Source organism: Pseudoliparis swirei, chromosome 15, assembly GCF_029220125.1.
Source record: "Pseudoliparis swirei isolate HS2019 ecotype Mariana Trench chromosome 15, NWPU_hadal_v1, whole genome shotgun sequence".
NCBI classification, from domain to species: Eukaryota; Metazoa; Chordata; class Actinopteri; order Perciformes; family Liparidae; genus Pseudoliparis; species Pseudoliparis swirei.
Window position 1 is genome coordinate 16281389 of NC_079402.1, and position 144179 is coordinate 16425567.

General features: G+C 45.5%; 5 protein-coding genes across 5 annotated transcripts; 3 read left to right on the forward strand and 2 right to left on the reverse strand.

The window, feature by feature from the left end:
• The first annotated feature begins 6293 nt into the window (after positions 1-6293).
• ppp1r26 (protein phosphatase 1, regulatory subunit 26) lies at positions 6294-14286 on the forward strand. Its single transcript, XM_056432325.1, has one exon. The coding sequence runs from the start codon at positions 9904-9906 to the stop codon at positions 13057-13059; it is 3156 nt and encodes a 1051-aa protein (XP_056288300.1). The 5' UTR covers positions 6294-9903; the 3' UTR covers positions 13060-14286.
• A 694-nt stretch (positions 14287-14980) lies between these two features.
• mrps2 (mitochondrial ribosomal protein S2) lies at positions 14981-18819 on the forward strand. The gene is made up of 4 exons (XM_056432326.1): positions 14981-15770; positions 16007-16090; positions 16467-16587; positions 17636-18819. Exons 1-4 carry the CDS (start codon positions 15704-15706, stop codon positions 18180-18182), a joined length of 819 nt encoding a protein of 272 aa, XP_056288301.1. The 5' UTR covers positions 14981-15703; the 3' UTR covers positions 18183-18819.
• A 619-nt stretch (positions 18820-19438) lies between these two features.
• Positions 19439-24461, reverse strand: dipk1b (divergent protein kinase domain 1B). Its single transcript, XM_056432493.1, has 5 exons — positions 23908-24461; positions 22739-22873; positions 21933-22040; positions 21278-21454; positions 19439-20739 (listed from the first exon to the last, which is right to left on the reverse strand). Exons 1-5 carry the CDS (start codon positions 23971-23973, stop codon positions 19927-19929), a joined length of 1299 nt encoding a protein of 432 aa, XP_056288468.1. The 5' UTR covers positions 23974-24461; the 3' UTR covers positions 19439-19926.
• An 816-nt stretch (positions 24462-25277) lies between these two features.
• Positions 25278-41134, forward strand: ttll11 (tubulin tyrosine ligase-like family, member 11). The gene is given in 11 exon segments (XM_056432603.1): positions 25278-26265; positions 29331-29430; positions 30310-30443; positions 33784-34046; positions 34048-34072; positions 35289-35573; positions 36721-36816; positions 36912-37024; positions 39046-39273; positions 40043-40149; positions 40762-41134. Coding segments are annotated over 11 exon segments (2175 nt in total). The 5' UTR covers positions 25278-25758; the 3' UTR covers positions 41079-41134.
• Positions 41135-43150: 2016 nt separating this feature from the next.
• On the reverse strand, positions 43151-109443 carry dab2ipb (DAB2 interacting protein b). Its single transcript, XM_056432602.1, is given in 16 exon segments — positions 43151-45958; positions 46367-46657; positions 48211-48348; positions 49900-50442; positions 50445-50811; positions 52706-52905; positions 53844-54045; positions 55131-55367; positions 56219-56363; positions 57674-57818; positions 62863-63417; positions 65118-65216; positions 66129-66282; positions 90804-90922; positions 97669-97784; positions 109190-109443. Coding segments are annotated over 16 exon segments (3603 nt in total). The 5' UTR covers positions 109314-109443; the 3' UTR covers positions 43151-45790.
• Between the last annotated feature and the right edge of the window lie 34736 nt (positions 109444-144179).

Genomic DNA, 144179 nt, shown 5'->3' on the forward strand with positions numbered 1-144179 from the left:
TTCATGCCGGAGATGCCCGACCCCTCGTGTGTGTTACAGTGTTAATTTCCTCCGTGGAGATACGGGCGGATAATTCTGGACATAATGCAAAATGTGATTAAGATGATTGAGATTTACGCATCTGCCGTTTCACACATGCAGCATAAAGTGTAGGAATGATTCCTGGTGTATCTGCTTTTTGCACAGCCCACTGTGTGTGTGTGTGTGTGTGTGTGTGTGTGTATGTGTGTGTGTGTGGGTGGACGTGCATATGTGCATATACATGTGTCCTGAGTGGGAGCCGGGTCAGCACCAGGGCCCGTTCCTCCTCTCTGAACAACTCCTCCTACATCTCATTGTGAGAACCTCCGCTCTGCTTCTCTCTGCAGCAGCTCAGGCATAATGTATAAGTCATGTTCTTCTTCCCCTGTCACCTCTCACTAGTGTGTGTGTGTGTACTGTGTGTTGTTTGTGTCTGCAGATGTCAACCCACACACACACACACACACACCCACGGCCTCCATATCCAGCCCACTGTCCGCCTTCATTCAGTTTCATTGTGGTTCATAAACGTCAACCATCATGTCGGGCGTGTTGAGCCCCTCTGGGGAGATGATGGCAGGAGGAGAGCGGTGTGATGAAGGCGGTTACTTTACTACCTGTAGAAGAGAAGGAACGCTGCAGTGCGGCTCTCTGCTGCCCCCTGGAGGCGAAACGCGATACGCTCTCACTAATATACATCTCAATGTCCCACTGGAGTAATCCGATTTCATTTTTAACTAAAAAAAAACATGGAAAATTGTATTTTGTTCATCTAATAAAGAGAAGTTATGAGAGTTAGAAGATGCTAAATCTCCGTGATGTTGGTCCAGGAATGTAATGTGAAGCCAAGAAGACCCTTTTTTAAATATGTGTATGTATAGCAGCATCCAGACGTATAGATACGTGACTCCTATCAGTTATTCTTTGATTTTGTAGGTAAGAATATTGCATTGTATTATATATGTATTCCTGCTGCTCTCTGTGGCTTGTGCAAAAACAATTCATGAATAGAGGAAGAGTATTTAGAGGACTACAGCGCCAGCTGGTGGCAAACAGAGCAACATAACGCAGGTAGACTGTGGTTGGTTTAGTATGGACTTGGATTGGGACTCAAATCTGGAAGAGTGGACCACAAAAAACCTAAATAGTTTAACAACCCCAGATAGTTTATGTTTATACCTCCGCATTATTTAAATGTTAATTTCATCTGTCTGCTGTTCTGTCTAAAACTTATTACCAATAGTACCAGGTCAGGCCCTCCTGTTACCTTAGGGTCAATTTGACCCCATTCAATGTTTAACCCTCCTGTTACCTTAGGGTCAATTTGACCCCATTCAATGTTTAACCCTCCTGTTACCTTAGGGTCAATTTGACCCCATTCAATGTTTAATGTCGGTGTTCTTTCGGGTCAATTTGACCCCAGGCTGTTTTTCACTGTGTCAAACATATAAGAAATATCAACTTTTTTATATATTTAAAGGGCTATTTAGGTAGTCAACAAACAAACATAAAGTACCTCACACTTAAACTTGGAAAACAATATTAATTCTAATAATTTTCTGGAGGTTTTAATTGCTGGGGTCAAATTGAACCCAAGGGTAAAATATGTCAGTAAATATAAAGGTAACAGGAGGGTTAAACATTGAATGGGGTCAAATTGACCCTAAGGCAACAGGAGGGTTAAGCCGCCCTCTTGTACAGCGCTTTATTTATTTACTATAATATGTATATCCTATATTTATTATGATACTTTCTGTTGCACTTCTGGTTAGATGTCAAACTGCATTTCGTTGCTTTGTACTTGTGTAATGACAATAAAGTTGAATCTAATCTAATCTAATCTAATCTAATGATGGAGCCTGTGTGTCGTGTAGGAAGCTTCATGCCGACTGCTTCCGGTGTTTTCTGGCGGTATTTCCCACGTTTTTACTTTGCTTAACATGTGAATTAGTGACGCGTTCACTCCTCAAATGATGACCTCCATCGGATCCGGCTGTTATGAGCACTCCGAGAGTCACATTTATGATGTCGTTTTAACCTTTGCGACGCTTCCTCACTCAAGACTAAACTAATCTAATTATAATGTCAGTATAAGAGCATATTAACTACTCCAGATCAACGTTAACGTATTGTTCTGTCCAGGTTGTAGATGTCTAGACACTTCCAACATCTTACTCCAAAATAGATTACATACGTATTGTAATAATAATAATGTGATTTCCAGCATGCATTAACATGTTTGCCATGTGTTATTGATATATATATTGTATTGTCCTATGGGAGTCGGGCTGCTGTCCGTGGTGCTGAACCTCACTTTTCCTTTGGGTGCTGTTGGGCCTGATGAGCTGCACGGCTCACAGCAGGTTTTTTGGGGTAAAGGAGAGAGCGCTTTGTATTCCCCACCATGCTCTTTGTTTCATGAGCCTGAGAACCGATGTCTCCCCAATTTCAATTATCACCGAGTACTTAGAAGTCCAGCCCGTCGTCTCGCTCGTCTGCATGCAGATGAGGAGGAACACCAAAGGAACGAAGCAAGGAGTGCTTTTCTAGGTCGTTAAACCGGCTGTAGGGCCATCAGCAGAGGATCTCAGGATGCATTCAGGTACACACCGGAAAGTAATGGTTTTTCAATGGTTCTTTAGAAGGCTTTGTGGTTCTATGAGGAACCATCAGCTACTGAATAATCCATTTTTCCATTTTGGTACTTTGAAGAACTATTTAAGGAATTGGTTCTTTAAAGAACCCTGGTTTGAATGGTATGTGGAACCAAAAATGGTGCCTTCAAGAACCATGTTTTGAAGGTTTTTCGAGACACCTTTATAGGTTCTTTGAGGAACTCCTGAAGGAAATGGTTCTTTAGAGAACCCTGGTTTGAAAGGTTCTTTGTGGAACCAGAAATGGTTCTTCTATGGCATCACTCTGAAGAACCATGTTCGGTTCCAGATGTTACCTTCATGTGTCTGTGTGTAGTTGTGTGGAGTTGTGGGTTACTGCCTCCTCGTCCTCAATTCTTTGTTATGGCCTCACAAAAATGTGTCTGAGGGACTCATCAAAACACGACGTGAGGAGAATACTGACTTTAGATCTTTATTTCCCCCAAGTCACTCGTTCAAAGACTTTATAACATTCAGCCTCTTATATTAAAACTAAATGGGAGGAGGGAGGAATACCTATACTGTACATGAGGAAGAATGGAAGATAATATGTAAACTTAAATAGAAGTGTATACCAGCTCCCTAACATTGTTTTATTTACGTTTTTTTGTTTCATTCTGTCTCTTTGTTGTTGTTTATTCTGTGTTTTAGACATATATAACTAAAGGCAGCACGGTGGCTCAGTGGTTAGCAGTGTCGCCTCACAGCAAGAAGGCCCTGGGTTCGAATCCCGGTCGTTCCAGGTCCTTTCTGTGTGGAGTTTTCATGTTCTCCTCGTGTCTGCGTGGGTTTACTCCGGGTACTCCGGTTTCCCCCACCATCATAAAGACATGCTCCGCAGCCTCACCCCGGTTCGTATGAATGTTGGTGGTGGTCGGAGGGGCCGTAGGTGCTGATTGGCTGCCACGCTTCCGTCAGTCTGCCCCAGGGCAGCTGTGGCTACTGATGTAGCTTACCACCACCGGTATGACTGTGTGTGTATGACCACTGGACTCTGGACTGTAAAGCGACTTTGGGTATTTAGAAAAAGCGCTATATAAAATTGAAATTGAATGTTAAAATCATCATCATCTAAAAATCGATGAGTTGAATTCAATTCAGTTTATTTGTATAGCCCAATTTCACAAATTACGAATTTGTCTCGGAGTGCTTTACAATCTGTACACATAGACATCCCTGCCCCAAAACCTCGCATCGGATCAGGAAAAACTCCCAAATAACCCTTCAGGGGGAAAAAAGGGAAGAAACCTTCAGGAGAGAACATAGGAGGATCCCTCTCCAGGATGGACAGGTGCAATAGATGTCATGTGACCAGAAGGACACATAGTTATATTTACATTTACATTTATATTTATATTTACAATATTTAATAGCAGAAGCTAAATACACGTATGCACTAGGTCACTCCTCTGATCCTCAGATGTTGGTTTATTGCTGAGTTTCAAAACGTGCAACACTCTGGCTGGCTTCAGGCCAATAATCAAGATGGCGGAGTCAAATGGCACACTTTCCGGTCATCTGGACTGAAAGTTCCCTCAAATTAAGATTTATTATGCTGCCTTCAAAATAAAGGTATAACGTCTCGGATTTCAACCGGCATCTATTTTATGCATAAACTCAAAAACAAAAAACTAACATTCATTCCCACGCATCATTCAAGTGACTTTTTTTCGTCCCGATGTGCGCGCACACGCCGGCATCGGAGCTCTGCGGCACGCGAGACGGAGATCGGAGTCGTGTTAACGCGACACGTAGAGACAAAATGACATGCTGCTGTAGAGACGACCAACAACAGACGTATTGGAAGCTCATTCTGCGCATGCGTTAAATGCGTTTAAAAAATGTAACTAATTAATCCTGTAATTTAATCATAACGCGTTAACGCGTTATTTTTCACAGCACTAATATATTTGGATTGGCAGTTTTAGGAACTGGTGTCAGTCAGCCAAGGGGTGAATATTAAGTGTATGTAAGTGTTTATTATTGTCGTCTAAGCTTGGTCAAAATGAAGAGAACACAAAGTGGATTTATTTCAAAACATTTACAATATATTTAAATACATATATATATATATATATATATATCTATATACATTTACAAAATATTAAATCCTGCAGAGCTGAAACTATTTATTGTTTCTCCGTCGTTGGACAGTAGACACCACGGACACCGCGGTGCATCGATAACACATGGGATGTGTCTGCTCTGATATTTTATGATAGTGTTATTGTATATATGTAACCTTGTTACAGTATATGCACGTCCCCCTGGGGAATAATAACAATAATATATATATATATATATATATATATAGATTGATTCAGAGGTAGATTGATAGATATATGTATTGATAGGTATAGATAGATAGATGGATAGATACCTACCTATCTACCTATAAGACACCAATACCCATAAAAGATATACTCACAACCCGAATTGAATTTAAAAATTCTCTTATTACTTCAGATATTTTAATGTTTGCAATTCAATTAAACAATTAATTAATTAATTATCATTCTCTGTGTTGAGTTGTATGGAAGGAGCACAGTGACACATCTGGCCTGTTTTAGAAGTAGAATACAAATGTTACAGTGAGAAGAAAAAGTAAATAACTGAAAACTATATGGTACTATATGTATGATTGTATTCCTGGGAGTTGCATCAAAACTCTCCTCTTATGTAATATGCAACTCTAACAAGGTGCAGCTGGGCTACTATTACAACTATTGTTATTGAACCACTTAAAAAATACCTGTTTTAATTAATGAAAGCAACATTAAACATCTAAATGAGATGCATCATGTATGTATGGAAAAATTAAATCTTTAAAAAAAAAAGTAAAACATAAAGAACATCGAAAAGAGGATACAAAAAAATGTCATATTTTAAAAGGTCCCACGTCAAAACCGGGACCGCGGGGCCGGACTCCAGGTTTTAAGGAAGCAGCTCGGCCCGCCCGAGTGAGTCGGACTCCGAGCGGAGGGGGACTCGACGGCGAGGAGGGCTGCAGGCGGCGGTGTGTGCGTGTGAGCTGGCGACGGACACCGGCTTCCCTAACGTCTCCCCCACCGCGGAGAAATAAGAAGGAAAAGCACCGCGACAATGAGCACACCTTTCCCCGCAGAAGTGCTTCCGTGTCACGCGTATCTGGGTGAGTTTACGCGCGTGTTTCGCGGTGGGAGCAGCCGAGGCTAGGAGGGCGAGCTGTGGCTCAATACAAAGGCTTTCTGTGCCGGAGAAAATGCCGGGGCTGCAGCAGCCGAGAGGCCCGCCTTGTGTCTTTCAAGTCGCCGACTCCGCGCGCACGGCTATCGCTCCGGATCCTGCGCACTCGTACCAAAAAAATAATAGCAAATGCTATTTTTCATTATGTTCATGAGGGGTATTTACGTTTAGCGATCAAGGTTTGGGATTTTGTCTTCTTTTTTTTGAGATGGGGGTGGACGACGACAACCGTGGCCTGCCGAGGGGAGAGAAACCGAGAAACATGGTTGCTCTGCGGTGTCTCCTAGCGCTGCACGCCGGGCGCCGGTGCAGTCCGCGCCGCTAGAGGGTTACGGGGACAGCCGGGGTTTCTTTCTCTCACGCCTTGCAACCAGGAAGGTGAAAAATACGAGAAAATTACACCCGCTGCTTATGTAATGCAACAAAAACACACGAGATATAGACTAATATTCGCTTGTCTGGTGAAACTTTTATTCGTATATCTGTCAAACAAAGTTGGCATCCGCCTACGTTATGCTACATTTGTTAAGCTGTTTATTTGCTTCTCGAAGATTTTTTTAAAATTCTTTTTTTTTAGCTTGGCTCTTATTCGTTCCCTGTAGTTAGTGCACATTTATACCCGGATTATAGGGGTTTCATCGTGATTTTAAAGGGTGAGATACTGGCTGTGTCTACTACCGCACACTTGAGCACTGACTGTCAGTGCTCAGGGCGCCACACTGACAAAACCAGCAGAATTCAGTGCACTGAAAGTACCCGGATGGTGCACTGCAAACGGGCAAAATATGCAGTGTAAAACGATGGACACTACTCGCCCTAAACGGACGCCATCTTGGCTAGGTAGCGGAAGAGGAGGAGCCCTTTCCGCCAGCTTTTCATTTTATTTCTAAAACAATGGCGGACGAGATGGCTACGGTAGCACAAGCGGTAGACCACGAAGCTACAGACCGTAAATGGGGTGGACCGTAAATTCCACATGGGGTGGAGAAAGGGGTAAACAAGGGACAAAAAGAGGGCAAGAAGTGCATTCATTTTTTAGTATAAGTTTCGCGGGTATCGCAAGCAGATTTGCGTACGTCACTCCCGGCTTAATTTCGCGGGTGCCGTGAACAGATTTGCGTCCGTCACTTCCGCCAAGTGGTTAACGTAAGTGTTCCATTTGATACAGCACTTATCAGCGACGGAGTGCACTACAGATGTCAGAGCACTGTATTGCAGTGTACTTCGTAAAGTGTCTGGTAGTAGACACAGCCACTGTCTCTTGGTGCCTGTCGTCGGGTGGTTGCTCTGCAGGGTGCACGTCTACATTTTTCGGGGTGTTTTCGGTAGACCAAGCGGAGGCGGTCGCGTGGCGACTTTTAAACCGGGTTAATGTCCGACAGCACCGCTGTAGGGTGGAGGGACAACACTGCCGGTTTTTACACCGTAAAGTATTGCCGGTGTAGCTCAGGTGCGACATTACCGTCCCTTATCGTTTCGCGGAGCCCTCACCGGCACCCGTAGTTTTTGACTCGTGCTCAAAAAACTGTTTTTTTTTTAACTTCCAGGAATAAAAAGACGATCTGTTTTTTTTAAGAACACTACTTTAAATGCATCCACCTAGCTTTCCAAAAGCAAGATGTATTAACACCACAGGTGGAAAGTAATACATTATGTTCATGTTTATTTAGTCAGATGTCATGGAGGTCCAGTTTAAGATACTTATACTTTAAGTATGTATATACAGTTTAATGTTAACAGTTACTTTGCAAATATTTTCTTTGTATATCTTGTAAGTGAAATATGATTCATTGTATACACATTGCATCAATGATAATATATAATTCATCTAATAAGGTAGGTGTCATTCCTAATTGCAGGAGTTTTTACTTTTTATAATTACAGTACAGTTTGCTGATAATAACAATAATAATAATTGAACACACTTCTGATATTGCGTTGAGTACTCTAGCAGCCCTGCCATCTAATGAAGTGAACACTTTATTTATTTATTCTGCATTGCTTTTATATCTGCTTAAACGACAACCGATGCCACCCTGAAACTAAACGATGTATAGGGTGCTGAGAGGACGAAGACCTATTGGATGAACGTGATTCTTTAACAAGTTAAATGTGAGGAATTAGAACGGTAATTGGAGGTCACATTTGTGTCAAACTTAGCCAGTGACACACTGAATTCTCCTTAATATATGGAAGGTGTAACATCAGTTCCTCCTCCTATCTGAACAGTTATCATTTGGAAGATGTACTTTACAAAAGTGTGCATGGGCTGAAATAATCCCCAACCCTTTCCCTTAATACCTGCCTGGCTCTGTATTAATTGGAGAACATTGGACATGAATTTAAAAGGGTATATGGTTTTTTTGGTGGGTTCCATGGGGCACCCAGAGTCTATTTAGCCACCTAAAAATTAATTTAAAATGTTCTTTTTATGTATGAATTGTGTTTGAAAGCAAGTCACTGGTAGAATATGTACCAGATGGGCAAACCGAACAGGCCCAAGAGTGTCGTGTGATTACATGTGCAAAGTCCTCACAATTGCGGGAAGAATGGAATACTGTCTTTTACATTTTTTATTATTTGTGCTACATTTAACACTCAATCAAAGCTCGGCACAGCCACAAGGCTGGATTACAGACACTCGAACGCCCCTAGGGTCACTGTGTGGTCATTACATTGCAGTAATTTGATAAATTTCACATTCCCTTGATAATATGCACCTCTTTTTACTTAATGCAAACCCCTGTCTTGTATAGGAGGGGTGTCAAACATATTTCAGGGGCAATTTTGGCTCACCAAGGCTTGACTAAAAGACAATACATTTACTTTTAAACCAACTGGAAGCGTCTATTGAGCGTGACCCCCGCCAATTAGTTTAGCCTCAGGGCCCACTTGCAGTTTGTGGCCACAGGCAGCCCCGGGTCTTTTTACAAGCTCCTCAATGGTGGCTTTAGCTGAAAGATCTGAGGTAATTAGCAGAAATCCATCAGCGTTGCAATGAAACACATTCACTCCCTCAGTGGGACAGAATGTACCTGAACACGCTCTTCAGCCAGATCACAGTTCAAGTCTTTCAGCGTCACTGCCTCCTTTTCACTTTTATCAGTTTCCCAAGTCTTGGTCCCGTTTTATGCAGTTGACCTGGCCTACAATTACTGCCCTGGCATTATTATGTGAGCTCTTTGGTAACGGGACCGAGAGACTAAATGAAAGCCCGGCGACTTGAAGCTTTTCACTGTGAAGAAGCTGCGGGCACAGTACGTACTGCACACGCAGCCATCTCAAGTGTCATAACATCAGACACGAATGAGCACTAACTCTGGTCTCTCCGATACATCCATATATATATGGCCTTCAATAAAGTACTGCAGAATGGTCACTTTGAGTCCCACCACACGATGGCAGCAGAGTGTTTAAGGGGCCTCTTCGATTGCATGTCGGGATGTGTAGCTGTTTGCAAGGATATGTTTTCTGACTGGGTGTCTCCATCTGTAGTGTCCACTTTGATAGATTAGGGTAAGTTAAATCAACAGATAGTCATAGATTCAGTGGAAGCTGACTAGTGTGAGTCTTAAATTTTTACCTGCATAGAGGGGAAATAGTATCTTCTTGATCCTGATGTTTAAATCAAATTCTTCAAAGTGAAATGTTCAGCAGCAACTGCTAGATGTCTGCATCTTTTTACACATTATCTATTGCATAACATCATTTGTTTTTCTGCCAGGATAAGAGATCAACAACAGGTAGGCACATGAAAAGGTGTGATGGTAAAGTCAGATACAATTAATAATCTATTGCAGCATTTTCTGTCTTGCAGAAGAATACATATAAAGTAGTTTGAGGTGTATTAGTAGACAATATACTGAACCTAAAGTGGGTCGTCGTATAGTGACTCGCCTCTCACTGATTCTCTGTTTCTGTTTTCTTCTCAGATTGAACAATGTAATTGTGATCGGAGGCAGCTGCTCTCCAATGATCGAGGACCTCACCTCCCTTCATTAGAATGTACTTGATGAATGTACCTCCTGTTGCAGCGACGCAAACAAAATGGAGAACATGTGGCCCGCCCGGAGGCTATAGCCTTCCAATCTGCTTCAATGACTCTGACACCGAGTTGTCCACCAGAGGCACACCAATCTCAGATAAGGTCCAGATGATCATAGAGAGCCTTCGGAACAACCAGTCCTCACTCGAGATGAGCGACGAGATCGAGGAAAACGTGCCATCGGGACACCAAGGTCATCCCCAAGTCTGCAAGGTTGCAGTGGGTTCCTACGTGGGCCCCCAATCCAATGCTCAAGGTCCCACAGAAAACCAACCGGCAGATGTTGCCTCCCCAATGAACCGTGAGAGCAGTGACTCTGACAGCGATGATTCTGTGGACAGAGGGATCGAGGAGGCCATACTGGAATACCTGAAGGAAAGGGACGATCAAAAACGCAAGGCGGAACAATGCTTGGACATTCTCCAACCGTCCAAATTTCCCAGGAAAAGCCCACCTGTTCCCGAGGATTCCAGACAGGTCTCTGACGGCAATGTATCTTTGATTGCCAGTAGCCGGCTTCCGAAAGCTATCAAAGCTGAGACCTCCGCAGCACCGGCCCTTGTACCGTATACCAAAAACAGGGCCTTCCTAAGCGACAACACAGTTGAGAGATTGGATTCAAACAAAAGTGCAACTGACACAGGTTTAGCCTCGCCCACGGAGCAGACAAAGCGCCTCTCTAAGACAATCGACAAAGTGCAATGCCCGGTCACAGTCGAGGGAGATGAAGAGTCGAGCGATTCCAGTAGCGACGACGGCATCGAGGAAGCCATTCAAAGATACCAGCGGGAGCAGAAAGAGCAGCAGAACAGGACGGGAACTGTCAATCCAAACGCAGTCAAGGAAGAGTCCGACTCCACCAGCGACGATGGGATTGAGGAAGCTATTCGTTCCTACCAGCTCGAGCAAATCCAGGAGAAGAGTGTCCTGACGCCATTCCTGCACAAGCAGAAACCCTTTACCAAGTCATTCGTACCCGCTGTTGGAAGTACAAGCACGGAAAACGTGAAGAGGCACAGGCTGAGAAAGAAAAAGACCAGAGCAGAGAAAGACGCTAAATCTCTTCAACATCCTCCGCCTTCTCTTTTCCTTCCCAAGAGGAATCTTTTGGAGACCTCGATTGGGAAAGGAAATGGGTTGCATTTGTTCGAGGGAGGTGGTTTGAAGGAGCAACCTACCCCAGCCCCTCCAAAAGCTAATACAACTGCGGAGCTCATGTGCGCAGAGGCAATACTGGACATTTCAAAAACCGTCATGCCCGAGGCCTTCCAGCACAGCGTGGGCCTCGGCAGTTGCACTCCTACCGAATCCTCCTTGCAATCTTCGCCCCCTGACAACCGCCCCGGTGAAGACAGCGATGGCAGTTCCATTGATAGCGAAGATGGGATCGAGCAAGAAATCCGTCAATTTCTTGAGCAGAAGGCCCAAATGCAAAAAGTGCAGCCCACCGCCACGACTCAAAAGCCTCAACCGGAGGAAGGGAACGCAAAAGTGGCAACTCCAAAGAAACCATCAAGATTGTCCCTGACACAGAGGAGAAGATACAAAGAGGGAAACTGCAGCATCTCCATCACATTGGGCACGGATGACAATGTCAAAATGACATCGCCTGAACCTGGACAAGAGTCCAGCCTAGAGGTATTCTCCCAGGGAAGTCAAACTCATCCAATAATCAAGGTGGAGCAGAGTGGAGACAAAAGCAGCTCGCTTGACAGCGACGAGGACCTTGACACCGCCATCAAAGACCTGCTGAAAACAAAGAAGAAGTCGAAGAAAAAAACAAGAGACTTGAAGCGGAAATCTAGGGTGTGCCCCGGGGAGGAAGAACCACAGCTGGGAAATGCTTTAGAGACCAAAAAGTTTCAACCTCTTCTCAAGTCGAGTCTTTTGAAGAAACTAGAAAAGAGTACGGATGACATGAAAGACAAGGCTGGCTTGAGTAAAAAGGGCATTTCGAGTAAGAGTAAAGAGCACGATGATGACCGCGAAGGAGAACCAGCAGTTGGGGGTCGAGACGCCCCGTTGCCGGTCGATGCTCAGACTGCTCTCCAGGTGAAGGAAGACAGCAGTTCGGTGGACAGCGATGATAGCATCGAGCTGGAGATCAGAAAGTTTCTGGCCGAAAAGGCCAAAGGTTCCACCGCAGAGAAAAGCAAAGACGGGGACGTGTCGAGGAACAGCACCGCTGTGGTCTGTCCAGCACTTCGAGATGAAGACGTCAAGCAGGAAAATCAGCTGGCTGAGATTCCGAGTACCAGTTCTCTCTCTGGACGGTCTCCTCTGAGGAGTCGCCCTCTTCCAACGCCACAGAGTTCGCCGCCGGACTTCTCCCATGGCGGTGCACAGTCACGCCTGTCATCGGTCCAGTCCTTCAGCCCGAGTCTTTTGGAGCCGGCGGACGGCGCGGGGGCCGCCAGAACCGAGCAATGGAGGCCTGGCCGGGAAGTGTCCCCGCAGCTCGAGAGAGTTCGACCCATCGAGGGTCCTAACCTCGCGGAGTCGATCAAGTGGCGCCAGAGCCTCGGGCTCCCCGCGACCGACACCAGGACTACCGGCCGATCTCCGTTCCACATCACCTCCTCCAGAATCATCGGCGAGACCGCGTCTGGAGCTCCCCCGTATCAAAGCGGGGGCCGCAAATCGCAGACTCCGGTCGCCGCTTGGTCCTCCGCAAGAACCGGAAGAGCACCTTTCCTCTGCTCGACGGAGACGAGTGTAAATGCCACGTTCAAGTCGCCCGTTTTGACCCATTCGTCTGCCGCCAGGCAGCATCCAAGGATGCCGTTTGCACGGAGCCTCGCGCCCGGCGACAGACCACAGCGCCCCGCGGTAGGAGGAGAGACGCAGAGCATGGTGCACATGTCGAAGGACAAGAGCGTGTTTGTCGAACTGGAATCGAACAGAACCAACCACGTCCAGGTGCGAAGCAGGGAGAGGAGAGAGGGAAGGGAGCCAGCGGACTTGCTAAGCGAGATAAGAGAAGGCGAGAGCGTGGAGATAGACGATAGACGAGCGCGTCTCGGAAGAACTGAGGAAGAGTTTATAGATGAGGCAGATTGTGAGTCAGGCAACAGGAGAAATCCAGAGAAGAAGCAGGGCTTTCCCACATTGTGAGTATGGCCTCCGGCTCCCATAGCATCATAAGCCACTTTCTTGATTGCCGATATAGACGTTAGCTCATTCATTTATAGGCTCGAAGGGAAAGTTTGTTAATACGATAAAAACAGGCATTTTCTTTCTTAAAAAAAAGAAGTGTTTGTACATTTATACGGCTATGTTCCACGGCACCATCATGACGACCTCTTTATTTGTTTGTGCGCTCTGAGGTTCATTTTTATATCATGAAACCTTTTGAAAAGCAATACAACGAAGAGGCAGAATGCATGTACCACCGTCACAATGCAGCATATTTATTTGTAGAAAATTATATAATCTCAAATATCTTTCAGATTTTATGTATAAAATATAAATAAACAACAACAAAAAAGTGGCCAAGAAAACCAACCTCAATATGACAAAATAATGATTTAAGATTTTGATGTATTGTTTTTAATTTAAAAGAGAGACGACACAATTTCAGCCACGGTAATGAAAATACATGGTATATTACGACATATCTTACCTAATTTACCTGTGATATGGAATTTCAACCCCCTCCTTCCCCCTACACACACACGTCTTTATGTCGTTGCCCCACACCGCTAAAGCTCTAAATCCGAGTTCTTCTCATGATGATAATTCCAGAAAATGACCCCACAGATCGAGTGAGTCCTTTTCTAACTTTGTCCCATGAAGAGAAAAAAGCCTAAGTACACTTAAAAAAAAAAAAAAAGATTATATACCCGTAACACTTGATACCGGTACAATTTTCTTTGCCTCCTTTCCCAGACTAGCATGGAGATTGCATATCATTCTTCCCAACGTTTGTTTCTCAGACGCAGCTCACAGACGGGAAGTTAAAGCTCAACTTTAACACTCTTATTGGATTTATTACTTCAGCGACTCAAGTGTTGTTCTAGATGCCACCGAAAACTACATAGTTACTCCTCTCTGTTTTTGCTAAACTTGATATTTAGTGTGTTTTCATTTCTTTGTCAAGTCTAAAGTTTTTTTCCTTTGTGAAAAAAGCTTATTTATTTTGTTTATATTTAAAAAGAAAAGTTAAAAAAAATACTGAACATGCTGTGCATTGCCAGTTTTTGTAAATATTTTGTAAGAAGTGTTTTTTTTCTTGTTTTTTTTTCTTTGACTTTCAGAAAAACAAACGTGAATGAAAAAAATGAAGCTTTTGCTGTGTCTTTGAATGCATCTGTGTAATAAAGAGTGGAATCCGAGAGACAATGGGTCCTCCTCATCCTCGTTAATAATGTATAATTATGCTATAATTGCACGACGGTTATACACACCTGGCTCACTTTATTTTACAAGGCTTTAAGATTGACTTTGGGATGAATTATTGGAGCCACGGATGGGAACTGGTCTGATGTGTGTCCTGCTTTGCCTTGCCCAGGTCTTTGTCCAGCACTATTGACCCTGGCATGACCTTCAGACCTTGCATAGCTCTTACCACAGAGGACAGAAGCAGGATGTTCAACAGGAGATACCGGGCGGGAACATGCAAGAAGGTACAATTCAGAGATGTGGTTTTTTTTGGGTGCAATTTACTTTTATCTCCACTATTCTGAATCCCTCATACGATGACATTAGATGTTCAGAAGCACTTTAGCGAAGCTCACCGGCCCCACCAATGGCAAAGGAGCTTCGGCTGTAAGAAGTTGTCCATATCCACAGAGTGAAACCTGTATGACATGATGCTTTGCAGGGGCTTCCTTCTCGCAGTAGTGCGCCGGTGAACAGCAAGGCTGTGCAATGCGTCAAGAGAAAGCTTCAGTTCATTCCAGTGAACAGGTATGTGTGTGTGTGAGAGATGGGGGTGATCGTCACTGACTCACTCAACCAAATTTATTTGTCGTCTCTTTTTTTCAGGAAAAATGAAGCACCCAGCCACCACGGCATGACAAAATAACAACCTAATTCTGCGTTTGAAACATTTTTGATTTTACAGTATGTGGGTTGTTCAGAATTTAATGTACAATAATACTTTTGCACTTAGGCGTACTATTCTCTCTTATGTCAGGTTTCTGCTTCGAGTCGATGTTGCAGGCGTTGGATTTTATTTTTCATTTTTACACAGCACATACTTCTTTTTTTTGGGGATTTTTTTAGAAAATAAATGAAGTTTTGCCCCGTTCGTAATGTTGCAGGTTCAATATTGAAGAGATTCTCAAAAATATGTAACGCTAATGGAACAATAACTTGTTAAGGCAGCAGTTGAAGGGCATTTATTTTATTTGCATTTTTGGACAAAGTTTAATCTCCATTGTTCATGTTGCGACTAAATAATAACATTTTACAGGTTTTAGTTAAGTGTCTATTTTATAATTGTCACTGTTATCCAGATGAATGTCATTCATCGTTTCTCATACTACATTGTATCTTTTTGTAGGAATTCTCATCAATCTAAACGTGTGTTACACATCAGGTGGGATTTCTGAACATTAACGTTGGTTTAAGTTCTTTTAAAACTTGTATTTGCCCTCAAAAAGTAAAACGAGGGCATTGCGTTGTGTTTGTTTTACAATAAAGTTGTGAAGTAAAAAAAAAAATCGACTTTGCGTCATGGGTCTTGTAGTTTATTGCTTAAAACCGTCACGACAAAACCACAACTTTACGGCAGGTCTATGAACTGCAAACGCGCATGCGCAGATTGCTGACCTTCTCTGGTGCTCCTCAAGCAAGCATGGCTGCCCGGGCGATTACCAAAGGTAGCTGCACCTAAAGTACTTTTTAAATGTACCGACGGAGTGAATGTGTGTCTGAATGTTTTGGGCTTATGTCGCATAATGTTGTGTCTCCAAACCAGTTGGAACCAGTTGGGAATACTGTGTTTATTTAACAGCTAACCGGTGTAGCTAGCTAGCTGCTAGCAGTTACTTCCTCGCATGTTTTACGTTACATGTCCGTTTCCCTGACTGTAGCTCGTTGTGTCTCTTGCGTTTAGGGCTGTGGGGACTACGACGTGGACCCCGGTATGCCACTGCAGCGTCCATCCAACCCACCCAGCTCCAAGCCGACGACGTGTCAGGTGAGCCCATGTTTTAGCCATTATTTATAAATATATATATATTTTTGTTTTGTTTAATTTATAAATATATAAATACATTTATTTAAATATATATATACATTTAAAATGTCGCACTATATATATATATATAGAAATTTATATATATTATATATATTCTTTTCTTAATATATATTTAATATATCGCACTATATATATATATATATATTGTGTTTAATTTATATATATATTAATTTATTTGTATATTATATTGTATAAAATGTCACACTATGTCACACTATATATATATATATATATATATAATATAAAAAATGTTGCACTATAAATATATATATATGTATATATTTTTTTTAGATAAATATGTTTCTCCTCCCTGCAGACACACTGATGAATAAGCCACTGGAGAAGCCGGACTTCTTCCGGGTGTCGGAGCTCTTCTCGTTGAAAGACCTGTTCGAAGCCAGAGTTCATCTTGGCCATAAAAAAGGCTGCAGACACAGGTCGGTCTACATTTATACTCTAATGTGCTTCATCCTGTGCATCTCTAATCCTCGTGACATTAAGTCGGGACACATACTCTACATATGACATGTTTGCACACTTCATCAGCTAAATATGTATTCAGTAATGTTAATGCATGATGCAGAGCAACTATATTGATTCGTCCGTTGGAGTTTGAGGGCTATGGCTGCATCCAATGCTTATTTTCATTATTGAGTAACCTTTCTTGAATTTTAATAGATTCTTGTTTTGGTCTCTAAAACGGCAAAAAATACTTACAATTGTTTAGTTATTTTACAAATTGTCTAAAAGTCCAAAACCCAAAGCTATCACAACAACAACAAAATCCTCAAGATCCAGAATGCAACGCCAAGACATCCAAATAAACAAAAGTTGCTGGTTAATATTCAGCTGCACAACTAATCAATAAGTCAAATAGTTCCATCTCTCGTGAAGTAAATGAAGATCTACTTGATCATTAAATGAAATCGATGACCTGATGGAGTGAAGTGTTACACTACTTACTTTTTATTTGTTGCCAAAATGATAAACCTTTTAATATCAGACCATTTCATATCCTCATGACAGTATATTTTTTGACAATTGTGCCGTTTCATACGTGTAAAATCTTGTATTTACTCCTAAATATACATGAAATGTGGTTGGTTGCAGCAGAACCAGGACCGAAATAGATAAATATACCACAAAATGCAAAATGGGAGGATAAGTAAGTAGATAAAGTAAAATTAGAACATCTATAAGAGCATTTGGAGACGCTTGTTATGGTTGTGTGATGTAGTAGGGAGTGTGATTAATAGTCAAACAGTCCATGTCATCCACTCGGGTAATATTTGATGATTATGTAATAGTTTTAAAACACATAAATTACAGTTTGTGTGCGCTAACATGGAAACCAAGCCGGACATGATCTGGTTTGATGGAGTCGCCTGAGGTCAAATCAATAAGTCAATATTACAGCTGTGACCCGGAGAATGGACCTCTCTATTTTTAAACCTAAATCGAATTCCCCTCTTCTCTGCGTGGTAGGCTCATGGAGCCGTACCTCTACGGCTGCCGCTTGGACCAGGACATAATCGACCTGGACCAGACGGTGGAGCACCTCCAGCAGGCCCTGAACTTCACGGCCCACGTGGCGTACCGCGGCGGCGTCATCCTGTTCATCAGCCGCCAGCGGCAGTTCGTCCACCTGGTGGAGAACACGGCGCAGGGCTGCGGCGAGTACGCCCACACGCGCTACTGGCAGGGCGGCCTGCTCACCAACGCCCCGGTGCAGTACGGCCCCGGGGTCCGCCTGCCCGACCTCATCGTCTTCCTCTCCACGCTCAACAACGTGTTCCAGCCGCACGTGGGCATCCGCGACGCGGCCAAGATGAACATCCCCACGGTCGGCGTGGTGGACTCGAACTGCAACCCCAGCCTGATTACCTACCCGGTGCCGGGCAACGACGACACGCCGGTCGCCATGGAGATGTACTGCCGCCTGTTCAAGATGACCATCAACCGGGCCAAGGACACGCGGCGGCGCATGGAGCTGCTGCACGGCCTGGCGGCGCCGCCCACCGACGCCTCGTGACAGAAGAGATGAAACACTTATTTTTTTTATGGTCTTCTGCTCCCTTTCATCACGCGGCTGCAGAAGAAGAAGAAGAAGACTGAAGCTCTTTAATGAATCTACTTCCTGTGTCATGGTCGTCTTCTGGTTCTAATTTATATTAATATTATTTCATACCTCCGAGGGGCCTGAAGCCTTATGTTGTCTGCTTGTCCGTCAGACTTCACCTCCATTTGTATACGACAATAAACAGATGAGTATGTTTTGGACCAAACACACGCGTTTGGCTTTAACTCAAGAATTTGTTTGCTATTTATGACGCCTTTCAAATATTGAAACGAGGCGGTGATTCTAGTTCTCGCCAGTTTGTCCAAATGTAAATGATGGTGAAGCTCTATTGACGGTCTAAATCAAACATTCATATTCACGTGTCGACGATGACGACCAGAATATTGACTTTTCTGTCTTGTTCGTTTAAACTTTACTCACATTTCTGATGGGCTTAGTCATTTTAATCTGCTCCCAAGTACCGCTGTACATGAACTAAGTGTGCCTCAGGATGTCATGAAGCCTCTTGTGGAGTTATTATAAAATACACCTAATCATCCCCGACACTTTCCAATGTGACCATTAATAAACATGTTTGCTTGAAAAGTTATTGAACGGATGAATCCACTGGTCAAAGTAGAGGATGGATTTTTCGTCTGACTAATGGTGGCTGCGCCAGTTAGTATCCTGCAGTCTGAACATACTGCTCATATGCAGACTACAAAAATATTTAGGTTTCTAAAATATGTAATTTTTATATTCATAATATACATGTCATATTTCATGTTTTTAAATATATATTTTTATGTATAAATATTTATATATAGTAAATATAAATATATCTATAAATACAAATAATTAAATATAACATGTATATATATTTAAAAAAATATTACTTCCCAACTCTTCCAGCAAGTCTTAACGTCTGTCTCCGGAGATCCCAGATCCGTCCCACTGGCCTCGCTCCTTAATGTCCAGAGCGTCGTTAACTCATTTTTGGAGACAATTTTTCACATGAACGACCAAGAGGCCTTTTGACGAGGTTCGCATGTCCAAAAAAGGCCATGTTGGCTTTTTGTGATGTCATCAGGCTGTCAATCCCTGGGGGAAGATGCCCTGTGTCCTGCATCTCTTCTGCCTGCAGTTTTAAATGGTGTTATTATATATACACTTTACTGCTATTACTCATGTCTGACCCAGTTCAGATGAATGAACAGCTGGAACTCAAATAGTTCGAAAACCATCTGTTTATTTATGGATTCAAAAGGTTCATTCAAGTTCAACGTCTGACCCTCAGTTACAAATGAAACACATGACCGGTATCAGATATCAATACCACGGCGTGCGACTGTATATATGCATTATTCGATCCGTTAGAGTAATTTCACACACACGGGAAACAAAGAAAGCTCTACCGATATCCACAGCTGTACAAAAAGAAGTCACATTTGAGACATTCTGCCTCTACGGGGAAAGACCAATGAGGGTTTAATGAAACTAAATCTACTCGGATCATCTTACAAAGGAGCTCTCAGGCAGAGCCCTGAGAGTATAACAACGAAACATACATGTGCTTCTCAAAATAATGCATTAGAAAACCAAAAAAGACAACAAAAAAGTCTCCTTCACATATAATCAGTATTTCACAGTTTCCTGTTCTTCACAGTCGATGCAGAAAGAAAAAATACATTAATACTAAACCCCGCCCCGTGATTGGCTAAGAGTACTGCGTGTTGGAGATCTCCTTCCACAGCAGCGACTTCAGGTTGTTGAGCACCAGCGAGTGGTGCACCTCCATCTGGCTCGCCAGGCCGCTGAGCGTCACGCACGTGCTCAGCTGCTTCTCCAGGTCGCCGCGAAGGTCGGCCGGCGCCCCGAAGAGCAGGAAGTCCTGCAGCAGGGCGCACACCTTGGCCAGGTTGGGCCGCACCACCTCCGTGTTGCACTGCTTCACCAGCCGGTCGCAGGTGGCCGTGCAGTCGCGGCCGAAGGTGCAGTCGGCGTTGGTGTCGCACCGGCGACCCTTCATGAAGCCGCGCACCGCCGCCTCGGACGCCACGCTGCGCAGGTCGGCCATCTTGCAGTCGTACTTGGCGTTGTAGCCCACGTGGCGGTGGCTGGCGTCGCACATGAGGAAGCTGCCGTAGGAGCCGTGGAAGACCTCCTCCACGAACTCCAGCAGGCCGATGGTGATGCGGGCCCTGCGGGGCCACGCCGGGGCCAGCCAGTGGTTCAGGCTGGAGGTCAGGGCCTCCGGGACCAGAGGCTGCAGGTAGCGGGGCACCTCCAGCCTGTAGAGGGAGCTGTGGCCCACGTGCTCCGTCACGTACAGGTCTCCGCAGAAGCCCAGCAGCTTGGGCGTGTGCTCCTTGTCCTGCAGCGCCACCATCAGGAGGAACTCGTTGATCTGGAGCAGCGCCCACACGGACTTGGCCTCAGCCAGAGACACTTTGCCGTCCTGGTTGACGTCGGCGAGGGCGACGACCCGGTCCACCAAGGTGGCCAGAGACGGCTGCTCCCCGAGGTTAGCCTGCAAAGAGGAGGTGGTGACGTATATGAATAAATATATCTCTTTTTTTAATTATAAAATAATATATATATATTTTTATAAATATATCAAATTAATATATATATATAATATATATTTAAAAAAATAAATATAAAAACAGACCATCAACAATATTTCTCCCCGTGACGTATATTATATATTAACCTTATATAAATACATGCAAAAAGGAGGTGGTGACGTATATGATTTTATATATATATCATTTTTAATTATACAATAATATATATATATTTTTATAAATATATCAAATTAATATATATATTTAAAAAAATAAATATATATAAAAACAGACCATCAACAATATTTCTCCTCGTGACGTATATTATATATTAACCTTATATAACCTAATATAAATACATGCAAAAAGGAGGTGGTGACGTATATGATTTTATATATATATCTTTTTTTAATTATACAATAATATATATATATTTTTATAAATATATATATATATTCACATATATATATATATGGTGTAACTGCTGAACTAAAGAGGAACCTTGAGGTAACTGTGCAGCATCTCTCTGAACTCGTCCATGGAGGTTCCTCGGGTGGGTTTGTCGTATAAACTCGTCTCCTGCCGCAGCAGCGAGTCCGGAGCCCCGTCCGGCTTCCCCGGGTCCTCAATCCCACACTTGATCACCACGACTCTCTCCTTCCACAGAGCGCCATACACCTGCAGGTCAAATACACCAGAGATCGTTATGTCTGGAGGCTTTTATGGGTGTGATACAAATAAATTCAGTGTTTAATTTTGTTTCTGATGCAGGCTGCTGAAAAGCGATTTACCTTCAACTTCCCTTTACTATTGGAAAGAAAATAAAAGCAGTAAAACCGACATCAATCATGTCGAAATGTAGTCCAAACATTTCTGCCTCCATCCCCAAAATGTTATATCCTATTTTCTATTACTTTTGTGAATAACACTTAAGTCTTGTTTTTCTCTAGGGGGTAAATAATTGGCAGAAGAAAATAGATCCGTCTCAGACTAAATTAATTAATTAATGAGCTGCTAAATTTATTTGAGAAATGTCCCATAATTATAATAAGATCATCAATCCTGTCAATGTTTATTTTTTATTTTTATCGCAGGGAAGATGCTGCATTGAATGTTTATAGGATGAATAAAGTGTGTGTGTGTGTGTGTGTGTTACCTGGTGCGTGGCCGAGGTGGACCTGCAGTGCTGCAGAGTCAGAGTTCTCTGATCACACAGCGCCTTGCAGGACGAGCCCGACACGACGCCCCGCCTGTAGTGGTCGCACTGCAAACAGGAAGTGCGTTACAATAAACACAGGAAACGGTTCGGTTCAGTTCAGCGAGTGATTGAAATTATTTAAAAACAACAACTATGAGGTCATCTCTTGGGTCAGTCTATTAAAATAGACACGTCGTACGTCCGTTTTAGGTTCTCCACCCCTACTCGCTCTCTCTCCTCCCCCTATCCTCGCCAGTTAGCCAGCGCTTAATAAAGATAATAAAGAACAGATTATTATTTGTTCACGTTGAGTTTCCATCATTGATCTTTTTCACCAGAGGCCTCGGGTGTCTCATCGAATGTCTTCCCCGCGTGTTCGGTTCCCAGCAGCCGAACGCTCCGAAAAACATGTAGGCGCGGCAGGAGAGCCGCTCGGCTGCGGGCTCAAAAGACGAGTACTTACTTGCACGAGTTGGGAACTGGTTTCAAATCCATCCCATGAGTCAACTATGTCATATCAAAACAGCTCATTTTCCCACCCCTGAAACATACGGCCTCGCTATCTATCTGCATGTGTGTTTCCATATATTTACCCCCCCCCCACACACATCTCCGCCTGCTGCCTCCGAGGGGCCTCTTCTCCCCTAATGCTCGAGTAACGCAAATCCTATATTTAGAAATCTGACCACGATATTCAAAATGATTCCCCCCCCTCATCACCCTGACGTCGACGAGGCGTGTAAACAAATGTCTGTCATACTCACGATGACCATGTGGCAGACGTGCCCGCGGCAGAGCTCAGAGTACGAGGCGTACTGCATGTAGACCACCCAGCTGGCCACCAGGACGCCCAGCCAAGCCAGCAGCAGGTACTTCACCTTGATGGCCGGGAGGCGGCTCTGTGGGGGGAGGGGGGGGAGACCAGCTGGTCACATGACCTCAGGATAACACCCAGATATCTGATAAGCAGTCAGCGTTCTTCGAGTTAAAGTAGCAAAAAATCATACACAATACTCTGCAAGTCCAAGCACTATACTTTTAAAAGTCTCACATTAAAGTACAACATGTAAAAATCGACCAATGTACCGTAATATTGCATGATGTTCTTTTATTGTTTTATATACTGATGCATTAACATTTCCCGTTTCACTGCTGCAGTGGTCGTGGAGGAGCTACTTGTCATCACTTTGCATGGCATGCGTTACCCATTAAAACATACATGAGGGGTCGTGACCTTCGAGACACAATGATGTCATGCATTGTTTGGACTTTTCTTTTGAATCGTGGCTTTTTGAGAAATATTCTACCTCTATATGTGAAACCCTGAGAGGATTGGAGGAGAAATGTTCTGTTGAGCTGCAGAACCACCCGCAGACATCTGATCGAGCACAAACAAAACAATAGACAACTTCTAATGTTTTTATTTTACAAATGTAAAAAAAAAAAAAACCTATCTAAAATAAATATATAAATGGAGTGAAAAGTAAATATTTCTCTGTAAAAGTTGAAGAATAGGGTATGCACAGACAAACTAAAGAACAAGTAGACCTTCACACTGGCCTTGACCCTCTGGGGTCATTGTTCTCGATTTTACACAATTTAAATTCACCTTTTAAGCACAGTGGATGTAGCCTGAGGCCTAACAACACGGAGCAGTCAGCTGGATTGGCCCAATATGGCCCAGTATGCTGCCCCCCCCCCTCCCCTACATCCCTCCAGGGTCAACGGATGCTGGCAACTGAATTTTTATTTTAAAAGGATTAAAACGAAGATAATTGTCAGCCTCTGATTAATTTCTCACGACATGTTCTGATGCAGCAGGTACGATTGCCCTGGTATACTTTGACATATGCATGGAGGTAAATTATCGTTAATAGCACCGAACGCAACCAAAAAGCAGACAGGGGGGCATCGTGCACGCGCACACACATACCTGCAGCCCTTTGAACAGAGGGCAGAAGAGCACCGGGTGGACCAGCCTCCGCAGGGCGCGCGGCATTGTGAGCTACTCGGACGGGAAAGCAGCGGCAGGGACCCCGGTGTGATCACATCGTCACGGCGGAGCTACGACGCGCGGCTCGTCGCCATCAGATTTACTTTCCTCTTGTCATCCACGGTACAAAAATAAAAACTCACCCGTTGTTCTTTGTAATCCTATTTTTTCAACATCAATCATTAGTGGGAGAAAAGACAAAAAAAGAAACGCGTCCTTCAAATGGAGGGTTTTCACATGCCAGCTCCATCTGGGCCATCCCAGAATTAAGGACCTCCTCCTCGGGGGTCAAGGCAAGGCAAATTCGACAATAAACAAAATATATATTCTTCTACCATCTCATCAGATTAAACATGGACAAAAAAAAACGTGACACATAATAAATAGCCGGTGGGTTTCCGCCGTTGTTTCCCAGCGACTCATCACTGCGCTCCCTTAAAGGGAAATATGCGGGATCTCAGCTGTGCGATGTTTTTATACCGCCGACATAAATCTCGCCCGGTGCTTCCTGTCCGTCTGCGCGCGCACGTGTGAGAGGAGAAACATGTCAGGGATATTCAATTTAAATGTAAGGTTATCCAGCGTACACTAAGTCTTCCGTTCACGCTAATCAACCTTAAATATATGTAAAGCTGTAATTGAATTAAATAATAAACAAGTGTATTATTTAGATTGCCATGAATGATCTTAGCTGTGATTATTGGTATATTTTGGTTGAGGATATTGAACCATTGTTTGCTCTAAAAGAGGGATACGCCCCTAAAACATGGCATCCCACCTCATTGCCTTCACGTGCTGTCGGAAACCAAAAAACTGTCACCAAAAGCAGATTCCACTTGAAAAGGTAAATAGTACGGCTTCATACGAGTACGCTAACAATCAACCCGTATAAAAATAAACACATCAATACACACACACACATCGATGTAATCGTGCTCCGTGTGGTATTTATTTGGTGATTTTAGTTTCCGACACTGCTGCGTCAGTTTTTGCTTTTCAAACAATTAACGCACGCGGCTTGAAAAGAAAGAAAGAAAGAAAGAAAATACACTGTCGTACGAAAAACCAAACACTTTATTTACATTTACAAACAGTTACATAGAGCGAAAACACCACTAGAGTCACGTTTCTAGTTATAGTTAAGGTACGATAAGCGTGACGATCAGTAATGGAGTCAATGCGCTTACCCAAAAAGCTAATGTTTACGAGGAGCCCTGAACGCAGCATCAGCTGGGCAACGGGCTGCTCTGCCTTGTGCCTTCTGCTGCTGAGAGAGAGAGCGAGAGAGAGAGAGCGAGAGCAGTGGCCATCATTACACCGCTGGTAGATAACCAACCGCGGAAGGTAAAGTCTGTCATGAGTTACAGGTTAAAGGGTAGCTTCGCCAACGGCTCGGAGCTCTATGTGTTGGCCAACGTCTGGTTTAGCTAGTTAGTTAGCTTGTTATCTCCCGTGGTGACTCGAGGTTAAGTCAGCGAGCTCCGCTAGCCTTTTTTTAATGGCTGTCATTGAATTTTGTGACCGTTACTTCTTAAGCGTTCACTAAGCTAACGGTTATGGCTGCGCGCGCATATATATGTTCACGCTCTGCTCGCTCGCGCCATACCAACAGGAACACACTTCTTGCCCCATTTAACTAATTAGCCGTTTGAGCTAGCTATGCGTTCCGCGTTATCTCAGAATAACGTCAGCCCTCCCGGGTCGGATTATCGCACTCAGCGGGAGACAACTGTCGCCCCCCGGCCGCCCAGCGGCGTCGCTCGTGGCGGCGTTTCGCGCAATGAGTGAATAATGAACCGTTATGTGAAAGTCAAGATTCAAGTCGAGGACATGAAGTCACTGGGCGAGGAGGAGGAGGATGCGGGGAAGAAGGGCGTGGGTGCCGAGGAGCAGGTGCCAGCTGGTTCTCCCCCGGCTTCCGTCTCGCCCGACCCGGCCGGCGTCACCAGAGCCGGCAGAGATGCGTCCATCCTCTGCAGGCACCGGGTCACAAGTCGAAGTAAGCTGGGGCAGGATGCCAAACACTCTGGCTCTGTGGTTTCTGTTGGGAAACACTTGAATAGACTCGGGCACGAGCGGGCCCTTCATATCAAAGGAACTGGGACAATACTGCGGGGCAAGTTGGAGACTAATGGGAATTATGTAAACACCCATCCATCCCAAAACAATCAGGAAACACGCCGCGAGGACGGATTTAAGGTCGCGAGGAAGAGGAGACCGGTGACGGTGGACATCTCCAAAGCCAAAACTTCACTGGAGGCGCTCAAGTTGAGCATCAAGCAGCTCAAGTGGAAAGAGGTGGGCAGCATCAGTGTATTTCTCTCTTTTTTTCCTGCTTTTCTCCAGCTGAAAATGTTATTTAACCAATGTTTTATTCCTCTGGAAAAATGGCAAATCCACAGCTTTTCAGTTGTTGGGACTGAACGTTGAGTCTGTGCAGGGGTCGGTATGTCTGCACGAAAGATGGATTATAAACTGCAGAAGCTTATGATATATGATATTCCTTTATTTGTCCCGCAGTGGGGACATTTCAAAAATCAATGAAAATAAATATTAAAAAACACAAAACACAATTCTACAAAACTAAATACTAATACTAAATAAACAGGGGGACAATAAAGTAAAGTGCTGAGTTTGCCAGGATCTCCAGCGATCTACTGCAGTGTGTTGCGCAGCCCGACAGCAGCAGGAAGGAAAGACTCGTGTTACTATGCCCAGTGTTCCAGCTTTTAAAACGTATTAATTTACCCGTCATAATATATACACAAGTACATCCACTACGGAGAATTGGCCTAGCGGATGTGTCAGAAAACACTTGAAGAGGGTTCGGTAAGGGAGTGGATTCCCAACATTTGGGATTGTTTCTGCTGATGTGCTCGGCTTGCTCCAGAGGATCTCGCACATCAGCCGCATTAGTCTTCTGTCACGAGGGTGTGATGAGCTGGAGAGCTCCCACGCATCTGTGTGTGGTCGGAAGCTACCAGAAGAAAAGGCCAACGATGCACATCTCTTATGGCTTCTGAGGATATTGATCTCTACGTGAGACAACCTTTACTGGCATTCAACAGCCCGTACACATTCTGTACTAGACACGACTATAGTATAACTGTCTGTCTGGGGCCTTATATTAGATTATGTAATGGCTTTATTGTGAAACTCAAAATGTCAGATACAAAGCTTTTCATACTGAATGTTGGGTCTGTGCAGGAGGGGTATGTTTCCAAGAAAGTGTGGCTCACTTGAACTTAAAGTACAATCTAAAGTGCAAGGAAATGGGTTTTAAATACTTTAAGCCGCAGAAGCTTATGCACTGTGTTCCAGCTTTTAAAACGTATTCAAGTATCCGTCATAATATACAGGACTGTCTCAGAAAATTAGAATATTGTGATGAAGTTCTTTATTTTCTGTAATGCAATTAAAAAAACAAAAATGTCATGTATTCTGGATTCATTACAAATCAACTGAAATATTGCAAGCCTTTTATTCTGAGAAAACACAAATAGCCTACCTCTAAATATTAGAATATCATGAAAAGTAGGGTATTAAACAAATCACTTGAATTGTCTAATTAACAAACACCTGCAAGGGTTTGACAAACACTCAGCTGTTATAATCAGTTGATGAATCCAGAAAAGAACTTTATCACAATATTCTAATTTTCTGAGACAGTCCTGTATACATAAGTTAGTTTTTGAGGCGGGCTAAAAGTCCAGCTAATCAGTAGCTAATGAATTGTAAATGTCGTGATCAATTAAGAAAATAATCAGTACATAATCTTTGTTTGCTGCTCTAAATTAGAGTATGAAGACTTTTCTTTATCGATGGACGACACGCTCGCCTTCCAATGCCTCTGATGTAAACCATTACATGTGCATGGAAGTAGCTCTAAATGAAACTCAACCACATTGAAACATTTATGAGAGGGCTAATTCATCCAGTTCTTCTTTCTCCGAGCCACAAGCGCCATCTGGTCCCTCTGAAGGTGACGCGGGGTCATACCTGTCGTCGGCCGTTCTTCACACGCTCTCCATTATGCACGAGAAGTAAAGCAGGTGAGGTAAAGCCTCCACTTACCACCGGCGACACTCAACCCCTCCCAGGCCTGGTATCGGCATCGGGAGACAGAAGGCCTCGACATTACCCCGCTGAGCCGTTCATCTTGAAAGTACCTGTCGGCGTCTTTTGAAGCGGTCGAATCTCCGGTCGCCCCTTTTTTTGAAATGAACATTGATTGGGAGAAATCCAAGTTGTAACTCAAACCACGGATGTGGGTTTTATATAGAATACTGGACTCCATTATGGGAATGTTGTGAAGACAGATGCGGTGTTTTGAATGACCACGCCTCGACATCTGCAGCCGACTTTAAACGTATGGCGTTCTCTCACTCGGTGGGAAATGATTAGCCTTAAGCGCCTCTAATCCAATCGACTTTTAGTCCTCCTGGAGGCAGAGAGAGGCAAGCCCGAGGGTCTGGTGACGGCTTCAGAAACATAGGACCAACAACTGCATTCGATCATTGGGTTTAACATTTCGATGAGGAGTTCACGGACTAAGCTGACTTTTTAAAAGGCCTGCCACCTGGAGGCCACCGTATTTAGGATATTATAACCAGTATATACATAGAGTATTTGAGCGTCGAAGTTATTAATGACCTCCCAATGCAACTTGATGTACATTCATACATTTAAAGATGGACTGCACAACTAAACTCATCCCAGAAATCAGGGAGAGCGTCTTTTCAAATCAATGATTCGGATCTGTTTCAGCGAGTTCTAAGGATGCCGAGTGTCCTCACACACCAAATAGTGGCCAAGATAGTGACAGAGCCGGCACTATTACCATCTTTAGGCAAGACTCTCCCTCTTATGCCCCCGAGGACAGAGCCCCCGCTCGTGTCCTGAGTCATGTGAACACAATGCGCCGGCTCTCATTACCTTCGCATTGAAAATGCGTACGCTTATGTTTTGATCGCCGTGTATTTATTTATTTGTATGTGTGTGTGTGTGTGTTATTTGCATAACTCAAAAAGTATTAAACCGAATCGCATGAAATTTGGTGGGATCATTGGTTATTCTCCGGGGACCATTTGATGAGATTTTGGGATCGATCGGGTCAAAGATCAAGGTCAAGGTCATGAAAAGGTCAAAATCTTCTTATCCAATTGGCATGCAACTCATGTCAAAATGTTCATAATTCAATGCCCAATCTTGTGATGTGCGAAGGTATGCGCTCTACCGAGTGCCCGTTCTAGTTTACAGATGCAAACAGTCTGTGTGTGTGTAAAATAAGTGTATGTTTTGGTTTAAAATCATTCATTTCCCTTCTTTCCCTCTTCTCTCTCTCTCTCTCTCCCTTTCCCCAGTTTCCTCTGGGAAGACGGGCGCCCTGCGACATCTACTGGCACGGCGTTTCCTTCCATGACAGCGACCGCGTCGTCTCAGGGCAGGTGAACAAGTTCCCAGGTATCTCGCCGCTTCCGCCGCCCTCCCGTCGACGCGCACGGCGCCCCGCTGCTCGTCGAACTGCGGTCGGACAGACGGCTTCATTTCATCTGGCGGCGCGATTGTGTATTCTGTAACCGCAGCGGGAGGGATTAAGTTAAACCCTGCCTGATCCTCGTGGCTCTGGCGCCTACCTCTTCATGCCGTGGCAACAATCGATACTTTAGGGACGAGAGATTATCGCATTCGTCAGAAATGCTCATCACTGGAGTCTCTGTCAACTATCAGTCCGTCTACTTTTGTCATATTGAGGAATATCTCCTCACAAGGTCGGCGTGTCTCTTTCCTTCTCGTACTTCTGCAGATTACTTGCTCCCACATAACAATTGTGATGGCAAATCTTGTCCCCACCCAAGATTGAGTCTTTTTAAACTGAAATGACGAATATCGAAGAACCTGAACTCGTCTATGAACTCATTTATTCTTGCAAGAAGAGTCCCCGTTACAGAGTCCCTCAGGAGTCTGCCAAGGGTGAAGTGAAGAGTCAATGAAACAACATGTATTCAAGGGAAACGAGAAAGAGGAGGATCCAGAAGGAGACATTGGTCTTCAGGTCCTTTGATGAATCATCACATGATCAGATCACTGATGAGCAACCAATTGATCAGGTCCCAGATTGAGGATACTCGATGGAAAGATCCTATCAACACCGATCAATCAGTCATCATACTGTCCTCTGTTATAATTTGTCCCCACAGTGATCGATTTATTCACATAGTGTCAAAAGAGAATACGAAGGAAGAATATATAAAATTCCCATTACACAATCTAATGTGTGCGTTGCTATTGATATCTTTCTCCCGTTCGCTGTGCCTGAAGCGGTGCGTTGTGCACCTGCAGGTATGATTGAAATGCTGCGGAAGATCAACATGAGTCGGGCCGTGAGGACGATGCAGGAGCTGTTCCCGGAGGAGTACGACTTCTACCCGCGCTCCTGGATCCTGCCGGAGGAGTGCCAGCAGTTCTCCGCCCAGGTACGGTCGCTATGACGCGTGGAGATCTTCTCTGGAGGAACTTCTGTGTGACCGCGCACTGCAGAGCAACTAGATGCCGTCTGAGGGTAAACCAAGCAGTTCTGGAAGTGTGTGTGTGTGGGTGTGTGTGTGTGTGTCGGGAAAAAAACGGTTGTTGGTTAAAAGCACACGAAGAGAAACGGTTTAACTTTCTCAGTAACACGATTAATTGAGGTCGGACACTTGGTCCTGGACGGCAGCGGGGGGAAAAGTTGCTGGCAAAAAAAAACACATAAATCATGCAATGGATAAAACAATAAAAACAACAACACAATACTAAGAAAGTTACATTAAGCTTAAAAAGACACATCAGCGTGAGTCCAGGTGGCACTTATAACATGAGCATGTAAGTGCCCCAGTAGGCCGTGCCACCTGCACCTGCAATATATATATACTGTGTGTATATGTATATATTTATATATATATACTCCTAAATGGGAGGCAGCACCGGCCTTTTCCTTTTTACACACCATTTTAAGTGGCGTCGCCTCCGCTGCTCGTGTATTTGGGACACGTGGCAGATAATGTCTTTTTATTGTGTCTATTGGAGATAAAGATGGCGACGGGAAGTCCCAGATTAAGCTTTTTTTAAATTAAAGACCGCTCCGAAAAGTACACCAGTGTGTCTGTTTTCCATCTTGCTTCCTCCTGCATTCTCTCCCCCCAAAGCAAGTGAGTGAACGATAACACACACATCTGGATGAATGCTATCTTAATCAATTTGGGAGGAAAGTTGATTCGACGAGGAATGAACTGAGTTCTACCGCTGGGGATGAACACACACTCTCTGTGACCGAGCACAGTGTGAGGAGGGCTCTGTTGAGGGTGAACACCAGGAAAGCTGCAGGTCCAGATGGCATATCTGGGCGAGTACTGAAGACCTGTGCTAACCAGCTAGCTCCAGTGTTCACCACAATATTCAACCTCTCCCTGGCTGAGTCCGTGGTCCCCGCCTGCTTCAAGAGATCCACTATTGTCCCTGTGCCCAAGAATGCTTCTCCAGCATGTATGAATGACTACCGACCGGTGGCCCTCACCTCGGTGGTCATGAAATGCTTTGAGAGGCTGATAAAGGACTACATCTGCGCCTTCCTCCCTTCCTCCATGGACCCGCTGCAGTTTGCTTATCGCCCAAACAGATCCACGGATGATGCTGTCTCCCAGGTACTGCACACCACACTCTCTCATCTGGACAGCCAGAGGGAGCTATGTGAGACTACTGTTCATTCATTATAGTACATCTTTCAACACCATAGTCCCCTCAGACTGGCGGCAAGCTGATTGAGCTGGGACTGAACACCCCCTGTGTGCTTGGATCCTGGACTTCCTGACCGCCAGGCCACAGGTGGTCAGGGTGGGCAGACACACCTCAAATCCCTCACCCTGAACACAGGATCCCCAGGGTTGCGTCCTCAGCCCCTACTGTACTCTCTGTACACACATGACTGTGTGGCCAGGTTCAGCTCAACACCATCATCAAGTTTGCGGATGACACAGTGGTGGTGGGCCTGATCTCCGACAACGACGAGAAGGCCTACCTGGAGGAAGTTGCTGATCTGTCACTCTGGTGCCAGGACAACAGCCTCATCATGAATGTCACCAAAACTAAGGAGCTGATTGTGGACTTTAGGAAGGTACAACAACAGAGGACGTACTCACCACTGGGGATTAACGGGACTACTGTGGAGAGGGTGAGCGGTATAAATACCTGGGAGTCCACATCACCGAGGATCTGACATGGTCAACAAACACAGACACTCTGGTGAGAAAGGCAAGGCAGCGCCTCTACCACCTCAGGCAGCTGAGGAAATTTAAAGTTTCCCAGAGGATCCTTCAGTCCTTCTACTCTGGAGCTGTAGAGAGCGTCCTGACAGGAAGCATCACAGCCTGGTTTGGCAACTGCTCCGCTCAGGACAGGAAGGCTCTGCAGAGAGTAGTGCGTTCGGCTGAGCGCACTATTGGAACTACACTCCTCACCCTGCAGGACTTGTACACCAGGAGGTGCAGAACCAGAGCCGGCAGGATCATGAAGGATCCTCACCACCCCAACAACAGACTGTTTCAGCTGCTGCGGTCAGGCAGGCGCCTCCGTAGTCACGCTGCAAGAACAGAGAGACTGAGACGGAGTTTCTTTCCTCAGGCCATCAGGATTGTGAACTCCGACCTCACCAGGACCCCCACATAGACCCACACAACTGCCCCTCTTAGGCACACACACACACACACACACACACACTTACTGTAAATATTGTGTTGTTTTTTATTTGTAAATAGTGTGTACTTGTTGCCCTTGCACATTCCTGCTGAGCATTGCCACTTTCATTTCACTGCACACCCTGTGTGTGTATGTGACAAATAAAACATCTTGAATCTTGAATCTTGAATCTTGAACTGTTTAAAATATGTTTAATTATATTTGTTTTTTTACATTTTGACATGTAGACGAATAATTCAATTTGTCACTGGCATGTGCCTTTTTTCATTTATTATTTGGATAATTAAATTCAATGTATTGAAAGGGCAGATGGTGAACAGACGGTGAATTTATATTTGAGTAAATAGTGTAAAGCAACAATATATTCTGTCCAACAGGAGGCGCCAGAACATTACTCTCAATATTTAAATCTCGTTTACAGCAGAGGAAGCTGAAAGACATCTCCGGTTCTGTCTCACTAAAGAGGAAAAGCATGAGATAGTCAACACACATCATGTATGACATCAAAGGAACTCTAACTGAAGGATCAGATGTCTATCTATTTCGCCGTATTGCGCAATCAGGGACTCCTCAAAGGTTCAACTCTGGGATTAGGGGAGCAACACTTTTTTTTTAGTGTCTGCATCAGATCGTCTTTTCATGTTCTTCTCTCTGGCCACTCGGCTGTGAACTGTTACAAAAACAAGATGAACTATTTCAAACATCGACTGAATTCTATAACATCTTTTAAAAGAAGAAGTTCAGTGTTATGACGACATTTCTAAGGATTTATGATGAATCGTTAATGCTGCGGTTGGCACTTTTATTTTAGGAGCATTTTAGTGTAAATTCTCTTTTCGCGCCCCGACAGCAAATCAATGAATGAAACGCCCGCCGCCCTTGTGTCGTTTGGGGGAGTGGCTTTGAATATTTTCAATAATAAAGTTGCTTTCACCTCATTTTAGCCCCATCAATCAGACTCCAGGGATCCCGGTTCTTTAAGCTCGTCCCAGTGTGTGCCCCCTGTGGGATTCGAGGGTCACCGATGCCTCCGTGATCTCGGTGTGACACTCGTCCTGTCTCACCGTCCCCGTCTCACCGCTGCAGATCCGCATGGTGAAGGAGAACGACGCCACATTGAACCCCACCTTCATCGTCAAGCCGGACGGCGGCTCTCAGGGCGACGGCATCTACCTCATCCGTGACCCCGGCGACCTGAAGCCCATGGTGGGTCCGCAGGCCAAGCAGGCCTTGGTCCAGGAGTACATCCAGAAGCCGCTGCTCATCGACAAGCTGAAGTTCGATATCCGCCTCTACGTGCTGTTGAAGTCCCTGGAGCCGCTGGAGATATACATCGCCAAGGAGGGCCTCACGATTTTGCACGGAGCCCTACCAGGTAACCACGACGATGCTATTAACACTTAGTACTGTGTTTTATTTGCTTCCATTGCCGTGAAACGCGTACCTGTACTCGGGGTTAGAAAACCTGGAAATGCCGTGACAGTTTAAAATGGTTATTATTTACAGGCCTGGAATTTAAATCCCAAAAGTTTTTGAAAAGTCATGGACATTTGTTATATTCACATGTTCATTTACGCAGTTTGATTACAGAATAAATATTTAAATACACTACCGTTCAAAATTTTGGGGTCACTTAGAAATGTCTTTATTTTTCAAAGAAAAGCACAGTTTTTTCAATAAAGATAACATTAATCAAAAATACACACTATACATTGTTAATGTGGTAAATGACTATTCTAGGTGGAAACGTCTGGTTTCTAATGAAATATCTCCATAGGTGTATAGAGGCCCATTTCCATCAACTATCACTCCAGTGTTCTAATGGTACATTGTGTTTGCTAATCGCCTTAGAAGACTAATGTCTGATTAGAAAACCCTTGTGCAATTATGTTAGCACAGCTGAAAACAGTTATGCTGGTGATATAAGCTATACAACTGGCCTTCCTTTGAGCTTGAAGTTTGAAGAACAAAATTAATACTTCAAATATTAATCATTATTTCTAACCTTGTCAATGTCTTGACTATATTTTCTATTCAATTTTCAATTCATTTGATAAATAAAAGTGAGTTTTCATGGAAGACACGAAATTGTCTGGATGACCCCAAACTTTTGAACGGTAGTCTACATATTTATTCTTTTAATCAAACTATTGTCTCATTTATTTGTCATACGCATGTAAACGCCGAGATTTCACAAAATGTTTGCTCTTGGAAATTTGGTTTAAAGTCCTGGAAAAGTCATTGAAAAGAAGTCCTGGAAAACTCTCTCCCCAAACTCATCCGAGACTGCACCGACCTTTCGTTCTTCAAATCCCAAATCAAAACCCACCTGTTCAGAACATCTTTTAACGTGTGATTGTGTGCTCTACGTTCTTATTTGCGTTTATCTATTGTTGTTATTGTAATTTTAGTTATTTTATTGTATAGCTTCTAGGATGTTTTCATTTGGATGTAAAGCGTCTGAGTACTTGGAATGCATCATCATTATTATTATGAATAGTCATTGAATAGTCATTGAATAGTCCTGTACATCCATTGGTCAACATGGTCATGAGCCCTGGTTACTAAGGCCTCTCTCTTGTCTCCCACAGGAGCCGAGCCAGAAGAACCTGAGCCACGTCTTCATGCACCTGACCAACTACTCCCTCAACGTGCACAGCGGCAACTTCGTCCACTCGGACAGCCAGAGCACCGGCAGCAAGCGCACGCTGTCCAGCGTGCTGTACCGGCTGGCGGCCAAAGGCGTGGACATCAAGAAGGTGTGGTCCGACATCATCGCGCTCGTCATCAAGACCGCCATCGCCGTGGTGCCCGAGCTCAGAGTCCACCATCAGGCCGACATCCCGCCCGGGAAACCGGGACCCACGTGCTTCCAGGTGGGAGGCCGGCGACGTTCATATTTCTCGTTCTTTTTTTGTTTTCAAACGCAGTTATTTTTTTTCTAATATCAAGCTCCTCCTTCTGCACGCTCAACCCCATTTTTCTTTTCAAAAGAACAGCGTGCAGCTTTTTATGAATACATATTTATATACAGGGTTCGTACGGTCATGGAAAACCTGGAAATGTCATGGAATTATAAAATGGTTATTATTTACAGGCCTGGAAAAGTCATTGGAAAAAAATTAAATCCTAAAAGTTTTGGAAAAGTCATGTAAGTGTGTTATATTCATATGTTCATTTACACGGGATATACAGGACTGTCTCAGAAAATTAGAATATTGTGATAAAGTTCTTTATTTTCTGTAATGCAATTAAAAAAACAAAAATGTCATGCATTCTGGATTCATTACAAATCAACTGAAATATTGCAAGCCTTTTATTCTTTTAATATTGCTGATTATGGCTTACAGCTTAAGAAAACTCTAAAATCCTATCTCATAAAATTTGAATATTTCCTCAGACCAAGTAAAAAAAAAGATTTATAACAGCAAAACAAAATCAAACATTTGAAAATGTGTTTCCAGGTGTTTCGAGTTAATTAGACGATTCAAGTGATTTGTTTAATACCCTACTAGTATACTTTTTCATGATATTCTAATATTTAGAGATAGGATATTTGAGTTTTCTTAAGCTGTAAGCCATAATCAGCAATATTAAAAGAATAAAAGGCTTGCAATATTTTAGTTGATTTGTAATGATTTTGTTTTTTTAATTGCATTACAGAAAATAAAGAACTTTATCACAATATTCTAATTTTCTGAGACAGTCCTGTATACTGTATGCTTTGGAATTCTCTTTATTAGTTTAAATACGACATCTTCTCACTTTTTGTCATGTCTACACCCGAGATATCTCAAAATATTTGGTCATGGAAATTTGGTTTAAATTCCTGGAAATCAAATAATAATAATGTCAAATAAACCCTGTTTATAAATAAATGAATGTCGAGAGAAAACGACTAAATCAGATTATAGTTCATATACATTTGTGACATGAACATATATAGATACTGGCTTGTTACAGTTCGTCTTCTTTATTCTAAAGTATGAAAACAAAGTACGTGATGATGTGTTTCTGTCTTAGATTTTAGGTTTTGACATCTTGCTGATGAAGAACCTGAAGCCGGTGTTACTAGAGGTCAACTCCAACCCCAGTATGAGGATAGAACATGAGCAAGAGGTACGAGGGATTGCATTATTATTAATGTTATTATTATTATTGTGCACTGCTGTAATATATATATATATACATTTATTTATCTGTGTTTGTCTCAGATGGCACCAGGAGTTTTTGAATATGTTCCCAGTCCGGTCGACGAAGAGGTCAAAGTGGGCGTGATCAGGGACACTCTGCGCCTCATGGACCCCGGCCGCAAGAAACCTTCAATGTAAACACACACACACACACACACACACACACACACACACACATTGGCCGAAGCATCCCGGTCCATAATCTATAGACCGATATAATCAAACTTCAGTGCAGCTTCTCCTCAGGTTGTCTGGAAGTGTGCTGTCAGCTTTTCAGTTTTCTGGGGTTGGATATGCTAATGATGTCTTAACGAGCGAGCGCTAATATTGATTGAATTAGCCATTAGATTGGATATGCTCCGAAAAATGTAATCATCACTGTAGCCGCGTAATGTGCTCTCATTAATCATTCAGTTCCACCTCGTGTCGCATTGTCCGCCCGCGTGTGTGTGTGTGTGTGGGGGAGAACACACAACGTTCCACACTCCGTCATGTTGAATGTGATCCGATTGAAACGAAGACACTCGTGTGTGTGTGAAGATGACCGATAACACGCAGCGTAAAAAAACACTCGTTACAGGTAAAATAAAATAAAACGTGGTAAAATACAAACATCAGCACATTTAATTTGAGGATCCAAAGTTACTCCTTTTTCAGAAATCTGATATACTATTATTTGTGGAATTATTCGATTAATTCAGATTATGCTGGTGTAGCTAGTTTGAACTATTTGCTGTAATGTAATTAAAATAATCATTTTGTTTCCGAAGGAGCTTACTTTCAGTTTGACTTATGTGTTTATCTTCCTAAAATGTTGTCATATCAGACAATACAAACATATTATAGTACATACAATATCTTCCACTGCAGTAAACTCATAAATGGTCGAGTTAAATACTTCCACTTAGTACTCAAAGATCCACGTGAGAACGTATACAAATAAATAAATGTGGGCGTGTCCTCTGACTCATGAGGTGGACGAGTGGGCGGGGCCAAAGAGGCCAGCGCCTTCTTCAAATAAGGGTGCGAGGGAAATAATTTATAAAGCATCCTCTGCATGAAGAAGACCATGCACCCCGAGGAGGATGAAGGGGCTTTGACTCACAACATTGAACACAACGTTGGCGCGTCAACTTCTTTTTGAGTTGATATGGAAAACGTGTTCGCGGCGTGTGTCGCTCCCTGTGGGCGGAGCCTTTGTTCTGTGGGTTTCGGGATGAAAAGCTCGCGCGATGAGTCAGATTTCTGAAATGGAGATAAGTGCTGACTCTTTTTAATTTCTTTTGGTTGACACATCCTGAACCTTTGAAAGACTTTTCCTCTGCGTGTGAAACCTCCGGAGACGTCGACACCGGGAGGAAGACGGGTACATGAGGCCCCCTCCTCTTCCTCATGTCGACACCAGGCCTCGGTGTGTGTGTCTAATAACCTGCATTCTTCACCTTTTAGCTCTCTCTCTCTCTCCCCCTCCCCCCCTTTCTACCTTTCTCTCTCGCCTCCCTCTCTCTCCCCCCTTTCTACCGCTCTCTCTCCCACCCCCATTTCTACCCCTCTCTCTCTCTCTCTTCCCCCCCTTTCTACCTTTCTCTCTCTCCCTCCCTCTCTCCCCCACTTTCTATCTCTCACTTTCTCCTTCCCTCTCCCCCCCCCCTTTCTATCTCTCTCTCTCTCCCCCCCTCCTCTCTGGGGGCTCGGTGTCCCTTTGGCTTTGAATATTTTGAAACCAAACTCGACCTCCCTCTTTTGTGCCGCAGGAGAGCGACGGCCCGGATTTATAGCCGATGGATTTCTTCGGGCCAATTTAAGTCCCCGACAGAAGTGTTTTATATTTCTGCCTCTTCAGCATCAAACGTGACGTCTGCAGTTCACCTCCACCGCCTCCGTCACCAGACCTCCATTAGATAACGTCCTGCTGCAGAGCCACTGGAGCTCTTTATGAGTCACAGTGCTGCGCCATTTAAAAGTCCATTTCCTTTCTGGGCTTTGTTCCACTGAAGGTGTGTGTGTGTGTGTGTGTGTGAGGGTGAGGTGGATCTTTTGGGGGGTAAAGAATGTCATATCCAACCAAGCGCTGGCTCTGGAGACGTTTCAGTGGGTTGCAGTCTACGATCTCACCTCTAGATGGCACCACATCCTGAACTCTGTTGTTCTGTAGCTCCCAGGTGAAGGCGGGACAGGAGATCCCCATGGAGGCGGAGCCCCGAGAGAGGAGCCCGGAGGACGGCGCTCTGCCCTCGCTGTGCCTGAAGCAGGTCTACCCCAAGTACACCAAGCAGTTCAACCACCTGAGGCTGGTGGAGCGCATCGCAGCGCTCTTCCTCCGCTTCCTGGGCGTCAAGGGCAACATGCGGCTGGGCCCCACGGCCTTCAGAACCTTCATCAGGTACTGCAGAACCTTCATCAGGTACTGCAGAACCTTCATTAGGTACTGCAGGACCTTCATCAGGTACTGCAGAACCTTCATCAGGTACTGCAGGACCTTCATCAGGTACTGCAGGACCTTCATCAGGTACTGCAGAACCTTCATCAGGTACTGCAGGACCTTCATCAGGTACTGCAGGACCTTCATCAGGTACTGCAGAACCTTCATCAGGTACTGCAGGACCTTCATCAGGTACTGCAGGACCTTCATCAGGTACTGCAGAACCTTCATCAGGTACTGCAGGACCTTCATCAGGTACTGCAGGACCTTCATCAGGTACTGCAGGACCTTCATCAGGTACTGCAGAACCTTCATCAGGTACTGCAGGACCTTCATCAGGTACTGCAGGCCCTTCATCAGGTACTGCAGGCCCTTCATCAGATACTGCAGGCCCTTCATCAGGTACTGCAGAACCTTCATTAGGTTCTCAGAAGGGCCAAAGAAAACCAATTCATGAAGAACAAGTGCAACTCCAAGATAAAGATCGTTATATACAGTATATAACAGTACAGAAATATCCTTTATAGACTGTATATAACGATCTTTATATAATCAAAATGTAAACGCACACTTAAACCCACATCGGTGTGATTAAAAACTACTTAAAATAGTCTAAACATTCTAACGTGCCGTGTTCTCTGATGTGTGGGCTTTACTTGGGGAGCTGTCACATGGTGTATAACTTGTTGTTGTTGACGTGATCTCTAACATGTTGACGTGTTGCCTTCAGGACCTGCAAGCTGAGCAACAGCAACTTCTCCATGGCCTCCGTGGACATCCTCTACATCGACATCACCCGCCGCTGGGCAGGAGCAACGGCCGATTCTAGAGAAGCAGGTAACACACACACACACACACTCACACTCACTGCATGCGGAGGACGGGCAGCCGGGTCTCCTCGCGGCTCTGAGATGTGTGTGTGTGTGTGTGGTGGAACGATCTCATTCCTGCTCTGGAGGCTCTGATGTCGTTATGCTCTTCGTTACGCAACAACGTTATAAGGGACACACGAGGGAATTCATTAAAAACTACCGACGCGTGTTTAGAACATGTTGCGCAATAAGATCAAAGACAGCGTGTGATGTTCCAGATGTTAGAGCTCGGCCGGTGATGGACGACGGCGTCGCTCGTTAGTCGTCCGCTCATTCGTCTTCCTCCTCTCGGGCGGCGGTAACGGAGGAGATGTGGAGGAGACCTTTTGAGCCTCGGCCTGGTTTCCTGAAGCTCTTCCTCGGTTTCTTATTCCAGTCTTTGACCTTCAGTCTCGGCGACCTTTTCATATTCAGGCGAGAGCTGAAAGTTTTGAAATTTAGGACGAATAAAATGATTAAAAATGCTCTCGTTTCCTCGTCGTCACCTGGTGTTGACCCGTCCGTAGCGTGGCGCTCTCCTGTTAGGAGCGGTTCAGCTGGACGGAGGAGAATATTGAACCCCCCCCCCCCTCTGCAGGTATGGGTCTGCAGGCCTTCGTGGAAGCCTTCTTCCATCTGGCCGGTCGCCGGTTCAAATCCCTGCCGCTGAGGCAGCAGGTGGCGTCCCTGCTGGAGCTGTGCGAGGCGCGGCTCGAGGCCCCGAGCGGCGTGGAGGAGCGGCGCTCCGTGAGCTGCAGCCGGGCGACGCCGCCGCGAGCCGCCAAGGCTCAGACGCCGGGCCTCGCCAACCCCCAGCCGGGCTCCCCGGACCCCCCGAGGAGGGCCTCCAGCCAGGAGCCCCGGCTGCACCAGAGACTCAGGCCTCGCACGCTGAGGGCCAACGTGGAGAACTGACGACGGCGAGCCCAAACACACCGCCCTCAGCCTCCTGGTGGCGCTCGCTGGAAGACAGGGGGATTGCACCTGATTGCACCTGATTGCTCTTTCTTTAGAGGAGGAAAAATGTCCACAGGGGAGGGGGAGGATAGAACATGAGCTATATGGAGGTTGGTACCCTCCTCCTCCTCCTCCTCCTCCTCAACGGACTGATTCTTCAGGGCAGCTATTTGCTTCCCTTCAACTTTCCTCTTCTTGGCGTCACTGAAACTTTTGTTCTTTCTTTCAGGATAAAGTCACACATCATGCATAAAGTAACTGAACGCAATTGTTTATACTCTTAACTTCTCTTCACCCCCCCCCCCCCCCCCATTACAGGACCCCACTGACGATGCGTCAACAATGGCGGCGCTCGTGGATGTTTGTGTCTTATATATTTTTTCTGTCCGTTTAAAGTTTAGCTGCTAAACTAAATAAATATTATATAATATATAGGAGAGAAGAATTGAGACGTACGCAGACGAATACATTTACATAATCGGTTCACTGTGACGTGAAGAACAATACCGTCTACACTTAAAGCTTCACGTGTGACAGATTGAAGTGTAGCGCTCCGGATTCCTGCACTTTGAATGCACCGTCTGACACTAAAACACATCGGAGTCGGAGTGGGCGATGTTAAGACTGATATGATTTTGACAGACGTCGGTGAGTTCGCTGCACTTTGAAACACAAAGATGGGAAAGTTTATCACAAAGTTTCATGGAAATATAAAAGTTCAACTTTAAAAGATCAGAGTTTGTTGTTATTTTTGTGATATTTTATGGCAAAATATACTTATACACTGACTTATTTTTCACGGCATACTAAACGTACTCTTTTTTTTAACGATTACTTAAAAATATATATATACTTTTCTACAACTATTCTGACTTTTTTTGGAATAGTATGCATTACATTGCATTTTATATTTCCATGGTATATGCTATAATTATTTTCTACAAATATTTGATGGCTCCACTGACTTTTTTATAACTTTCTAAATACTTTCTAAAATGACCTTTTTTCTTCGTATATAATTGTTCAAAGCATATATTATACATGATTTACACGTGTTTACTCTGACAGTTTAATGACGCTATTGATGTCTCAGCTGTGTCATCTCTAGGCCAATGTTAGCGCAGCTGTAGCCAATCGGAAGCAGAGTAGGGGGCGGGTCTTCCCGCGAGTCGCTTCTGCACATGCGCAGAACGGATCGAGCCGCTTGAGACTGGGACCACACGAGTCAAAGAGGACATGAAGGTCATTAAATGACTTAAATAAAGTTCTCCTGCGGCGTCATCATCCTCAAACAACCTTTTTAAAGAAAATAAAATCAGGTGATTCTCCAGCCATTAAAACAACGTGATGAATATTGTTTTCTGTTGCTGCCGATTAAAAAAAACTAAAGCGTGACATATTTGTATGGAGCGATCATCTCCTCGACAGAGGGCCCACTGTGACCAAGAAATATCATCCTCAGATTGGCTCTAATGATTTATGACTTGACGATCTCATCTCAGTAAATCAAAATTCAGTCATAATTCTGAGAAAGTAAGATAATAAATCTAAATGAGTCAAATGAGCAGCTCCTGTGATGTGAGACCCCCCCCCCCCATCCTCCCCCCCCACCTGTGGGGAATAACAATGGAGCAGTATATAGGTCACTCAGGAGAACCAGTCCATCACATCCCTCTATCCCCCTCTCATCCCTCCATACCCCTCACATCTCTTCATCCCTCTCATCCCTATCATCCCTCCATACCCCTCACATCTCTCCATCCCCCTCTCATCCCCCCACCACCCTCTCATCGCTCCATCACATCCCTCCATCACCCTCACATCCCCCCACCACCCTCTCATCGCTCCATCACATCCCTCCATCACCCTCACATCCCTCCATCACCCTCTCATCCCTCCCTCTGGAGTCTCTCTGCTCGTGTTCACGATGAACGTGTGAATCACGTGAAGCTTCGTTTACATTCCCTGAGGTCAAAGGTCGTGGCGAGCGAGGCCCTCGGGGGCGAGAGACACAGGAGACCACACGGGGGTAAAATAGCTAAATAAAACTTTAATAGTCTAGTTGCAAATGTACATAAACTGCACAGCCACATGTCCTCTGTACATTATTGTTTGGTCGTCAAAGGAAGCAGAATCAGCAAATACTTTATATACTTTCACATACTTACAAAAGTATTTATTCTACAAGATAATAGAAAACATACAACATCTGTTACTTTATTCATAGCTTTATAGTTTTGATCGATCTTTTGTCGGTTTTGGAGAGTTTACGATCTCGTGGTTTTTATGACAGGTAAAAATAAATAAAACAAATCTAGTTCTCCGAGGTGTGTTTGTTTATTAACGCGTCTCCAAGGAGACGATGAGACTTCGCTAAATGTTTAAAAATAAATGCTGAGTCGACATAAAGTGTCTTTCAACGGAGCCGACAGCAACCGGCCGGAGCTTCTGGTGAAAGAAGGACCGTTACGGCCTCTGAGACGACTGAATTCAATATATCTGAGACATTTCTTTAATAATATTCTTAAAAAATAAAAATAATTTAGTGTCTTATTTCTCTGTCAAGTCACATCGTCTCAAGTTGCAGGCGTACAATATCGTTTTAGATGTTTTAGGACCGAATGCGTTGATAAGAGGAGGAACGTCCTCCATCTATATCTATATAGATATATAGAGAGATAAATACCTCAGACCAGAGAGAACATATAGAATTATATATATATATATATATAATTAGAGGGTTTTCTTCTTGGCGTGGAAGAGAAATACCCCCAAAAAATCCCTTTTCTGTCGCTTTTGAACTTTAACACGTTTTCTAAAAATATATTTTTTTAAACACCCGAAAAAGAAGCCAACGGAGAACACAACCCCTGAAAGGTCAAAGGTCAACGAGCCTCCACGACTTCCTCCTCAAAAATCAGTGAATCTTTTTTTAGGGCTCGTGATATTATACCAAAAAAATAATATATATTTATATATCTTTAACCGTGAGAACACTGAAAGGTTGATTTATCGTATAGTTGGACCCAATGAGGACAGACGACTGACTTGATCTCTTTCTGTATTTACATCGTATCATCATGACGATTCATGACTCAGCAGTTCTGAGCACGAGAGACATTTACAAAAGGAAAAGCCCCGTTAACATTCGTTAAAAATAGTGTTGAGCATTTTATTTACACGTTCCCCGGCCGTCCAGCCGCTTGATGCACTCGCTTATCATATATTTACTGTGTGTGTGTATATATATATATATTTATATATATATATATATGTCTGCAGCAGAGCATTCATCATCGTCATCATCGTCATCATCACCGTCCAATAGGAAACAAATGTTGAGGATGAAGCATGCACAGCCTCACGCGCCTCGATGCAGTCACGGGGGGATGAATACAAAAATATACAAATTACAGACGGTGAGGGGGGGGGGGCAACGCCAGGAAGAACGAGGGATGAATGTGACCAAAAAGAAAGAGAGATGGCACCACTAGGATGAATAGAGTCGCGGTCTTCAGAGAGAAGACGACGTAACCGAGGAGGCTCACCGGTCCAGTGTAAAGGGGGAGGAGTCTAGACACACACGCCTCTCTTGTGCTACTAGAGTGAGAAGATCACACACACACACACACACACAAACACACACACAATGTAAAATGTGGCGTCCTGCGGGGGCAGTGACGAGCAGCGGGAGAGGAGCGGCTCGCTCGCCTCGTGCAAGTTGCGCGAGCTCGATGCCCCGAGCTCGTCTGCAGTGCGTGCTGCATGTAAAAAGGGGGGCGGGGCATCCCGGGGGGGCGGGGCATCCCGGGGTCACTCCTCGGGCCCTGAAGCGAAGCGGCATGCGGCTCCATCTCACTCGCGAACTAAAGGGCCGCCCTTCATATTTGACATTATCAAATATAGATATGTGTGCGTACTCCATCAGAAGAAACAGGAAATGCATACGTCTATATTAAAGGTCGTTAATATAGCATCACATAGTTATTTTACTTTAGTGTTCAGAATACAGTTACGTGTGCACACCTTTGATGTTTTTACAAACCCACAGTATAAGTTGTGCCTTTTTTATTGATTTTTTTGCTGCAGGAACAGGGGAGCGTCGGGATGAAGAGGTGTGTTCCCGACTTAAGGCGTTTCATGTACCAAGAGCTTCTCACAAAGTGCACTACATAGGGGGGGGGGGGGGGGGAACACACCGAGGACTCAAAAGGGACGTAAAGATAAAATATCTATTTTCTTCAGCTCCTATTTGGTTCTTTATAAACAATGACTTCTTTCTAATAAAGCAAAGTAGTCCTCTCCAGACCCTCGACGCGCATTGTTGTTGTTGTTTACGTGGGTCCAGCTGGTCGTAAAGTGGGAGGAGCATAAAGTGAGCGGCGGAGGAGAGGAGCGGGCAAAGTGTGTGACTGATTGACAGCTCCGAGTTTCAGTATGTACAAGCTTAGTCCCGCCTCTTCGTAACGAAGGCCACCTGGTGATCTCCCGCTGAAGTCCCGCCTCCTTTCCAGGTTGGCCCGCCCACTCCAGGTTGGCCCGCCCACTTCTGCGCCCGGCTTCGCCAAACAAAAACAAAATTGGAAAAAGTACTAAGTTGGCTTTTTGAAAAACACGCCGCTGCACGTCCTCCCAGACGGCGGCCGCCAGCGCACGCGAGCGTCCTCCCACTAACAGTTGCTGCTGTTCCGGAACTCTCCGTTCTCCGTGATCTGCAGCTTGGTGGGGTTGGTGGGCGAGATGCCGTTCCGCGTCTGCAGGCTGTAGCGCTCCTTCAGCTGCGTGAGGGCGCTCATCAGGCGGGCGTTGGCGGCGTCCAGGGAGGCGATGCGCTTCTCCTGCACACGCACACACACACACACACAGTAAACACACTGTAGAGTCTCTGGTACATAATGGGGGGGGGGGGGGGGGGTTCCTCGAAACAGCAACTTCTAGAAGACACCGTGGACCTGACGATTTTCATTCACCAGTCAAAAGAAGCCACGCCCACATTTACCAACCAAAGAGAACACCGGCATGTATAAATATATATGTATAAATATATATATATATACACATACATATATATATATATTTATACACATATATATGTATTTTAATATATTTATATATATATGTAAAATATATATAAAATATATATGTATAAATAAATAAATATAAATATGTCTATATATATTTATCCATGGCATCACGTTCTTCTGGGCTCTTGCGGCGCCTCCTCGGCTCTCGGCTTGTGGACCGACCTGCGCGTCGATGATCTTCTGCTTGGAGTCCACCACGGCCTGCATGTCCGAGTGGTCCTTCTTCAGCTCCTCCTCCACCGACATCAGCCGGCTGATGATGCCCTTCATCTGGAGGTCCTTGTCGTCCTGCTGGCGGCGCAGGCGCTCCTCCGACTCCTCCAGCCGGGCCTGGTACTCCATCAGAACCTTCTGGGCCTGCTCGTCCTGGCCCTTCAGCCGGGACTCGTACTCCTCCAGCTTCTGCACCGACGCCCGCAGCTTCTCCTGCAGCAGGGAGATCTCCTGCTGGTACTGAGGAGGAGGAGGAGAGGTGAGGTCGTCTTCATCGTCTTCATCACCAGAAGGGAACCACGCGGTTCATTTACATTGTTGTTACGACACGTTCATACTGGACCTGCAGAGCTGCCCTGAAAAAATAAATAAAATGACCTTTTTCTTTCAGACCTGTGACCCGCTCAGAGGTTAAAACGAAGAACGGAGGGAGGAGGAAAAGAGAGGAAGTATAGAATGAGTGGAGGAGTCAAAGTCTCTCTCTCCCTCCCTCTCTCCCTCCCTCTCTCTCCCTCCCTCTCTCTCTCTCTCCCTCTCTCTCTCTCTCTCTCTCTCTCCTCCCTCCCTCTCTCTCTCTCTCCCTCTCTCTCTCTCTCTCCTCCTCCTCCTCTCCTCCTCCCCCCTCCTCCCTCCCTCCCTCCTTCCCTTCCTTAAGACCGAAGTCGTTTCCTTCTTCGGTTGCTCTCCTCGTCGTCGGGGTTGCTGGCTTCCATAAAGTTTGAGATATGTGAAGACGAGCAGTTTGTTTTCATTAAGGATGAGGAAGAAAGGAAGAGGGGGCGAGCAGGTGGCAGCCAATCAGAAGCCTGGAAACGAGACTGAGGGCAAGTGGTTGTAAAGGAGAAAAGAGGCGGGAAAACAGGCAGAGGAAGGAGAGGAAGGAGAGGAAAGAGGAAGGAGAGGTAAGAGGAAGGAGAGGAAGCAAAAGAAGCGAAGGAAAGAGAGGAAGCGCTCTCTCCGTCTCCATCTTTCACAAGGAAGCGCACACAAGCTCCAACATGTCGACACACACAAACACACACCTACACACACGCATACACACACACACACAGGCACAAGCACACACACACACACACACAGAAGATTAGGCCGTAGGAGACGATACAGGAAGTGTATCGTCATAATTAGTGGATTAATCGATAGAGATTATTTTCATTGGTGTTAAAAAAAAAGAAGTGATTTCTGACAGTAAACTGGAAATATTAATATTTTAATAAACCTACTTGGGGAAATATTTAATTGTATTGATCAGTTTTATTGAGCAACAGTTAAACATAATCATCAGATTAATGAACGGTGACCCGCACAACCACGCTGGTATCCTTCTCGTATTTAGAAAATATTTTGACTGTATTACCAATTATTATTATTATCATTATCATTATCATTATTGCTGTTGCTATGACGTTCCTGCAGCCGGTTCACCACAGGCTGAACAAGGCAAAAAAAGAAACACAAAAGCCCAAACATGGAAGGTGGGGGCGAGTCATCCGGGGGTCACCTGCAGAGCCCTGCAGGTGACCTGCAGGTCACCTGCAGAGCCTGCAGGAAGCTCTTCACCTCCATTTATGTTATTAAACGTTCACTTTATGACTTTAAGGGACAGTTTGTATCAATACGTCTCGAGGACCTTTGAGGAAGGAGTAATAACCCCAGGAGGGAAGGAGGGAAGTGGATGAGGGAGCTAATGAAGGGTACAGGGAGGAAGGAGAGTTGAGCGGGAGCATCAGGGCTGAAGGTGGAGGTGGGTTGTGAAAGGAGGTGTTGGTAAAAGGTCAAAGGTCAGCGGTTACCTTCTCCACCTGAGTCAGATCCTCTCTGTTTCTCAGTGACTCCGCCTCCGTCCCCTCACGGTCTAAAAACTGCACATTCATATTCAAAAGCCAGGCGGCTGTGCGGTCCAGCGCACTGGGGTTCACTGGGGAGGGGGCCTAGTGAACACACACACACACACACACACACATGAGCCGGGTGCAAGGGGGGGGGGGAGGGGGGCAATAACAGCACAGAAACAACAGAAATAAGCTTGAAATGCACCAAATCATCTGGACTGAGAGCAGCAGATGGGATGGAGACACGCCACCTTGTGTCTGCAAGCTCACACACACACACGCACACACACATAGACACACACACACACACACACACACAGCAGAGCGCACCCATTTAAACATGTGCGAGTGTGTGTGTGTGTGTGTGTGTGTGTGTACACCTGCAGTGTCTACTAGCAGCGTGGAAGGTACATGCTGCAGGATCAGATGAGGACCGTAAGGTGTGTGTGTGAGTGTGTGTGAGAGTGTGTGTGTGTGAGAGTGTGTGTGAGGGTGTGTGTGTGTGAGTGTGTGTGAGAGTGTGTGTGTGAGTGTGTGTGTGTGAGAGTGTGTGTGTGTGAGAGTGTGTGTGTGTGTGTGTGAGTGAGTGTGAGAGTATGTGTGTGTGTGAGAGGGTGTGTGTGTGAGTGTGTGAGAGTGTGTGTGTGAGTGTGTGTGTGAGAGTGTGTGTGTGTGAGTGTGTGTGTGTGAGAGTGTGTGTGTGTGATTGTGTGTGTGTGAGAGTGTGTGTGTGAGTGTGTGTGTGAATGTGTGTGTGTGTGTGTATCATGCAAGCAGCAGTCAACAGTTGAATGAAGATATAACAAAGAATTTATCAGGATACATTATCTATAAAATTTGGAGATGTCAGGTTTGATGGTTTCCATGGTCACCGCTTTAGTTTAGCATGTAGCTAACTACGCTTTTTTTGGGGGGGGGGGTGGAGGGGGGCTCGTGTTGATTCTCCTTGTGGGAACATTCACGTGTAAACTTTGAACATGTGTTGAGATATTTCATCCGAGACCAGACAAGGAGTTTCAGATCAGATGAAGCTTCGTCTTCGTCGGTGAGCTCGTCGCTCCACGGAGAGGAGAGCAATGCATTGTGGTTAATATGCAGATAACCTGAAGCCAGTTACCAAGGGCAACCGTTCACCGGGCAACGTTGAACAGACTTACGGAGAGACGGAAACCCCCACGGTGAAGACACACACCGGCACACACACACCGACACCGACACACACACACCGACACACACACACACACACCGACACACACACACACACACCGACACACCGACACACACACACCGACACACACACACACACACACACACACACACCGACACACACACACACACACACACACACACACCGACACACACACACACACACACACACACCGACACACACACACACACACACACACACACACACACACACACACACACACACACACCGACACACACACACCGACACACACACACACACACAGATGCTTATCTTGCCCCCCCCCCCTCCTCAGCCCATTAAACTGGACCGGTACCACAGCGGTGAAGTGATGAGCCGCCTGTAGCAACCTGCCGTCATCACACGCATCAGGGCGCCGCCCACGCCGCCCACGCCGCCGCCCCGACACAAACGGCCCGATGACATCATCCGGCCCGCCGTACCTGTTTGTGCTGCTGCGCCCGCTGCTTGTTCTCGGGGCTGTCGCCCTTCGACGAGGACGCCTGCTGCCGCAGGCGGGCGCCGCTGCCGGGCCAGTCGGGCGACGCCGACGCCATCACGTTGCCGGAGGAGGGCCGCGGGTACGGCCCGCCGGTGAGCGGGTTGGGCGGCGTGCGGCCCCGCGTGACGCTCTGCGGCGGCGGCGGCTGGTCTATCCGCCGCTGGGGGCCGGCGCTGTTCTGCCGGGGCACGCCGGGCTGGTGCTGCGTCTCCGTGAGCGACAGCTGGCGCCGGTTGAACTCGCCCGACCGCCGGGTGTACTCGTCCCCGCTGCTCCCGCCCCCTCCGCCGCCGCCGTGGTTCAGGAAGGCGTGCTTCCCGCCGCCCGCCGGCCCGTCCTCGTTGTTGCTGTGTGAACTCACAGAACTGTGGCACTCGGACCCCGAGTCCGTCATCCCGCGGGGGGACACCGGCATGCACGCCGCCATCTGGTACACGGGGTTCTGGAAGGACAGGGGGGCGAGCAGCTGGGCGGGGCGGCCCGGGCGGGTTCTGAGCCCAGGGTGACGGCGGCGGCGAGGGGGGAGTTCTGGGCCGGCCTCCGCAGAGTCGGACCTCCGGGGTTGTTGCCCTGCGGGACTCTGGCCGACCAACCGCCGCCGCCGGAGATCGGGCCCTCGCCGAGGCCGTCCGAGGAGTTCGGGCCCGGGCCGGCGCCGTCCAGACCGCGGGGGTCCTGCAGGTCCACCATGGACAGGCTCTTGCTGCCGGGCGCCATGCACAGGTCCGGCTCGTTGGTCTCGGAGTAGCTGGAGCTGCGTGCCGGGGACGGGTGGATCCCCGAGCTCCTCGTCACGAAGAACAGGTCCTTGTTCTCCGGGGTCGGGGAGGGCAGCCGGGTGAAGTCCACTAACCTGGGAGAGGAGGAGGAGGGGAGGAGGAGGAGGAGGAGGAGGAGGAGGAGGGAAGCGTTAGAAATCCTTCTGTAGAGAACATGAACTCACGACGTCAGCAGATCCTAACACATAGACCCTAACACATAGATCCTAACATATAGATCCTAACACATAGATCCTAACACATAGATCCTAACGTATAGATCTTAACACATAGATCCTAATGTATAGATCGTAACACATAGATCCTAATGTATGGATCCTAACACATAGATCTTAACACATAGATCCTAACACATAGATCCTAATGTATAGATCGTAACACATAGATCCTAATGTATGGATCCTAACACATAGATCCTAACACATAGATCCTAACACATAGATCCTAATGTATAGATCCTAACACATAGATCCTAACATATAGATCTTAACACATACAGGACTGTCTCAGAAAATTAGAATATTGTGATGAAGTTCTTTATTTTCTGTAATGCAATTCAAAAAACAAAAATGTCATGCATTCTGGATTCATTACAAATCAACTGAAATATTGCAAGCCTTTTATTCTTTTAATATTGCTGATTATGGCTTACAGCTTAAGAAAACTCAAATATCCTATCTCTAAATATTAGAATATCATGAAAAAGTATACTAGTAGGGTATTAAACAAATCACTTGAATTGTCTAATTAACTCGAAACACCTGCAAGGGTTTCCTGAGCCGTGACAAACACTCAGCTGTTATAAATCTTTTTTTTAACTTGGTCTGAGGAAATATTAACATTTTATGAGATAGGATTTTAGAGTTTTCTTAAACTGTAAGCCATAATCAGCAATATTAAAAGAATAAAAGGCTTGCAATATTTCAGTTGATTTGTAATGAATCCAGAATGCATGACATTTTTGTTTTTTGAATTGCATTACAGAAAATAAAGAACTTTATCACAATATTCTAATTTTCTGAGACAGTCCTGTAGATCCTAACATATAGATCTTAACACATAGATCTTAACACATAGATCCTAACATATAGCTCCTAACACATAGATCCTAACATATAGATCTTAACACATAGATCCTAACACATAGATCCTAATGTATAGATCCTAACACATAGATCCTAACATATAGATCTTAACATATAGATCCTAACATATAGATCTTAACACATAGATCTTAACACATAGATCCTAACACATAGATCTTAACACATAGATCCTAACATATAGCTCCTAACACATAGATCCTAACATATAGATCTTAACACATACAGGACTGTCTCAGAAAATTAGAATATTGTGATGAAGTTCTTTATTTTCTGTAATGCAATTAAAAAAACAAAAATGTCATGCATTCTGGATTCATTACAAATCAACTGAAATATTGCAAGCCTTTTATTCTGATTTATTGCTGATTATGGCTTACAGCTTAAGAAAACTCAAATATCCTATCTCTAAATATTAGAATATCATGAAAAAGTATACTAGTAGGGTATTAAACAAATCACTTGAATTGTCTAATTAACTCGAAACACCTGCAAGGGTTTCCTGAGCCTTGACAAACACTCAGCTGTTATAAATCTTTTTTTTTAACTTGGTCTGAGGAAATATTAACATTTTATGAGATAGGATTTTAGAGTTTTCTTAAGCTGTAAGCCATAATCAGCAATATTAAAAGAATAAAAGGCTTGCAATATTTCAGTTGATTTGTAATGAATCCAGAATGCATGACATTTTTGTTTTTTAAATTGCATTACAGAAAATAAAGAACTTTATCACAATATTCTAATTTTCTGAGACAGTCCTGTAGATCCTAACACATAGATCCTAACACATAGATCCTAACATATAGATCCTAACACATAGATCCTAACATATAGATCTTAACACATAGATCCTAAAGCATCTCACCCCGACAGCTCGTTGTCGATGACCATCTTCTGCAGCCCGGTGGAGATGCTGCAGCCGGCCTCGGCGGCGGGCGGCGAGCTGCAGCCCGTGGGCTCCGGCGGCGGCGCGGGCGTCACGGCGACGCAGGACGACGGGTTGGACAGCGCCGCGTTCACCTCGCGCAGGATCCGGGGCAGAGGGCCCAGCTTGGAGGCGGAGCTCTGCGAGGGGAGTGGAGACGGGACGACTCGGTGACACGTCCAATCAAATCTCTTCTTCATGCTGAATAATACACGAGGCTCGTCTGATGGACTCAATGGCCTTCCTCAATTATTGAAAGAGCGGATGCACTCCCCCCCCCCCACCCCCCCAACAGAAACCTTGAAGCTTCCCCCATTTCCTCATCATTACCTGCTTCCCATCTGCTACCTGAGCCAGTGTAAACGTCCTTGTAGAACATTAATATGTTTATGGAACGCAATTATGAATTATGGATCACAGTGAAGTCCTGTGGTAATGTTTTGAAGACCTTTGGACCTTCTGAGAAGAATCCCATAACCTGCATTATATATCTATCTCTCTCTATATATATATATATACATATATATATACATTTATATATACATAGATATATATACATACTTATATATATATGTGTGTATATATACATATAAATATATATATATAAATATATGTATATAGATACACATATATATGTGTTTATTCATATAAATGTGTTTATACATATAAATACATATATATATGTATATATACATATACACACCTATATATTCATATACATACATGTATATAGATACACATATATATGTATATACACACACATATATACATATACACACATATATAAACATATATATACACATATAATATATATGTGTATCTATATACACATATACATATACACATATAATATATATATTATGTGTATATATATATGTGTATATAGATACACACACATATATATATGTGTATCAATATACACATATATATATACAAATATATAATATATATATACACATATATAATATATATATATATTTATACAATCTTGGTATAAACTAATGCATTAGAAAGGAAGTATAGTATAATATATAGTATTATTATCCATATTCTTCTTCTTCTTCTCCATGCTCAGTACCTGGTCCATCTGGGACACCACCTCCGCCAGCAGTGAGTGCAGCGTGGAGAGCTCGCGGCCCAGGTCGATGTAGCCCTCGAAGCCCGCCGTGGTGGAGATGGTCTCCGGGTTGGAGATCTCCAGCAGGAAGCGCTGCATGTTGGTCCACTCGTGCTCCAGGAACTGGTTCATGAAGGACATGTACTCCTCCTTGTTCCCGAACCTGAAGGAACCGGGACAGGGGAACCGGGAACGCTGCTTTAGGAAATGTTCTGCTCAAAAGCGTGGCTACATAACTTTATGGTTCCATGGTTCTATGATTCCATGGCTTCATGGTTCCTTGGTTTTATGGTTCTATCCTTCTATGGCTTCATGGTTCCATGGCTTCATGGTTCCATGGCTTCATGGTTCCATGGCTTCATGGTTCTATGGCTTCATGGTTCCATGGCTTCATGGTTCCATGACTTCATGGTTCTATGGCTTCATGGTTCCATTACTTCATGGTTCTATGGCTTCATGGTTATATGGCTTCATGGTTCCATGACTTCATGGTTCTATGGCTTCATGGTTCCATGACTTCATGGTTCTATGGCTTCATGGTTCCATGACTTCATGGTTCTATGGCTTCATGGTTCCATTACTTCATGGTTCTATGGCTTCATGGTTCCATGACTTCATGGTTCTATGGCTTCATGGTCCATGGCTTCATGGTTCCATGGCTTCATGGTTCCATGACTTCATGGTTCTATGGCTTCATGGTTCCATTACTTCATGGTTCTATGGCTTCATGGTTCCATGGCTTCATGGTTCCATGACTTCATGGTTCCATGACTTCATGGTTCTATGGCTTCATGGTTCCATTACTTCATGGTTCTATGGCTTCATGGTTCCATGACTTCATGGTTCTATGACTTCATGGTTCCATGACTTCATGGTTCTATGGCTTCATGGTTCCATGACTTCATGGTTCCAAGGTTCTATGGCTTCATGCTTTCATGGTTCCATGGCTTCATGGTTCCAAGGTTCTATGGCTTCATGCTTTCATGGCTTCATGGTTCCATTACTTCATGGTTCCATGACTTCATGGTTCTATGGCTTCATGGTTCCATGGTTCTATGGCTTCATGCTTTCATGGTTCCATGGCTTCATGGTTCCATTACTTCATGGTTCCATGACTTCATGGCTCCATGGTTCTATGGTTCCATGGTTCTGTTGCTTCAAGGTTCCATGGCTTCATGGTTCCATGGCTTCATGACTTCATAGTTTCATGGTTCCACCTTCCACACACACACACACACACACACTCACTTGGTGAAGTTGGCCAGGTTCTGCGTGACCTTGGCGATGAGCGTGAGCGTGCGCGCCGTGCGGTCGTCGGGGTACTCCTGCATCAGGTTGAAGAGCGACGGCGACATGACGGCCGGGCACAGGAAGCGCAGGAACAACGAGGCGCTGATCAGACGCTCGCTGATGTCCGGCCGGCCGCGGTTGCTGCACTCCTGTCGCCAGGAGGCGAACACCTCCTTCAGCTCTCGTGGAAAGACACTGGAGAGAGAGAGAGAGAGACCTTTACGTTATAACCACGTAGACGATCTGAGGTTCTTTAATTCCTTCTGGTCACATGACGTCTCTTCTTCTGTCCATCCTGCAGAGGGATCCTCCTCTCTTGCTCTCCTGAAGGATTCTTTACATGTTTCCCCTGAAAGTGTATTTTCTTTGGAGCTTTTCCTGATCTGATGTTAGAGGTCAAAGGTCAGAGATGTCGTGTGTGTTCAGATTGTAAAGCCCTCTGAGGGGAGTTTGTAGTTTGTGATATTGGGCTTTATAAAATAAATTAAAGTGGGTCGTATATCTGCAAGAAATCCAGGAAAAGTTGTGTATTTCTTTTCGTATTATGTCTTGGGTTTATTTCCCTTCTCTCCCGTTTCACTTCCACACGTAAGAATGCAATTAATTTATCCCATTTCGAACGACTTAAGAAAATAAATAAATCACGGCTCTTAATTTTAGAGGGACGTGAACAAATCCCCTCTGAGGCATCGAGAGCAAGTGCATAAACAGACGGGTCACGACGAAGCCGTCGGCGGAGTTACTGCATATTATTTGCATCTGATTGTGAATGTTTTGATAGTCTCTCTCTCTCTCTCTCTCTCTTTTTGTCAGGGGGTGAAAACAACACGCAGAGGATGCGTTACTGATTTGATTGCAATCACTTTCCATACGTCACGTCGCAATACATTTGCCATTATTTTGAATTTCCATAGAAATTAAAAGACCCCTTCAAATGTCACTGTTGTCAGTAAGCGACGACTCGGGGGAATCAGAGCCGTTCGTGCTCTAATCTCCTCCTTCGCGTCAGAAACAGAGCGTGTTCCCCGTGCCGAGGATGTGCCCACCAGTAGGAGTTGATGATCTTGCAGAAGGCCAGCTCGCAGCACATCTTCAGGTTGCTCTGGTGCTCGTGCAGATCCCCCGAGGAGCAGCGGGACGGGTCCACCTCGCAGTTCTCGTCTGACTCGTAGAGCGCCTTGATGAACTCGCCTGAAAACAAACAAACAACAACACGAAAACACACACTGAGCAACTGGAGCAGCGAAACGATGACCACACGAGACCGAGGGACCGAGAAGAGCCACATGAGATATGACGGCGTGTCCGTCGTCCATCCCATAAAACACGAGAACGCTCCGGTCCTGATGGCCGAGCTCTCGGTCACCGGCGTGATCCCAGTTTCAGTTTCAGTGATTTCATCGATATGAACTCTATTAAGAACAGAGCTGGGTCCTCAGCATATCGTCACATGTCCCCTCGAAAGCATTCGACATGCAGGCAATCGGGCGGCGGTTCTTATTCTAAAGAAAGACCCACGGACCGACACACAAACACACACACACACTCACACAAAGTGTGAATATCATCGGCGTGCAGACGGAGCAGGAAGGATGTGTGCCGGTTGTAGATTAAACCAATGTGTGCGTATCGAAATCAGAGGGATGAGCACACAGAGCGCTTATTGTTCGGACCGCAGTGGACAAACACACACCAGGTCTAACCTTGGACTAACATTGCAGCGAGGGGTGTGTGTGTGTGTGGGGGGGGGGGGGGGAGGAGGAGGAGCGGGAGGGATGTTAAAAGAGGAGTGGACCAAATGTCACTTTGGTTGTTTTAATTCTTTAATTTAACAAGTTCCCGGTTAAAAACGGCATACATTGTGTCTTCAGGCTGCTTGCTTCCTGCACCTGCCCTTCACACACCCGTCTCTTAAAGAGACAGCGCCCCTCTCTTAAAGTGACAGCGCTCTCTTAAAGAGATGGTGCCCCTCTCAGCGCTCTTTGCCAAAGGGACAACAAGCACTTTCCTCTCTTCACAGTTAGTTTGTGCACAGGTAATCAACTTCACAGACCCGTCTCTTAAAGAGACAGTGTCCTTCTCTTAAAGAGACAGCGCCCTTCTCTTAAAGAGACAGTGCCCTTCTCTTAAAGAGACAGCGCCCTTCTCTTAAAGAGACAGCGCCCTTCTCTTAAAGAGACAGCGCTCTCTACCAAAGGGACAACAAGCACTTTCCTCTCTTCACAGTTAGTATGTGCACAGGTAATCAACTTCACACACCACTTTCTTAAAGAGACGGCGCCCCTCTCTTAAAGAGACAGCGCTCTCTTCAGGAGACAGTGCCCATCTCTTAAAGAGACAGCGCTCTCTTCCAAAGGGACATCAAGCACTTTCCTCTCTTCACAGTATGTGCACAGGTAATCAACACCACACACCTTTCTCTTAAAGAGACAGCGCTCTCTTCTTCTCTCTTCCCTCTCCTGTTTCCTTCTCATATTTCCCTCCTCCCCCGCTCCACTCACCGAGGGCGTCCTGCAGGTACTTCTGCCCCACCAGCTTGAGGTACTCCTCGATGGCCTTCGTGGCCAGCGTGTTCTCTCTGAAGATGAGGTGCTCGTTCTCCCCGCACCGGTCCACCTCTGACATCATCAGGTCTGTGAGGAAGTCCTGCAGAGGAAATGAAAACAATGCGCAGGGTTAATGACGGCAACGAGAGATTATAAACACTGAAAGTCGCCCTACGCTCAATAATAGGCGTTTTATCTTGGATTAAATGTGCAACGTATGCGTCTTCGTAGCTTCTGTAATTTATAATGGACGGAGAAGCAGAGAAGATTCACTTTTAAGGATTTTGAATAGAATATTAAACACATGTGTTCAGGTGTAACAATACGTCTTCAGACGCCGTTAACGCCGCTTTGAGCTCGGCCTCCCGCTGCTGCTTCCCATCACTAATTAACCACAACATGTTTACCACGCTGTTTCCAGTTGTCATGCCTTTCTTCTGTCTCCTCGCCTGGCTGCGTGGGTTTGTGAGCCCTGAGTTCAGTCTGCAGGCTCTTGTGTACTAGGTGTTCACAGCGGGGTGGCAGAGACATACCTGTGAACCTGGATCTAAACAGCGCTGTGGTTACCGTGAAAACTAAATGCCTGATGATCACAAGTCAACGCAAATGAAAAGTTTGAACCTGGATGAACAGATTTGTTTGATTTTAAAATAAAATACGAACTATTGAAGAATTAAAAGTGAAAAATAACTAGAAAAATGTGTTTTTTCTCACTTTCCCTGCAACTATTTCACAGACTTTCTTTGTGCAGGTGAGCACACTCATCACCCTGTGTGCCGTGTGCAAAGAATATCAAACTGTCTCAGCCTACATGTATTTAAAGTGATATATATATTTAAAAAAAATTATATAATATATATAAATATATTGATACATAGAATTGTACAAACATAAATATATATACAAATATAAATAAATATATAAATAAATATAAATATAGTATTCATCAGCTGAAGAACAAAACTAAATGTGCATACAGGCATTAAAGCTTCCAAAAATTCAAAGTGTGAAGGAGAGAGAGGGAAGAGGAGCCATCTGGGGATGAATCATGCCCTTGTTTGGATCCCTCCGTCTCCGGGTGAGCTCTCATGTATGTCCCCCGGCAGCTTGTTAAACCAGGGGAACCAGCGTGGCGGGGGGGGGAATGGAGAAGGAGAAGGAGAGGCGGCCCTTTTAAAAAGAGCAGAGGAGGAGGAAGAGGTGGAAAAAGGAAGAAAGCGCCGGAGCATCTCAGATAGTTTCTATAGCTGCTGCAGCAGCCAATCAGAGACGCACTCCAGGGAGCCAATCAGACACTGAGGTGCAGCGAGAGGAGACGCACATCCCACCCATGCTCCCACACACACACACACACACACACACACAAGTCAGACTCAACTCTTAACAAATGAGGTATGTATATTAGTGTCAGTTCGTAGAGCCGCGACACGTTTTCACTTTTTATGTGACGCAACATCCCCCCCCACACACACACACACATAAAGCCAAATTTGTAGTGGCTTGAGGACAAGGTTGGAGCTTCTTCTCTCCCTCCTCTCTGCTCTCTCCCTCCTCTCTCCATCCTCTCTCCATCCTCTCTCCATCCTCTCTCCCTCCTCTCTGCTCTCTACTGAGCCGAGGCCGACCTGGATGAGAGAGAACGGCTGCATGAACAAGAGGAGAGAGAGAGAAGTAAACATAGAGAGAGAGAGAAGTAAACATAGAGAGGAGAAGTAAACTATATATATATATATATATATGTATGTGTATATATATATATATATATATACACTGGAGCTCCTTTTATTTTCCTACCCAAGATCCCTCAGTCTTTTTCTCTGATGATTCCCTCAATCCTGCAGCCTCCTCCTCCTCCTCCTCCCACCCTTCCCTCTGCTTCAGTGCTCATAAGGAGAAGTCGAGCGCTCTCTGTATCGCTGTCACATCTCATCAGCCAAACCATGCCTCAAAAAGAAGAAGAAGAGAAGAACAAAAGCAGCGCCCACACAGCGGCAGGAGGTGAGAAGGAGGCGCATGGAGATCACGTCGAAGAGTCGGGAGCCGAGCTCCCTGCAGACGGGGAGACGTTCAGGAAGAAACTCATAAAGTATTGTCCAATGCGCTGATACACACACAATCTAATCAGCCCAGTGTGTGTGTGTGTGTGTGTGTGTGCGTGTGTGCGTGTGCGTGTGTGTGCACTGCTTACATCTCTTTTCTGCTGCACATTTTTGCAGCTGAAATACAGATTCACAGAGAAGGAGAAGATGCTGATTTATGTTTGTGTGTTTTTATATAAATACAAAACCACAGCGACACGAACAGAGAGAGAAGAATAACTAAATAAAGGCCTTAAAACAAGGAAGACACTGTCAGTCACAACACAGGAACAGGGTTCTTCAGAGTGATGCATAGAAGAACCATTTATGGTTCCACGAAGAACCTTTCAAACCAGGGTTCTTTAAAGAACCATTTCCTCAAATAGTTCTTTAAAGAACCTAAAAGGGTGTCTCAAAGAACCTTAAAAACATGGTTCTTTAAGGCACCATTTATGGTTCCACAAAGAACCTTTCAAACCAGGGTTCTCTAAAGAACCATTTCCTTAAATAGTTCCTCAAAGAACCTATAAAAGTGTCTCAAAGAACCTTCAAAACATGGTTCTTGAAGGCACCATTTCTGGTTCAACGAAGAACCTTTCAAACCAGGGTTCCTTAAAGAACAATTTCCTCAAAGAGTTCTTCGAAGAACCTATAAAGGTGTCTCAAAGAACCTTAAAAAATGGTTCTTTAAGGCCCTATTTATGGTTCCTCAAAGTACCTTTCAAACTAGGGTTCTTTAAGGCACCATTTCTGGTTTCACGAAGAACCTTTCAAACCAGGGTTCTTTAGAGAACCATTTCTTAAATAGTTCTTTAAAAAACCTATAAAGGTGTCTCAAACAAAGAAATGGTTCTCCAGTCGGTGACGGTTCTTCGTAGAACCACAAAGCCTTTTAAAGAACCATTTCAGAACCCTGACTGTTGTCTTCGTATTAATCATCACACGCTGATCACGGAGCGCTTCACATGAGATTTAAAGCACTTTACGTTACGCAGAACAATAAAAATGAGATGTGACGTCTAAACGTTGCCGTGACGACGAACTAAAAGACTTTAAAGTTTTTTCATCTGCTTTTTGTTGGCGTGTTAAATTCCAACGGCGTCCAACAAAGCAGGAACAGAGCGTGACGAGGGCGTTCCACCCGGCTCGGAGCCTGTTGTTGTTGTTGTTGTCATTATTGTTATTGTCGTGTTCACAGATTGCTTTAGTGGTGAGATAAACAAACATCGTTACTGGAGGAGTCGTGCTCTGTGGAACTAATGATTTATTAGAACAACCGGCGCCGCTCGCCAGAGCTGCTATTCTCACACACACACACACACACACACACGGACACACACACACACACCTTTTTGGGGGAGTATAATTTTAAAATGATAAAGTTTGGGTTTCACTTTTCACAGTTTTGTGACAGAAGAGAAATAATTGAGCGAGAGGAGAGAGAATAGAAAACCCAATAACGTATCGACGGGTGCAGTTTTTTACAGCCTGGGGGGGGGGGGGGGGGCACTACTGCAGCCTCTCCATCCTCTCGCTCTCCTCATCTTTCCATCCCTCTCTCTCCCTGGGGGCCGGTGGCTCGTTCCCCGCCTGCAGCCCTTCCTGTGAGGGTCACATTGGGCTGACCGTTGGACCGCGGGGCGCCGCGAGGCCGACAGGAAGCCCGACGCCTCGCCGCTCAGCACGGGAATAAACCCCCCAAAAAACGGGGTTGTCTGTCGGCGCTCCCAGATCGAGCGGCTGAGTGCACGTGTTGATTAGGAGGCGAGGCCGGACCGGGGGGGCACAGCGAGGGTCTCCATGCGGCGCACACTCTGCACGGCTGTCGACTTTTCTATTCAGGGCAAACGCAGGGAGACGATTAACGACTGCGAGAACACTGAATAACAAGCTGAGGCTGCGGAGAGGAGAGGCTCACTGGAGGTCACCTGGAGGGGCAGTGAAGATAACAACGCAACACCTCCCTCCTCCTCCTCCTTATCGGGCAGCGGCACAAAAAATGAAGAATGGAATATTCCCGAAGGAGGAGGTGGAGGAGGAGATCACTAGCGCTGAGGCTTCGTGCCAGGAGCTGGGGGGGGGGGGGGGGGGGTCGTGACCTTACAAGAAGTCGGTAGACATGTTATGATTGGATTTTTTTTCATTTTTTTTTCAGGCCTTCAAAATGAAATACAAAAAAACAGTCGACAGAATATTCCTTATTGTGTTCAACCCAAAGTGTCCACTCCTGACCTTTGACCTTCTGAGCTTTGCCGATGCTCGACACGGCCACATATATATCGTCATAATGGCCCATTAAACATCGGCCGCACCTCAGGACTACAACGCTTCAGGCCTACAACGCTTCAGGCCTACAACGCTTCAGGCCTACAACACTTCAGGACTACAAAGCTTCAGGACTACAACGCTTCAGGACTACAAAGTTTCAGGACTACAACGCTTCAGGACTACAACGCGTCAAATCATCCTGTTTCCATCAGTCCTTCAAAAAGGCGCCGGCGGCTCTTTTTCCCCCTTTTTTTTCTTTCGTCTTTTTCCGTACAGGTTGGAAAGGCCTTTCTGTGAACACGAGACGCTCACAGACACGCACATGCGGTGCGTCTCTCGCGATGAGTGAACCGTGACCATCTCATCTCGAAGAGAAAAAAACAGCCGGAAAAAAAGAGTGACCAGGCGACACGAGAGGATTTTGGTGAGCATTAATTAAGAGCAGGTGATTAAGGACGTGGCGTCTCCGCGGGCGACCGGATGAGTCCTGCTGCTCCCCGTGTGGGAGGCCACGCCCCCTTAAGCACCAATCAGCCGGCGCCACTCCGCCGAGGCCGCCATGAAAATTGAAATAACGGCATTTGGGATTCTCCGAGTCCAGCGGGCCCGGTTGCCGCAGGCCATGTATGTGTGTGTGTGTGTGTGTGTGTGTGTGGGGGGGGGATACACGGAAGGAATTAGCCGGACTTAAACATGTACGACAGCCGGGAGGAAATCACCTCTGCGTCTGGCCTCCGTCTGCACCGTAAGGTCAAAGGTCACGGGAAGAGAGCGACGTGGAGAAGACCCGGTACTCACCTTGGCCTTGCCGGTGCTCTGCAGGATGTGGACCAGCGCGCACGCCATCTCCTCCTTGTTCTTGACGCTGATGCCGGGCTCCAGCACCGAGCACAGCAGCATGTAGTTGTTGGTGGTGTACTCGGCGAACTCCTTGTACATCTCCATGGGCAGGATGCTCATGCTCTGGTAGCGCGCCTTGATGCGGACCATGGGCCCGGAGGCCTTGCCCTTGGGGGGGCTGGGCGTGCTCACGGCGTACCACTTCTCCACGAACTGCCGCCCGGTGACGGCGGCGGCGGGGATGCTGACCAGCCCCACGTAATTGTTCTTATCCTTCTTCTTCTTCTTGTCCGTGTCCTTGTAGAGGTGCACGGCGACGACGCGCACGGCCGGCAGGTTGTTGAACTCGAAGTGCTCGCCCCAGAACACGTTGTCGGTCTTCAGCTTGCAGGTGGTGCGGGCGTAGAGCGAGTCGTCCAGGCACAGCTCGCAGAAGTACTTCTTCTTGGCCGGCAGGTCCTTGGCCTCGATGATCCAGAGCCGCAGCAGGTTCTCCACCCGCCGGCTGTTGTCCTGCAGGAGGGAACCACGCGGTGAGGAACACGGGGAAACGACACCTCAGGTTCTCTCAGGGAAAACACTTTTAAGTGTTATAATGGTCCGTTTAGTTTGTTAATTACCTTTTTATTGCCATCATAAGAGAATAAACTACTCTCTGCAGTACAATACTGTCCAGATAATGCTTCAGAGGGTGGAGCAACACCGTCTGCTCCGACCAGGGGAGGACATTTACAGATTCTTTAGGCGCACTTTTTGAAATCTATGAAATATCATTTAACCTTTGTTCAAAAATAATAAATATAGTTATTTAGGCTGACAGTATATGAGCAATTGTCATAAAGATGTCAATAATAGGACTATTAGGCAATAATAAGACTATTAGATAATAATAAGACTATTAGGCAATAATAAGACTATTAGACAATAATAAGACGATTAGGCAATAATAAGACGATTAGGCAATAATAAGACGATTAGGCAATAATAAGACTATTAGGCAGTAGTCTACAGATTCAAAGTGGTTTTTTTACAAAAAACAAACAGAAAACATAAATCAGGCAATCATATTCCATTGTATTCTTATTTATTTGTGGTTATTTATTATTCTAAAAAATTTTAAACAACAATTAACAAAAACATATATATGTATATATATATATAAATTATATATATATACATTTATACATATATATATATATTTGTGTGCACCTACCTAGTACAGGCAACACCGGACCGACAAAACAAAAACAAAACGCTATTAAATAATCATAATTATAGAATATATACAATTAAGTCTATGAACTTACATTTGAATTTAATTTAATATTTATTGAATAACTGCGATTTCTAAAGGACTTTTTTGATAGTTAACCATTTTTAATATATTTTGAATAATCTTACGTACCCCCTGCAGTTCTTTCCCGTACCCCCAGGGGTTCACGTGATCCACTAAACCACCAACTAAACCAACGTCTGCAGACATGAAGCCGGCCTCAAGTCCTCTGGGTTCAGATGGGTATTTATATGTTTCTGAACTGTGTGTGTGTGTGTGTGTGTGTGGTTCAATGTAATCAGTTGTCAGTGGTGTTATCAATTTTTCCAATTTAATTGCAAAATGGAAACCAAGGTGCTCCATACCTTCAATTAGTAATGAACCGTTAGCATTAGGACAGAGAGGTGTTTACATTCCTTTAAAAGATGACACCTGTGTAAGTGGGTCATTATCATAATTACTCATAATTATAACGTATGCAGGAGCGGCGCTGAGCAGGTTTAGCGTTTATATTCTCCGTTTCATGTTGTACGTCTGAAACTTTGTGTTATTGTGCGACCGCTGACTTCTCAAGGAGATGTGTAACCTCAATGAGGCTTTTCCTGGTTACAGAAATTAAATATGTATAAATTATATACATTAAATATAAATTTAATATAAATTAAATAATATGAATTACATTTATCTAAATGTAATATGAATTAAATATATATAATTAATATGAATTAAATATATATAATTAATATAAATTAAATATATATAAATAATATATATATATATATATATATTTAACCTGTTCTAGAAGATGAGTAAAATCAGCGTTGAGACACGACGTTGTGTGGTTTTGAATTGGGACATTTGTAACGTGAAGGCGTTAGCGCCGACTGCTGCAGACACACACAGACATACACACACAAACACACACACACACAGTGTTTACCTTGTTGGGTTGCACCGCCCTCCTCAGGTTCTCCATCCATTTGTCTCTCTCGGCTGACGAGCGGCACGAAAAACATTTGCTTCCTGTGGAGGTGGTGACCTGGAGAGAGAGAGAGAGAGGGAGGGAGAGAGAGAGAGGGAGGGAGAGAGAGAAGGAGAGAGAGCGAGAGAGAGAGAAACACAATGCTTTAAACATCAAACGCCACGCATTACAATGACGGTAAAAAGGAGGAACAGAATGTTTTTTGCCAAAACTTAGTCGTCAAAGAAGGTCAGCAAACAACACAAGGATAGAAATGACTGAATGGAGAGAATGGACAGAGGAGAGGGAGGGAGAGAGGGAGAGAGGGAGGGAGAGTGGGAGAGAGAGAGAGAGAGGTGGCTGACTGGATGATAACAAATGCACAATGGTAGAGAGAGAGAGAGAGAGATCAGAAAGGTGAAGAATGGCAGGTTATTAAAGACAGAGAGAGAGATATAGATAGAGAGATATATAGATAGAGAGAGAGAGAGATGGCTAGATGATGACTGGATGATAACAAATGCACAGTAGTAGAGAGATAGAGAGAGAGAGAGAGAGCAGAAAGGTGAAGAATGGCAGGTTATTAAAGACAGAGAGAGAGATATATAGATAGAGAGAGAGAGAGATGGCTAGATGATGACTGGATGATAACAAATGCACAGTAGTAGAGAGAGAGAGAGAGAGAGAAAGAAAAAGAGAGAGTGTTTGTGAACTCTTCAGTAATGCTAGATGTTTTGTTGTTGTGGATTAAAAACAATTAAACAAAGAGATTATTATAAATAGATTATTATAAAGAGATTATTATAAAGAGATTATTATATAAACCGATTAAAAATATCATCAGCGAGCCGATGGAGAGTTTAATGGAGTTTGATCTTCATCTTCTCACGTCTCCACTCTGACTCCACTCCACATCCAGCCGACACCACGAGCATTCATTGTGTGTGTGTGTGTGTGTGTGTGTGTGTGTGCATGTGTGTGCCTGCTCACCTCAAAGCAGTAGTCCTGCCCCAGGATGCTGCTGTGCACGGGCTTGATGACGACCTCGTCCTCCATGCTTATGTCCAGGGCTTCCACAGCGCTGCTGGGGCTGAGCAATGACTCATGGGAGCGAGACTCCTTCAGCCTGGGCATCAGATGGGACCTGAGAGAGGGAGGGAGAGAGAGAGAGAGAGAGAAAGGGAGGGAGAGAGGGAGAGAGAGAGAGAGATCTGAGTCACCCTGCAGAGTGGAGGAAGTGAGCGGGAGCATATGCAGCGAGCGCTTTGTGGCGGAGTGTGAAGGATGAGAGTGAGAAGGGTGCTCGGCGTGACGCCCTGTACCCCCCCCTCTCCCCCCCCCCCGTTCACCCTTCTTCTTCTTCTTCTTCTTCTTCTTCTTCTTCTTCTCCTCCGTCACTTTAATAATAGCCTGACGGAAACAAGCCTGCAGCTCGGTTCTCGGAGGCTCCTCCAGCCAGAGAGGATGAAGCAAAGAGCGCGTGTGTGTGTGTGTGTGTGTGTGTGTGTGTCTTCACCCCGAACATTAAGCTTTACTAACATCCAATAAGTTGCATTAAAGTATGTTATTCTCCCACATTGAAGTTTTAGAAACACACTTATAATCAGCTTTAAGTGTAAGGACTCTACACTCTATAAAATATGTACAACTCATTAAAAAAAGCACTTTATAAAGACTCATAAAGTCAAGTTTCATAATACTGAATAAATGTCTTTCTTGCCGATATCATACATTTTTAGAATTACCATACATGTAATATATATAATTATTTTATAATACAGTATAATATTAATATCATGCAAGATCAATTAATATATATTTTTTTTAATTACAAAAATTCTTAATCCCATGTAACGCACTAAACGGGCCATACAAACAAAGTGTCCTATAATCATCAAGTGTTACGATAAACGTGCTTTTTGAATGCATCATAATTATTATGAAGCATCTACCCACCGCCTCACAGTGGTCAGATTAAACATGCCAGTGGGGAGCCGCCGGCATCAACCCCCCGGCGCCGGCGGGACGAGGGTCAATCCAGAGTAACGAGTGTGAACATGCAGCTCACCGTGGCCTCCGCGGGACGGCTTACACACTAATCCTGTGCACGTGTGTGTGTGTGTGTGTGTGTACATCTCATCTGCTGCGAGCCTCTGCACAGCCAGCGCTGTGGTCAAATCCAATGCTCTCTCTCTCTCTCTCTCTCTCTCTAACTAAGACCCATGCACATAACGCCTGGAGGACGTCTTCCAATCGGAGGATCTAGTTTCAGGAGCTCCGAAGCCTCTTTTTTTCCCCTTCTTTTCTTCACAGCTGCAGAGGAAGTGTGTGTGTGTGTGTGTGTTTTGCACCTGAATCTGCTTTGCGATTGGCTGACTGGGTACCGGGCAGAACACGCGGCGAGCCGAGTGTGCGGAGAGGAGAGAGGAGGGGAAACGGGAGGTTCTCATAGCGTGGTAAATGTATGTGTGTGTGCGTGTGTGTGTGAAGAGACGGGGAGGGATATATATATATATATATAAATATGTATATATATATATTTAAAAAATATATATATAAATATATATATGTAAATATATATATATATACATGTAAATATATATATATTTACACATATTTTAAATATATATATATAAATATATATATATACACACGCTCCTAATATTTAGACTATTAGAAGGCCTGCCAGCGCTGCCCGCCAACATGCAGCCTCCGTCCATCCGGAGCGACATCCTTCAGCAAATTGCTGCACCTCCTTTTTTTTTTTTAAACAGGAATATCTTTATTCACGCCGCTGCGGTTTTCTTTTTTCCTTTTTTTAGTTCTCTGCATATCATATTAGCACATGAGTGTCAGAGGGAACGGTGGGCGACTGAGGAAGAACGGATTGATGAATAATAATAACGCCGCCGCACGACATCTACAAATTTTACTGTAGCGCTATGTAATAACGACAACGAGAGAACTGCCCCCCCACCCCCAGTCTGACACATGTCAGCCTCTGCAGGAGAACAGCTGGTGTCAAAAGCTGAGCACGCCTCTTTTCGGGTTTACCTTCCCCCAACGCCGTCCTTCTCTGTCCTTGATGAATCCTCCATCACTCTGCCTCCATTTTTTTTATGCCGTCTCTCATTCAGTGTTTACCTGATGTGTGTGTGTGTGTGTGTGGATTCTTTCCCCTCTGGTTCTCATGTTTCCATTGCGCTCTGCTCTTATTTTCCCTGCTCTGTTTTATCTCTTCCTCCGCGGTCATCCTTCCTTCTCCTCTCCTTTGCCATCCATCAATATCTGGTTGTTCATGCCGGGCCACCTAAATATTTCAGAAGCTATATATAAATATATATTTATATATATACTGTATATAGACAACTCGGGGCCTCTAATAGTTCAGAAACTTCCAGACACGACTAACACAAAGCCAGCTAGTGCAGAATTAAAGAAGGTCATGCCATGAAGAACCACGATGAGTTCATAAAAATAATAATAATGAATATAGCGCTCAAAGAACCTTTACATGTGAGATTAAAACACCGTAGAAACAGCTACAGCGAGCAACTCAGGGTTAGGAGTCTTGCTCAAGGACACATGGACTAGGGCGGGGATTGAACCGGCAACCCTCGGATTGGAAGCCAGAGCTGCTGACCACTGATTCTCTGGATGGCACCGCGCCGCACGCGGGGGGGGGGGGGGGGGGGTCGATGGAAACTGGTTTGGAGTAATGGCGTCGCAGTCGGAGGAGGAGGAGGAGGAGGAGGAGGAGGTAATGGGTCCTGAGTGAGTCTGGGCTGCGCCCGACAGTCTGGGATCTGAGACCTCAAGACGTCTGACGCGCCGGCTGGGTGGCGAGCCGGGCGCTCCTCGCCACGAGGGACGACGAAGGCACCGGTCGGCTGAATGACGGCGCTGCAGCTCGCGTTGTTTTCCACTTCGCGTTGCTAACGTGCAACAACAGACACTCAAGCAACCCGATGGCGGCGGCGGCGTCCGCCCTCCGTTATCCAACATGCCTCTGTCGCAACAATCGATACGCCTTCCGCCGGCACACCGGAGCAGCAACTACTTTGTTAATAACAAACAAACAAACACACTTGAGAAGTGTCTGTCTCTGTGTGTGTGTGTGTGTATGTGTGTGTGTGTGTGTGTGAGGAAGCAGGCAGAGACTTGCAGAGCCAGACGGCGAGTTGCTCCCTCCGGTTGGACTACGCCCGCACGACAACGGAGGAACGTGTTGCACGGGGCTTCCAATGTGACGGCCTTTAACTTAACATTCCAATAACCCACCGAAAGGGAGAGACACACACACACACACACACACACACACACACACACACACACACACACACACACACACACACACACACACACACACACACACACACACACACACACACACACACACACTTAAGATACTCTGAACAAAAAGAAAATTCCCTTTTCTGCTCATCTCTTTGGGTTCTTTAGACTATTTAGACTCTTTGGGTTCTTTCGGCTCTTTCGGTTCTTTTGACTTTTTGGGTTCTTTAGGTTCTTCAGACTCTTTGGGTTATTTCGGTTCTTTAGACTATTTAGACTCTTGCGGTTCTTTAGGTTCTTTAGGTTGTTGCGGTTCTTGCTGTCTCATACACACAAGACAGAAGAGAGATTTTGAAGGAGAGGGAACACTGGCCCAGCCCAGAGGGAATAGAACCTGAAGCTCTGGTGTGACCACCTCTGTGAAGAGGAACCAGAACCAGTCAGAGCCCTACAAGAGCCTTTACCCTCATGTGTAGATGACCACATCAGGTTAGTTTCACCAAACACACACACAGGGGGACGGAGGCCGTGAGCATCGAGCATCGAGCATCGAGCATCCCCTCCAGGAGGCGAGTTCTAGGAGTCTGAAGGGAAGCCTGGCAGACACACCGGAGCGTGGGGAAGGTTGGCTGGTAGCTGAGATCAGGTGGTTGGGAGAGCCAGGCTGTAGCACACACAGACACACACACACACACACACACGAGCAGAGGGTGATTCAGTGCAAACATCTGCCAGGACCGTCGCAGCAGGAGTCGGCTCTGTAGTCATGAGCCGAGGAGCCATGAGGAGAACCCACCAGCTGCACGGCGGAGGAGGAGGAGGAGGAGGAGGAGGTCACCGCGGCGGCTGCAGCGCACGCCGCCGCCATTAAACGTGATCACCTGTGACTCCACGGCTCCGGAGGAGGCGACGCACGCGGCGAAGCATCCAAACGGCACCGACAAAACATCGCAGAACGAGAGAGAGCGTGTGATGAGGTCAAAAGGTCACGCTAATGAGTAACTCCTTCAGCAGCATCTGTACGGTCGGGAGGGCAAAGGTCAACCGACACGCTAATGACAAACGGCCATCTGGGAGCTCGCCTGATGCACTGTGTGTTATTGGCGTATCGATTTTAACCGACGCCTTTTTATGGGCACACGACGAGGGGAGGGGGAGGAGTCAAGAGGATCATGGAGGACGACCGCACAGGATGGCACGCACACACACGCACACGCACACACACACACACACACACACACACACACACACACACACACACACGGAAGCTTCCAGGAGCGACAGATAAAACCGACCCACAATGCCCTCTTCTAAATGCCTTTGTAGACCGTCGTGCAGCAATGGCCGCCGAGACGGATTCACAATCGACGTGCGCCTCCCAAACGCCGTCCGCTGGTGAGTTATTTGCGTCGCCGTGACAACCAACGCGTGCTCTTCATTCACCGGGTTCTGCTTTTTTTTGTCCGAAAAAATCCATTATCCCTCTTCTACTGACGTGTAAGACCAGCGGTCTGCAGACAGGCGTCATACCTACGGTCACCACACGGAGGGGAAGAAGCCAAAAGCAGCTTCATGAATGTGTTTCGTTTAACTCTCTGGATCAATGACGCAAGCGTGAGGCCCGGTGAAGGGATTGATCATTTCATAACAGAGCAAAACTAAACTGAACTGGACCGAAATCCATAGAACGCGTTACACTTCATCATTTATTCATCAAACGCTGCTCCGCACACAGGAGCAGAGCAACTGGACGTCTTTAAACCGCGAGGCAGAGCCACGGAGCATCTCCATGTGTTTGGGATAATTAGACAAGCTTTTTAAAAAAAACTACAAACATCCGGCTCCCATTTGCCGACAAATAACCTCGGCAGGTCGGCGTTGATTCATCATTTATTTTTCAAAACTGAAAAGAATCTCGAGCTCAAATAAAAATCTTAAAAAACAAACAAAAAAACCAACATATTTTTTCGCTTTATAACTCAAATGACACCTCCGCTCGGCGCTCGTTAAACTCTGCACTGACGGAGAAGAAAATGATGAAATCGAGTCGTCATCGTGAGACGGGGGGGGGGATTTCAGCTCAATTAACGGGCTCATCGTCCGGCCTGCGGCGCGGTGGGAGAGAGGGGCTAGCCGCCGTCCTTCCACATGTCATACACCAGAACATGACATATTAACACGCACACACACACTAATGCAGGTGTTGCACTCGGAGTCGACCACTTCCTGTTTATTTCATTCCCCTCTAGCCACCATTGACTTGTCCTTTAATTGAGCCCAATTAACGGACTCATCATGTCCAGAGAGCCTCGTTTGAGCCGCTATCGGCGAGAAAACACCATTTCCTGTGACACAGATATAGAAAATATCACATTAACGACATATTAACACACACACACGCACTAATGCGTGTGTCGCGCACTCCTTGTTTATTTCATTCCCCGCTCGCCTTCATTGATTTGTCATTTAACTGCACGCACGGCTACAATCAATCCACCGTGTAAGAGGCATGACACACGCCAAGGTCACGCACCTGAGCTCCGGTGCCCACGAGCTCATGTTGTATGTGGAGGTAAAGAAAAGAATGAACAAACTGGAGTAAATATGAATTAGTGACAAGAAGGAGAAGCGATCTTCTCTTGAGCTCTTGCGTAACAAGTTAGTGCTTCAGGGGGAGACGGATAACAGCAGAAAGGAGTCGAGGAGGCGAGGAGGCGAGGAGATGAGGAAGGGTGTTTTCACTGCTGGCCGTCCGGGCCGGGTCCCCAGCAGCAGACGGGTGGCCACAGCTCTGCCCGCGTGATAATTGGCTCTACATAGCACCAAGACAAGGCGCTACGCGGCGACGCCGGGATGTTATTTGCCGTCTGGGCCTCCGGCGCTGAATACTTTTCATGTTTTCGAGTCTAAACGTGTCCTTGTCCCCCCCCCACCCTCACAAAAGCCCATAGCTTTGCCTTTTATCTCCTCTTTTTTCTCTCCTCGTGACCTCGTCCTTAAAATTCATCGTGAAAGAAAACTAAAAAACAATAAAATCGTTAAGATGCCCCAGAGTGAGCCGTGGGCGGATGCGGCGTGCAACAAGGAAACGAGGAAATGAAAGAAAGAATAAACGACAACATCTACTTACGATCGGCTGAATATGTGGAACATGGTCCGACGCCCCCCCCCCAAGCCGGATCCCCGAAACGCACACACACTCCGCTCCGGGTCGCATTCCTCGGGCGCCGGGCTCCGGCGTTTCCTTTTTTTTGTCCTCCTCCAGACTATTTTCTGCGTCTCTGGGAACGCGGCTGCAGCCTCTGCCCTCTGCGCTCCACCACAACGCTCCCAGAGGATGTGTGTGTGACGAACACACACACACACACACACACCCACCCCTCCTCGCTCCACGGCACATTTAAAAAGACAGCGCCTTTCTTTCCCAGGACCAGCCCCGAGAGAGGAGCGTCAGGGTGCATGCAGATACACTCGGGACACTCCTGGAGGTTCAAGGGGCTCAAACTTTACCAACTTCATAACGTAAAGACGACCAATAATCTGATGGATCACGATTATTAATTAGTTTTGTAACCCTCTACTTAACAATAATCACAGTTGTTCCCTGACGCTCTGACGTACTGTGATGGACTCCTACTGCCTCCTAAAGCCTCCTACCGACTCTTACTGCCTCCTACCACCTCCTACTCCGTCCTACTTCCTCCTACCACCTCCTACTCCGTCCTACTAACTCCTACTGCCTGCTACTGCCTTCTACCGCCTCTGACCGCCTCTGTTCTTAGCCGAAATGAACCAAAAACAGAAAGGCGGTCCAGGAAGGAGAACAGCTGACAGCCCCACGTTGGGGAAGTATTCAACTGTCTTGAGGAGTAGAGCTTCATCTGTAAGAGCTGTAGCTGGATACACGGCTCCTCTGTCTTCATCACATCTGTTCTCACAGGAGCCGAGTTGGCAGCCAGGAAGTCAGCTCCTCCTCCTCCTCCTCCTCCTCCTCCTTCTCCTCACCACGTGTCCGTGTAGCAGGAAACAAAAAGGCCTTCTGCACCACACTGTGGGAAAAATGCTGGGTTCTTGGCCGGAGAGATGGACTCCGGGAGAGAGAGAGGGAGAGAGAGAGAGAGAGAGAGAGAGAGAATGTAGGCCGGGGGAACGCACTCAGGCCACCGCCAGATGTGTGGTACGGGTTGTTTCTGTGCAGCACAACGTCACAGAGGAGACGTGAGGTCACCAGACGCCGAGAAGAACACTGGTGTTTTAAAGAGGGGGAAAAAAAGGTAGGAGAAGAAGAAATGCATTTTAAATAAATGCTGCAGAAATGCCAGTGATGTGAAACCGGGACATGGAAACAGGCCGAGTGTCTTCGCCTGGTCGGGCGGAGAGGTCTTTGCTCCCCACCTCCCAAACTATTTCAGTATCGTTGGCCGGAGAGATGGACTCCGGGAAAAGAAGGAAAGCAAATGAGAGTCCGGGGAACCGCCAGATGTATCGTACGATTGTAAGAAGAAGAACAACAGAACGGAGGAGAAGAAGAACAAGGAGGCATTAGAGTCTCTCGTCTCTTATCTCGAGTCAACAGACCTGGGGAATGGCCGCTGAGTAAAGGTGGACGACAGAGACCGACCCCTTCCTCATTCCTGAGCTCACGATAACATCTCAACGCCTCCTAAATATACACGACGCAGCAGGCTACTCCACCTCCCAAATCACTAAGGAACAAGGGCCGTCTGCACCGAGTCACGTGGCAGTGTTGTTTATATTTACACACACACACACACACCACAACAACAACAACAACAACAGGACGGCGTGCTCACTGTGGGGGTGGACGCTCCCGAGCAGACGAGAGGGTCAGAGAGAGACGGGAAGGGGCTCACTGGAGCACCACCTGGCTGCACCGAGGTAACGAGCCGGAGGGAGGGAGCTAGGAGGGAGGGAGCTAGGAGGGAGGGAGGATCGGTGGATACCGGCCATTCCCTGCAGGCTTGCACAAGTCTGCATCGCGAGTGGAAGAGAGGGTGAGACATGTTGGACGAGGAGGCATTGATAGAGAGCAAGAGAGGAAGAGGAAGAGGAGCACACCGGCGGGGCGGAGGGGGAGGAGCTACTCGAACTGGCGACATCATCGCGATGGTTCGGTCACGCTGGTAAATAATAACGCCCGGCCCTTTAAATGTGTCTGCTTGTCTAAAAATACAAGAGGTCGGCGTCTCTCCGTCTAGAAGGAAGTGAAGTGAGAGGGAAGCGATAAGCATTAGAGGCATTAAGAGCTCCTTCCCTCCTTCTCTCCATCCCTCCAAATAAATAAATGTAAATAAATAAATGAATAAATAAATGTAAATAAATAAATAAATATAAATATAGAGACGAAAGAGCTCCGTGTGAGACAGAAGAGACAGAAAGAGACCTTTAGGACGGATGCTCGAGATCTCGGATGCTCCAACTGACTCTGCATTACGGCCTCCGGGGCAGGGGGGGGGGGGGGGGAGAGAGAGGGAGAGAGATTCAATTATTGACAGCGCTGCCCTATCGTGAGCATTCGCTCCTCTTTCATCAGAGTTCACGCTCGTGGAGCACGAGTCCTCTTTCATGTCGGGACGCTTTATTTTCTTCTTTTGCTTCCTTTCCGATCCCAACAAGAAAAAAATCCTTTTTCATATCGTTCACTTTGACTTAAGAGAAAACGGAGGTGCGGACGAGTGGAATGTATCCACGATTTAAACCAAAGCTTTTAAATGAGATAACTTCATATTCAGGACAGCAAAACAAAAGGAAATTATTTATAGAACAACAAGTGAACTGCTGGGATGTTTGTACTGTGTGGTCATGTTGGAGTGTTGTTGATTAAGCCCCCCCCCCCCTGTATGAGCCCTGCTCCACTTCACCAGCTCTCAGTGATCAATGGAGCTCACGGAGATGATCTATGACGGAGTAATCACACACAGAGCGATGGAGGGATGAGGAGGACGAGGCAGGAAGACACTGATCATCACGACTCCATCTTTCACACCGGAGTTCCATTTCCTGATTGTCAATAACGTTGCGCAACAATCTGAGAGCGTCCGGGAGGGGCAAAGTCCTCACAGCCATGAAGAGCTTTTATTACCCTGGAGTGCACTTAATATCTGGAAATGAACAATTTCTTATTTGCTTTCCCTTCCTCACAATGTGTGTGTGTGTGTGTGTCATGTCTCCACCTCCCATTGGCTCCTCCCCCTCCAGCCCCCCCCCCCCCCCCGTCCCACGTTCCAGGCCGTGAAAATGACTAACGGCTCTATCTTCTCTCCTCTCGGTTTCCCCCGAACCGAAGATAGGACCGCCGCGCGTTACGGCGGCATATGCACGTCTGCACGCGCAGCATGTGCGCTCGCAGCGATGTGTTGCACAAACAAACAAACAAACACACACACACACGACCCCCCCGGCGTCACGCCACCACGCCGTTACGGCACATGTCACGAACGCTTGGTGTGGAGACGTGGAGCTCGGTTCAGCAGCAGGCGACAGGCGAGAGGACCTCCGACTGCGTGTGTGTGTGTGTGTGAGGACGGCTTTGAACTCTGGCCTCCAGGACGACACTGCGTGTGTTTCAGAGCTTTTTTTATTTAATTTTTTTAATCAACGGCAGGGAGATACGCCGAGATAATAAGAATCACCCATGCGGAAACATTTAGATGAATCTGGGAGAGCTGACATCATGACTCCATATCGCCCGGTGAGACGAATGTGAACAACTCCCCCGAGGCCCAAGCGATGACTAACCCGCCAAGATTAGCCCCCCCCCCCCCCGTCGTCTCCTCTCGTATCGACGATGCAATGAGCTGTTGCCCCCCCCCCCCCGAAACTCTCCCCGTCTTTGGGATGCACGGCGCCACCTTTCTTTAAAAATACTAATAATATGCCGATTGCCTCGTCCTCCTCCTCCTGCCGCGCTGACCTCACAGAGCTCGGCCCGGTCATCTGACTCCTGTTAGCTGGCTGCCCCTCCGTCACACAGGCCAGCGCTGTGCGGCGCTGCTACATGGAGGTTACAGTCCCCACACACACACACACATATGTATATGTGTGTGTGTGTGTGTGTGTGTGTGTGTGTGCACCGCGCTGAATAAAAGCCCTTCAGGAGTTAAAAGCAATTACATGACAAAGACGGAGAAACTTGAATGTTGAGTGTAGTAGTAGTGTGTGTGTGTGTGTGTGTGTTTGTTTTAGGAGAACGGTCTCCTTTGCATTGTCACTGATAGAAGGAGGAAGAGAAGAAGGAGGAGGAGGGGGGGGGGGCACAGCTGGACGGCACACAAGAGGCAGGGGAGCGTGAATAGTCTCAATGGAGCATCCTCTGTCGTCCTCTAGTGCTACGTTTCTATTGGTGGCCACACACACACACACACACACAATAAGGAAGGAAGAAGAAAAGAATAACTGCAAGCTCCCCCCCCCCCCCCCCAACCTCCCGGGCCAGAACGGCGACACACAAAAGGCCGGACGGCGGCGACACTCACCAGGCATGGTCAGAATTCCACGGAGCGTTCAGGAGGAGAGAGAGAACCGCGGCCGAGCCGGAGCGCGGAGAGGAGGATGAAATGACAAATAAGGAGCCGGGGATGGATGAGGGCAGATTTCAAAGCTCCATTTTTTCCTCCGTCCCCCCCCCCCCCTTCCTGCTGCCGATGCAGAGCGCCGCTTCGCCTCCGTGCGTCCTCACTCGTGGGTCTCGTCCTCCTTCTCCCTCTCCTGCCGCTGCTGCTTTAAGACGAGGGGAGGAGAGTGAGCGCCACAATGCTCTCCCCTCTCTCTCTCGCTCTCTCTCTCTCTCTCGCTGCTCCCTTTTCCTCCTTTCCTTCTCCCCGAGCCGAGCGCGCCCTACTTCCTGTGTCGTCTCTGGATCGGGACACACGCGCTCGCCGCTCTCTCCGTTTTCTCTCATTCAAGCATGAATGAATATTTAGGATCCCCCCCCCCCCCCCGGAGCTCGACTGATGAAGACCGGTTCCCCCCCTCCTTTTTTCTTCTCCTCTGCCGTCTCTCTCTCTCTCCCCCTGCCCTCTTATCCCGCTCCCTTTCACTATCAGTGACTGACTGCTCCTCCCATTTCTGTCTCCTTGGGCAGGGAGGAGCCTGCATGTGTTGTGCACGGCGGGGTGTGAGTGTGTGAGGGGGGATTACACGCATGTGTGTGTGTGTGTGTCGCAGCTTAGCTCTCCGGCCCTCCCCCTCTCGTGTTGCTCCAGTGGGAGTGTGTGTGTGTGTGTGTGTGTCTTCTTTGTCCTGTCAACTGCTGTGTGGGGTGTGTTGCCGCCGCTCGCCCTGTCGGACACTTCGGACGCCGCCGCCCGCTGCGGTTTCCGTGGACTCGGTACAGCTGGGAGACTCGTGCAAAGAAAAAGCAGAAAAAAAGCCTCTACATACGAGGCTCAGCGTTGGCAAAGTGACTTGGCGGCCGGCGGGTTGGTGGCGAGACGGGAATGTGAGTGGGAGGGGCTCCGCCACGCTCAATTTGAGCCGGGATTGGTCGACTGGCAGCGGAGAGAGAGGGAGCGCGTTTGAGGCCGTTTCCAGAGATTACACACCGACAGAGCTGGAGGGGGGGGGGGGGTAAAGGGCCCCAACAGGGCCACGGCAAACTCATCTGCACCCCCGGCACGTCTGCAATGATGTCATCGAACATGACATCACCCCCACACACACACACACACATACTTGTGCACGTGGAAACCAGAATGACCACCACACAATGGGGGGGGGGGGGGGTTCTCAAGCACATTGTTGGGTTGCTGATGGCCGACTCGTGACGCTCTCTGCTGGCCGCCTGTTTCCCGCCGCCGCCGTTGCTCTGTTTGAGAATGATTACGTAACGCCACGTTCAGAGTCATCCATCTTCACCTAAACCCGACCAAGAGATCCTGATAACCTAAACCTGACTTAAATCCTCTCCCTTTGGAAGGAGGAAGCTTATTTGTGTGAATTTAACGATGTGAAATTGAAACGTTTCGCGGGAATTTCACAAACAGAAACACAAAAAATAACAATAATGAGAAGTTACTAGTTTCCCATCATAAAAACTGTTTGAGGATTCTACCCGACGACGGAACGCTGATATTAATTTAATCTCACTGTGATTACAACATAATTATCTATTGCAGTGTCAGGTGAGGGATGATTAAATACATATTATTTAAAAAAAAGGTATTTCTTTGTTCTGCGTACTTCTCACCTGAATATATAATTATTATATTAATCGACACATAATGTGGTAGCAGGTTAGAAAAGGGCTAGCTCAGAATAGCCGTTGCTAATAAGTTGCATTAGCATAGAAAGCTAAACAATAACTCATATTTATGATTTATGTGTTGGTTGTATTTCCGTCTCACTAAGAAATACATTTAGTTAAAGGGACGCCAGACACCATCTTTTATTAATAAATACTCTTTTACGTGGGGTTCTTTCGTCCGTGTGAGCGACAGCAGAGCCTCACGCGACGCTCCTCTGGCTTCAGCGGCAGCAAATAAATAAAAGTAGAAGGAAAGGGAGGAGGAGACGGAGGTGAAGGGTGGATCTGAAATGTTTCTAACTGGGTCAGACTGCAGCGGCGTCACATCTCCCAGTCTCTCTTCTCTCTCCTCAAATCAGTTTCGAGCGATATCAGATCAAATAAAATTTTTTATCTGTATTTTTTCTTCACATTCAAACACAAAAAGAAAGCTGCATCACAGCATCCGTATTATTAAATGTGCATCCGTGAGAAACACCGGGATCCACTCAGTGTTAAAAGTAAAATGAGAAGAATAGCAGCGAAGTGCACAGGGGAGGCGTGTTATTAAGTATTAAACATGTATGTGTCATCTTGTGTTTTTAGGTTTGTTTTACTGATGAAAAATAGCCTCTTGGCTATAACTCTGGCACATTTACACACATGCTGTTTATTCATGTGCACTGTCATCAAATAAACCAAAGAAGAAGAAACGAGTGACAAATTAAAAACGTGGTCACTCTAAAAAGAGCCTTGGCAGGAGGCGGTACGAGGGGATTCCTTACACATCGACGACATGACACACCCACAACTCCACCGTCCAATCACACAACGCCCTCACAGCTTCCCTGCTTTCTCCCGACTCCCACAATGCAATGCGGGACATTTTTCCCACTCAATGGCGTTCAAGATCTTCCTGGGCGTCGCTGTAATATCTGAGTTTACATTAGAGCGTCTCTGTCGTGAACATCGCCACGCGGCTGAGGCTCATTGCCAGTTAACCCCATGAACTCCTCCTCCTCCTCCTCCTCCTCCTCCTCCTCCCATCGCCGGGGAGATCGGGTGAATAAAAGTGCAATAAAAGGTGCAGCGAGACGATACCTCAGAGTGTCGGACGCCCGCGGGTCGGAGGGCCAGAGGGCTGCAGCATTCATGAGCTTTTAATAGTCCACAAAAAACCTCGTCAACAAAATTATACAACACACACACACACACACACACACACACAGTACAAATGAGAGGAAGAGAGGTGAGCAGTAAAGAGCCTGTTAGTGGAATTAAAGTGGCGAAGAACCATCTCCAGTAATCGCCGCGGTAACTCAGCGGTTCCGTGTACCGGCGCTCCCGTTTCTCTTAAAACATTTTAGGGTATTTTTTTATTTTTTACTACAGTTAATGATCTGTGTGTGTGTGTGTGTGTCTCTTCCCTCTTTCATCACACACCTCCATGTAGGCCCTTATAACGACGCTTAAACAAATAAGAAAGGCAACCAGATCTCTTTCTAATAGGAGGCTGAGCGATGAGCTCGTATCCGGGTAGATTAGGGAGAGCCGTGAATGAGCGACCCAGCGGGGCTTCGATGTGGCGCTCTGTATTCCCGTCCACGCGCCCCGAGGCCCGATCCATTACGGCTGGTTACCCGGGGAGACGCAGCGCGGTGAAACATCAACCCGCCCACCGGCTGGGCCGCCGCCGCCACTCGGGATGAAACTACCCGGAGAGCGAGGAAAAGGCTCCCGACAACACGCTGAACATATGGCGGTGTGACCGCGGAGAGGCCATTTAAAAAAAATCTAATTGCACATTCGTGATGGAGACGTCGGTTACGTCAACTTTGAAGTGACTGAGTCCATTTTCTGGTATTATAATAAATAATAAAAAAATGATTTTTAGTCGCTTGAAGATTTTTTTTTCACTTGTTTAGAAAATCGTCTTCGTTCACGTAGTTAAATAAGTAACTTCGGGGACCTCGGAGTAACAAGTAACCTTGAAAATCTATCGACAGAAACTAAAAACAAAACAAATACTTTAAAATAATCGCACACTTACGCTGGAACTTAAAAAACTGAACAGCCGTCTCTGCGGCCGCGAGGATGAAACTACTGAAGAGACGACGGCCTGCGGCGGCGAGGAAGTACCCAAACGAAAGAGAGGCCATTAAAAAAATAACTGGAGGCGTTAATGTCGAAGTGCATTCAACTCCTCTTGTTCATTTTCTGGGATTGTAATTTAAAAAATAGATTTTTTTTATTTTTACGTACTCCGAAGCTTCAACGGACATCTTCACGTGAACGTCGAGTCTTAGAACATCTTAGTTCATGTACTTAATTATTAATTAAGTTACTTTGGGAACCTTGAAAATCCATCAAATTTCTTTTACACTGAAACAAAAAATAATTTTAAAAATCAAAAAATCCCAGAGAATTTATACGAAACAATCGTCTTGTTCATTTTCTGGGATTGTAATAAATCTATACATTTTAGACGCTTGTAGGGCCATTTTCACGCGAACTAGTCGAACATCATGTAGTTAATTATTAAGATACTTTGGGGACCTTGAAAATCCATCAAACTTCTTTTACTCTGGCGAAGCACTGAAACTAAATAACAACAATAAAATATATTTATAAAGACCCTCTTAGCGGGTCAGAGGTCACATGAAGAGGCCTCGCTCCATGAAAGCCGGGACGAGGTAACCTTTAAAAAAAACACCCACCGCCACACAGCGCCCTTCAATTAATAAAGTCGTCATGGCAAAGGGGTGGGGGGGGTGGTGAGGGGTGTGTGTGTGTGTGTGGGGGGGGGGGGGCATCAAGCCCAACTAGAGTCGTTGGTTTTAGATGCAGAGCTCATTATTACCCCGAGAGCTCCGGTTCATCCACGGAGGATCATGCTGATGCATCGCAAATGAGCCGGGGAACGATGCCAGAGAGAGAGAGGGAGGGAGAAAGAGAGAGAGAGAGATGCAGTCTTCCTCCCCCTAATTACACTGCCGCAACGAGCAGAATGAAAACAGCCGCTGTTGTTGTTGTTGGTTTTTTTATTCTCATTGGAGAAAAAACAACAAACAACAAATCTGCAGCCGAGTGTTTGACTGTCGTCGCTCTCCAATAAACACAAGAATCATTTGAGAAGAGCGCGCAGGGGATGAATGGATGACAGCGTGGTGTGTGTGTGTGTGTGTGTGTGTGTGTGTGTGTGGTCATGTGTTGGGTGATGAGGTCACATGTGATCAACACACACGTGACCTTCAGCATCAGGGAAGTGGAAGGGGGGAGGAAGCAAGTTATGAGAGGAGAGCGCCGAAGGATGGGGGGGAGAAAGAGAGAGGGAGAGACAGAGAGACATACAGAGAGAGAGAGAGAGGGAGAGAGAGAGGCAGAGACAGAGAGAGAGAGACAGAGATAGAGATAGATAGAGAGACAGAGATGGAGAGATATATATATATATATATATATATACAGGACTGTCTCAGAAAATTAGAATATTGTGATGAAGTTCTTTATTTTCTGTAATGCAATTAAAAAAACAAAAATGTCATGCATTCTGGATTCATTACAAATCAACTGAAATATTGCAAGCCTTTTATTCTGATTTATTGCTGATTATGGCTTACAGCTTAAGAAAACTCAAATATCCTATCTCTAAATATTAGAATATCATGAAAAAGTATACTAGTAGGGTATTAAACAAATCACTTGAATTGTCTAATTAACTCGAAACACCTGCAAGGGTTTCCTGAGCCTTGACAAACACTCAGCTGTTATAAATCTTTTTTTACTTGGTCTGAGGAAATATTAAAATTTTATGAGATAGGATTTTAGAGTTTTCTTAAGCTGTAAGCCATAATCAGCAATATTAAAAGAATAAAAGGCTTGCAATATTTCAGTTGATTTGTAATGAATCCAGAATGCATGACATTTTTGTTTTTTTAATTGCATTACAGAAAATAAAGAACTTTATCACAATATTCTAATTTTCTGAGACAGTCCTGTATATATATATAGAGAGAGAGAGAGAGAGAGATCCAGGGACGAGTCTTTGAGCGTCGGGTTTAACGGAGCGAACAACAGTGTTAGAACATGAACGGAGCAAATAGGACGACAGCAAAGTGACGAATAACAGGGGGGGGAGGGGGGGGGGTCATAACATGAAGGGTTAGCAGGCGTGGCGATGTTGTTGTCAGGGCAACAAAAAGTGAATGTCAGCGAGTAAGTGAGACGTGGGGTAGAGAAGGTTGGATATCACACCTGGGGAATGTTTACAGGAGTTAATAACTCTAAATGGCATCACTTTATTGGATTTATGTCTCTCACTCCCCCCCCCCCCCCCCCAGTGTGGCAACTCTTTTTAATTATTTGTTTTCTTTATTCACAAACACTGGAATCAACAAAGCGGTGCTGAGAGTTTCACACAGCAGGGACGTCTGAAGGTATTTAAAGAAACAACATCGGGGTCAACGCCGTGGTTTCATGATCCGAGGAGACGTCTGTGATCACGCACAAATTAATACACAGAACTTCAATCATGGAATTAAATTAAACTCATCAATAAAAAAGAGACGAATAAAGAGTTCCTGCAGAGTTTCACTCGCAGTGTGAAGATGTCTTTAAGATTGGATCCGGAGAAAAGTTTACAGATCTTCTTTTTTTAATATAAAAATAATAAATGTATATATATTTGTATTTAATATATATATATATTTCATTATATATATATATATATAAAAACATTTCTTTTTATATAAAGAGAGTTTTTAAAATTATATATATATAGAGAGAGAGAGATTTTTAAAAATGTTTTATAATTTATTTTAATATATATATATATATATAAATATATATATATACATAAATATATATATATACATATAGATTTTGTTATCTAAATATATATATATAAATATAGAGCGGGAATTTTTTATATATATACTGTATATACATATATACATACAGTATATATAAATATATATATTCATACAGTATATATATATAAATATTAGGGCTGTCAATCGATTTAAAAAAAGTAACTAATTAATCGCACATTTTGAAATTCATTAATCGCGATTAAAAGTTTTGTTTCCTTCTTTTTAAAGACAAAACTTCACAAAGAGCTGTGTTTCAAAGAGGCTCCTACCTATAAAGTGCCAGCGAGGTATTTAATATTGTGGATGATAAATTGTTTCTTCAGTGAAACATCCAGATTAGTAAAAAAAAAGAAGTATATTGAGACCCCATTGGTCCTGTCATCTTTAACATTGAACAACAGCAGAACCAGTGGCCTTGGTAACTGACTGACATTCACATATGTCACGTTAACCCTCTGGAGGCTGGGGGCATGTCTCCATTTTACAAAAAAATGTAAATTCACCTTTTAAAGGCGTTTTCATGTGACACATACCCACGTATTATACATCAAACATTCCAGAACAATCTCGGCTCTCTATATATTGAGGCACATTGTTCTCGCGCCGTGTTCTCTGTCCTCTGACTGACAGGTTGCTAATGAGCCTTATCTGTGAGGTGGGAGGTCCTTTGTGATTTACTGAGTGTTCATTGGTTGTTTTTTTCTCAAAATGTTGACAGACAAACGGATTGAAGGTTTCGTGTGACGAGTTATTTCCGCGCCGCGTCACCCGACACGTCGCCCCTCCGTTTCTCTGTGGACAGTGTTGCCAGGTCCGCGGTTTTCTCGCGGAATTGGGCTACTTTTGAAGTGTTGCCCCCCCGTCGACAACGCTCGCAGTGGGTCACTTTCCTATCTCAGGGGGGCATCATGAAGGAGTTATGGGCATATTTTGAGTTCTGATATTGGGCTGGTTTTATTGGCCATTGGGCTGGTTTTGGGCTGGTTTTGATTGGCCATTGGGCTTGTTTTGTCACACAGACCTGGCAACCCTGTCTGTGGATCGGAGGTGCAGACGGGAGGAAGGAGGAGCAGGAGGAAACCCGACTGATTAATCCACAAATTTAAACTGATTTCTGCTCCTTATTTTCGCGGAGAAATAATTGTTTTAAAAACGGAAACAGTGTTAAACCGCACTGCCGCGGTTTGACACTCAGGGGAGTGTAAAAACTTCAACGCACACCGGAAGTAAACAAAGTTGCGTTAATTGCGTTATTTTTTTAATAAAAAAATAAAAAATGGTTTATTTAATAAGGGACAGTGCACATTGATAAAAAGATTGCAGTAAATGTGCCAGAGTTAGCCAAGAGGCTATTTTTCATCTGTAGTCCCAATGTTGCTGATGTTAAGAACAAACCTAAAAACTAGGGCTGTGAAACGATTACAATTTTTAATCAGGTTAATCACAGATTTCTGTGGATTAATCATGATTAATCCCATATATACATTCAGGGTTTTTCCTGGGTCAAAATGGGTCTTCGGTGCTCCCAACGTCTGTTCGTTGAGTGAGTGATCAGCAGCTGGCCGCTCTGTCCATTCGCGCACCTCACAGTTGCGTATTGATCAGACAAGAAGACACGCTTATCAACTCCAGTGTTTCCCCTCCTATTATAACAGGGGGAAATCTCCACCCGTCACCCTGTAATTTTCGTCAGACAGAGCGATGCGCGCGCCGGCATCGAAGGCATTGAAGCTCTGCGGCGACCACGATCGACATATTGAGCACCCCTGCATTAAAACATTAAAGAGCCCGAGAGTTTTTTTCAGTGTGAGAAATACGATGTGTGGCGGGAGTGCGTGAGTTAAGACCGAAATGCGTGAGTCTCACGCTCAATGCGTGACACTTGAGAGCCTTGCATTGCCCACCAGTGCGCGCGCCAGCATCGGAGCTCTGCTGCGCGAGCTAAGAGAAGAGTTGTTGATGGGGGGGGATGCAAGTGACTTTTTTTCGTCCCAATGTGCGCGCACACGCCGGCATCTGAGCTCTGCGGCGCGCGAGACGGAGATCGGAGTCGTGTTAACGCGACACTAGAGACAGAATGACACGCTGCTGGAGAGACGACCAACAACAGACGGATTGGAAGCTCATTCTGCGCATGCGTTAAATGCGTTAAAAATAAATAACTAGTTAAACCTGTAATTTAATTAACTGAGTTAACGCGTTATTTTTCACAGCACTACTAAAAACATAAGATTGCAAATACAATCTACAGATAAAGCAAATAAAATAGGGGAGAACAATGTTAAAATGGACAGAATAAAAACATAATGTCAGAGATACAACGTAAAAGCATAAAGACTAAATGTGATATATAACTGCAAACAGGTGAACGACAAGAGAAGACACGCAGGTGGAGTAAACGGCCGACCAGCAAGTCAAGACATACAGAGACCGGACAACAGACCGATAGACAACAACTGACAGACGGACAAAGTGAAAGTCCAACCTGGACAGATGGAGGAGGGAGGAGCCGTTACAGTCTAGTGCTGACAGAGCTGGGTAGTAATGAACCATTTCTTTGTTTCTGCTTTAAAAGAGTTGAATGATTGTAGATCTCTGATATATACTGGAATGTAGTTCCAGTCAACTGCTGCTTGTACTGAGAATGCAGCATGACTGAAAGCACTTTTCCTGAGAGGGATGATACAATCCCCTCTCGCTGCTCCTCTTGTGAGCCGATATCCAGTTCGTGTGGTGACAAATTGTTTGAGAGGAGAGGTCAATCCATGTATGATTTTGTACATCAGACAGACGTGCACATATTTAATCAAGTTATCCCAACTAAGCAAGTTGTATTTTGTTAGCATACCTGCAAACTCATGAGGGGTGAAAAAAGTGACAACGGGGGGGGGGGGTGCAGGTGATTTTTTTTTTGTCACCACACCACATCCACGTTGTTTGAAGCCTCAAAGCTTTTAGAACCACAACTACAGTCATTTTATTGTTCTGACCACAAATCTAAATAATGATAATAAACAGTTTAAGAACAAAAGGTCCTCCGCTCTGACTCAGCCCTATAATGATAGTAATAACAAATATACATTGTCATTATATATAATATGGTTAAAGTCATTCATGAACCAACTTCCTTTTTTTTCCTGAACAGTCCTCGTGGACTTTTCCCTGAATCTGTTCTGTCTCTACCTGTTTGTCACGATACTCGTATTATAACTTCTATACATATTACATACCTGCCATAAATATCATGATACCCGATACCAGAATTCAATACACCATACAAACAATATGGTACCATAATTACTAGACTGGTATATTTATCTATAATAGTAATAAATAAAACATCTGTATGGTTCACTTGTTACCAACTTTTTCAACACTTAACAAATGACAGTAATATTAGTATTAATACAGCCAGATATGAATGAAACTACATGGTTCCATCATAGCATTGATGATACACTATGAGGCCGTTAGTCTCTGACCAGATGATACACAGTTCATCAGGATGAGCAGCTGGAGAGTTACACAACTTTACAGACTGAAACATTTCACTTCTGGCATCTTTTTATTCTTTAAGCCGAAGTCTCTAAAGCTGCGCCACTTCTCTCGCTGTGAGCTGCGCAGCGCAGTGTGCGCAGACAGCTCGACACGGAGCAGCGCGTGCGCTCTGATCGCTCTCTTAATGAAGTATCGATACTAAAGATATGCTAAATCACATCGTGTTTAACGTACGGGTACTTTGTTAGCATCGCTACACCGTGCAGCGTGACAGGAGTAGATGTAGCGGGCTAACATTCAAGCTAACCTGAACCCCCAAACGCTGTGGACATCTGAACGCTGATTGGCCGAGACGCGACACGTCCCATCAAAGATGTTTTATTGCGAAGAGCACCACTTCACACTTTTCTCCGCGTCTCACTGCAATCTCAACGGCAGCGGCCCAAAAACAAAAACTCTTCGGATCGCCACGATTCACGTGGATGACCTATTTTGAGTTCAAAACGGTGAATTTCACCGAAAGGTGACAAGTTTGCAGGTATGTGTTAGTATAGGACAGTGATGTGACAGAACTTTTTTTTTTATCAAGGGTGTTGAGCGTACGCTTGTATAATGACTGTAATGGTTTGAGCGTAGTGGCACTAGCATGTGACCAGGTTGTTAAACAGTAGGTGATATGGGAAATAACCATTGAATGCATGAATGTTTTAGCTGCCTCTGTTCACATGTAGTTGCGCGAGAATCGGAAATTGGATAGATTGAATTTTACCCGATTACAAACTTTTTTCACCTGTGATTTGAAAGACAAATTAGAATCAAAAAGTACTCCCAGGTACTTGTATTCAGATACAACCTTTAGCCTCTCCCCAGATACAAAAACATCCGGTTCTACACTATCAGAGTTTCTTTTGGTAAAAAACATACACACAGTTTTGGATATATTGAGTTGTAAACAACATTGCGTTAACCAAGTAGTCACATTAGCCATGGATGTAGTGAGTTCTTTTGCTACATCTCCCAAATTGCTGCCATGCAGATAAATGACGATGTCATCGGCATACATTTGAATATTGGAATGAGGACAAACTGATGGCAGATCATTAATATATAAGGAAAATAATAATGGGCCCAGGACAGATCCTTGTGGGACACCTGTGGACAAGCGGAGGGCAGCGGATTGATGTTTTTGAATTTGGACAGACTGTGACCTATTTAGCAAATATGATTCCATCCATTTAAGTGTACCTGAGGAGAAGTTGTAACTGTGCAATTTGGACAAAAGAATACTATGATTTACAGTGTAATTAGAGGGAGAAAGGCGATCTCCTTCTTTGAATACTGGAATAACAGCAGCCGACTTCCAAACACTGGGAAACATGTTCTGAGAGATTGAGAGGTTGATGATATTGCTGATGGGATTTATTAGTGTTTTGGTAAGAGTTTTGAGCATTACGGCATCCATACCAAATGTATCTTTAGTTTTGGATGGTTTAAGAGAACTGATTATTCTTGTGACGTCTGAATGAGTGACATTTCTTATGATGAAAGTTGGCTCCAATGTATTTACTGTCCAGACAGGTCTAATCTCAGGGGAGAAACATTTAGCAATGGTAGCAACAGAATCAATGAAATAGTGATTGAAAGCTTTTGCTATTTCAACTGGATTATTTGACAGTTTACCATTAATGTTAAGTTCTTGCAGCTTCCTTACTTTGTTGGGATGTCCCATTAGCTTGTGTAACTGATCCCAGACCATTTTAGTTTTACCTCTCGCTTTTTCTATTACAGTCAGGAAGAAATCTGCCTTAGCCTTTCTTAATTTCATTACCACTCTGTTCCTTAGCATAGCAAAATGTTAAAATGTTAAAATATTTTAGTGCGTTAACGCGGCCAAATTAATCGCATAGATTAACGCGTTAACGCTGACAGCCCTAATAAATATATATATATATTTATGCTCAGTCTGAAAAAAAAAAAAAAAAAATTTTTTTTTATTTCCTGCCAAGTTACAGAAGCAACCTTTCCACAAAGAACATATGAGTCACCGCGGTGTCCACAGCTCCACAAACACTCAAATTACACAGAGGTCTAAACCATTGGAGGGCTTCGCTGTGAAGCATTTGAATTACCACGAGCCGGTCGTGATGTCTGGAGAGAGACGTCGCTGTCGAGGTTTTAAAATGTGTTTTTAGTGCTCCGAGAGAGACGGTAATAAACACCTCCAAAAGAAAGCTCGGCAACACACAACAATGTAGCTTGACAAGACCGCACTACACTTGGAAGCGTTACGTATTTAGGGTGAACTGTCCCTTTAAATATAAACAATGCCTTTGACTAAAACAATGTCCTCCACATGAATTGGAATATACGTGGATACGACTACCTTCCTGCACTGATGAATATATATTATGTTCTTAGCTGCCCAGTGTTTATTGAAAAGGTGTGTGTGTGTGTGTGTGTGTGCCTCCGATTAACACATATCAAAATTTCATTTTTAGAAGTCCAGCTGCTCCTCGGATGCAGGTCGCTCCCCCGAGACCGACTCGGGCCACATGGCCTAACGATGTCATCACAGCTGACACACACACTCTGCAGGTGTGTGTGTGTGTGAGGCCCCGTCTGCTCTCACAACACAATCTTAACAAAGTAACATGCATTATGTGAGACGTACAGCGAATTCTAAATCTTCCCCTCGCATCAGAGGCTGCACATCTGGGAGTTTGTCAGGTTCCTCTCCTCCCCTCCTCCTCCTCCCCTCCTCCTCTCATCCTCCCTCCATCATCTCTCCTCCGTCTCATCATCGCTCTTCTGCCAATTCCCAGGTCTGCCTTCTTGCGCAGTGTTTCCTGCCCCGAGGCGACTCCCGCCCGCCTCCTTCCACGACACGAGGACATGTTCAGGGTAGACCTGTCATTATATATATATATATATATACAGGAGTCAATGTGTGCATTTGCATTAAGAGTGGGGGGGTGGGGGGTGTGCACGCGGGTTTAGGCGAGATAAGACGCCTCCTGAACGTCCAATTTCCTGTCCGATATTTGCTTTCTCCGCCCGTCGCTTTATCAGCGGGGGGGGAAATACTGTCTGAAAAATAGAGAAAAGGGAGGTGTGTGCTTGTGAGTGTGTGTGTGTGTGTGTGTGTGTGTGTGTGGAGGGAGAGGACAGCGAGGATGAAATTGGAGAGTGGTGACTTTGAAATGGATGAACGGGAGCGAGGTTAGAGTATTAGATGACGGCGGGAAGAAAGATGATAAACCCAGGGGGGGGGGGGGGGGCGACGGTACTCCGTGTTCCACGCCGAACAATGGCCGCCAGTGATGTTAACGAGGAGAGGCAGCGGTGGCTCGGCGCCGGCGGGGGGTTTTGAAAAGCGAGAGCGAGTGGAACGTCTCTTCGGAGCGCCTCCCGTTAATTAATCTCAACAGATGGGAACGCCATTGGGCCGCCTTCCCGTCGGGCGCGGGTGCGGCAAAGAGGCCATCGCGGTGATCCGGAGCCCGCTAAGCTAGCGTTGCCGACGCCGTCGTCCGGGGGGATTTGGGCAAATGTTTGAACTGGAGGAAAACAGGAAGTCGGCAAACCGGCAATTATCACAGCCACCACAAGGGGGCGCTGCTGTGCACAGAGAACTTGACGGGGGCAGTTTGGTTAGTAGGACGGGGGGAGAAACAGTGAGTTAGAGGGTCAGGGTTCAGTCCCGAAACCCACGAGGTCGTATCCACGGCAACGCAACACACACGCCAGATCCTAAACACCCACCGGTCGTTGTCGACGCTCCTGAAGCCGGGGAGGATGTGCCTGAAGCTGGAGTTGCGGTCGAGTTTGGGTTGACTCTTGGTGCGCTTTATCGACCCCTTCAGCCGGCGGCTCAGAAAGCCCTGATGGAGAGAGAGAGAGAGAGAGAGAGAGAGGAGGGAGGGGAGAGAGCGAGAGACTATGAGACCATGTTCTCTGATGCTTACAGGCCGAGCGTCGTGCATCATAACGCGAGTATGGATCTTTATATTGGGGACGAGGTCGTCGACGGAAATGTTCCTTGAATGCAAGGAGACTATGTAATGATGTAATGATGTAATGATGTCATGATGTAATGAGCAGGCCGGCCATGTTTAGGAAGAAATACCACAACAGTAATTACGTCGGCGTGCATCGGCCACGCCCCCTTTATTAGTTCTTCTCCTCGCTCCTCTTTTTGTCTGTGTGTGTGTGTGTGTGTTTACTTCTTCCAACATCTGCACAATCACACTCTCTTCCCCCCCCCCCCCCCTTTCCCACCGACCATCCCCAAGCACCTCGCTGTCTCCATGGCAACTGTTGGCTGGCATTAAAGAGCGAGAGAGGATGTGAACCAATGAGATGCGGTGAAAGAAACGACAGGCTGACTGCAAGTTTTGAGATTTATAAAATATATAAAGAAATACAAAAAAAACAGAAAAATAACACATAATAATATAGTTTTTTAGGCCGGGAAAAAAAAAAAAGATCAGGAGGGGGAAGAAGAGGTCGGGAAAAGAAAAAGCTTTTGAATGAAGAGTACGAATCAGAGGAGGAGAAGAAGACGGGACCGGCGTGCCGAGGTAGCGCTCACGTGTCGTTGTCTAATCCAATCAGAGGCCTGAACAACAGACGGAAGAAAACAGAGAGAGAGAGAGAGAGAGAGAGACAGCCTCCCTCGGTCCCAGTCAGGCCATTAACGCACCTGTATAATTACCACCTGCGGCGTGACTGGGTCGCCCGGGGCAACGATGGAGGGAGAGGATAATTAGAGAGCGACTTCCTGACCACGGAGTCCAGCATCCTGAAGAACAGCCGTCACCGCCGGAGACTCGCTAACGTCGGCGCGTTGCCGGTCGCACCGGATCGTCTCCGCCCCCCGAAATAATATGTCGGACTTCAATGCCGCCGCGTACCTATTTTAGGAAGGTGGTGTTTTTTGTTTTTTTGTGCGTTCACTGAGGGAAAAAAATGATGAAGAAGGCAGTTGGTGTTCACAGAGCGTGCTGTGGATGCTCGGTGCCGGCCCACAATGCAATGCAACACTCAAAAGGGAAACGGGGATGAGCTGCTGGATGTAAAAAAGTACAAATGTAAAAAAAGTATTCAAAGGGCACCATGACAAAAAAATCCTCCACGTGAAGTTCAGGAGTGCCGGGAAAAGCGGGAGAAAATAACTCCGGCGTGAACTCGGAGGATACGCGTTGCTAACGGAGAGCATGGCTAACGGAGAGCCATGCTAACGGATAGCCATGCTAACGGAGAGCATGGCTAAGGGAGAGGCGTTGGGAGAGCGTCTACTCGTTCCCTCTACTCGTTCCCTCCCTTCTAGCCATACATGTGGATAGATTAGCACGAGGCGTCGTGAGCAAAGACAAACATGAGTCAGTCGTACCTTTGTCGTCTTTGAGAGGACTCGAGGAGAGAGGACTCAAGGAGAGAGGACTGGAGAAGAGAGAGAGAGGACTGGAGGAGAGAGAGGACTGGAGGAGAGAGGACGGACTCGAGGACTTGAGGACTCGAGGAAAGAGAGGACTTGAGGAGAGAGGAATGGAGAAGAGAGGACTTGAGGAGAGAGGACTCGAGGAGAAAGGACTCGAGGAGAGAGGATTGGAGAAAAGAGAGAGCGGACTGGAGGAGAGAGAGGACTCAAGGAGAGAGGACTCAAGGACTTGAGGACTCGAGGAGAGAGAGGACTGTAGTAGAGGAATCGAGGAGAGAGGACTCGAGGAGAGAGAGGACTCCAGGAGTTAGGACTCGAGGAAAGAGGACATGAGGAAAAGAAAACGACATCTGCATGCGCTGACAGACACACACACAGGATGTATAGTGACTCCACGCCGCTGCCTCCTCCTCCTCCTCCTCCTCCTCCTCCTCCTCCCCCCCTCTCTCCTCCCCGCGGGAGGCTTTGTGCCGGCGGCATATTCACAGCTGACAGATTAAAAAGCTCCTCTCCTCTTTTCCTTCTTTCCTCTCCTCTCTCCATCCTCGTAAAGTAAATAAGGCGCTGAGGAGGAGCGAGTCCCGTGGGCGAGGCAGATTGATCAGTGGCTGCTTGTTGGGTTTTTCACTTCTCCGCTCGCCCTGATGGATGGAGTCTGGAGAACGGAGAGAGGGAGAGAGGGAACACAGACGGCAGAGAGGAAAAGAGAGAGGGAGGAAGACGCACCGCCCGATGACTGCTCCGGTTCTTTTTTGCATTTCTCTCTCTCTAGTTCAGTCAGCCTGCCAGAGCCTCGCGGAGTTAATGCAAAGGGTCAAAGGTCAGCAGATATTAACGGCCTGTTTCCTGGTTTACAATCAGCCGGGAAGGGGACGGATATGAACGCCAGATTAAACCCCGCGGGAGGAAGAGCCTCAAAAGGGTTAGCATTTAATTAGCCGCGACTGTGGGCTCATAGGAGATGATTGAGAGAGCAGGAGTACATGTGTGTATATTTGTGTGTGTATCTGTATATATATACAGGGGTGCACATAACTGGTACGCAGGTACGCATGCGCGAAGATAATCAACAATGCGTAATGCCACTTGTGTTACTTCGCGCCTTTGCGTACTTGACCGATCTGAAATTGATCGTCTCTACACAGCAGCATGTCATTCTGTCTCTACGTGTCACGTTATCACTTCTCGGCTCTCCGTCTCGCTCGCCGTTGAGCTCCGATGCCGGCATGTGCGCACACATCGCGACAGAGCAAAAAGAAAAAGTCACTTGCACCCCCATATATATATATATATATATTTATATAAATATATATATAGATATATAGCTATATTTATTTTTATATATGTATAGATAAATATAAATATATATATAGATAAATATGTATATAAATAAATATATATAGATACATATATATATTTAGACTAATACAAACAATATCAATGTATATAGATAATTGAGAGAGCAGGAGAATATATATAAATATTTTTACATATAAATGACTATTTATTTATTGATATATATAAATACATATAAATATATATGTATATTTATAAATATATGGTAAAATAAATATAAGGGAATATATGAATATATATATATATTTAAATAAATATAAATACATATAGTTAAATGTGTATATATAATATATATATACATATTCATGATATATATATATTATATATATATCAAATATATATATATATATATGTATATATATAAATAGAAATGCTAAATATATAAGAGAAAAACAAAGATAGAGACATATGGTGAAATAGAGGAGTAGACAGAAATGGAGGCGAGACTAGTCAAAAAATAAATGAATAAAAAATGACAGCGATTGCTAGCCAGAGAGGGGATAAGCTCTCGGAGCGGGACAAATGGAAAAAGTGCAGCACAACGAGTGGGTGGCAGAGCACGAGTTGATAGAAGAAAAGCAATGGCGTGAAACTAAATGGGGAGAGAAGTGCAGCAAATGAGCGCCGAGGCCATCTCACCACCCCGCCTGGAAAAAACACGAAGCCCGTCTTGTGAAACAATATTTGTTGAGGGGCAGAATACAGATACGTTCAGAGAGACAGCGTAAGCAAAGTAACGTATTTGACATCATGAAAGAGTGAAACACCATCATGAAGCCGACCACGATGGAACCGGACCCCCGATGAGACGTCGTGCATGTTCTGTTGTGTTTAAGAGATGGCGAGCAATGATTCACAGCAGCGTCCAGATCTCGCCCTCCATTAGTTCCCGTTGCTGTAAGTCATCGCGCCTGAACCTTTACGTGCTTCCACGCAGAGAAACACGACGCGGCCGTCACAGCCGGTGCAACCTGTTGGGGGTTCAATGAGCTCTTTAATTATTCCGCAGCAATTATTCTGACAGCTAATTAGTGAAAGGAGGGGACGGATTAATCTGATTTAACATGCATCCTCGGAGGAGAGGGGAGGGGAGGGAGGGGGGAGGCCGGGAGCATCGTACCGGCACCAAGGGGACATGTGACGCTTGTAGAAGCAACGCGTTTGTCCGTGTTTACCACGCGTTCGTGTTTACGGTTGTTTAAATGTGCATCAGCTCCGCAACAAGCAGAGAGCGACCGGCCGGCGTACCTCACCTCAGCCTCATTAAACCACCAGCGAGGGGACGGCTGCATTTCATCACGGGGCTTTACTCTCATCCATTCTGTTCCCTCGGCCTCCCCTAATGGGTGGGGGGTTTCGGGGGGGGGCTGATAGAACCAGAGCCTGCACCGTCAGCAGGGCGTCCCCTGCTTCCACATCCACCCATCTTGTCCTCTTCCAAGCCCAACCTGATGGAAACAAGACCTGTGCAACCTACCTGTGCAATTAGACCTCCAGCTATTATCTGAGAGGAGAAAGATGGGGGGTTTGGATAGGGAGTCTAAGTCACAATCCATCCCAGCGGCCGAGTGCAATCAGCGGGACGTGACCGACCCGGAGAAGCTTTGTGCGTCTGCTCCTTAAAAAAGTAGCAAGCCAGAGCAGCTGGAACTCCGAGACGTTGATGTATGCACTCGTCTAGCGCCGCGGCTCTGGGAGATTAGGCTTCGGAGAGAGTTTGAGTTTTTCCTTGCATGCCTGCTGGGTAGAAATGTGTATGTGTTTGTGTGTTTGTGTGTGTGTGTGTGTGTGTGTGTGTGGCATCTATTTGTGTGTGCAGACAGTGAAGTCTGTCTCTGCAGAGAACATGAGAGGAAAACATTTTGACGGATTTAGCTCAAGGCCTAGGAGGGGTACTTTAGATGTCACCTCAACTCTTTTCACTGGGGGGGGGGGTGGAGAGATGGAGAGAAGGTGGAGGAGAGAAGGTGGAGGAGAGAAGTTGGAGAGATGTAGGAGAGAAGGTGGAGAGGAGGTGGAGAGAAGTTGGAGAGGAGGTGGAGAGGAGGTGGAGAGATGCAGGAAAGAAGGTGGAGAGGAGGTGGAGAGAAGGTGGAGAGATGCAGGAGAGAAGTTGGAGAGAAGGTGGAGAGGAGGTGGAGAGAAGGTGGAGAGAAGGTGGAGAGGAGGTGGAGAGAGGTGGAGAGATGTAGGTGAGGAGGTGGAGAGGAGGTGGACCTGTGGACCCGTGCTACCGACGAAGGCCACAAGGGGGCGGTGTGATGGAACAGAAGACGCTTTCTTTGAGCCAGAGCTGCTGCTGATCAATAAGACCCTCAGGAGCCGTGACGTCGTCCTGTGATTGAGTGCCTCCCCCCCACCCCCTCCCCCACTTAATCAATATTTAGCTTCCCTCTCCGACCCGTCCCCTCTGAGCTTTCCTTTCTTCTTTTCTTATTGATTCCTGGTCACGTCAAAAAATAACACGGCTCAATGACTCACTTCACATTCACAAAGACACACATACGCACACACACACACACGCACACACGCACACACACACACACACACGCACACACACACTCAAAAACAAAACTTCATTTCCTGCTTTATATGAGCCGCCTCTGCGGTGATCACCTCCTCCATAGAGTGAGACACGTTGTTCTCACTCTGCAGGCGGTGGTTACATCTTCTTCCTCTTTTTGATTATTTTAGTATTTACTGAGGGCTTTTATTCCTCCTCAGAGGCGTCCCGACGTGTCAGACACAAAGAAACCACGAAATTAAAGTGTTTCAGCCCTGAACTTCCTCCCTTTAAAATCCTGCAGGGCCGAACATCAACGTGCCGACGTCCTACCGGAGGGAGTCTGACCTGACGCCGCTCACGCCTGACCTCCAGGTCGTCATCTCCCCCTCATTACTTATTAAATGCATAAACGCGCCGCAGATTGCTAATCAGCTTGCTAATCAGCTTGAAATTGATGACTCATAGCGGAATGTTTTGCTTCATTAAGCGGCTGTTTATCTACTGAATTAAACATGATTCGTTTTAGAGGAGGATGACAGACAAAGAGCTGCTCTCGTGTGTGTGTGTGTGTGTGTGTGTGTGTGTGTGTGTGTGTGTGTCGGCTCGCATGAGTTTTTCCGGTGCGAGATGTCACATCACACCGGATGTATGAAAACAGACGTGCGGCGCGTAGACCATCGTCACCAACTAGGACAGAGGAAGCAGAAGCATCTAGGACAGAGGGAGCAGAACCATCTAGGACAGAGGAAGCAGAACCATCTAGGACAGAGGGATCAGAACCATCTAGGACAGAGGGATCAGAACTATTTAGGACAGAGGGAGCAGAACCATCTAGGACAGAGGGAGCAGAACCATCTAGGACAAAGGGAGCAGAACCATCTAGGACAGAGGGATCAGAACTATTTAGGACAGAGGGAGCAGAACCATCGAGGACAGAGGGAGCAGAACCAACTAGGACAGAGGGAGCAGAACCATCTAGGACAGAGGAATCCACAGGTCGGATCCACGTTTGAAAAATGATTTCTCAGTTATTGTAACCACGGATGAGCTCCTTTTTAAAACTACATGCAATACCTGCACTGGCCTCCACTCACTTCAGTAATAAAGTGTGTATGTGTGTGTGTGTGCGTGTGTGTATGTGTGTGTGTTTGAGCATGTGTGTGTGTCGGCTCGCATGAGGCGCGTTGACGCCAAAACATCAGAAAGGGGCCGCATCCCAACATGTGTGAAGTGAGAACGTGAGTCTCAGATGGCCGTGGGTCCATCTGGTGGTCGAGGCCGAGAAGAGGAGGAGAAGCGCATGGAGACAAACTCACAGTACTCACGGTGACTCTGAAAGGTGTGGTGGCAGTGGGCGTGGCCTCCATAGTGGGCGTGGTCTTGTCGGAGGAGCCGCCGCCCGGCATGCTGCGTCGGCGTCCCGTCCTCTCCGGAGGAGACTCTGCAAAAACAAACAAAAAAGATGCAGCTTTTCAATATTTTTTCCCGTACTTTTTGAGACATTTTAAGGCGTTTAAAGCATCCCGGTGCACTTTAGATTACAGGTGGGTATATATATATATATATATATATATATATAATATAAATACATAAATATATTTATATATATATATATATAAATACGTATAAAATTATATTTTTTAAAATATAAATACATAAATAAATATATATACACAGATATATATAGAAATATAAATATCTCTCTATATAAATAAATAAATAAAAATATATATTTATATATATATATAGAAATAGATACAAATATATTTATATATATATATAAATATAGGCCGCGTTAGAGGCCCTGTTCCTCCAGAAAGGAAGTTAAAGGCGGTTGCTTTCCATCACCGATGTCCTCACCTCGTCCCCGTCTGACAGACAACTCCTCTGTTATCTTTGCTTTTGAACCCAGTAAATGTAAACGCCGTCTCTTATTAAGTCGAATGAGCCAGAGGAGTTCTGCAGCCACAGGCTGAGCATCGCATGCAAATCCGGACACGTCCTGCAGGAATGTGGAGCGTGCATGTCTCCACAGACTCGCCTGCTCGCCAAACATCACCACGTTACTCAGGTTGGTGACCCTGTGTGACCCCGTATGGGGGAAGGGGGAGTTGCATGAACTCTGAAGAGGATGTCGTCATTGGGACGCCGTGTTGTGATCTGTTGAACACACACCGGGGCCGCCGCGTCACCGAGTCCTCGTTACATTATTTAAATGAGATCTTTGACCGGCTGCAACATCGCATCTAATTTAATTAGTGCAAGCGTCACTTTAATAAGGAAATTATTAGTGAAATTATTATCTCTCTCTTGACCGTCTCTAATAAGCCACACACACACACACTCACAGACAAACACACACACAGCTACATTAGCTGTCTGCTGTTCAACAGGCTGGTTGTCAGAATGAGCTCTAACATGCAGGACCCCCCGCGGTGCTCAGCCATACGTAAACACGAGCGCAGTGCGTGACCACAGACGGAACGCAGTACGCTCCCGACACGGAGCACACGCGTGTCCTCAGTCGCAAAAATCTAAATCGCTGTAATAAAAGAAAAGGCAAACACCTGCCCCCCTGTGCTGTGAGGAGGTATAAATATAAATATAATATAAATAAATATATCTGTATACGTATATATATATATATATTAGGGCTGTCAATCGGTAATTTTTTTTTTACTAATTAATCGCACATTTTGAAATTCATTAATCGCGATTAAAAGTTTGTTTTCTTCTTTTTAAAGACAAAACTTCACACAGAGCTGTGTTTCAAAGAGGCTCCTACCTATAAAGTGCCAGCGAGGTATTTAATATTGTGGATGATAAATTGTTTCTTCAGTGAAACATCCAGATTAGTACAAAAAAAGAAGTATATTGAGACCCCATTGGTCCTGTTATCTTTAACATTGAACAACAGCAGAACCAGTGGCCTTGGTAAACTGACTGACATTCAAATATGTCCTGTTCACCCTCTGGAGGCTGGGGGCATGTCTCCATTTTACAAAAAAATGTAAATTCACCTTTTAAAGGCGTTTGCATATGACACATACCCAGGTGTTATACATCAAACATTCCAGAACAATCTCATCTCTATACAATGAGGCACATTGTTCTCGCGCCGTGTTCTCTGTCCTCTGACTGACAGGTTGCTAATGAGCCTCACCTGTGAGGTGGGAGGTCCTTTGTGATTTACTGAGTGTTCATTGGTTGTTTTTTTCGCAAAATGTTGACAGACAAACGGATTGACAAATCACGGTGAAGGTTTCGTGTGACGAGTTCTCTCCGCGCCGCTCCGTTCCTCTGTGGATCACCCAGTTGTTGGATTACCTCCCCTCCCCCCTTCCTACTCGTTGCAAGTCATGTCTAAAAAATTTTTCCTGCTCCCACACTTGTTTTTTCCCGTACCCACCACTCTCTCCTCTGGCATAGTCGGGGGTTGGTTCTTCCCTCATTTCTTTGTAATCTTTATGCATCTTTCTTCCACCTTTCTCTTGTTTTTTCATGTATTTTGTACACCTAAATTGGCACAAAAAAAAATCAATCAGAGGGGGAGATGGGGGGAAGGAGCGCAGGAGGAAACCCGACTGATTCATCCACGAGTTTAAACTGATTTCTGCTCCTTATTTTCGCGGAGAAATAATTGTTTTAAAAACGGAAACAGTGTCAAACCGCACTGCCGCGGTTTGAAATTCAGGGGAGTGAAAAAACTTCAACGAACACCGCAAGTAAACAAAGTTGCGTTAATTGCGTTAAAATATTTTAGCGCGTTAACGCGGCCAAATTAATCGCATAGATTAACGCTGACAGCCCTAATATATATATATACATATATATATATACGTATACAAATTGATTTTTTTTTATATAAAAAATTATAAATACATAAATATATATATATACACACACACACACATATATAAATATTTTTATATAAATAAATATGTATATATATATATAAATAGAGAAAAAATTTATATATATATATAAATACACAAATATTTATATTTTTTATATATATAAAAATATATAAATGTATACATACATATGTATATAAATATATATATTACACATACACACATATATAACTATGTATATACATATATAAATATATATATATCAATACACATATATATATAATTATATATATATTTAAAAAGTATATATAAATACATATACATATTAAAATTACATATATACATATATATATTATTATTTTCAGTTCTTTTCAGGTTTTCAGGTCGTCTCAGAAACTATAAATATAATCAAGTCAAGTGTCAAGTCTTAATTTTTCAGACTTAAATCCAAGCCTGCGGTGTAATGGTGTTGTTCTTATCTGAGGAGGTTCCTAAATCATTGAAGTGATCTGGAAGCATCTGAAGTGGCAGCTACGATAAAAGAGCTGAGAGCTAAGGAAAGGAGCCTTGATACATTCCCTTATCTCCTTGAACACATGTTATACTAGAACATCCGTCGTGTAATAGAGAAGCTAATCACACAGCATCTACATTTAGACAAAACAAATGTGGCGGCATCGCAATGTCTGCTGCCATGACAACAAGTGCATATCATCCTTTATAGAATAAAGGTCTGAGAAAAAGGTCTGATGAGGTCATCGTGAACTTTGGAGTCAGACGTGTGAATTGCAGATTTTTTTTCTCTCGTCAAAAAATTATTCCGGCGCTCAACTTGAAGCTGGATTTTCCCTCAAGACGTCTTGATTCCTTAACGGAAAAATCTCCTTGTTTGTACACAGCTGTGTGTGTCTCTCTCAGACACACACACACACACGCGCGCGCGCACACGCACACACACACACACACATTTAGCTGTGAACTAATTGCCGTGTGAAGTTGCGTTCTTCTCGTCCGCATGTTGTCCTCCATCTGTGTGCCATGCATCTTTCCCAGCGCACGGCAAAGCTCCCCGGCGGCGCCGCGCGCTCACGGCGTTCGACTCTGGTAAACGCTGCACGCTGCACTCGCGCCCAATAAAACCTCCGTTAACACGCAACTTCTCCAAGAGGGAAGCAAAATCATCAAAAGAGCCGCGTGGCGCCGCGGCGTCTGCTTTCAGGTTGTTAACGCTTTCTAAATGCTTCTAAACACCGGTGGGAGGGGGGATGGGGGATGGGGGAGAGGGGGGGGGGCTAGCTGCTGTTGATTAGGCCATGTTGGGTTGCCGATGGCCGATGGAAGGGTCTTTGCAGTCACATTCTCATCCGTTGAACCCCTTCTTGTTTCTCCTCGCTGCCCCTTCACATTCCAACCAAAAAGGCAAATGTCTCTCTGTGAACATTCAATAAATGACTAACCAAAATGAACGAGAGAGTGTGAAAGGAATGGTGTTGACTTTTTGTGGAGATATCTCCTGCTACTCGTCATGCCACCCGCAGGTCTATCTCTCCATTCTATCAAAGCTCTTCCTGCCTTCCGTTATCATTCAGATATACTGGGACCTTTTGGGGAAACTTCTGCTATCTTTCCATCTATCCATCCATCCATCCACCCATCTAATCATATATCATCCATCCATCCATGCATCCATCCACCCCTCTATCATCCACCCACCCATCTATCCATCCATCCACCATCCACCCATCGTTCCATCCTATCCGAAGCTCTTCCCTTCCTTCCATTAACATTGAGTCATAGAGGTCATAGTTCATGTTTCCTCAGTCCTTCCCTGGGAGGAAAGCTCCATCCAGGCTAACCTTCCCTTCCTCTCAGGCCTCAGCAGGATCTCACAGCTCGAGCAGACGAGGTTTCAGAAGCTTCTCCTACTTCTGAGAACAGACGTTAATTATTCATAACTAATCAATCAAAAACGTTATCACCTGAGTTATCATCTGGGTTAGCATCTGAGTTATCATCTGGGTTAGCATCTGGGTTATCATCTGAGTTAACATCTGGGTTATCATCTGAGTTAGCATCTGGGTTATCATCTGAGTTAGCATCTGGGTTATCATCTGAGTTAGCATCTGGGTTATCATCTGGGTTATCATCTGAGTTATCATCTGGGTTAGCATCTGGGTTAGCATCTGAGTTATCATCTGAGTTATCATCTGGGTTATCATCTGGGTTAGCATCTGGGTTAGCATCTGAGTTATCATCTGGGTTAGCATCTGGGTTATCATCTGAGTTAGCATCTGGGTTATCACCTGAGTTATCACCTGAGTTATCATCTGGGTTAGCATCTGAGTTATCATCTGGGTTAGCATCTGGGTTATCATCTGAGTTAACATCTGGGTTATCATCTGAGTTAGCATCTGGGTTAGCATCTGGGTTATCATCTGAGTTAGCATCTGGGTTATCATCTGAGTTAGCATCTGGGTTATCATCTGAGTTAGCATCTGGGTTATCATCTGAGTTAGCATCTGGGTTATCATCTGAGGAGGAACAGAATCTAAAAACACAGCGACGACGGGGGAATGAACATTTTGCATAACCTCCTATTTTTGCTGCGGCTGTTCTCTAATAATAATGACGGTTGACTTCCTGAACGCGTGTTCTTTTGCCTGACTGATCTGTTATCGCTCTGTGTGACGGGGTATTTAATCTGCCCACATGACAGCGACTTGAAAAGAACACTTAGCGTCTCCACGCCGAAAAAGACTCAGACTACGACGTCTTTGATTCGCGTCCCAGAAACGTCTCGGCCACAGAGAAGCTGACGTGCGGAGAAGTGCACCGACATGTTCGCCGACGCTTCTATCGGACACGTCGGAGCCAACAGGACATCGACAGAATATGAAGTTTATCAATTCATAATTAAGTGATAAGACGGAGAGATTAAACGGGCGCGATTAATATCGATGTATAATATCTTTTTAAAGTGTGTTTTGAAACGAGGTCGGAGGAGCGATCCGACCGCTGCGTCATGGGGATAATGAGCGTCTGAGTGCAGGTTATCAACGTGTCCACACAACCCCGAGGGCTGAGAGACTGAAGAGAACGCAGAGTTCTTGTTCTGTGAAACACACACACACACACACACACACACACACACACACACACACACACACACACACACACACACACACACACACACACACACACACACACACACACACACACACACACACACACACACACACACACACACACACACACACACACACACACACACAGGTGCTGTCAAGTTGTGCTTACTGTATTCTCTCTACCTGGAGGACTATCTGATGGTGGTACACCACCCCCTGCCCCCTCCTTCCTCTCAAGTACAAGACAAGTAGAACTCGTCTCGTCTCGACTGGCTGATGGTGCAGCATAAAAAAAATTAAATAATAAAAGAAATAAAAAAGAGAGAGAAAAGAAAGCTCCATCTGTCTCTGGAATATAGAAAGTTAGTTTATGTCAATCAACACGCAATCTGCCAGAAAGATGTATTTGCTCCTGTATATTTAGTCAGAAGGCATCGTCTCATGACTCATGACTATATACAGGACTGTCTCAGAAAATTAGAATATTGTGATAAAGTTCTTTATTTTCTGTAATGCAATTAAAAAAACAAAAATGTCATGCATTCTGGATTCATTACAAATCAACTGAAATATTGCAAGCCTTTTATTCTTTTAATATTGCTGATTATGGCTTACAGCTTAAGAAAACTCTAAAATCCTATCTCATAAAATTTTAATATTTCCTCAGACCAAGTAAAAAAAAAGATTTATAACAGCTGAGTGTTTGTCAAGGCTCAGGAAACCCTTGCAGGTGTTTCGAGTTAATTAGACAATTCAAGTGATTTGTTTAATACCCTACTAGTATACTTTTTCATGATATTCTAATATTTAGAGATAGGATATTTGAGTTTTCTTAAGCCGTAAGCCATAATCAGCAATAAATCAGAATAAAAAGCTTGCAATATTGCAGTTGATTTGTAATGAATCCAGAATGCATGACATTTGTTTTTTTAATTGCATTACAGAAAATAAAGAACTTCATCACAATATTCTAATTTTCTGAGACAGTCCTGTATATATTCACAGTATATATATATATATAAACATATAAATAAATGTATGTATATATAAACACATGTATGTATATGCATATATATATAAATACATATATATATATGAATAAATATGTATATATATATAAATATATATATAAAGAAATATATATATATATATATATATATAGGACTCTGCTGGTTATTCCAACGGCCACGAGAACATGAGCGGTCGACCGTCACTTCAAATTTAGGAACCAATCAGAAAGGTTTGTGCATTTAAAACGGTGTAAAAGGTCAAGACATCGAGAGCGCCGAGCAACGCGAGAGAGGAGTCTGTATCCGATCCCCGGTGGAGCGATATCCAGAGAGAGGGGCTCCGCTTCGGTGTTTAGTTTGGCACGAGCAGAGTGTTATGGGGACGGTCGAGGAGGAGGAGGAGGAGGAGGAGGAGCAGGAGGAGGAAGTTTGTGTTTGTGCAGAGGGGCGACACAGCAGCAACATTCCTACAGCGATTCCTCTGCTATCGTACGTCCTTCAATAACACACACAACCACATACACACACACACACACAGTAATCTGTTAATCCGAGTTGATATCAGTGGATTAAGGGGGATTATCCTGCACCTGTCCTCCTGTTATTGGAGTCTTTTGGGTGCTCAGAAGCGCCTCGTCATCCCCCCCCCCCCCCCCAGAGACGAGGAAGCAGATCCTATAACGCAGAACTGACGAAGGACATGGGAGCTACTTTTCCTCTGTTTTATCTCATGTACTTTTTTTTAAACAGATCAAAGGGCTAATCTGCTGAAGAGAAAATAGGAAACAAGATTCTATTGGCCACCAAGTCAAGTTTTTAACTTATTTACTTTTTTGTGTTGGTCTCCAGCATTTCAATATTTAAATGAGATCAACACTTTGAAGAAACACATCGTTACTCCAGCATCCCTGGGCATAAAACGTGACTCAAAGAGTCATTACGATGGTCTGTGTTGTCGCAGGCACACACACACACACACACACACACACACACACACCATAAACAGCCCGACAGACTAATACATGACGCAGCAGCACAGATCAAAAAGTGTTTCTTGATGACGACCCACTGAGAATACGATCACGTGCAATAGCTGCCAGTGGATTATTGCATTATTGAGTTGTTGTTGTTGAGTTCAAACACTTTCTGGCTGTAACTCTCTCTCTCTGTCTCGCTCTACTGTTGTGATATTTGTTACTTCGCCTCCTCGCTCCCCGTCACTGTCGGAAATGGTGTAAACAATGTCTAACGCCTCTGTGGACGTATCGCTAGAATAATTTTTGCATTGTTGTTCTTTGATCGTCGCTGCGCTGCCTCTGCTAACGTCTCTCCAGTGTTTCATCCCTTTCCCGTCAGATATCGAGCTGCTCTCAACTCGGACGTGTCTTCCTCCTCCTCTCACGCTTCATGAACGGAAGACAAACAAAAACTAATTTCTAATTTTTTTTAAACTACTTATATATAAATCTAAATACGCTTTGGCGCTTTTCTCGCGCCGGGAGGCCGTTAGCTTAGCATAGCTTAGCATAAAGACTGGAGAAAACGGATAGCTCTGGTTTGTTGTTGTCATCGAACGGTTGCCAGGAAACGAGCGATGACCAACCAACTCTCTGAACTTTTTATTTTTTTGCCGGTTCCTATTCACACACACACACACAGACACAGACAAACACACTCTTTGAATTGTGCCTCGTAGAGTTAATTATTCACCAAGCTGAATTCTCACAGTGATCATAAGCTTAATTAAATTCACACGGATAAACACACATAAATGTGGTGTGTAGGGAGGTCTTGCGCTGTGTGTGTGTGTATGCGTCTGTCACACAACTGCTGCGGTGTCGTCAGCTGCTCAAATACGGGTCAGAAAAGATCAAAGTAAAGGAAACTAGACGGGCGAGTTCTGTCTGCCAGGTGGGTGATGACAGCAGAACCAATGATGGCCGTCTGACACCCACAACAGACCACGAAGAAGAGGCCAGACACCTCACTTTGATCCCCCCCCCACCCCCACCCCCCTCTCTCTGAGGAGTTCGCACAAGTCCAGGAGTTGTATGCGTTTCATACAAAGAATGAAGATAAAAAGAGATAGAGACGGATTATGAAATCTGTATTGAAAAAACGTCGGTATTCCACTTTTCAAAGGACAATTCAGAACAAAGAGTTTGATTGGATCAAGAGCCGTCAGAACACGACGGCATAACAAGTCAGAACAGACAATGTTCTCTCTCTCTCTCTGAGATAAGCAGTCTTTTTGCATGTAAAAGTAACTGACCTCTGCGAAAGAAGGGGAAACAGATCTGTGTGTGTGTGTGTGTGTGAGAAGCGCACCGATACGAGTTCTTTCCACTCACAGATAATGGCGCGCTGACGTGCACACACACGCTGAGAAAACAATAAAACACATGAGCTCACGCTCCGTCCCGGTGACACTGAGCATGCAACGCCGAGAGGGAGGCGGCTACTTCCTCACGAGAAGTGAAGTAGAAGAAGAAGAAGAAGAAGAAGAAAGTTTTTACAGTTTACAGCGGTTTTAAAGTGTTTACTTGAGAGAAAAAGTCTTACTGTGAGGATTTAGAGGAAAAACACACGCGTGTTAAGAGTGTTGCAATAGTGGGAGAGTAACCTGGATAAAAGGACATTAATTACATTGTTATAGCTCATGTGCATTACCACAACCTGCCACCGGGAGCAAAAACAACGTGGAAACACGACACTGACGTCATGGGGGGAGGTACTTTTAGCCCGGTTTTGTTATCGGCACGGATTCCGATATTGATTTTGGATATTTGGTCCCATTCGGACTCAAATAGCTTGATTAGTATCCGTGACAACAGTTATGCTACTGGAAGAGGCGGGTTGTGCATCCCTTGTTTTGGTCTCCATGAACTCTAGCTAGCTGGTGTCTCACTCGCGGAGTTGGTGAAAATAAGATGCTGGGAAAGGGCCCGATGAGAGCCGTGAGACTGAAGCATAACAGATGAGTTCGTAAAGCCCAAAACACGTAAAAGATTGTATTCAAGACCACAAGCGACGACACCTTCAACGTACACGCAGTCGTTAGCTAAACCGTGATATCAAAATAGGTATTACAGCGACGTGTGTAGGGGCCTCTAGTGGAGAACCGCAGGACTGCGGCCGACTAAAAACCTGTGCCGTGTGCAAAGCGATAGAAGCGACGGCGTCCGACCAGGAAACACGATCAAAAGGCCCTTCTTAAAGGGCCAGTGTTCGCTTTTGTCCGCTCTGGGCTACCGTAGCAGCGAGGTAGGAGGGAGGATGGAAACGTCTCATTCTGAGGTAATGGGAACGCAACAATTATTATGTTCAGGTGATTATACACGAAAGAAAACAATCTGTTATTTCTACTCCAATAGTTACCTCTGAATACCAAAACCTACATCAGATTAAATTCTAATAGTTATCATGAATCCTGCCAACGGGTCCACATGAAGAGCCTCCAGATGGCTCCGATGCGCGAGCACACACACACACACACACACAGCCAGCCACACACAAGTGCAGCCACAAGTCCGAGGCACGAACAAAGCGCGACCGCGACTTCTTTCAACTTTTCCCCGACCGCGGGAAATCAAAGCGTCGCCCCCGACGACGACCCCGTCGTCCCAGAGCTCCACTCGCCGCCCCAGAGGCGATGCGTTCATGTACGGCGTGTAAAAAGGATTTTTTGTGTGTGAGAGCGAGCTTGCACTTAAAGCCACGGAGATCAAGGCGGAGTGTGTGTGTGTGTGTGTGTGTGTCACAGAGGAGAGACACTTCAAAGCAACTCTTTCATCAGATGGAGAAGCAAACAAATCAGACACCTGCGAACTCTGTCGTCCCCCCCCGAGTTTCATCGAAAGTTGGGTTTTCTTTGCCCTGAGTTTAGGTTGCAGGTTGCATCATGACCACAGGAAGCGCTCCGCAGCGCCGTTGTCTCGGCCGGCGGCTCGGAGTAAAAGAATAACGATCGGTGGGAGAGACGTTCAGAGACGTGAGGAGAGGTTTGTGTTTTCTGCCTCGCGGTGCAGACGCATCACTCTGACCTCCAGCAGAGAGAAGAGGGAGAACACGGAGCCGAAAATAAAGGAGGAGAAAAGAAGAAGAAGAAGTCGAAGAAGGATAGGAACAAGAACAAGAAAAAAGAGAAGAAGAGCAAGAACGAGAAGAACAAGAAAAAGGAGAACGAGAAGAACAAGGGGAAGGGGAAGAACAATGAGGAGAAGAACAAGAACGAGAACTTGAAAAAGAACAAGCAGGAGAAGAACAAGAACATGGAGAACAAGAAGGATAAGAACAAGAACAAGGGATAGAACAAGAACAAGGAGAACAAGAAGGAGAAGAACAAGAACAAGGAGGAGAAGAAGGAGAAGAACAAGAACAAGGAGGAGAAGAAGGAGAAGAACAAGAACAAGAAGGAGAAGAACAAGAACAAAGAGAACAAGAAGAACAAGGAGGAGAATAAGAATAAGAAGAACAAGAAGGAGAAGAACAAGAACAAGAGATAGAACAAGAACAAGGAGGAGAAGAAGAAGAACTCTGAGTGTTTCCAGTGATCAGTCGTCACTCGGCTGCGAGTCGGTTTCAGAGAAGCGTCACCTTGTGAATACTGACGCCACACTGTCATCTAACTGCGTTCCCCATGAACACACACACACACACACGCACACACACACTGCCACGGGTTCACAAAGTAAAGTTCCTCTCAGTGTGTGTCCGCAGGTCATCCTGTATGTCCACAAACACAGATATGCAGATATCACTAACAGATGACATCATCCTCTGAAGCTCCTCCAGGGACTCGAGCCACTGCAGCGAGTTCTCGACAACTCTTCTCTTTCCTCTCGGCGTGTTCATTACCCCGGCTGGCAGGCGGCCTGGTGCGGCTGCGGGACCGGCTGCGCTGACGCTGCAGTCGGGACTTGCCCAGGAACCTGTAGTAGTACGAGGGTCTGCCGGAGCCCTTCCTGGTGACCCCGGCCATGGCCACGAAAACAAGATGTCTCTCTCTCTCTCTGCGGAGGACACTCGAGGGAGGAGCAAAACAAGTCCTCAGGAATCGGGTGTCGGATAAGCAGATAAGCTCCAGGCGGCAGGCTTCAACTTGAGAGTCCCCTCCAGGTGAAAGACCCTCGTGGTGATCAGAGCCCCTCCACGGCGGGGAGAGAGAGAGAGAAGACTAAAACATCAAACATGCGCCTCCCCGTCCTGCTCCGGCTTAAAGCTCCACCTTTGAACACTCCCCCCTTTAAAAAAAAAAATTCCCACAGTGAGACCCTGGAGGCGTGATGTCCGGAGCTGTGTGTGTGTGTGTGTGTGTGTGTATCCTGAAGGACAGGAAGGCTGTGGGCCGTTCCCCGAGTGCATTGTGTAGACAGCCTCTCTCAGAGAGAGAGAGAGAGAGAGAGAGAGAGGTTGTGCGCTCTCTAATCTGCTGCAGATGACATCTGTTGCATCTGGTTGCATCTGGTGTGATGTAAAAAACAACAACAACAACAACAACTATGGGTCTCCTCTGGCTCCCGATCCGGTGACGGCATCGTTGCCGCTCCCTGGTTTTGGAAACGTGCCTCGCCGGGCGAGAGAGGGCACGACTGGGCCAATCGGCATGCAGATGAGCCGCTGAGCAGCCAATCAGGGGGAGTGTAGCCACCGTCTAGTCATCATCACAGGGATGTGTGTGTGTGTGTGTCTGTGTGTGAGATTATTTTTTTAAATGATAAAACTAATGTTCCATTGTTAGTTTTTTTTGTTGTTTATTTCATGAAATAGTTTGAATTTCCATACGATCCCATATTGTGAGGACGTAGTTTTTCAGTATATTTGGGAGAGGCTCTTTTTTTTAAAATCTCGCAGCTTAAAAAGTGGAGAAAATTCTCGATTTCTCCCGCCGGGAACCTCCGTGTCCCGGTTTCACGACGGTGCGAGTGTATATTCAAGAAGTTTAAAATGTGTGTGTGTGTGTGGTGGGGGGGGGGGGAAACACCACAACGACTTTTATTTTGTCATTACCCGAGCCCGTACACCCTCAATGACAGACGTCTGGGTACGCCTCCCACCCAGAGCCCACTGTCCCCCCTCAGAGAGAGAACTGGACCATCGGCGTACACCGGGACACACACACACACACACACACACACACACACACACACACACACACACACACACACACACACACACACACACACACACACACACACACACACACACAGTCTATGTGTTTCGAGCCTGTAATGGTCCCTGTGGGAACAGCAGCCTACAATGAGCCCCTGTGAGACGGGTCCCTCCTGGGGGGCTAATAACAGGTCCAGGTGACTACAGGGTTAGGGTTTTAACGTGCACGCCGGTTTGGACTTGAGGGACCCCCGAACCAGCACCGCCTCAACGGTTCCCCCAAACCGGTGTGTGGTGTTGAATATGGGCCACATGAGAGGAAGCCAAACAGTTCGAACATCAGACGGTTCTACATATAAAGAAGAGGTTGATGACATCATTCAGAGGATCACGTGTGTATTAATACACTGCTGAAAATAGGCCCCCAGTTTGGTTTTGGGATGCGTTCAGGGTCCAGCTGTTTGAGCCGTTCTTTGAACATTAAATTACAGGTCTGGAGCCCGGACCACAGCTCGGCTTCAAAGACGCACCGGCACACGGTTGGTTTGGGGGTTGGCAGCCGAACTTACTTTCAGGGTCGTGAACACACCGGGGCGAAGGGCAAAGAAATATAATGTTGCCCCTGATATCAGCAACACATCACCCAGAACTTCCTCTAATAATCCTGATAATTTAATAGCGTTTTGGTCTATGTTTTGTCTGTCCTGTGTTGCCTGTACTAGGTAGGTACACACACACACAAAATAATATATATATATATATATATATATATATATATATATATATATATATATATATATGTTGAATTATACAAAAACTAAGAAATAATTTATAATTTTTAATTGCACAATAAATAACCACAAATAAATAAGAATACAATTGAATATGATTGTCTGACTATTGCCTAATAGCCTAATTACTGCCTAATAGTCTTATTACTGCCTAATAGTCTTATTATAACTTAATAGTCTTATTATTATCTCATAGCCTTATTACTGCCTAATAGTCTTATTATAACTTAAGTCTTATTATTACCTAATTGTCTTATTATTGCCTAATAGTCTTATTATTGCCTAATAGTCTTATTATTGCCTAATATTCTTATTATGGCCATTTATATGATAATTGCTTATATCCTGTGAGCCTAAATAAGTATATTCATTATTTTTGAACAAAGGTTAAATGTAAACTTCGTCCCCGGCCCCCTTTACGTCCGACGCGGTGCCGCTGCAACGAGAACGCCGATACCTGTGAAACCAGGTGTGTAACACTGTTACTGCTGCGTTACTGGAACACGAGTTACATGATGGAGAGACCAGCGGAGGGGAGAGGAGCCACACAAGAGAGAGAACAGACGAGTGTGTTCCCAAAGTGTTATTCACTTCTAATGTCGCCCTGAAGGAGTTCAATGCATTTTAAAACCAACCCAACACTGAGAGATCAAGAGACGTCTACGGCGTGGATGGTGAAGAAGAAGAAACAATATGTACACATCTGTCTGTGAAGAGAAAACAGAGAGAGAGAGGGAAAGAGAGAGGTCCATATCATACCATGTCACGACCTGAGAGACAGTGAGTACAACTGTACTTCAGAGGTCTCTCTCTATATATATATATATATATATAGAGAGAGAGAGAGACCATATATATATATATTAGGGCTGTCAGCGTTAACGCGTTAATCTATGCGATTAATTTCGCCGCGTTTAATGCACTAAAATATTTTAACGCAATTAACGCAACTTTGTTTACTTCCGGTGTCGTTGGAGTTGTTGCACTCCTGTGAGTGTCAAGCCGCGGCATGTCCGCCTCCTTCCTCCCGTCTGCTCCTCGATATTCACAGAGAAGCAGAGGGCGACGTGTCGGTGACGCGGGGCGGAAGGTGCAGGGGACTCTTTTTTTTGTTGCTCCGCCCCGATGCGCGCGCAGACACGCCGGCATGGAGCTCTGCGGCGCGCGAGACGGAGAGCCGAGAAGCGTGAACGACACGTCGAGACAGAATGACATGCTGCTGTAGAGACGACCAACAACAGACGTTTAGTTTAATAAAAGAACAGGACCAATGGGGTCTCAAATACACCTTTTCTTACTAATCTGGATGTTTCACTGAAGAAACAATTTATCATCCACGATATTAAATACCTCGCTGGCACTTTATAGGTCGGAGCCTCTTTGAAAACACAGCTCTGTGTGATGTTTTGTCATTAAAAAATAATACAATTAAACAAGTGTCTAAAATACACGCTGTCTGAAGGGATTACTCGTTCATTTAGAAGATTTAGTCTTTAGAAGAAAAAAAACCTTTTAATCGCGATTAATGAATTTCAAAATGTGCGATTAATTAGTTAATTTTCTTTAATCGATTGACAGCGCTAATATATATATATATTCATATATATATATATATATATTCATATATAATATATATATATATATTATATAAATTATATTAATATTATATATATAATATATATTATCTATATATATAATCTAGGTAGCTCACATATGTTTATATATCTATATAAATATATCTACAAACACACACAACATGTCTGAATGATCCAAACACACATCACAACTGTAGCGCTACTGCCCCCTAGTGGAGAACACGGGGATGTGCAACTGAAGGTGTATTGCTGTCACGACGCCTCAATGAAAATCAAGTGACGTGTTTGGACATCGAAATCCCTCGTGAAAGAAAAGAAAAGGGCTGACTGCACTTCACCGGACCTCGAAGTCTGCGTTCGTGCCCGAGGTCGGGCTTCGAGCCCCACGACAACGCAGTAAACAAAGTCAGTAAACAAAGTCAGTAAACAAAGTCAGGAAACAAAGTCAGTAAACAGACAGAGGTAATGACAGGGACATTTGGCGGAGAGAGAAACAAACAGATGGGACGGAGAGAAATCAACCGACCTTCTCCAAGAGCAGATAATAGGGGATTTGGGTATGGGGGGGGGGGGGGCAGCGGAACGTCCGGGTGGATTACAGGAACCTCCGGAGAGGTCGAAGGCCGCCGTCTAGAAGCGACCTTCAGCGAATGCGTCGGCCATCTTTCCGAAGAAATCTTGCGAGTCATTTCCGAACTCAAAGCGATGCTCCGCGGTGCCATGGCAACAGACTGGTGCCATCCATCCAATGCCCCCCCCCCCCCCCCACACACACACACACCACCAAAAGGCCAAATGTCCCATCTGCAGCAGAACTCATTGGAGACTAGAGGACAGAGGAGTCTGTGAGACGCTGTTGGCCAGAGACAAACAGACGGGGGGGGGGGCTGAACTTTGATTAAGGAAGTGAAGAGCGTAAATAAATCCTTGAGGGAAGGAGACGAGACGAGAGGCCTCGATGATGACGCAACCCTCTGGAGACGAACAGGTCCGTGCAGCTCGTGAACAGAACCGGGGAATAAATGTCCCCCATCGAAAGCCGGTGGTTGGTTTGGTCCGTTCTGAGCCACCGTAGAAAATAAACGTAGTTATATAAAAATTAAAAAAATATATAATAATATTATATTCCATTTCTGCCAATATATTCTCATAAATACTTTTTTTTTAAACACAAAAATAAATGGGCATGACCATTTAGTATTGAAATAAACATCACAAATTATCTACAAACCTAAAAACCGCCAAGTGGAGCATCATGATTCATGAGCAGATCTCAGTGGTCCCTCCTCTAGCCTCTCCTCCTCTAGTCTGTCCTCTAGCCTCTCCTCCTCTAACCTCTCCTCTAGTCTCTCCTTTGGTCTCTCCTCTAGTCTCTCCTCCTCTAACCTCTCCTCTAGTCTCTCCTCCTCTGGTCTCTCCTCTAGTCTCTCCTCCTCTAACCTCTCCTCTAGCCTCTCCTCCTCTGGTCTCTCCTCCTCTAGCCTCTCCTCCTCTAACCTCTCCTCTAGTCTCTCCTCTAGCCTCTCCTCCTCTAAACCTCTCCTCCTCTAGTCTCTTCTCCAGCCTCTCCTCCTCTAGCCTCTCCTCCTCTAACCTCTCCTCTAGTCTCTCCTCCTCTGGTCTCTCCTCTAGTCTCTCCTCCTCTAACCTCTCCTCTAGTCTCTCCTCCTCTAGCCTCTCCTCCTCTGGTCTATCCTCTAGTCTCTCCTCCTCTAACCTCTTCTCTAGTCTCTCCTCCTCTAGTCTCTCCTCCTCTGGTCTCTCCTCCTCTAACCTATCCTCTAGTCTCTCCTCCTCTAGCCTCTCCTCTGGTCTCTCCTCCTCTAGCCTCTCCTCTGGTCTCTCATGTAGCCTCTCCTCCTTTAGTCTCTCCTCTAGTCTCTCCTCCTCTGGTCTCTCCTCTAGCCTCTCCTTTGGTCTCTCCTCGAGCCTCTCCTTTGGTCTCTCCTCCTCTAGCCTCTCCTTTGGTCTCTCCTCTGGTCTCTCCTCCTCTAGCCTCTCCTTTGGTCTCTCCTCCTCTGGTCCTCTGGTCTGTCCTCTAGCCTCTCCTCCTTTAGTCTCTCCTCCTCTGGTCTCTCCTCCTCTGGTCTCTCCTCTAGTCTCTCCTCCTCTGGTCTCTCCTCTAGCCTCTCCTCCTTTAGTCTCTCCTCTAGCCTCTCCTCCTCTAACCTCTCCTCTAGTCACTCCTCCTCTGGTCTCTTCTCCAGCCTCTCCTCCTCTAACCTCTCCTCTAGTCTCTCCTCCTCTAGCCTCTCCTCCTCTGGTCTCTCCTCCTCTAACCTCTCCTCTAGTCTCTCCTCCTCTGGTCTCTCCTCTAGTCTCTCCTCTAGCCTCTCCTTTGGTCTCTCCTCCTCTGGTCTCTCCTCTAGCCTCTCCTCCTCTGGTCTCTCCTCTTGTCTCTCCTCCTCTAGCCTCTCCTTTGGTCTCTCCTCTATCCTTTCCTTTGGTCTCTCCTCCTCTAGCCTCTCCTTTGGTCTCTCCTCTGGTCTCTCCTCCAGCCTCTTCTCCTTTAGCCTCTCCTCTGGTCTCTCCTCCAGCCTCTCCTCCTCTAACCTCTCCTCCAGCCTCTCCTCTGGTCTCTCCTCTAGCCTCTCCTCCTCTGGTCTCTCCTCTAGCCTCTCCTCCTCTGGTCTCCTCTAGCCTCTCCTCCTCTAGTCTCTCCTCTAGTCTCTCCTCCTCTAACCTCTCCTCCTCTGGTCTCTCCTCTAGCCTCTCCTCCTCTGGTCTCCTCTAGCCTCTCCTCCGGTCTCTCCTCTGGTCTCTCCTCTAGTCTCTCCTCCTCTGGTCTCTCCTCTAGCATCTCCTCCTTTAGTCTCTCCTCCTCTGGTCTCTCCTCTAGTCTCTCCTCCTCTGGTCTCTCCTCTAGCCTCTCCTCCTTTAGTCTCTCCTCTAGCCTCTCCTCCTCTAGTCTCTCCTCCTCTGGTCTCTCTAGTCTCTCCTCCTCTGGTCTCTCCTCTAGCCTATCCTCCTTTAGTCTCTCCTCTAGTCTCTCCTCCAGTCTCTCCTCCTCTGGTCTCTCCTCTCCTCCTTTAGTCTCTCCTCTCAGGGCTCCAGACTAACTTTTTTTACTAGGAGCACAGTGGCCCCTAACTTAAAATTTTAGGGGCGCAAGCAGAAAATTTAGGGGCGCACACAGGGTTTTTCCTGGGTCAAAATGGGTCTTCGGTGCTCCCCAAAAAAAATGTTGGCGTGCTGCGCGCGCACCGTCTGTTCGTGCAGGTCGAGCTGTTGAGTGAGTGATCAGCAGCTGGCCGCTCTGTCCATTCACGCACCCCACTGTTGTGTATTGATCAGACAAGAAGACACGCTTATCAACTCCAATGTTTCCCCTACTATTATAACAGGGTATGCAGCACGTTCTCTTTTCAATACCATCTAGGGTTTGATGATGTTATGATTAGAGATGCACCGATCAGGTTTTTGGTGCCGATCACCGATCACTGAAATCAGTATCTGCCGATCACCGATAATACCGATCACCGAGTCGATTGAAGCATTCTATTTATTGTGTAGCATTATTGCCTAGGACTGAGGAAATACATATATAAAGCAACTCAAACATTAAAGAAATTACAGATTTCTTTAAACATTTAGGACTTTTACTTTGAAAAATGTCCTAATTGATACATTAAAATTGTTTGATTGCTATTGTAGGGGATTTCAGATATGTATTGAACACATCTGCATTATTCATTTCCTGGAACTCTTGGGGAAATCTATTTACAGGACTTTTCTTAACATACAAAAGACTGACTAATTTTTATAAAATCTTCCTTGGTCCAGTAAAAATGTTTTAATGTTAGCATAATTTAAGCTAAATCTCAGAAATGATCTATAAAGATACATCAGTTCATTGTTTAATTTTATATGTTCGTGTATGATTTGTCGACATCTTATTTTGATAAACGGATGTTGTTTCACGTGGTTCTTTCCGCTAACTTTGCAAAACCGGATGTTGTCACTTAAATCCTTCCGCTAACTTTATCAACATCCTCGCGCGCTCCCGATCCAATGTGTTTACCGTGAGCATCAGTCTATAGGGGCTCAGACATGTGAGAGTCGGCTGAGTCGACCCAGTGATTCAACTCGGGGGACGGGGACGCCGCTCGGTGGTGAGGATCCCCTCGTGGACCTCTCACTCTGCGGCCCTCCGCTGCGGTTTGCCTCTTTTCACACATTAGCCCCCCCCCCCCGCTCTCACACACAGGCCAGCCTTCTTCTTCGGTTTTCGTCTCCTTTCTTCTTCTTCTGGAGTTAATGTCGGTTAGCAAACCAGCCATTCAGGCATTATCGCTAACTGTAGTGGGCTGAAGTGTAGAACAAGTTTGTAAGCAACACAAATATTTAATAACAAAAAAAAGAAATCTGATAATTTACTGGTCGCGCATGCGCGAGTTGATGAAAAATTTACTCGCACTGTGTCTAATTTTAGGCTCCAGACTGCGACCATTTGGTCGCAGTCTGGAGCCCTGCCTCTAGTCTCTCCTTTAGTCTCTCCTCCTCAGGTCTCTCCTCTAGTCTCTCCTCCTCTGGTCTCCTCTAGCCTCTCCTTTAGTCTCTCCTCCTCTGGTCTCTCCTCTAGTCTCTCCTCCTCTGGTCTCTCCTCCTCTAACCTCTCCTCTAGTCTCTCCTCCTCTGGTCTCTCCTCTAGCCTCTCCTCCTCTAACCTATCCTCTAGTCTCTCCTCCAGCCTCTCCTCCTCTAACCTCTCCTCTAGTCTCTCCTCTGATCTCTCCTCTAGCCTCTCCTCCTCTAGCCTCTCCTCCTCTGGTCTCTCCTCTAGCCTCTCCTCCTTTAGTCTCTCCTCTAGCCTCTCCTCCTTTAGTCTCTCCTCTAGTCTCTCCTCCTCTGGTCTCTCCTCTAGCCTCTCCTCCTCTGGTCTCTCCTCTAGCCTCTCCTCCTTTAGTCTCTCCTCCTCTGGTCTCTCCTCCTCTGGTCTCTCCTCTAGTCTCTCCTGCTCTGGTCTCTCCTCTAGCCTCTCCTCCTTTAGTCTCTCCTCTAGCCTCTCCTCCAGTCTCTCCTCCTCTGGTCTCTCCTCTAGTCTCTCCTCCTCTGGTCTCTCCTCTAGCCTCTCCTTTAGTCTCTCCTCCAGTCTCTCCTCCTCTGGTCTCTCCTCTAGTCTCTCCTCCTCTGGTCTCTCCCCTAGTCTCTCCTCCTCTGGTCTCTCCTCTAGTCTCTCCTCCTCTGGTCTCTCCTCCTCTAACCTCTCCTCTAGTCTCTCCTCCTCTGGTCTATCCTCTAGCCTCTCCTCCTCTAACCTATCCTCTAGTCTCTCCTCCTCTGGTCTCTCCTCTAGCCTCTCCTCCTCTGGTCTCTCCTCTAGCCTCTCCTCCTCTGGTCTCTCCTCCTCTAGCCTGTCCTTTGGTCTCTCCTCCTCTAGCCTCTCCTTTGGTCTCTCCTCTGGTCTCTCCTCCTCTGGTCTCTCCTCTAGTCTCTCCTCCTCTGGTCTCTCCTCTAGCCTCTCCTCCTTTAGTCTCTCCTCTAGCCTCTCCTCCTCTAGTCTCTCCTCCTCTAGCCTCTCCTCCTCTAGTCTCTCCTCCTCTAGTCTCTCCTCCTCTAGTCTCTCCTCCTCTAGTCTCTCCTCCTCTAGTCTCTCCTCCTCTAGTCTCTCCTCCTCTAGCCTCTCCTCCTCTAGTCTCTCCTCCTCTAGTCTCTCCTCTAGTCTCTCCTCCTCTAGTCTCTCCTCCTCTAGTCTCTCCTCCTCTATTCTCTCCTCCTCTAGTCTCTCCTCCTCTAGTCTCTCCTCCTCTAGTCTCTCCTCTAGCCTCTCCTCTAGTCTCTCCTCCTCTGGTCTCTCCTCTAGCCTCTCCTCCTTTAGTCTCTCCTCTAGTCTCTCCTCCAGTCTCTCCTACTTTAGGCTCTCCTCTAGTCTCTCCTCCTCTGGTCTCCTCTAGCCTCTCCTTTAGTCTCTCCTCTAGTCTCTCCTCCTCTGGTCCCTCCTCTGGTTCCTCCTCTGGTCTCTCCTCCTCTGGTCTCCTCTAGCCTCTCCTTTAGTCTCTCCTCCTCTGGTCTCTCCTCTAGTCTCTCCTCTAGTCTCTCCTCTAGTCTCTCCTCCTCTGGTCTCTCCTCCTCTGGTCTCTTCGTGGTTAGACACCCCAACTCATCTCGACGCTCCGCCGCAGGACGAACACGTCGAGGCCTCATGGACCTCCACGTCCTGAGCACGTCCTTCAAGTAATCCTGTTTTTATTTATTTATTTACTAAATCTACCTGGCAACACAAGTCACGTCTCGAAGCACCGTCAATATCCCGGGCCCAGGTGACCTCGCCGGCTTAGAGTTTACACAAGGGGCTGAACTATAGAAACAAATCTGACGGGGGGGGAAGAAACATGTAAACAAGGGCGGAGCCAGAGAGTCAGGAAGAAGATTTTATAGGTAAGGAAACGTGTCATTACCGACGTGGGCCTGTAGCGCTTCAATCCTGAGCGTTTTATGGCTGCTCTTTATAACCCCTCTTCTCTCACTCTTTGTTCGAGTGAGGAAGACTCCACTCCTCCTCCTCGTCTCACTTTCTTCGCTTCACATTTATACTCATAAACTGAAACTGCACGTAATCTCTCAACATCTGATTCCCCCGTTTTCATCCTGTAACTCAGGAATGTGTGGCATCCAGTCACAGCCCACTGAGGGTCACCACTTCCCCTTTAGCCACAGAGACCCCATTGTCGCACGGACAATAGGAGACTAAGGAGTGTGTGTGTGTGTGTGTGGGGGGGGGGCTCTGGTTTTGGCAGCAATACTAAAGTTGGCAATTAACAGCCTCTGTAGAACTTATCCATCCGTCAACCACCGACCTCGGCTATTGTGCACAAGAGCCGAGCGTTAGCCCAGCGTTAGCCGAGTGTTTGCCAAACATGAGCCCAGCGTCTGATGAGCGTTTGAACAGCGTTAGCCGAGCATTTGACGAGCGTTAGTATTAAACGGTATTAAAAGTGCAGCAGGGTAATACATGTGGATAAACAAACACACAGAGCCGGTCCTCCAGAACCGTGGCACACAATACAATGAACATTGGGATCTCTGTGTGTAACAAAAAAAAGGGACTATTTCTCGAGCTGAAAAGTACTCTCCTTCTTATTAATAACTAAAAATAATAATAATTGGACGGTGAGGTTGTGACACGGTGATCCTGAAGGAGGCAGGGAGGGAGATCTCGATGTCAGGGGCGGAGCTAAGACCCAGAGGGCTCAATGTAACCCCCGATTGGTCCACAGAGCCTCCTCTGCACGTCCAGCTGTGCTCAAGACAAACTCACAGCAGGATGACGCAACACGAGGAGATAAGAACCAAAACATGTCGGCTCAGTTTGTTTTGCATTTCCTGCAGGATGAAAACATCGTTTTGGTTTTTATTGACGGCTTCAACTTGTTTCCCTCTATTTATTGAGTCCCTGCTCATGTTTACATCATGCTAACGGGTTCATTTTAAAAGCACTGTAGTCAACAAGGTACCTCCTAAAGGTCTCACCTTATCCACTTCTCCTTGACCTCTGTGGAAAACATCACAGGGATCAAGGACAGATGGGAAGGAGAGTTCATCTAGGAAAGAGGGATCATAACCATCTAGGACAGAGGAAGCTTAATCATCGAGGACTGAGGGATCAGAAGCATCTAGGACAGAGGAATCAGACCTAACTAGGACAGAGGGAGCAGAATCATCTAAGACAGAGGGATCAAAACCATCTAGGACAGAGGGATCAGAACCATCTAGGACATAGGGATCAGAACCATCTAGGACAAAGGGAGCAGAATCATCTAGGACAGCGGTCCCCAACCTTTTTTGAGCCACGGACCGGTTCCGTGTCAGAAATTATTTTCACGGACCGGCAATATAAATGACGTAATAAATATGACGTCATACAATTATACGAAGGGCATAAAGTGCCAAAACTACAACTCATCATGAGGCCGAATTAGTGTGAGCCGTGCGCTTGTTTACCTGCAACGCGCCGCTGATGGAGACGGCGACACAGACCTGTGTTTGGTCCGCTGCTCCTAACCGAGTTCTGGTCGCTGTCATTAGAACACTGGCAGAGTTGTTGTGTGAAATGTCCCTTAAGGCCACCGTCATTTGCATCTCGAACACATTTTCTTCTAGCTCGGACGAGCTCGATTCACCGGGTGGGTTTGTTTACAAAAGGGTTGCAGGTCTATTCTTTTGCAGTCGGGTCTTTTGTGGTTGGAGTACCGCTCAAACTCTTTTAAAAGCCTCTTCCACCCGGTCAACGTCTGAAACATGGAGAATATTCCGCTGTTCACTCGGCCACACAGCAGCGACTTTATCGGCCAACTTGAAAACAGTTGTCATTTCCCTGAAGTGACAGAATTCATTGAGCAGGTTGAATATGTTTTAAGATTCTTTGTCACTGAAATGTGCCGCCAGCAGAGGGTTCAAGCGTGAGACTCGCCTGCAGCGATAAACCCGAACTTTAAGACTCCTGAACGCGGCTCAGACCGACACACGGGTGGATCCGCTCCTTTTTCAAAATAATATATTTTTCCGACTGTTTAACCCTCCTGTTACCTTCGGGTCAATTTGACCCCATTCAATGTTTAATGTCGGTGTTCTTTGGGGTCAATTTGACCCCAGGCTGTTTTTCACTGTGTCAAACATATAAGAAATATCAACTTTTTTATATATTTAAAGGGCTATTTAGGTAGTCAACAAACAAACATAAAGTACCTCACACTTAAACTTGGAAAACAATATTAATTCTAAAAAATTTCTGGAGGTTTTAATTGCTGGGGTCAAATTGACCCCGAGGGTAAAATATGTTAGTAAATATAAAGGTAACAGGAGGGTTAAAAAAAAAAAAATTTAATGTTATTTATTCACTTTTTTTCCGCGGCCCGGTGGTTGGGGACCCCTGATCTAGGACATAGGGAGCAGAACTATGTAGGACAGAGGAATCCACAGGTCGGATCCACGTTTGAAAGATAAATTCTCAGTTTTTATAAACAAGGATGAGCTCCTTTTTAAAACTACATGCAATACCTGCACTGGCCTCCACACACTTCAGTAATACAGTGTGTGTGTGTGTGTGTGTGTGTGTGTACGATCGCAGTGGAGAGTTATGCGACAGGAAATGAGGTACATTGGGAGTGGAGTTCATTTCCCTCTATTTCCTGTTTTCTGTTTCGTCTCAGCAGGTTGGGCCACCTTGTGTGTGTGTGTGTGTGTGTGTGTCTGCGTGTGTGTGTGTCTGCGTGTGTGTGTGTCTGCATGTGGAAACAATCATTTTTCCCACATTGTCCTCGTCTTCATCTGCGAGTCGTGCAGTGTTGCGCCGCCGTCACGGTGAAGTAAATAAACAACGAGATCTTCACAGAGAACCTTAAACTCAAATCCATTTTTTTTTAAATTAAAATCTCAAAAAGATGAAGGAGGCGATTCTGAAGCGTTGTCCGTGAACACATCGGTCACGTCTCTTTCGCCGGCCATAGAAACCATGAACGCCTCGTGACACGGCGCCCGTGAGAAATGAAGTTTTTTTACGCGATAAAGAAAAGCTCCGGATGTACTACACTACACGTGTTGCGTCATTTTATAAATAATAGTGCTGTGAAAAATAACGCGTTAACTCAGTTAATCCAATTACAGGTTGAACTAGTTTTTTTTTTTAAACGCATTTAACGCATGCGCAGAATGAGCTTCCAATCCGTCTGTTGTTGGTCGTTGGGACGAAAAAAAAGTCACTTGCAAAATGAGCTTCCAATACACCACTTCAATCTGAACTCTGTCCGCTCTCATGCAGACGGTCTGTTCATCGGTAATGATCCTTCCGCAGGTTCACCTCCGGAAACCTTGTTACGACTTTTACTTCCTGTAGATCAGGGTCTCAACACGTCGATCGCGACCTGCCAGTCGATCGCGGCGTAGTGTTGGTAGATCGTTAAGGTAGTGTTGGTAGATCGCATGACATTAAAAAGATTGGCCCGCCCCCTGACATGTTCTCTAGAGCACGTCTTTGTTCTTTTATTAAACTAAACGTCTGTTGTTGATCGTATCTCCACAGCAGCATGTCATCTCTGTCTCTACGCGTTGCGTTAACACTTATCGATCTCCGTCTCGCTCGCCACAGAGCTCCGTGCGCGCGCATCGGGACCGAGCAAAAAAAAAGTCACTTGTCAATCTGTCCACCTTTAGATTGTATCATGGTGGAGTTAATGGTTGACAAACAAGAGAAAAATGCTCTGTTTAACCCTCCTGTTACCTTTATATTTACTGACATATTTTACCCTCGGGGTCAATTTGACCCCAGCAATTAAAACCTCCAGAAAATTATTAGAATTAATATTGTTTCCCAAGTTTAAGTGTGAGGTACTTTATGTTTGTTTGTTGACTACCTAAATAGCCCTTTAAATAAATAAAAAAGTTGATATTTCTGATATGTTTGACAGTGAAAAACAGCCTGGGGTCAAATTGACCCCAAAGAACACCGACATTAAACATTGAATGGGGTCAAATTGACCCGAAAGGTAACAGGAGGGTTAAACATTCTGTTTAGGATGAAGATGTATTAATGTTCCATATGGAAGAAAACTGCTAAATAACTGCTGAGTTGCAGCACCATTGTATAGAAGAATGTATAAATGTATATATCCGTCTTTTGTCATAAATCTCTATGTTCTCACAAAATATACCGAGAATATCGGTAATATGTGATTAATCCACAAAAACCTGTGATTAACCCGATTAAAAATTTTAATCGTTTCACAGCCCTAATAAATAATAATAATAATTAATTAATAAGACTTTGGTCTAAAAGTTCGAGCTTTCGGTGCCTCCTAAATCACAGAGCGGTTGAAGGTGCGTTCAGGGAGCCTCGTAACAAGTAGAGAGTCCACTTTGCATCGTGGTGCATTATGCATAAATATTCAATGCATTATGTATTATTATAATAACACCAATCAAAGACGTCTCGTCTTGAAGTAAAAACCCGGAATCCACCGAGTCACGTGAGAAAGGAGATATTCGTTGTGTGCGCTCAAAGCCACGAGACGCATTCGACCTTTTGCATTGTTGTGCATTATATATATAATAAATAAAATACATTATTTTTATGAATAACAACAACCAACTACGCCCTCAAGACTTCCACTTCTTTTGCCACCACTCAAACTCCGGTGAGAGCATCTGAAAGAGACTCGCTGTGCAGCTCCACGACACTGTTGTTCTACCACGTGTGTGACGTCATGCAAACACAACAACAACAACAACACTTAACTTAAACAGCATTTCCAGAGTTCTAACCCCTCAAGCCAGAGACGCCTGAAGCCTTCTTCGCGCCGCTGTCTCTTGGCTCTGTGGGTGGTCCGGCTCCTGGAGAGCCGACACCACGGGGCTTTGTCAGACAAGATGCCCCCCCCCCCCCCCCCCACATACACACATACGCCCCACCCCCTCCTCACCTTCACATATACACAACACAAGCAGCTTCACATATGCAAATAAAATGCAAATAAAATGCACACCATCAGACATCTGTGGTCGACACCCCGTGGGGACGCCGCTTCTCTCCCGTCGCTCACACACGATGTGAAAGGGAACAGATCGTTGACTTTATTATTTACTTAAAACTTAAGAATCGTATCCTCAAATAAACGTAAACAAAGCGTCACTCCACTGACTCTCTGCAGAGCAAATAGTCCAAGATGGGGGGGCATTCTAGAAGGATTGTAGACGAGTACCTCATACACTGTGGAAGGTGTTAGCTACCCCTTTAAGATATTTATATTACAAACAAATACACATCGTTTTATATTTTACTTTATGTCCACAGAAGGTTTCTGTGTCGCCGAATCCAGATTTGTAAACAACTTAATTGCTCCGACAAAAGAAACGATGAATACTTTCCCGCCGCCGAAAACATTGAAATGTGAATTGATTCTGATATCGATGAGCAGTGAGGGCCGGCGGGCACACGGGGGCCACGGCTGCAGCCGCCGGCCCAAACATGCAATCTGAGACACACACAGACACACACACACACACACACCTGTGGATGCTCAGAAGGTACCCGGCTCAACACTGCGAGTGTGATTGTACGGTGCACCGACACAAACCCCCGTCCTCAACAAACAAATATCAAGATGCACTTCTGCTGTCTGTGATTCACGACTTCTGATTTATAATTACAGAGCTGCTTCTCTGGAGAGCCGAGGTGGGAGGAGACGAGGGAGGAGACGAGGGCAGGTCCTGTGTAGCCTTGTACGCTAGTGAGGTGTTTGCATTTATATATATATATTAAAAATATAATGTATATACATATATATATATAATAAATAAAATTAAAAATCTTATATTTATTTGAAATAAATATATATATATATATATAATTATATAAGTGATTTATATAATTTATTTAGTTCACATGCTGTTTATCGTGTCACATCCATAAGCAGCATGTTACGGATTATATTCAGATAAATCCCACAAGCTTTTCTCTTGACCACTTTTGGAATGTACACACTTTACACACACACACACACACACTGTATAAAGTATAAGTAATTTATTTAACTGATACATACAACAACAACAAAACTAATAAACTGAAGTAAATATTTCTTGCAGCCTTTAAAAAAACAACAACATGCCAATAAATCCCCAGCAGGAGTAATCTACGATGACACGCGGGCGGTTCAGTCCAGATCCCCGCTGACCCCTGACCCCTGGTGTCTTCTCCCCCCCTCTCTCGTCTGATGCCCTGGCTCACTCACCTTTCTCTCTTAGGAATGCCGTTCCAGCCGGTCCATAATTCCCGCCCAGTGTTCCCAGTAATCCCCCCCCCCCCCTACTTGCTCCCAGCCTACTTCCTTCCCCACAGCTGCTGACCGGCCCGGCTTTCTCTAATAATAGGACAACAATGCCCACCCCCCCCCCTCACCACGGCCAGACACCCCACACACTACGACAGAGAAAACACACCATATTGTGTGTGTGTGTCCCCCCCCCCGACCACACACACACACACACTAAAATGTAAAAAAAATGAAAAATTACACCCCCAAAAAAGAGCTTTTTTAAAGAAGTTGAATCCACGTGAATGCCGCTGCAATTAGTGCAACATCAGACCGACTTTGTTGACGTTGGGCGGCGTGTAAACGTGCGTGCGGCGTGTAAACATGCGTGTGGCGGCGGTGGAGCTTCATGGTGACGCGGCTGCACGCGCCGGTGAGCCGGTGAGCTGCCGTCTGTGGTGCGGCGCGCAGAGAAAACACTGTAATCGCATAGGAGCCGATAAATGAGGGCTACACGCTGCTAAAGTAGTTAAACACCGCCTTGTGGGAGTGGGACTACACACGCACACACACACACACACACACTGAATGAACACACACCAACAGAAGGGGGGGCATCATCAGAAAGGAGCCTGTAGACTTTTCCTTTCCTCATCTTTTGTGTCTTTGAGCTTTTTCTTCCACAACGACCCACATTTCACTTCTCGCTCCCTACTTTCCCCCCCGAGAGAGAGAGAGAGAGCGATAACGTGGCCTCCCTGGCACGTGAAGAGCTTCCCCTCCACACACCTCCTCCTCCTCCTCCTCCATTCCACCGAGAGAGAGAGCGAGAGCAACGCGGACAGAAAAGATCCCACAATGCTGTAACTCAGACCCTCTTCTTCTCTTTCCTCTCCTCCTTCTTTACTCCTCCCGTTAGTGAAAGGAGAGTTGTTGTTGTTGTCGGTTAAAAGAGTGTAAAGAAGCGAGCGCTCACCTCAGACAAGGTCCCAGCGCCGCGGGGAGAGCAGGAGCAACATCATCCTCCTCGAGCCGAGCAGGAATCCAAGAGCAACAAGTAGCAACTCCAGAGATTCCTCCTCCTCCTCCTCCTCCTCCTGCTCCTCCCTCTCCCTCTCACTCCTGCTTCCTCGCTCTGTTTCTCCCTCTGCTCTGCTCTCATTCAGGCTGCAGTGCACTAAGTATGTGTGTGTGTGTGTGTGTGTGTGTGTGGACTCCTGCAGGGGTATTGACTCTTAGCAGGGTTCAGGTCCTCCCCCTTCTTAGGATCACTGAGAGAGAGAGAGAGAGAGAGAGAGAGAGACACACACACACACACGCACACACACACAGTGGGTAAGAGAGTCCTCTCTTTGTCTTTTGTTGCTGTTCTCTCTCTCTCTCTCTCTCACTCCGGTCTTTAAATGCGTGTAACTCCTTTCAAACGGACGAGCAAATGGGAGAGTGTGTGTGTGTGTGTGTGCAGAGGGAATGCCGTCGTGCTTCAGCACCCGAGAGGAGGGAGGGAGGAGGAGAAAGGAGGCGGAGTTGAGACCTCGGAGAGCCGAATTCCTCGACCTCGCAACCGACCAATCAGAGGCCTTGTTGTGGTTGACCAGAAACCGCCGGGCCGGGCCGGGTCTCGCCGCCACGCTGCAGCTTTAAGGCATTAGCTGCAGTTTGCCGACATTCTGCAGGCGGCGGCATGGACGGCCGTTTACAAAGCTTCGTCCTGAATCAAAAATGAAATCCTCTATTCTGTGTGTGTGAAAACTATGTGGAAGCTAACCAAAAGGCACCCGGGGGTGCTGCAGCGTGGAGGATGACTCCTCGTCTCCTCCCTCCTTCCTGCCAGAGAACAGAAGAACAGTCCTCTCATGTTTCGGCCAGACATTCATCAAGCGAGGCATTTGTCCACAGAGGTGACAACAGAGAGCCCCCCATCCCCCCTCCCCCCTCCGGCCATTCACACCCGCTACCTCATCTTTTAAAGACATTAGGGCTGTGGTCATGTGATGAGCTGCCGGAGGGACGTTTGTTTTGTCCTACAATGGAGGAACATTGCATGAGCAGCGACTCCTGAGGATGATCGACCTGCCGATACCGGGCGGAGGTTCCGCTGGTATCGGGGAGAAAAAGAATCTACAAAGAAAATTGTCATTTGGACATGTTGGTGTCATTTGTACAATTTAAAGAATCCCCAATGTTATTATAATTGATTTTGAGAGACACACGTATATATTATATATATACATATATAAACAAATATATATATATATAAATGTTTTATTTATGAATTTTATATATATATATTAGTGCTGTGAAAAATAACGCGTTATGATTAAATTACAGGGTTAATTAGTTGGGTTTTTTTAACGCATTTAACGCATGCGCAGAATGAGCTTCCAATCCGTCTGTTGTTGGTCGTCTCTAACCAGCAGCATGTCATTCTGTCTCTACGTGTCGTGTTAACACGACTCCGATCTCCATCTCGCGCGCCGCAGAGCTCGCATTCGGCGTGTGCGCGCACATCGGGACGAAAAAAAGTCACTTGCACCCCCCCCCCCCCCCGTCAACAACTCTTCTCGGCTCGCGCGCGGCAGAGCTCAGCCGCGATGCGCGCACACTGGTGAGCAAGTTATGTGCACCCCTGTGTATAAATGTATATATCAGTCTTGTCATAAATCTTTATGTTCTCACAAAAATATACCGAGAATATCGGTAATATGTGATTAATCATGATTAATCCACAGAAACCTGTGATTAACCTGATTAAAATTTTTAATCGTTTCACAGCCCTAATATATATATAAACAAACAGATATATATATATTATTTATAAATAATTTGTATATATATAAATATAGTTAAATATATTTATGAATAAATATGTATTTATATATATTATATATATATAAATATAGATATTTATATATATATAAATATGGATAAATAAATATATAAATACATATATATAATATTTATATATATAAATATAGTTAAATATATTTATAAATATATATGTATTTATACATATTATTTATTTATATATAAATATATATAAATACATATATATATATACTTATAAATAACTTTGGATAAATAAATATATATAAATACATGTATATATAAAATATATATATATATAAATAAATATATTTATAAATAAGTATGTATTTTTATATATATATATATATAGATGAATAAATATGTATAAATACATATATTTATAAATAAATACATATTTAGAAATGAATACATATTTATAAATATATATATATATTATAACCAAATTTCCGTGCTAATCAATCGAGCATCCGAGTCCTGAAGTTCCTCAAAGAATAAATAAAATGTCAGGGAGGAGTGAAAGGTCAGAGGATCACCAGAGTCATTGAGCGTTTGTTCAAGGGGGAAAGATCTCGACAGCTGAAGGATGGCCATGAAACGTGGACCAAAGAGCGGGGGATCGACCCACCGACACCGCGTCACGGGGGAAAGAAAACACAGGAAAAATCAACCGTGGCGTGAACACGTCCTCTAGAGACGGCATTGGTCAGAGCAGAATGGATACCCAATGAGCCGGTTCATGTTCTACGATCCGACAGACGACTTCTTTATCCGCTCTTTTTAAAATCTGTAATTAAGCTCATTGTGATTAGTTACAGGAGTCCTGGCTTCCAAAATCCCCCCCAAAAAACATCCCGTAAATCTGGAATGACACAAAGTGCTCCGGTCTGCGTTGGTCGAGGGATGAATACATATTTATTATCTATTAATTTCACATGTTTCTCCTCGGCAACCGCCGTAAAATCCTCCAGTTGGGCAGCAGATGAGTTAAAACATGTCGTTACTCATTTTTACTTGTTGTTTTTGGCCCTGGCTTGATGACTTGCAATTTCCCACAACAGTTTATGACAATTAGTGAGTCTTTGCACGCGTGTGTAAAGTGCTTAGCGCATAAATACGACGGATAATTGTCGAAATGAGCGTGTAAAGCCGATGCCGACCGGAGCCACCGTCCAGCTCTACTTAACTTTAGTTTATAAGTGTTTATGGATTAAATGGCAGGAATGTGGTTCACGTAGTACACTTACTCGCCGGTTAACGCCGACTCTCCACCGCAGCGTGCACTTAGCCGTAATGCGTCCGGCCCCCATTAGCGCGGCGGCGGCCCGGTGGCTCCAGAGCCAGGAAGACTGCATTAGGACTGAAGTCTCCAAGTCTAACTCCACCTTTACGACGAGCCGTTACCGGGAAGAAACAACAACAACGCTGAGAGTCGTGGAGTGAAAGTAAAAGAGAGAGAGAGAGAGAGAGAGACTAAAGGCTGCGGTGGCACCATGAGCGAGTGCGTCGGTATGCGAGCTATAAGGTTACACGGGGACACGTCCACGCTCTCCTTTCATCTTCCTCTTCGTTTGTCTCTCCCCCCCCCTTTTGTTTATTCCCCCTCCCCCCCTAGGAGGGGGGGAGGGGGGTTGTGTGTGCGCTAGTATCCAAGGAGGTGTGAAAAGGTTACCAGCGTGCATCGGGCAAACCGTTTTCCGTTTCAGGCCGAGCGCGGGAACGTCCGGCGGCAGAACTGGAGGAAAAGAATGAATATAAAAAAAAGAAGAGAAGACAACAGAATGAAAAGAAAGAAAGATGGCCGACGCGTCCGAGTGCACGCCGTCCGTGACGACGCGTGAATACGACGCCGCGGCGCCTCCTCCGCCGCGGCGCATGGAAGCTGAACCGACTCCAGAGTGTGTGAAGGTCTGCGGCGGGGAGAGTCAGGAATGCCACCGTCGGCCATTTTTAGGCGTGTGGTCGGGCCGTCGCCGTGCCGACCGCGTGATGATTTTTTGTGTGTGGAAGGATTGCCGGAAGGGGATTCAACTTGGAGAAGGACTCACGCGGGGAGTTCCACGAGGACCGATACCGGCACGGTGTGTGTGTAGCGTCTGGGTTTAGGTCGCGAGCTCGTGTTCAACTTCTTCCTGGCTCAGCCGGTTCCTGCTCGGGTCAATATTGTCCGACTCTCCTCCCTTCACCTCTCTCTCTCTCTCTCTCTCTCTCTCTCTCTCTCTCTCTCTCACTCCGGTGTGCGACCGACATATTTACACAAGATTTATAGAAACATGAAAAGCACGCTGCACCAACATGAATCAGTTGTGCAACAAGCTCAAGAGTTTGGCTCATGTTCGGACACACACACACACACACACACACACACCGTGGGGACGACTGACTGGAAGCAGCCTGGTGGGCTCTCACTCTCTCTCTCTCACTCTCTCACTCTCACTCTCACACACAGTTTCAATTTTCTTAGATTTTTAAAAATGTTCTCTTAAAGTTTGCTCCGTCACTCCCATCCTCCCGCCTCTCCTCTCTCCCTTGGTCCCACCCTCCTCCCTCAGTCCCGCCCCTTCTCCCTCCCTTGGTCCCGCCCTCCTCCCTCAGTCCCACCCCTCCTCTCCCCCTGGGTCCCGCCCCTTCTCTCTCCCTTCATCCCACCCTCCTCAGGCCCTTGGTCCCTTCCTCCCTTCGTCCCTCCCTCCTCGCGCCCTTGGTCCCTCCTCCCTCCCTTGGTCCCGCCTCTTCTGGGCAGTGCTGTTGATTGACAGCATCCCATCAGGGCCAAGTGGACTCGTGCCACTGCTGCCGGCCGCAAGTCGTCTCTGAGGTCGTTATAACTTATACACACCGGACTAGTTTTCACGCGTCGTCTCTCCTCTTATTATTGTAGCCGACGGCGTATTTGGGTGTGCAAATAAAAAAAAGAGGCAGTTATAACTTTACACACCAATACAATTAAAAGAAATGCTCAATTTCCAGTGTTTCTGAACACGACGAGGTTTACATGTTGGTGTGAAGAGGTGCTTTCAGGATTAAACTCTTGACCTACAGTTGTTTGTCCTACTTTGTAGAGCGTATTCACTCACGTGACCACAACAACCTTTGGCGGCCATGTTGGGGTCCATGCACGGCATTGTTTTGCTTTATTTTATGCCGCTCTTCTTTAGAAATGACCATTATATCCTGAAGGAGACACAATTTCAGTTCAAAGCGGTGTGCCTTGTGATTATGGTTCTGTGCCTCATTGTTGGATGTGGGACTAATGATTCATAATATGGGTTTATCAGCTCAACAAGAGGCTATTACTTCAACTTGTCATGCATCTACTTCGGCTTCACTCGGCTTCTGAGCGTTACGACTGTTCTCATGTGTTTCTGTTGACACATCGGGTTGTGGGCACGTTTCCATTGACACTCTCGTCAATAATCTCTTTTTGCTTTTTTCGCCGAGCGAAAATCAATCAGTGCGTTTACATGATGGTATAATTCGAATCTTGCTTTAGTCGGACTCTGCTATCTTTTGGGGGATCTGCTGTTATCCCAATATACATGGCAGTGAGTAATTTGAATCATTGGCCAAAAGCATGTCATATCCGATACGATAGGTGGCGCTGTTTTCATTACAACTCGTGGTGATACAGCCATTTCCGCTTGACCTCTTCACCACGACCAACAACAACCAACAACATCAACATTTCGAGAAAGATGGCGAACAGAGAGCAAGGCGAAGCAACATCCCTCTACTATTCTTGCATGATGTTAATAGGAGTACAGCGAATGCAAATGGCGCTATGGGCGTTGTTTGTTTGTTTGTTTTCTGCCAGCCAGGCTCCCGGCAGTGACAACTTATCGTCTCTTTCGACTTCCGGGTCACGACATGGGAGAGAGGGGGGAGGAGGGCGGGATCTCAAGCATGCGCAAAGACGCAAAGTCCAGTTCCTAATCCAATTCACCGTTACATGCCGCGATAGTCGAATTATCAACCGGATCGGATCGAGTTATCCAGGGGTGTTAATCGGATCGTAGTCGGACCGCACATAGTCGAACAAAGGTGTTTACATGAAACGGATAATTCGATTTCAGTCCGACTAAGCCAGTTATTCGAATGCATGTAAACACGGTCAATGTCTTTCACTTGCGCAAAAGGAACTGTGGATGGAAACTTGGGAGCCATGAACATGGCAACTCCTTCGGGCGATGTCTGCCTTTACTCTGTGATTCATTTCAAGGTAAAATAAAACACTGGCTCCATGGGAACAGCATCAGCACGGCCAGCCAGGCACTGCTGGTCCTGAAGGAGCTGGAAGCGGCTTCATCAGACACTCGTCCTGGAGGCGGAGCTATGCGACTACGGATCATAGGGCAGCTGTGGCTACTGATGTAGCTTACCACCACCGGTATGACTGTGTGTGTGTATGACTACTGGACTCTGGACTCTGTAAAGCGACTTCGGGTGCCTTGAGAAGCGCTATATAAAATAAATGATTATTATTATTATTATTATAGTATGAACCCAGACACGGGGCGCTTGATGTTCCGACATTTGTGGTATTTCCACAACAAGTATAACGCAGAAATAGTTGTTAATGTCCCATGGTCGATAGCGGAAATGAAAACTGTTTGACAGGAATGTGACCGAGCTATGTGCTGGTAACTAGGGGTAACTAGCGAATTAACCACAAAGTGTTGAGCGAGTAAAATCAGGTAAAAAAGCGTTGCGAATATTCAATTCCAACCACTGAAATCTTTCTTTGGTAATGCAGAAGGACATGAGGTTGCTGGGCTCTCGCATAATCAAACAGCGGACACGATAGCCAGGTCAACTTCTTCTGACATTTAATAAGTGGGACCCCAAGATGGTGCGATTGAGATGCTGACGTCACGTGAATACGCTCTATAGATCCAAAATAGAGTTGATCGGTAACGATGCGTGTGTGTGTGCCGCTCAGTCAAACACAAGCAAGTATTCAGATTACAAGCCAGTACTGGATGTAGTTTCACTGTAAATAAAGAGAGAAATGTATTAAATGTATGTGCCTACCACGTGGTTACATACCAAAGACAGACCCAGAACATGAGTCAGCAGATTGTGTCTTCTTCAACACAGTTATTAAAGATCCCTCGATATTAAATTACTAAGTACAACACGATGACTCCAAACTGGGTTTTTCTTCTCCTCTCCACACATAAACATAGTCTCAAAGCACCAACTATTAACTCTGGGATTGGTTTGAGTTCCTGGAATAATATGGCAGACTGCATCAGAGGCCCCCGATGCTTTTCCCCCTCGTGTCGTACGAGACGTATAAAGAGGAGCATGCGGGTCGCAGCAGACGACCCAAACACAGCGTGAAGCTCCGGACTGCTGCAGCCACATTTGGACTTGTTCAGGTCAGGAATTCATCCAAATGTTGTTAACGTCAACACGGGTGTGTCCTTGACGTCCTAGAAGGACCTCGACAGGTTTGCAGTACATACACACACAATAAATATATATATTAGGGCTGTGAAACGATTACAAATTTTAATCGGGTTAATCACAGGTTTTTGTGGATTAATCATGATTAATCACATATTACCGATATTCTCGGTATATTTTGTGAGAACATCGAGATTTATGACAAAAGACGGATATATACATTTATACATTCTTCTATACAATGGTGCTGCAACTCAGCAGTTATTTAGCAGTTTTCTTCCATATGGAACATTAATACATCTTCATCCTAAACAGAATGTTTAACCCTCCTGTTACCTTTCGGGTCAATTTGACCCCATTCAATGTTTAATGTCGGTGTTCTTTGGGGTCAATTTGACCCCAGGCTATTTTCACTGTGTCAAACATATAAGAAATATCAACTTTTTTATTTATTTAAAGGGCTATTTAGGTAGTCAACAAACAAACATAAAGTACCTCACACTTAAACTTGGGAAGCAATATTAATTCTAATAATTTTCTGTAGGTTTTAATTGCTGGGGTCAAATTGACCCCGAGGGTAAAATATGTTAGAAAATGTAAAGGTAACAGGAGGGTTAAACAGAGCATTTTTCTCTTGTTTGTCAACCATTAACTCCACCATGATACAATCTAAAGGCCTCTAGTCTTCCTCTAGCAGCTGCTGAGGCAAACTGACTGTGTGGGTTTTCTTCATGAACTGGGCCGTGATGAAAGGGACGGCGGGGACACCGCTGCAAAGCTGAAACCTCACCGGCCCGGACAGGTGGACAGATTGACAAGTGACTTTTTTTTGCTCGGTCCCGATGCGCGCACGGAGCTCTGTGGCGCGCGAGACGGAGATCGATAAGTGTTAACGCAACGCGAAGAGACAGAAATGACATGCTGCTGTGGAGATACGATCAACAACAGACGTTTAGTTTAATAAAAGAACAAAGACGTGCTATAGAGAACATGTCAGGGGGCGGGCCAATCTTTTTAATGTCATGCGATCTACCAACACTACCTTAACGATCTACCAATACTACCTTAACGATCTACCAACACTACGCCGCGATCGACTGGCAGGTCGCGATCGACGTGTTGAGACCCTGATCTACAGGAAGTAAAAGTCGTAACAAGGTTTCCGGAGGTGAACCTGCGGAAGGATCATTACCGATGAACAGACCGTCTGCATGAGAGCGGACAGAGTTCAGATTGAAGTGGTGTATTGGAAGCTCATTTTGCAAGTGACTTTTTTTTCGTCCCGACGACCAACAACAGACGGATTGGAAGCTCATTCTGCGCATGCGTTAAATGCGTTAAAAAAAAACAACTAGTTAAACCTGTAATTGAATTAACTGAGTTAACGCGTTATTTTTCACAGCACTAATATATATATATACATAAAAATATACAGTATATATATTTATTAATATATTAATGTGTATATAATATATATGTGTGTATATAACATGTATTACATATAACAATTATATATATACATATATAATGTATATACAAAAATAATAATATATATATATTCACATATGATATTTATATTATATATTAATAGATATACATATCTATATATTAATATTAATATATAATTATAATTATATATTATCGACAGGTTTGCAGTACATACACACACAATAAATATATATATATTTATTAATATATTAATGTGTATATAATATATATGTGTGTATATAACATTACATATAACATTAATATATATACCATATATATATTATATAATACATATATAATGTATATACAAAAATAATATATATATTCACATATGATATTTATATAATATATTAATAGATATATATATAATATTTTTATATATATATATTATGAGTAATATTATATATAATACTTTATATATATATAAAGTATTCTATATATATAATACTATATATATATAAAGTATTTTATATAACATATTAGATATAATATTATTCATAATATATATATATTATATTAATATATATTATATAATATATATAAATATACTATATATACATGGTGTGTGTGTGTGTATATATATATATTATTTGGCTCTCAGTCCCACAACTCCACTCTATTGCTTCATTCACTGCTCTTAAAAAGTAATTATTTTGGCTGCAGAGCCAGATATTTGTTGGTGGAGACCAAAATCGGAGATAAAAGACAGTGAATAGTGGACTGACTTTTCCCTGCCGTGGCAACTGTGACTCAGCGGACCGAGCGGGAGCCCTTTAATCGTGAGGTTGGCATAGTGAATACAGAAATGGGTGAATTAATAGCAGAGATGGGTTAAACGGAAAGGCGGTAATGAGTAGCTGTGAAACGGGATTAAACACATTTTCCGCAACAGAAAAGCTTTTTTTCTGAACATTGCAGCCCCACACGGACGCAGCTTTATCTGGATTTTTGGAAGTAGTTAAAAACCATCACTCACGTCCAAATGGAACTTTTGTTTATCCACAACAAACATGAGAAGAAATCTCAACCTGTTTAATCTCTCGCCCCGTTTCCTCCGGTACATTCAATCTATTTACATGTCAATGAGGCTCATGAATAAGGACTTTGTTCTGTCTGGTAGAGACAGCACTCAGGTAGTCGAGGACCAGAATAAGCAACTATTGGCTGATGCTCTTGGACTAAAACACCAATGGAGTGTGTCTGTGCGTGTGTGTGTGTGTGTGTGTGAGATGTAAAGTGTGACTCCCTCGAGGCGGCGTGACCTCCTCTTGAGGATCGCCTGCAGCGAGACGTTAATCAGAGTGTGAGGCGCTCCTCATCGGGGGAACCCTCATCGCCGTGAGGTTTTGGTTTTTTGTGTGTGCTGTCTTTTTAAGAGGAAGCCTCGCGAGATGTTTTTCTCCGGGGTCAAACTTCCGGTTAACGTGGACTCGCATTCTCCCGTAAAGTCAGATCCGTGAGTCCACGTTCTTCCCTTCCTCTCTTCTCGGCCCCCAGTTTACGAACACGCCACTCCGTCTTTTTAACTATCGACTTTTGGGCTCTTAACATTTAGGAGTGAGTGGTAGAGAGAGAGAGTGAGTGGTGGAGAGGGAGAGAGGGAGAGGGAAAAGAAACGAGGCAGCGGAAAAATGAGGGGGAAGAGAACGCGGGAGCACTCTCACAGGCCGACAGGCCTGATCCCTCCGGATCTATCCGCGTACATAACTCTCTCTCTACGTCCGTCTATCCTCCACGTTCATTCTTTTTTCGCCCACGCGGCGCTCTCTCAGAGAGAGAGAGAGAGAGAGATCGCGTCGCTTTTGAAAAGAAACCGTACGGTACGCCCACGACGGCGCCTCGCAAAAAAAGGTTCCACGACATAATTGTTCCATTGAAAAGAGGAAGAGAGGACAAGAGGAAGAGAGGAAAAGAGGACAAGTGGAAGAGAGGAAGAGAGGACAAGAGGAAGAGAGGAAGAGTCTTCTCGACACGAGAGACATCGCTCCACCAATCTGGCTAACTTCCTCGGCGGCGGCGTAACTTAAGGACGGCGTTAGAGTGATGAGGACGAGGTGGTGAGGAAGAGGTGAGCGGCCGTTGATGTGATCACACCGGGCCCCTCAGAACAGACGTCCTGTTCACCGCCACAGAGGCCCCCGGTCACCAGGGTGGCCCCGCAGCAGACCCGTGTGACCCGGCTCTCAGAGCCCACTCACCGCGCTGAGCTCCTGGACGGGCGCCGGCGTCGAGGTCCATGTTGAAGAAAAAAAAGTCACCGGAACCGGCGCAACCACGTCCCCCGAGGCAACAAGAAGAAGAAGAAGAAGAGTCGGGCGTACTTGAAAACGGTTGCCACGACTACGGTTGTTTTCCTTGTTTTTGTCTCCCCCCCCCCTCCTCCGGCGTCGGTCTCTCCGGTCAGAGAGCTGCTGCCGGCTGCCGTGGTCCGGGCCCTGCAGCCTGCCAGCTCCGCTCGAGGCTTCTAGACCTCCGGCTCACAGCGGCCTGACGGGTGGAGCGAGAGAGAGAGTAGGGGAGAGAAAGAGAGGACAGCCGAGCACAGGATGGGTGGGAGGAGAGAGAGAGAGTAGGGGAGAGAGAGAGAGAGGGAGGATAGTCGAGCACAGAAAGGGTGGAAGGAGAGAGAGACAGAGAGAGGGAGAGAGAGAGAGAGAGAGAGAGCAGCAGTTTCCACTCCACATATTTTGTTGTCATCATGAAGAAAACTTTGAAGACATCCGGTTAGAAAACCTGATTAGGCCAGAAGAGTTGTGGAACACACACACACACACACACCTTTGGTCAGGTAGTTATATTTCATACGATCTAAAGTGTGAAAATATTTATGGAAGAAGAGGTTTAAAAAAAAAAAAGAAGTAGGGCAGCGTATGCCCTGGCGTCTCTGAAAAAGACGAGGGCGTGCTCCGATTGGCCGAGGATTCCTCTTCATCTCGCCGTAGTTTGTATTCGTCTCGAATTTGGGAGCCGGCGAGTCGCGCGGGGACCAGAGGGGCGGAGCCTCGGGCAGCGAAGAGTTCAGCAGAAACATCGGCCGTGTCTGCGTTTTGTAGTGTTACGAGATGAAAAGCAATAAAAGCACACACGCACTATTAAAAAAAAAGAAGGTCAGATGCTGAAGAGGGGACCGTAAATTAGTATATACGATATTAAAAAGAGGCAAACGCGTGTTTTTTGGGTCTGTACCAACACAAGCATGAAGGCAGTCGATGGAGATCCATTTGTGAAACATTAGAATTTGGCTAAATACCTTCAAAATTGCAGAATTAAGGTATGAATGTGTGAGAGTAGTGTGTGTGTGTGTGTGTGTTTTATCCCTGCACAATTGCAGCAGCACAAAAAAAAAAAAAGGTGTCCTTGTGTTTTCTAAAAGTCAAACGTGCCCTCTGAGGTGCAGTCTGGGTAACTGCCATAACTTTGAGGAGACAGAAGGACATCACTTTGCCCTCGGCATACCCGAATGCAACCTCGTCCGTGGAGATAACGGCGATGATGGAGTAAAAAAAACATGTTTAAAAATAGTTGCATTATGATGTCATGGCAGCCATGTGAAGACGTAGCGCGGTGAGGCCATCGAGGTTCTCCATAATAAATTCAAGTGCCCCTAAAGTTTTATTTTGGACCATGTGATTGCCCGTTACTCGCTCCACGTTACCGCGAATACTTGAGGTATTCCTTCGACTCGGCGCTGAACGGCTCCCTCTACCGGCGACGGGCTGCGGGGGCGACTGGCCCCGTTTATGCTCAGGAAGAAAAGAAAAAAAAAGGTTTCTAAAATTCTGCAAGAATGCATGCTTCTGATCCCCTAGCAGTGCGATCGCCATGGTAACAGAGCACCATGCGAGAACCCTGAATAGAACATAACAAAACATGGCTCAAGCAGAAAGGACCCGATCTGCACGCCGTCCCGTAACACAGAGACAGAGGCACCTCAGGACTTCACGTAATAAAAACTTTAAACCTAATGTTCCGTGCTGGTTAATAAACTAATGACGTCATTAACTTAACTTGATTTTAAAAAGGAGGCGCACGTCAGGCTGCATGCCAGCTGACCGCCCGGCAACAGGAACTGTGGGAAACGATTCCCTAAGGGTCAAACCTCAGCGCCTCGCTGGGCTTGACCCCTACGAGACCCGAGTCCATACGCTGGAAGTGCAGGATGTCATGTAACCACACGGCGGTGCATTTACTCAAGTACAGCAGTCAAGTACAATCTTAAAGCACGGGACATTTTAAAGGCGACGATTTCACTTTTCACTCCACTCACATCGACGCTTTTAGTTACTTTGCAGGTTTTTTGATTATTACTTCAAAATATAGATCAGCTCCTAATGATGTATTATAATTATTATTATTGGTGAAGCTGCAGCAGTATTTAAAGTTATAAAGAGCCACCCCACCTTTACCGGCTACTACATTAAAGCGATGAACACATTAATGCATCAATTATTAAAAGAGAGAGTGACACAAGTATATATATGTATATTAAATATACATATATATAAATACATATATATATATAAATAAATACATATATATCTAAATATATATATATAAACATATACAAATAAGTATATAATATATATCTATATATGTATTTATATAAATAAATACATATATATACACACACACACATTTATAGGCGTAGAGAGTACTCTTACTGTTGGTACCTTCAGTATATTATGATGCGAACTAATGTGTACTTTAAATGAAGTAAAGGGTTGAATGCAGGACTTTCACATTGTTATATTGCTACTTTTACTCGAGTAAAAAGATCTGACTCCTCCTTCCACTGCTGGTATTATATTACAAGTATTGCAATGTCATGAAAATCGACAAGATGGAAAGTACAACGAAGACACTAAAGTGGGGAAGTGCTCCATCTAGTGGCCGTACTGAAGAAAGGGAACCGCTATGGCAACAGGAGTCACCGAGGAGCAGAAAGAAAAGCTTGAGTTACGCGTGACGCGTGACCTTTGTACAGAACAAGCATCGACACAACTTCATGATGAACAGCAGTGGCTTTTTAAATAGTCAAAACCATAAAAAATAAAATAATTAAACAACTTCCCCTCAATCTCCTGAGTCTTAATCAGAAATCCGACTGTAAGACGTTCATAATCATGTAGAACGAGTAATGAAGATGTGATTTCCTGGGCTGTTAATCACTGTAATGCGTAACGTGTGTGCGTGTGCGTGTGCGTGTGTGTGATGACTGCAGGGCCTACTAACCGCTCTCGGTGGACGGCTGGCTGTGGAGCTCCGGGAAGCGGGTTTCCACCGGCACGCTGATGGTGCGCCGCAGGAGGCGGACCTTCTTGCATGACGCCGAGCGCCTCTCCTGCAAACACAGGGAGCGGATCTGTTGAGACGAGAGAGAGAGAGAGAGAGAGAGAGAAGTGAAAAAGACAGATACAAAAAGGGGCGGAGCAAGTTGCACAGACACGTCGGAGAAGCCGGCGAGCGGCGTGAGGATGAAAGGGGGAGGTGGCGAGGCGGCCTCTTATCGGTGCTCTTGTGGTTATTCTGGTCACCGTGTTCATGAGCACATAAGAGGTGTAGAGCGAGGGATGAATGGAGGATGAGAGAAAGAAAGCATTAGCAGCAGATCCGTCCGTATCTGTGCAGTAACACAGCGTCGGGCGCCGAGAGATTAGAAACAGACAGAAAGGAGAGAGAGAGGCGGCTGGAAGGACGGCCTCCTGTCCTCCCAACGGAGAGATAGTGGCTCGTTGCTTCTTCTATCGCTCCGTTTATCTCTCCGCTCGCCACCTCTTCCCTCCCCTCACGGGCCTCGGGGCTTAAGGACGGCGCTCGCCGACATAACACAGGCCTGGTGGTCTGTAGTTTGAGTCCCGATATTCACGGCGGCATCTTTGAATTACAGTCGTCGCCATCTTGGCTTTTTTTTTGTGCAACTGAAGCATTTTATGCTCTGAATGTCATTTATATAGACTTCTATACAACCAGAGGAGTCGCCCCTGGTGGTCAGGAGAGAGAATGCAAGTTTAAGCTACCTGCACCAAAACTACCCTGGGCCAGTAAAAGCTCCACAACGTGCGATGTGGGGAATGGGACTCTGAATCAATTTAATATGGATTCATAAAATCTGGCAGTTATGGGTGAAGGTAAGCAGAATATTGATGTTGGTCATAACTGCTGAATTTAGCAAAAATATATTATGGACTTTTCCTGTCACATTTCTTTTTTCCCTCTCTTTTATATATTTGTCCTCTGAATTTCTTTAACAAACAGATCTTAAGTTAAATAAGTCCCTTCAGGGAACTTCCAGGGACGGCGACGTATATCTTTTCACTCTCAATTAGGACGATTGCTTCTTCCACCAACGGACGTGAGGCGTGATTGGATTACGACGGATCAGCAAACGCCTTCAACCGGAGGCTAAATCTAAAACACCCGCCACGTTGGCTGAGGGCCAAAATCATTCATCAAGCAGTTCTTTGTGTTTGGTGAACAGTCATTAGAAAGTAGGAGAAATAGAGACGGGCACGATTAAAGAGAGGGAGAGACGATCGACAAATAAATAAAGACAATTAGTAATAAATAAATAAAAATTAAAGGTGGAATCAAATAGAATACAGAAATAAAACGAATGTTTTCCTAAACCACCTTCAGCAAAGATTCCTACACAATAAAATCAATAAAAATGTTGGCGAAGAAACTTTTACAGTCCTTTCAATTATTAATAAGTATTATTCTGGGTGTTATGTGAAGAAGAGGATGAAGAAGAAGAAGAAAAAGAAGACGTGAAGGATGAAAGGAAGAAGAAGAAGGTGGAGGATTACAAAGAAGAAGAAGAAGGGAGGCACAATGGCGACACAGAGGGCCCTTGAGGGCCCCGGGGGACTCACCACCTCCTCCTCGCTCAGGAGCAGCGTCTGGCAGTCGCCCGCCGCGCAGCACCGAGGGCTCCTCGCCGCCGGCTCCTCGTAGGAGGGGCCCCGTGACATCCAGGGCCTCGAGGGACAGCGCCCGCCTGGGACAGGAGGAGAGGAACAAAGACGTCAAGCGTGCACGTGGACAAGAGGGGCGTGCACGTGGAGAAGAGGGATATGCACGTGATGAAGAGGGGTGTGCACGTGGAGAAGAGGGGTGTGCACGTGGAGAAGAGGGGTGTGCACGTGATGAAGAGGGGCGTGCACGTGGACAAGAGGGGCGTGCACGTGGAGGAGAGGGATATGCACGTGAAGAAGAGGGGTGTGCACGTGGAGAAGAGGGGTGTGTATGTGGAGAAGACTAGTGTGCACGTGGAGAAGAGGGGTGTGCACGTGATGAAGAGGGGTGTGCACGTGGAGAAGAGGGGTGTGCACGTGATGAAGAGGGGTGTGCACGTGGAGAAGAGGGGTGTGCACGTGGAGAAGAGGGGTGTGCACGTGGAGAAGAGGGGTGTGCACGTGGAGAAGAGGGGTGTGCACGTGGAGAAGAGGGGTGTGCACGTGGAGAAGAGGGGTGTGCACGTGGAGAAGAGGGGTGTGCACGTGGAGAAGAGGGGTGTGCACGTGGAGAAGAGGGGTGTGTACGTGGAGAAGAGGGGTGTGCACGTGGAGAAGAGGGGTGTGCACGTGGAGAAGAGGGGTGTGTACGTGGAGAAGAGGGGTGTGCACGTGATGAAGAGGGGTGTGCACGTGGAGAAGAGGGGTGTGCACGTGGAGAAGAGGGGTGTGTACGTGGAGAAGAGGGGTGTGCACGTGGAGAAGAGGGGTGTGCACGTGGAGACGGGAATGAAACGTTTTCTCTATCGATATCCTGGAACAACCAATTTACTCAGGAATCACACAAAGAAAAAAATAAGACTTGTTTCTGGTTAATGACGATCTCTCTCTCTCTCTCCTTCTTTAGTTTTGCACTTCAGTCGTTCTGTGGATGTCAGGGGAAGAAAGGATGAATAGAACTCAACGCATGAATTGTATTCTCTCGCATCTCTAGTGATGAGGTGACATACATCTTTAAAAAAGCAATACAAGGGTGCTTTTTCACATGGGGGGAGGGGCATAAGAGGGGGGGCCAGGGGGGGGGACACAATCATTTCTCACACGCGGGTTCACGTTACTGAGCACATCAATCAACGCGGGCGACACCGATCCCGAGAGGTTCATCAGACCTCATCAACGCACCACAACATCTCTAGTCAACACCTCTAGTCTACATCTCTAGTCAACATTTCTAGTCAACACCTCTTGTCTACATCTCTAGTCAACATCTCTAGTCTACATCTCCAGTCAACATCTCTAGTCAACATCTCTAGTCTACATCTCTAGTCAACATTTCTCGTCAACATCTCTAGTCAACACCTCTAGTCTACATCTCTAGTCAACATTTCTAGTCAACACCTCTAGTCTACATCTCTAGTCTACATCTCTAGTCAACATCTCTAGTCAACATCTCTAGTCTACATCTCTAGTCAACATCTCTAGTCAACATCTCTAGTCTACATTTCTAGTCAACACCTCTAGTCTCTAGTCAACACCTCTAGTCTACATCTCTAGTCAACATCTCTAGTCAACATCTCTAGTCAACATCTCTAGTCAACATTTCTAGTCAACATTTCTAGTCAACATCTCTAGTTTACATCTCTAGTTTACATCTCTTGTGGTCTCCTCACGACGGAGGAACAAGACGAGTCTACGACGATCTAGAGCACGCGTTGGAGCGGCCCCTGCACCCTTGCTAGTGGCCCTTGCGAGTGGCCCCTGCACTCTTGCGAGCGGCCCTTGATAGCGGTCCTTGCGAGTGGCCCCTTGCGAGCGGCCCCTGCACTCTTGCGAGCGGGCCCTTAATAGCGGCCCTTGGGAGCAGGCCCTTGATAGCGGCCCTTGGGAGCGGGCCCTTGATAGCGGCCCTTGCGAGCAGGTAGCAGTCC

Coding starts and splice junctions, on each gene's coding strand:
- ppp1r26 (XM_056432325.1), top strand. CDS start 9,904: ATGTACTTGATGAATGTACCTCCTGTTGCAGCGACGCAAACAAAATGG.
- mrps2 (XM_056432326.1), top strand. CDS start 15,704: ATGCGCAGATTGCTGACCTTCTCTGGTGCTCCTCAAGCAAGCATGGCT. Junction 15,771..16,006: donor TGCCCGGGCGATTACCAAAG/GTAGCTGCACCT, acceptor TCTTGCGTTTAG/GGCTGTGGGGACTACGACGT. Junction 16,588..17,635: donor AAAAAAGGCTGCAGACACAG/GTCGGTCTACAT, acceptor TCTGCGTGGTAG/GCTCATGGAGCCGTACCTCT.
- dipk1b (XM_056432493.1), bottom strand. CDS start 23,973: ATGCCGCGCGCCCTGCGGAGGCTGGTCCACCCGGTGCTCTTCTGCCCT. Junction 21,455..21,932: donor CCACCTCGGCCACGCACCAG/GTAACACACACA, acceptor TTTGACCTGCAG/GTGTATGGCGCTCTGTGGAA. Junction 20,740..21,277: donor TGCTGCACAGTTACCTCAAG/GTTCCTCTTTAG, acceptor TCCTCTTTGCAG/GCTAACCTCGGGGAGCAGCC.